Source organism: Schistocerca piceifrons, chromosome 5 (assembly GCF_021461385.2).
Source record: "Schistocerca piceifrons isolate TAMUIC-IGC-003096 chromosome 5, iqSchPice1.1, whole genome shotgun sequence".
NCBI classification, from domain to species: domain Eukaryota; kingdom Metazoa; phylum Arthropoda; class Insecta; order Orthoptera; family Acrididae; genus Schistocerca; species Schistocerca piceifrons.
Genome location: NC_060142.1, coordinates 702,979,181 through 703,123,359, shown reverse-complemented (window position 1 = coordinate 703,123,359; position 144,179 = coordinate 702,979,181).

The following is a 144,179-nucleotide window of genomic DNA, read 5'->3' as shown; positions in this document are numbered from 1 at the left end:
TCTTTTACTAGAGTATTAGAGGTTTTGTTTTCTGCTTCCTCTCTTGAATACACAGTTCTGATATCGTGAACGGACTTAAAAATAAAATGTTGATAGAGTGTAATAGTAGGTAAGGAAAGTAAATTTTGAAGGCTCTACAAGTCGGTGGATTTCAAATATTCTCTTTTGATGTAGAAATCAGTGTTCGCATGCGCCGAAATGAAGTTCATTAGTTTGGTGCTCTTTTCCTTGTTTATGTGACCGTTAATAGCGGAGGCAAGCGCCTTTCAGCCTGCAACCCGCCCATCCGCTATTCCTTGCGGGATCGTGCGGAAACACGACAGGCGCGCAAATATAAAGTTATCGACGACTGCCTTTCTCACATATCAACTATGCTGATTGTTTTCATGTTCTACTCGGGATCCTCGATCGCTCCCGATATTTTCTGACAGTTTATTCAGAATATATCTGTGCTGTTTCTACCCAATACAGAAGTCGTGCTTATATTAACAGTTTCTGGAGATACAACGAATTACATATGTAAATACAGTGATAAGGGGCACTGTGCAAAAGAGCTTTACCTCTCACCAAAGGTGGTTCAATCCAGGTAAAATTTAGATTAAAGTTAATCTTGATAGACAGTGTCAGAGTAACGGCGAATCAGTGGTCGGAGGAACTTACTGTTCTCTTCCAATCGTTCTAGCGGTTCAGTGAAAAGTCGTCCTGTTGATGGCACTTTCACCCAGGATAAATTAGTTACTTACGTGGCACTATGCCGACATTAATAGATTATGCATGAAATACACGCAATAGTGCACCGAAAAACAAGAACACAAACGTGGAATTGCTAATAAGTAAATTCCATGCATGCATGGGGGAATTGTATGTTTCCGTTACTGTTGCTACATCATTCTGCCGAGAACTCACGTAATCAATATTCCAGCTCGTGGTCGTGTATTTAGCGTTGCTGTCTCTCTGTCATGGGACCCCGGGTTAGATTCCCGGTCGGGTCTAGGATTTTCACCGCTCGGGACTGGGTGTGTATGTGTTGTCTTCTTTATCCGTTTATCCTCATCGACAAGCAAGTCGCCGTAGTGTCGTCAAATAAACACACTTGCACCATGGGGCCAGGAGTCTCCAGTCCTAATATGCCGTACGCACATTTCATTTATAACTTATTTCCGGGTTCCTGGATTGTTTCATCTAGCTAACTGTACGATGAGTTGAGAGCAACGAAGTTTTTGGACATTATGTAACTTTCGGTACTTATAATTCAGCAATTACAAGTAATATCACATTTTTACAACACTGCGCACTGTCTCTCGATCTTCCTGTTTCTATTTTTCGCCTCCGTCTATTTTCCTCTCTATCCATCCGTCCCTCCCACAGTCTATTTCTGCCTGTGCATTGTTGTGCTCCAGCACCTTACTGAGCACCAGTAAATTCATTTTAGAGAAGTTACGAATGAATTACTTTCGTCTCCATTCGGAAGGTTGAAATCTTTGCCAGTGGCTTGAAAGGACGATTCAAATACCGTAATGCTTACTGATAACGCAAATGTACTTGTCAAGGATCTAATTTCAACCTTAGCAGACGATAGTTGAAGAGGCGTAGAAGTGTTTCACGGCTAATACTTGAACTCTTAATCTTACAAAGACTCATGTTATGCCCATTTCAGATAAGCAATAATGACGCCTTGTCAACAAAAATGAACATTAAGAACCGTACACTAAGTGAAGCACACAGTATAAAATTCCTTGGAATTCAGTTGCATAGCAGGTTAAAGTGGAATTCATCATCAGCGTTCTGTCCTGGGGCATGTCTTCACATGATACTCTCCATTCAGCCCTGTCATTCGCTATCCTCTTTGTTTCGTCGTAATTGTTTTCTATCCTTACTCTATGAAGGATGCACTATCAACCATCTGGCATTTTCTGTGTCATCTTATTCTTCTTCTATCCACCGTTCCTTTCATAGCATCCATCAAAAAACGACCTCTTTTCATGGAATGTATAAGCCAATTATTTTTCCTCTTCCGAATTATCTAAAAAATTTCCCTCTCCCCCCTCCCCCCCCCAATGGCATTAAAACATAAATAAGCTAATCAGCAGCTCAGTTCAGCGTGTTTGCCCTAAGAAGTATTCCTCATTGTGTTGATCTGAAGGTAAGAGTGTCGGATTATTTTGCGTATTCTCACTCCCTGTCGTCTTGCGAAATTATCTTATCGAACATTGCACCTAAAGTAAGCAGAGCGTTCGTTCAACAGTGGCGAGAAGTAAGAATATTGTGTGAAGTGGACAGTACATCTTGCTCAAAAATGGTTCAAATTGCTTGAGCACTATGGGACTTAACATCTTAGGTCATGGGTCCCCTAGAACTTAGAACTACTTAAACCTAGCTAACCTAAGGACATCACACACATCCAAGCCCGAAGCAGGATTCAAACCTGCGACCGTAGCGGTCGCGCGGTTCCAGACCCATCTTGCTGAAGACTTTACAAAGATTCAAGGTTTCTTTCACTCAGTTCCTAAGACATTTACTATTTAATGGGTTCTGTCGCAGATAATCAAAACCAATTCACATGAACTGTGGTGTAAACAGTCACAATACGAGGTACAGAATTAAATCTGATACAGATTTTGCTATTTATCTGGGATACAGAGCGGAGTTACGTACTCTGATGGGAAGGTATTTAACAAGCCTCATTGTAACATAAAGCAGGATATTGACAATCTCAACCAGTTCAAAAGAAACTGAAAAACATTCCTGATGAACCACTCTCCCTACAGGTATCTTTAATATCTAAATACAGGGATAGACTCATGAGCCAAAAATAAGTCATGTAGCTCATCGATAGAGTGCTGATTGGTTGAGTTATTTCGTTGTGGCTTCTCTATGCGCGCGCTGCTCTACTTCTGCACGTACACCCACACTTTGCAAACCACTGGAGTGCATGGCAGAGATACTTCCAACTGCAAAAACTGTAGGGCTGTTTCTCGTTCCATTCATGAGAGAAGCATGGGAAGGTGATTATTTGAATTCCTCTGTACGTGACGTAATTAAGCTAATCTTATCCACACGATCCATCCGGGAGCGATACGTAGGGGCATTCATCAGGTAAAGCTAGTTTGTGAAACTTTGCAAGTACGTTTCCTCGCGATAGTTTGCATCCATCTTAATGTGTCTGCCTGTTCAGTTCCATCAGCATCTCTATAACACTCAACGACGGCTCAAACAAACACAAATATAAACATATCAAACTTGAATAGACGTTAGTTAGCTGCATATAATTCGTTAGGTTGGCAACAAGTACGTGTACGTAAACAAACCAAACAAGATGAGAAACACAGTGAACCCAAGTTTTGAAAATTTGTGGTAAGTTCTGTGGGACCAAATTGCTGAGGTCATCGGTCCTAGGCTTACACACTTCTTAAGCTAACTTACGCTAAGGACAACACACACACGCATGCCCCAGGGAGGACTCTAACCTCCGACGGCGGGTAAACTCAAAGTAGTTACGGTTATATTAGTATTATGTTTATATTAGTGGCGGAAGACTGGTATTGCACCACAACAACAAGGGCAAATAAAATGAAAAGTATGAAGAAAAATGCTCGAAACACAAAAAAACATGCTTATATTTCGGAAATAGAGCGAAAGTGCGACTTCCATGTGTCCAGATGAGAGGCAACGTCGATGCCAACAAAATTCGCGAAGAGCAGCAAGTAATCACTTATTTACATAAAAAGCGAGAAGTGAACTGTTTTATAATCTACGAATAATACATATCAAAACAAAAATGTATCATAACTGTATTGTTGTAGATCCCGCTGATAAGGCCTTAATGTGAAAAACAGGCGAAACGCGTCTGGGAGAATAAAGTACAGTGCATCAACAGAAAGCGTTTTTTATTTACAAAACAAATAAACCTGTCACCATTTGTGCTGCTCTTCTTTGCACTCCCACATCCAATATTCGCTGTCAGTCCTATTTCTTACGGGTCCCGCATACTTCACCAATATTCTGCGACGTGGTCGGCCTCTGCTTACAGTTCGTCGCGTCTGCCACGAGATTTCAACGGAACTGTGTAGCATTTAGTCACACACTAGTTGAGTACAAGGAACACTGACGGAAAAAAAAATCTCAGTACCAAGATCGAGTTGTGCGACAGAAACGGAAGTTGGTAGGCGTGTTTCTATAACTGAAAGATGATCTCTACTCAGATTTCGCGCCAGTCGCATAAGATTGACGCTTTCCGCGCCAATATGAGGCTGTTAATCAGGTTTTCTTTAAACCTGAATGTTAGTTACCTGTGAGATTGGACGTGATGATTTGATGTTAGTTAAGAATGTCTTTAAGGCGCCAAAGATGCCAGTATCAACACCTCACTGAGTTTGAATGAGGGCGTATTAAAGGGCTAGGAGAAGCTAGTTGTTCCTTCTATGATATTGCCGAAAGACATAGCGGGAATGTGGCCGCTGTTCATGACTGCTGGCAGGGGTGGTCATGTTAAAGTACGGCCGCAAGAAGACCGGGCTCTGCACATCCACGTGCCACGACCAAGGGTGAAGACCATTGTCTTCGGCGTATGGCTCTGGCGCATCGTAATGCATCTGCTACAGTAATCATCGAAACAGTTGGTACCACGGCGAGACAACGAACTGTTACAAATCAATTAGTTCAAGGACAGCTCCGAACCAGACGCCTTGTAGCGTACATACCACTGACATCAAACCACCACGACTGATGACCCTGTGGTTTGGTCCCTTTACTCCCCACAGCAACAAACCAACGCCATTTGCGACTTCAGTGATGTCAAGAGAGAGCTTATTAGGGACAGCAACAAACCAACGCCATTTGCGACTTCAGTGATGTCAAGCGAGAGCTTATTAGGGTAGGGTTGAGGTCATTTGTGTTTTCTGATGAAATCTGGATCTGCCTCTGTACCACTGATGGCCTTTTGCTGGTTGGAAGGAGGCCAATAGAGAACCTGCGCCAAACCCATTTGCCTGCTAAACACGCTGGACCTACACCTGGAGTTACGGTCTGGAGTTCGATTTGTATGACAGTAGGAGTACCCTCGTGGCTATCCCACGCATCCTAACTGCAAATTTGTACGTCAGTCTGTTGTACAGCCATTCATGAACAGCATTCCAGGGTTGTTTCCCAACAGGATAACCCTCGTCGACATACTGCTGCTGTAACGTAGCACGCTCTACAAAGTGTCGACATGTTCCCCTTGGCTTGCTCGAGCGCCAGACCTGTCTTCAGTCGAATACATATGACTCATTAGCAGACGCCGTCTCCAGCGTCATCCACAAACCACCTCTATGTTGACCGACCAGGCGCAGCAGGCATGGAAGTCCATCCCACAAACTGACATCTGGTATCCGTATGACACAATACTTGCACTTTTGCTTGCTTTCATTCAACATTTTAGGCGATTACAACAGTTATTAATATGTTAGCGTTTCACATTTCCCATGGCTTATCTCCCGCTTACATTAACAGTGATCTTGCAATGTTAATCACTTAAATATTACACCTAGGCAAATGTATTCCCAAAATTTTATAGCTCCATAGTAATTACATTTTGGTGTTGCTACTTTTTTCCGTCAATGTATTAGGACTACAACTTTGCTTCCGCCGTTTTGCAATAGACGGCAGTAGCGGCAAGTGTGGTTCAGGTGGTTGGTCATAGGTGTAATACAATAACCTTAGGCATCTGTAAACATAACGCCATAAAAATATTAGTCGATCAGTGATTACATCATAAGGTTATTCTCGATTAAGTATGTCAACTTAGGTACCCATTTCTCGCCATTTGCGGGAAATTTTAAATATGGTTCAAATGGCTCTGAGCACTATGGGACTTAACATCTGTGGTCATCAGTCCCCTAGAACTTAGAACTACTTAAACCTAACTAACCTAAGGACATCACACACATCCATGCCCGAGGCAGGATTCGAACCTGCGACCGTAGCGGTAGCACGGTTCCGGACTGAGCGCCTAGAACCGCTATACCACCGCGGCCGGCGGAAATTTTAAATTTTCTGCTTTAACATGAAGAAATCTGCGGCTGTGGCTCTTAAAATGCTGGGTAAGACGAATGGTGAGGGAACTGTTACTGGAAGATCGTGCAGAACGGTGATTTTGACGTCGGAGACCGGCATGGCGGTGGAAGACAGAACGTTTTCGTAGCTACTGAAACAGACGAAGACAGTCACAGGACGTCATTATCGAAAGCAATTGATGCGTTCGAGCCCAGCACTGAAACACAAACAGCCACAATACAGCGACAGACACGTAAAGGAAATTTTGCAGCAGGTCAGCGCTCGACCCCATGTCACAAACCTGTCAAAATATACATGGAAACGTTGAAACGAGAAGTCCTATCCCTCCAGCCGTATTCTCCATACGTTGCTCTCTCTGACTACCACCTTTTTCCATCAGTGACATACAGTCTGACTGACCAGCACTTCCGATCACATGAACAAGTGCAAAATTGAATCGATTCGTAAATCCCCACGAAAGACGCCCAGTTCTTCCACCACGGGATTCGTATGCTATCTGTAAAATGGGAGAATGTAGTGGCCAGCGATGGGCAATACTATGAATCATAATTTTTTGTAAGGTTCTCACTATAAAGCCCCGAACTTCGAGAAAAAACGGCGGAAGCCAAGTCGTAGACCTAGTATTTATTTTAATTACACTTTGTTTGCCTATCCAGATTTCTAAGGTGACATTCTTTATGCTACTTTCCAATTATTAATCATTAGCTAGGAGGATATAACACTTGACTCCTCGGAACGTAACGGGTACTGACTCACTTCATAGCACTTTGTATACAACAAATACACTACTGGCCATTAAAATTGCTACCCCACGAAGATGATGTGCTGCGGACGCGAAATTTAACCGACAGGAAGAAGATGGATACTGTGATATGCAAATGATTAGCTTTTCAGAGCATTCACACAAGGTTGGCGCCGGTGGCGACACCTACAACGTGCTGACATGAGGAAAGTTTCCAACCGATCTCTCATACACAGACAGTAGTTGACCGGCGTTTCCTGGTGAAACGTTGTTGTGATGCCTCGTGTAAGAACGAGAATGCGTACCATCACGTTTCCGACTTCGATAAAGGTCGGATTGTAGCCTATCGCGATTGAGGTTTATCGTATCGTGACATTGCTGCTCGCGTTGGTCGAGATCCAATGACTGTTGGCAGAATATGGAATCGGTGGGTCCAGGATGGTAATACGGAACAACGTGCTGGATCCCAACGGCCTTGTATCACTAGCAGTCAAGATGACAGGCATCTTATCCGCATGGCAGTAACGGATCATACAGCCACGTCTCGATCCCTGAGTCAACAGATGGGGGCGTTTGCAAGACAACAACCATCTGCACGAACAGTTCGACGACGATAGCAGCAGCACGGACTGTCAGCTCGGAGACCATGGCTGCGGTTACCCTTGACGCTGCATCACAGACAGGAGCGCTTGCGATGGTGTACTCGACGTCGAACCTGAGTGCGCGAATGGCAAAACGTCATTTTTTTTCGGATGAATCCAGGTTCTGTTGACAGCATCATGATGGTCGCATCCGTGTTTGGCGACATCGCGGTGAACGCACATTGGAAGCGTGTACTCGTCATCGCCATACTGGCGCATCACCCGGTGTGATGGTATGGGGTGCCATTGGTTACACGTCTCGGTCACCTCTTGTTCGCATTGACGGCACTTTGAACAGTGGACGTTACATTTCAGATGTGTTACGACCCGTGGCTTTACCCTTCATTCGATCCCTGCGAAACCCTACATTTCAGCAGGATAATGCACGACCGCATGTTGCAGGTCCTGTACGGGCCTTTCTGGATACGGAAAATGTTCGACGGATGCCCTGGCCAGCACGTTCTCAAGATCTCTCACCAATTGAAAACGTCTGGTCAGTGGTGGCCGAGCAACTGGCTCGTCACACTACGCCAGTCACTACTCTTGATGAACTGTGGTATCGTATTTAAGCTGCATGTTCACGCCATCCAAGCTCTGTTTGACTCAATGCCGAGGCGTATCAAGGCCGTTATTACGGCCAGAGGTGGTTGTTCTGGGTACTGATTTCTCAGGATCTATGCATCCAAATTGCGTGAAAATGTAATCACACGTCAGTTCTAGTATAATGTATTTGTCCAATGAATACCCGTTTATCATCTGCATCTCTTCTTGGTGTAGCTATTTTAATGGCCAGTAGTGTACCTGAGCATAGTTCCGTGTCTGAGCTAAGAGTTGCGGTTGACGGGAAACGTTGACGGACCACATCAGTTGAGTGACACTGAGGCAGGCGCAGGTTCCCACCGCCATCTCCGCTCCCCCCCTCATATACAAGAAAAGGGAAAGTAGTTCAGCGTCGGACGGCACTTTTTCAAAGCAGCACTCGACTGAAAATGTCGACACTTCCATTCAGAATTTGTGGTCGTGTGCCGGTGCGTCTTTTGATAGCCCGCGGGATCGGCCGCCCCTCACCCAGACGAGGCCCGGGCAGTAAATCTAAGCTCGACCGCCCCGTGTGACGATGGCCCGCGGCGCCGCTTTATTGCCGGCGAGTGTTTAAGGGCGGCTGCCTGAGGCCAGTATAAATAACTCATAAAACCCAATCCCGACACAGGCCGGGCGCGAGACGCTCCGCCGGCACACCGTAATCAACCCGGCTAACACCTCCCCAAACAATGCCGCGCGCGAACCGTGTGCCCCGACAAAAACTACCTCGCCAGACAATCCGTCTAAATACACTGACGAAACAAAAATCGTACCGTAAAATGGCGTTACATAGTGACAGTTTTTAAGGTTTTGCTCTCATGGGCCGGACAGTGTAATAAGTAATACCAAGAAGTAGCTGAAACCTTCCACCATGTGGCGATATGTTACACAAATAAATATGTTCAAGAGAATACACAACTGTTACAAGTTGTCACAAAGTTATCGCACTGGGTGGGGCTACTATGTGACAAGCTTTGTTTTTGCTTCGAAATGCATGGAAAATAAACATTGACACAAAGTTACCTCATCAAACGTTTATTTAAAGCAATATACTAAACATTGGTTTATTGTTTGACAACATAAAGAAGGTACCGAATTAATCTAAAAATAAATCTTTAACATCAAAAAGACCTTGCTTTCCTACTGGTGTTGGAGGTAATATTTCATACAAAACTTCCTCCATTGAATAATAAATGCAATCATCTCGCTCTGCCCACTTCCAGTATATTTTTGACCTTTCCATGTCGCTTACCATGTAGCCTCCTGCTTTGATATCAGTCACTCTTGCGGGGAACATTTCCTCTTCGAAGTTCACTACCACAAAGTCATCAAGTTTGAATGTGCATCCAGGGGTCTTGTTAGTGGCTCTTTTCATGTGGTGGACGTTTCTTGTGTCTCGATGCAACTTACCAGTAGTCGAAGGTGCGTCTGTGTCTGATGGCTCATCTGATGAACTTTTACAGAAAGCTTCCGAGTCACTCGGATCTTCATTGGTCCACTTGATGCTTTCGCTCTCATCTGAGGACTTGACCTTATCAGTGACTCTTCTACAGACTTCAGAACACTTTTTCTTCGGCTGCAGAGTACTTTGTGACACCGCGAAACTGTCACTAAGTAACCCCTTAACATGCCGATTTTATGTTTGTATAATTATACTGCTTACATAAACATTACAATTAATGTCAAATCACGCCATAATGTAGCCAACGTGTTAACGATAAGGGGTACATAGCTGTTTTCTGCAGTTCTTTCACATGATCGGCTCCAGCACACAAAGTTTACAACAGTTCAAACAATGGCTCCAAAGCTGATTTCAATACGAACGCACTGCCGACGAACAAAAGAAGCGCGGGAGATTCAGCCGGCTGCCGCAAGATGGTGCAGCACTACAGCCAATCCGCTGACGCTAATCTTTCTTTTCTAGGCGTCTTGAGCTCGCATCTCGTGGTCGTGCGGCAGCGTTCTCGCTTCCCACGCCCGGGTTCCCGGGTTCGATTCCCGGCGGGTTCAGGGATTTTCTCTGCCTCGTGATGGCTGGGTGTTGTGTGCTGTCATTAGGTTAGTTAGGTTTAAGTAGTTCTAAGTTCTAGGGGACTGATGACCATAGATGTTAAGTCCCATAGTGCTCAGAGCCATTTGAACCATTAGGCGTCTTGGACGCAGTGGGGGACTCGAAATAAGCGAAAGTGAACGTTTGTCACAAAGTAGCCCCTACAGTCACAAAGTAACCCCATTTTACGGTAACGTTAAGAAGGGGTTGCCGACATAAATGGAAGTTGGAAGGTGTGTTTCTACATCTGAAGGAGGACGTCTGTTCAAATTTCGCACCAGTCGCAAAGGGAGGCAAATCAGGTTTGCTTTAAATACACGCTGCAACGGTAGTGAGCCTTACTTAACTTTCATACTGGACATGGTGAGTTGATGTTAGTCAACAATGCCTTCAAGGCGACAATGACGCCATTATCGCCACCTCACTGAGTTTGATATAGGTCGTGTAATAGGGCTACGAGAAGCTGGACGTTCATTATGGGATACTGTAGAAAGATGTGGCAGGACTGCAGCTACTGTACACGGTTGCTGGCAGCGGTGGTCACGAGAATGTACAGTCGCAAGAAGACCGGTGTCTAGACGCGCACGTGGCACCAACGAGAGGGAAGACCATCGTGTTCAGTGTGTGGCTGTGTCGCATCGTACTGGATCTGCAGCAGGAATCTGAGCAGCAGTTGGCACCGCACATTGGAGGGCAGGGTGGAGGTCCGTTGTGTTTTCTGATGAGAGCTGATTCTGCCTCGGTGTTGGTGATGAGAAGTCGGCCAGTTGAGGTTCTGCAGCCAACCAGTCTGCGTGCTAGACCAACACCGACTCGAAGGAAGGCCTCGGCGCTTGTTCGTGACGTCGCGTCAGCTAGGCACGGCGAACGCCAGGTCTGTTGCAGGCATACTCATAATGGTGGTGTCTCCCTCTCTGACACAGGAAAATGTGAAATTATTGGCGGTAGTTGACCAACACAAATTGTTGTGAGAGATTTCTGCAATCAGTTAATTGCGCAATTCATTACACTTCTCAGCACATAGTGTACTCCTGAACTTAAATTTCCACCTGTTTTAAGGATTGACATACAAAAACAACTTCACGGTCCAGCGGCAACAGAATTCGTGCTTCTTTACCTTATTTGTATATCTGAGGACGTTACGTTTGTACTGGGTTGCTTTTACAAGAATCTGTGAACATATTGGTGCTCTTCTTTAGGTATCTTGGTTGACTATGGGATGAGGAGCACTGAATGTTAATGAAATATCTTTCGATTGTACACGTTGGGTGAGGGGGTGGGGGACAGAAGAAGAGGCAAAAGAGAGATACTTGTTTTATCAAATAAATTTTTTTTATCTTATAAAGTTTCTCCTTTCAGGTGAAAGAGGGGAATATTTGTCTTTTCTAATGTGCATGTTTAAAAAAGTTTAAGCTCAGGAGTATTTTCGATATATGAAGCTATTTTGTTTCCTGTTTAGAATTCCTTTAGTTGAAAACGACTATTATCTAACGACTGGCAACAGTTGGACATTTACACATGTAAATTAGTTCACATTTCCAGTGACGATGTCAGACAAAAATAAATAAATAAATAAAAGAAACGAGTTCATTGTAAGGGGGTTGGGGTAAGTTTCGATAGCAAAATGGATCAAGTAAATATAGTTACTTGAATGTAACATTTACGAAGCTTGCAATGGGGCAAAGCGTCTTCTCATATTGATCTACGTTTGTTTCGACAGGATTCAGTAATACAGAACTATGATCTTCATTTGTAGCTTTACGATAGTAACAAAATCTTTCATCTAAATAAAACTGCAGAATACAAAACAATACCAAACATTTTGCCCGAAAATAAGAGATTTATAGTGATAAGCACGCCCAGGCGTTTCTGCCTGCAGCAGACCTGGCGTTCGCCGTGCCTAGCTGACGTGACGTCACGAACAGGCGCCAAGGCCTTCCTTTGAGTCGGTGTTGGCTAGACACGCTGGACCTACACCTAGAGTTAGGGTCTGGGCTGTGGTTGCGTTTGACAGTAGAAGCACTCTCGCGATTATTCAACCCATTCTGACTGCGAACTTGTACTTCAGTTTGGCGAATCGACCTGCTGTGCTGCCATTCATGAATAGTATTAGAGGGGGTACTTTCCAACAGGATAGCGCTCGCCCACATACCGCTGCTGTAGCCCAACATGCTCTGCAGAGTGTCGACATGTTGCTCTGGCCTGCTCCATCGCCAGACCTGTCTCCAATCTAGCACATAGGGGACATATCGGACGACAACTCCAGTATCACCCACAAGCAGAATTTACCGCCCCTGTATTGACCAAGTCCAACAAGCATTGAACTCCGGCCCACAAACCGACATCCGGCACCTGTACTACACAATGCACGAACGTTTACATGCTTACAATCAAAGTTCTGGTGGTTACACCGGTTATTAATGTACCAGCATCTGACATTTGCAGTGGCTTATCTCGCCCTTACATTAAACTGTGATGTTGGAATGTTAATCACTTAAATATGTTACCCAGACAAATGTATTCGAAATTTGGTTACTATACATTAATAATTTCCTGCTACTGCCATTTTTTTCGTTTGTGTACGTTTCCAGACTGACTATCCGAAACTACCTTACCCACTTCTACCCGCACGAAAATAACGTTTTCTATTATTTGCGTCTTTTACAGGAGCGCACATGCGTAGTGAATTAGTTAAAGCGTTCACACCTCTAGCTCTATGAACAGTTCAAGATATCGAAACGAGCTTTCTTTGCAAACGATAATACGCAGAAGAGCCTGTAGTTTTCCTGTATCGTCAGTGCTCTTAACTCGAGATTCTGAAACATGTATGGTTTTTGCAACGCAACGACATACCTTTCTTGACGGTATTGGTAAGCTCTTGGAAAGACGCGTGAAGTGATATGAAGATCTCGACTGCAAACAAAGTTTCAATAAATGTCATAAATAAGAAATTTCAAGTTCATCCATTCTGACTTTTATAAACTAGATAATTGACTGTATTCAAATATTTCTAAAGTAACTACATAGTTTTAAAATCGTAAATTCTATCCAAAATCCGGCCGCTGTGGCCGAGCGGTTCTAGGAAATATATTTGCTTAACAAGAGTGATAGGGCACAAATCGCAGAATATCTGAGTGACCACCATCAAACGTTCATTTCTGAGGAAGAGGATGTGGAACAAAAATGGAAAAAATTCAGAAACATCGTCCAGTACGCCTTAGATAAGTTCGTACCGACTAAGGTCCAAAGCGAGGGGAAAGATCCACCGTGGTATAACAATCATGTACGAAAGGTACTACGGAAACAAAGAAAGCTTCATCATAGGTTTAAGAGTAGTCGAATCATAGCTGATAAGGAAAAGCTGAACGAAGCGAAAAAGAGCGTAAAGAGAGCAATGAGAGAAGCATTCAACGAATTCGAACATAAAACATTGGCAAACAATCTAAACAAGAACCCTAAAAAGTTTTGGTCATATGTAAAATCGGTAAGCGGATCTAAATCCCCTATTCAGTCACTCGTTGACCAAGATGGCACCGAAACAGAGGACGACCGAAGAAAGGCAGAAATACTGAATTCAGTGTTCCGAAACTGTTTCACTGCGGAAAATCGTAACACGGTCCCTGACTTCAGCCGTCGCACGGACGCCAAAATGGAAAATATTGAAATAAACGATATCGGAATTGAAAAACAACTGCTATCACTTAGTAGCGGAAAAGCATCCGGACCAGACGAGATACCCTTAAGATTCTACAGTGATTATGCTAAAGAACTTGCCCCCTTTCTATCAGCAATTTATCGTAGATCGCTGGAAGAACGTAAAGTACCTAGCGACTGGAAGAAAGCGCAGGTCGTTCCCATTTTCAAGAAGGGTCATAAATCAGATGCGAATAATTATAGGCCTATTTCGCTTACGTCAATCTGTTGTAGAATAATGGAACATGTTTTGTGTTCTCGTATTATGACGTTCTTAGATAATACAAATCTCCTTCATCATAACCAACATGGATTCCGCAAACAGAGATCATGTGAAACTCAGCTCGCCCTATTTGCCCAAGAAATTCACAGTGCCGTAGACACTGGCGAGCAGATTGATGCCGTATTCCTGGACTTCAGGAAGGCATTTGATACGGTTCCGCACTTACGTTTAGTGAAAAAAATACGAGCTTACGGAATATCGGACCAGGTTTGTGATTGGATTCAGGATTTCCTAGAAGAAAGAACACAACATGTCATTCTTAACGGTTCAAAATCTGCAGATGTAGAGGTAATTTCGGGAGTACCGCAGGGAAGCGTGATAGGACCTTTATTGTTTACAATATACATAAATGACTTAGTTGACAACATCGGTAGCTCCGTGAGGCTATTTGCAGATGACACGGTTGTCTACAAGAAAGTAGCAACATCAGAAGACTCGTACGTACTCCAGGAGGACCTGCAGAGGATTAATGCATGGTGCGACAGCTGGCAGCTTTCCCTAAACGTAGATAAATGTAATATAATGCGCATACATAGGGGCAGAAATCCATTCCAGTACGATTATGCCATAGGTGGTAAATCATTGGAAGCGGTAACGACCGTAAAATACTTAGGAGTTACTATCCGGAGCGATCTGAAGTGGAATGATCACATAAAACAAATAGTGGGAAAAGCAGGCGCCAGGTTGAGATTCATAGGAAGAATTCTAAGAAAATGTGACTCATCGACGAAAGAAGTAGCTTACAAAACGCTTGTTCGTCCGATTCTTGAGTATTGCTCATCAGTATGGGACCCTTACCAGGTTGGATTAATAGAAGAGATAGACATGATCCAGCGAAAAGCAGCGCGATTCGTCATGGGGACATTTAGTCAGCGCGAGAGCGTTACGGAGATGCTGAACAAGCTCCAGTGGCGGACACTTCAAGAAAGGCGTTACGCAATACGGAGAGGTTTATTATCGAAATTACGAGAGAGCACATTCCGGGAAGAGATGGGTAACATATTACTACCGCCCACATATATCTCGCGTAATGATCACAACGAAAAGATCCGAGAAATTAGAGCAAATACGGAGACTTACAAGCAGTCGTTCTTCCCACGCACAATTCGTGAATGGAACAGGGAAGGGGGGATCAGATAGTGGTACAATAAGTACCCTCCGCCACACACCGTAAGGTGGCTCGCGGAGTATAGATGTAGATGTAGATGTAGGCACTTCAGTCCGGAACAGCGCTGCTGCTACGGTCGCAGGTTCGAATCCTGCCTCGGGCATGGATGTGTGTGATGTCCTTAGGTTAGTTACGTTTAAGCAGTTCTAAGTCTAGAGGATTGATGACCTCAGATGTTAAATCCCATAGTGCTTAGAGCCTTTTTAACCATTTTTCTATCCAAATTTATATTCCTAAATTTTGTTATTAAATCACGTCAGTAGGTACTTAACACTATTTACTTGAAAACTGAGTGCACTTAACAGGGGTTAGCAATGCCATACCATTTTTTTACTTGGTGTGCTAAAAATGTTAGTTAAACAATTGGTTAGTTTCATGTTCCATGGATCATTTGCGCGATAAATCGCAGCGATGTGGTACGAGTCATTTTTACATTCACATCATAAATTAATTAGTAAATGTAGCAACATGCTGACAAGTTATAAGGTTTTTTTTTATTATGTCCATTTTTGAATATACAGATGGTAGCATGTCCTACACGCCATCTTTTACACACTAAAATAATACATATTCTTCTACGAAATAGGAGTGGGAAAGGACAAACTCTTTCAGTTTGCTTTCAAATTTCACTTTGGTGCGTATCAGACATTTTGTACCACTGGGGATTGATCAGAACTTTTGGTTTCAGCACTGTGCAACAGTTCTTGTATTAAATACAACCTTAACGTCGAATAATGAATACCATTTTCTTCTTATGGTACTGTAATTATGTGCATCATTGTTCCTTCCGAACTGCAGTTGATTATTTGCAACAAACTTCATGACGGAATAAATACACTGTGAAGCACAAGCCAAAATTCCGAACTCTTTAAACACGTCTGCAACATGAGCACTACATACTATTAATACTACTGTGACGCTTCTGAAAAGCACAAATTTAAAAAATCTGACTTGTTTGTGTTTATGATACTAATACTTGAATTACCAATATTTGTAATAATAATGTAGAACAATCTCAAAAATTGATCTATGTGTCAGCACAAAACGTAGTTTCTAAAATTAATTTTATTGTATGCTTACTGTAGCAAGCAAAAAACGTAATTGATGCCCCTTAATATTTCTGCCATCACACTGTCACGTAAACTATGTTAACTAACACAATTAAACATTGTTTACTTGCTTAATTGAATCTTCAGTTATATGTGATTGACAATATTCAGGATCTTTGTCAGTCGTAGTTATCCACATCATCCCCTGACTGGTACAAACTGTCCCTGGAATGCATTTACCTGACACGAACACGGTACGCATTACTGCTACTGGCAGCCCATATTTTTGGCACTTATTACTAGAGCTGCGATCTACCAAAATTACGGTTCGGTTGTTCTGGTACAGTACATACTTGTAAATATGGTAGTACTAAATGGTCCTTTAAAACTCCTGTGGGCGTACTCTCGAGATTACCTTCACGTCCGTTGGTTTTATTCCGTTAAGAACGACATGTTGAGTCTTGTCGGCAGTTTAATCCCGAATCCACTCACAAATTTTATTCGCTCTACGATCCATGGTGAGGAGATCATCAGGGACACAGAACGTGTCATAAGAAATACGTGACAAATATAAAAAAAAGATGTTCCTTCCACACATCCTACTTGAAATATACTGAAATTCATTAAATAATTTTCTAGCTCATTCTTATTCATACTGCGCAGATGATGTATTGGCGTCAGATTTATATAACATTAACGTTTTTTGGTATGGTGAATAGCATACACAGGAGTTGATTCCACTACGAAATTTTTCATTAGTGTATATGATGTTGGGCACCAATAGATCGCCGCACGGAGTGGCCGCGCGGTTTGAGGCGTCTTGTCACGGATTTCGCGCCCCCCCCCCCCCCCCCCCGCCGGCGATTCGAGTCCTCCCTCGGGCATATGTGTGTTGTTCTTAGCATAAGTTAGTTTAAGCAGTGTGTAAGTCTAGGGACCGATGACCTCAGCAGTTTGGGCCCCTGAGAAATTCACACACACACACACACACACACACACACACACACACACACACATACCAATAGATCCCACAGGCCTCTTTCAAACTGCACTTTTTTGCTAGTTGAATTTTCATACCTGTCGACAAGTTATTGAAAATGTGAGCTCGTGGATAATGGACACATTTCTGCACCAAACTGACTTTAAATCCTTAGGCAGACTTGTTTCACGGGTCAGTCCAAGAAACTATGGGGCTAGAACAAATCTTTCTCCCTCAATACTTCGTATTAATCGGAAGACAATGGCTTCGTGGTTACGATGTAATCCGGATATACTGGGATTGAAAACCCGTAGTCGATTCAACTTCAATTAACCTCTGTGGTGCCGTTCAGAGATGAGAAGCGAATGCTCGGAAGGTCCTTTCAACCAGTCAGTAGCCTTTTCCTTCCCAGTCTTTATACTAACAATGAGCTAATTTTCCGCTGTCAATGACTTCAACATCGATGAGACCCCAGTCTGTTGCTCCTTTCTTATGAGATAATCACGTGTTCAACTGTGACAACCTATTTTATTTATTTTTTTCATTTTTAATTTTTATTTTTTTCCGGAGTTACATCGATTTCCATTTCCAAAATATCTGTGTCAGGATGATGAAACATGAATATCGCCTCCATTAAGGACGGCTAAAACTGTTGATAAACATAAAGAAAACAAGATTTTAAACATGGCTGAAACAGTTTACGTTCTCAGTCACTCGTTTATTTACCGCTACGCGTTTCGATGGTTCACACCATAACATTCAGGTAGAGAACTGTGTTGTTACATTCCTCGTGTCAGGCCACTGCCGAGACATTATTCAGAGAAGACATAGGCGATTTCTTCCCTATCCTTCCCAAAATACGAGCTTATATTCCGTCTCTAATCACCTCGGCGGCGACGGAAAATTAGATCCTTATCTTACTTCCTTCATTCTTTTGTTCTGATTGAATAGGTGGCATTGTAGTAAACTCATGGTCTCATTAAGTATTTATAACGTAAAATAAGCCGCAAATTATTTAGAGTCCCGTTGACTTGCATGTTGGTTGGCTTGCTCCGTGATACAGACCAAAATCGAAATATCCTTTACGAATAATGCAATATTCTAGCAATTAAGCATTGCATCAGTTTGTAAACAATTCTGCATCATTGTCTGTACTCCGTAGAACACAGTACAAAATACTTCATAGCAGTGCATCTAACTCATGAAATGTCGGATCGTTTTACATATCCATTTGTAATCGTTTGATGTCTGGAGATTGTTTTATCTTTTCTTTTTTGGAGAGAGAAGGGTTAGCTAGGTCTTTTTTCAGATCATATCCACAATTGTACAAGGAAGAAGTAAATATCTGAAAGGACCTTTACCAGGAACTGACCAAAACTCAACTTGAAATGTTTTGTGGATGCCACAGTAAACCTAAACCACAGTATTTGAAGAACGTCATGTATTACCGCCAAGTTATGCTGATAACATTTCCTTATTGAACAACAAATTCCGATCCACAGACTATCAACATATTAAGTGCTGTAAAATCACTGGTATCAAATAATAAAATCTATGAATTCGTGACTGCTGTCACATACCATATTTTACGGACTATAAGACACTATGGACTATAATACCTGCCTTAATTTTAAGCATTTTTAAAAAAATAACATTTTCACCATTTTTATTGTTAGATTGCAAAGCCAGACTAAAAAATTTCTCAGGTTATAAAACCGAATTGACCTTTAACATCCTTGAAAATTGGCACCTGAACTTTCTTCTTCTTATTCTTCTTCCTCTTCGTCGTCATCGTTGTCCTCTTCATATATAAAATGGTCTTCACTGCCATCAGAGAGTTAAGAGAGTTACTTACGCCACACTTCTTGAAAGATTTAACAATAATGTCTTCTCTCACTCTAGACCATGACTGTTTCACCCGATTTAAATCTACCTTCGGCCTGAATTCACGTTGGGTTTCATCGACCATTCATTTGATCCATTCGTCTCTCAAATACACTTTAAACTGTTTATTTATCAAGACATCAAGAGGTATCAATTTTGAAGTAAGTCCTCCCGGAATAACAGCAAGCTCACTGCTTTCGTGTCTCAATTTCTCTTTCACAGAATTTTTAAAGTGACTACTCAACCGACCTCACACAAGAAGAGAACTCTTCTTCAATAAAGCACCTTTCCTTCTCTTCCGCACTCTGTTAATCAGTAATTCCATGCCAGTCTCTTCCACAGCCCTTTTCACGTACCTGCTGATATTTCAGAAGGTTTTGGCTTTGTTTTGCGCTTCAAAATGATCATTCGATTAAGATTATTACAGTCAGGTCGGCATGAAAGGACAACAGTGTAGTGCATTTTTTTCACATTCACTTGTTTTTATAGTTACAGTTTTAGCATCTTTCACGGCAACAGTTCTGTTACTCGGTACAGCGGATGTGAGAGGAGTTTCGTCCATATTTGCTATTTGGCTTAGTTCCACATTGGTTTTCTTTCGACGCTGAACAATAAAGCAATGTAAAGATAATATTTTCTCTTCATACTCTTGTGACAGTTTTCTGAGATATTTTGCTTTGGTTCGCATGCTAAGTCCATGACGCCAACCAACTCCATCCTTAAAGTATAGCTTACGAGCGTGTATTTGAATCATTTTGTATGAAATCCAATGCCGTATTGACGGTGTCCTTTAACGCATTTCTATACGTCTTCTTCTAGTTTTGTTCAGTTTGCATTCAGCCCTCTATCCGCACATTTAGTCTTCCCTATTTTTTTTTCAGTTCTTCTTTATTCGCCCGCCAATCGTGAATGTTTTTTTTTCTGTTGGTGGAACGCCGAAGTCCCGCTCAGCTGCTCTCTTCCCGTATTCTTCTGCATATGCTATTACTTTCAGTTTATATCTTGTATTTTTTTCCATTACGAAACTAGCTACTGTGCTATCAAAAATATTGTACTGTTACCGATAACGCATGCATCCAATTCAAGTTCATTTCAAGGACGCATCCTACGCTAGGCATTGTTCTGGGTTTGTGATGGCGGGGCGCAAGGGAAACATTGTTAGTAATTTTGTGAATCCCCGCTACCCATGTTCGTCGCATCGGTGCACTGCTGCTGCAAGTTGAATCCGATGTTGCCAGCTAGAGATAGGTTTCCCGCGGTATGGATAATAAGGCCATTTTTAAGACTGGCGGGAATTTTAAATCAAACACTGAACATTCTTATATAGATTTCGAGTATACGATGCACCTGAATTTTGGATGCAATTATTCGAAGAAAAAGTGCTTCTTGTTGTCCGTAAAATACGATAGTAATATAACCGTCAATCGTAAACCGATCCAAACAATGCAATTATTCCAGAATGAAATTTTCGCTCTGCAGCGAAGTGTGAACTGATATGAAACTTCCTGGCAGTTTAAAACTGTGTGTCAGACCGAGACTCGAACTTGGGACCTTTGCCTTTCGCGGGCAAGTGATCTACCACTGAGCTACCCAAGCACGACTCACACCCCGTCTGGAAGGTAGGAGACGAGATACCAGTGGAAATAAAGCTGTGAGGACGGGGCGTGAGTCGTGCTTGGGTAGCTCAGATGATAGAACACTTGCCCGGGAAAGGCAAAAGTCCCGAGTTCGAGTCTCGATCCGGCTCACAGTTTTAATCTGCGAGAAAGTTTCATATCAGCGCACACTCCGCTGCAGAGTGAAAATCTCATTCTGGAAACATTCCCCAGGCTGTGGCAAGCCATGTCTCCGAAATATCCTTTCTTCCAGGAGTGCTAGTTCTGCAAGGTTCACAGGAGAACTTCTGTGAAGTTTGGAAGGCAGGAGACGAGGTAATGGCGGAAGTAAGACTTTGAGGACGGGGCGTGAGTCGTGTTTGGATAGCTCAGATGACTGAACACTTGCTCGGGAAAGGCAAAGGTCCCGAGTTCGAATCTCGGTCCGGCACACAGTTCTAATCTGCCAGGAAGTTTCAATGCAGTTATTCGATCTACATCAACATTCAGCTTTAGGAATAGGAACGACGGCATCGCACATAGTAAACACATTAGGTTCTCCAAATATTTACAAGCCGGGGGATAACTCCTTCTAAAAATACATTAAACCACAATAGTACACCGCAGTCATCTCTTACATAATTGCATCGTCGTCCCACTAATTTTATGCAGCTGGTTCCTCTTGCCTAGAGAAACATTATACAGATACACTTTCGTATTTCAAAGATACAGTATAAGGGTTAGTTTAGAACACACTTTTTTAATACACGGTAAGAAGAAATTCTTTCGTTCCTTTTGCAGAAAGAATTAACTATACAAAGCGAACGAACCGATGTAGTTCATTGTACTTCATGAGAGAAAGTAATCCGTCTCAAAGAAAATTATTCAATGCATTTTAATTTTATCTACTATCTATCTGTAAAATAATCACAATGCAATTCTTGCGTTTTCCGATCTTCTTCCCTATGTACAAGCAACTAGAATTTTTGTAAAAACTAAATGATGAAATTAAATTAGTGTAATAGCTTCGCAGATGTAATGTCCTCGCAATAACATATTCAGCATGGCTATGTTAACTGACTCATTATTCTGCCTTTAATTAGAATTATCTTGCGGTTGACCACATTTTTGTCTGTACTTTGTAGTTTTTGGCTAGATGATTATTCACGACTAAATATAAAAATACTTTGATTCGCTGGCTTTCAAATAGGGTGGTGTATATATGTTTCGTAAACCTGTCATGCGACAGAATGGTAAAATATAATGAAATCTCAAGAAAATGATCGAAATATCTGTAGTTTATAGTGTAGCTAGAAGACTACTCAATTTTATCGCTGCGGACTGACTCTTTTATATAGTTCGAATACCATTTCCCTTTTTCGCATAATATATTCAAAGCCCTTACTTATCCACAAGTGTCAAGTTAATATCTCCACCCGACTGATCGAAAGGGACGCTGACAAGTGCATTCGCACGTAGCTGAGAAGATTAGGCACTCACTTTCGACGCGTGTCCGGTCTCCGGCCTCGGATTACACGTTGAACAAGGTCAGGCCTCCAAAATTGGACTTGCGCGAAGCCCGTAACAGGACCCCGAGCAACGACGGCGTAGCGTTGCCAAGCAACGTAGAGCTCCTTTCGCTGCCCCGCGACAGGCGGGCGATAGCATTTGACACTCCGCATAGGTGAGAGTGCAGATTGTATAGACTGCATTGTTCTGAAAAGTAAAGATGATGCTTACACTTAGTGAACAAAACGATAGTTCTCTCAGCCCATCCATCAGTCTGTCTAAAGTCAACAGAGATTTATAATTAATTTCGGCCATAGTGGCTACGTTTGTGAACTCTGACTGTGTGGGATAATTATTTATTTTTATTTCTGCTACAAATCACTTTTATTTGTTTTACGTTTAATCTAACATAATACAACGCGTTTCGAACATGTTACGTATATATATATATATATATATATATATATATATATATATATATATATATATATATACAGAGAAATGTTACTTAAAAATAAATTGTCTTAAACTAAATTAACCTAGAACTTTTTGTCCATCGTACATTACTGTAGTGGCTAACATCACTAACATCGATTTCTGGCCATCCACTGCCCCCCCTCTTCCCCAACACACACACAAATGCCACATCATCCTCTACAGTAAGGAACGACAGAGAAAGAGTTCTAGGTTAATTTAGCTTAAGACAATCTATTTTTAGTAACATTTATCTGTAAGTATGTCTAAACGCCTGATGATGAACGAAACATGTTCGAAACTCACTGTATTATATTATATTAAACATAAAACAAATAAAAGTTTCTGGTAGCAGAAATTACAAATAAATAATTAGCGGAGATTTAGTTATTGGTGGCACAAACAGTAAAAAACAGACAGATCTCAGTTTTACTCAAAAATAGACACAAAAATCTTATTTTAATAAAGAAAAGCAAACTGTTGCCAAATTAGTTGCATTTTCAACTGATTTGTACCACTTTGTTTGAGTATGTGGTTCTTACAGGCACTTAACACAGTTCGTGGTCGAGTGCAATTACTCTCCCATTGGCTGGAGATAATCGAGAGATGTAGAAGTAACTTAAAGCATGTCCCAGGGAATGTACTGGGGCCCTTGCTGTCCATGTCGTGTATTAATGACTCGGTAGACTATATTAACAGTAACCTCAGACTTAATACAGTTATCTATAGTGGATCACTGTCAGAATAAAAGCTGCATAAATGTTCAATCAGATCTTGATCACATTTAAAAGTAGTGCAAGGGCAGGCGACTTGCTTTGAATGATCAGAAATATAAATCAATGCACTTCGTAAAACGAAAGAAAACACTTAGTACCCTGTGATCACAATATCAGTAAGTCCCAGTTGTAATCAGGTAGCTGGATGTGACAACTGGTGAGTGTATAAAATTTAAAGATCGCAATCGTGGGCAAGACATCTGACGGACTTCTAGTCATCGATAGGATACTGTGAAAGTGCAAACAATCTACAAATAAATTGCTTAACAAACTTTTGTGTGACCTATCCTGCAGTATTGTTCTAGTGTGTGCGACTCGTGTCATATACTATTGTCAAGAGATATTGAACGTTTACAAATAAGGGCAGCATAGTTCTTCACAGGTCTGTGTGGCTCAGAGAAGAGCCCCACAGTGCTTGGTGAAGTCATTTAAACACTCATTCATCCATAAGCGGTACTTTTGGGAATATCCTTCTCCACACTCTCCACAGTGGTTACAGCGTGCAGATGTTTTGTTGTTGTTGTTGTTGTTGTTGTTGTCTTGGGTCCCGAGACTGGTTTGATGCAGATCTCCATGCTACTCTATCCTGTGCAAGCTTCATCATCTCCCAGTACCTATTGCAACCTACATCCTTCTGAATCTGCTTAGTGTATTCATCTCTTGGTCTCCCTCTACGATTTTTACCCTCCACGCTGCCCTCCAATACTAAATTGGTGATCCCTTGATGCCTCAGAACCTGTCCTACCACCGATCCCTTCTTCTAGTCAAGTTGTGCCACAAACTCCTCTTCTCCCCAATTCTATTCAATACCTCCTCCATCTAATCTTCAGCATTCTTCTGAAGCACCACATTTCGAAAACTTCTGCTCTCTTGTCCAAACTATTTACCGTCCATGTTTCATTTCCATACATGGCTACACTCCATACAAATACTTTCAGAAACGATTTCCTGACACTTAAATCTATACTCGATGTTAACAAATTTCTCTTCTTCAGAAACGCTTTCCTTGTCATTGGCAGTCTACATTTTATATACTCTCTACTTCGACCATCATCAGTTATTTTGCTCCCCAGATAGCAAAACTCCTTTACTACTTTAAGTGTCTTATTTCCTGATTTAATTCCCTCAGCATCATCCGACTTAATTCGACTACAATCCATTATCTTCATTTTGCTTTTGTTGATGTTCATCTTATATCCTCCTTTCAAGACACTGTCCATTCCGATCATCTGCTCTTCCAAGTCCTTTGCTGTGTCTGACAGAATTACAATGTCATCGGCGAACCTCAAAGTTTTTATTTCTTCTCCATGGATTTTAATACCTACTCCGAATTTTTCTTTTGTTTCCTTTACTGCTTGTTCAATATACAGATTGAATAGCATCGGGGAGAGACTACAACCCTGTCTCACTCCCTTCCCAACCACTGCTTCTCTTTCGTGTCCCTCGACTCTTATAGTTGCCATCTGGTTTCTTTACAGATTGTAAATAGTCTTTCGCTCCCTGTATTTTACCCCTGCCACCTTCAGAATTTGCAAAAGAGTATTCCACTCAACATCGTCAAAATCTTTCTCTAAGTCCACCAGTGCAGATGTATATTATGCAGATGTATATGAAGTAAAATAGGCGTCTTGTCTGTTTTACAAGACGTTGACAGTCAGTCCACGTTATACTCTACGTCTGGCAGCTTCTTTTCTCTATTAGAATTTTCTTATCCCTCTCTAAGTCACTTAAAATACATTCTAAAACAAAAAAAAGACGCATTACGAAGAAATTATCGGTATAAGATGCGATTCCCATGTACAGAGAAACAAATGACTATGATTTTAGAGAAACTGGATAATTTATTCGAGAGAATGAGCTCTACAGACTGAGCAAGTCAATAATGCGTTGGTCCACCTCTGGTTCTTATGCAAGCAGTTATTGGGCTTGACATTGATTGATAGAGTTGTTGGAGGTCCTCCTGAGCGAAATTGTGCCAAATTCTGTCCAACTGGCGCGTTAGATAGTCGAAATCCCGACCTTGTTGGAGGACCCTGCCCATAACGCTCCAGACGTTCTCAGTAGCAGAGAGATCCGGAGACCTTGCCGACCAACGTAGTGCTCGGCAAGCATGAAGACCGGCAGTAGAAAATTTAGTCGTGTTTGAGCAGGCATTATCTTGCTGAAATGCAAGTGTAGGATCGTTATCTAGAAGGACAACAGAATGGGGCGTAGAATATCGTCAACATACCGTTTTGCTGTAAGAGTGCTGTGGATGACAACCAAAGGGGTTCTGCAATGAAAAGAAATGCCACCCCAGACCATCAATCCTGGTTGTCGGATCATACGGCGGGCGACAGTTAGGTTGGTATTCCAACACTGTCCGGGGCGTCTGCAGTTATATCTTCGGCTTGGAATCTCAATGACTGCAGTTCATTTGTCTTCAGTGATGACTCCCGCTTCGAAATCATCAGCGCTTACGTGTCTCAAGACGCACCGGACGGCGGTGTAAAAGATTTATTTTATTTTGTTTTTTTGTTGGAAAAGTTGATGAAAATAATGCTATGATCAATGATTGCGTCATTGTTCTTAACTCGATATGTAATCTGCCAGTTGTCTTTTTTATTAAGGAATCGTGATTTCAGATTTACGTCCAGTAAAACCATCAGCACTCTCCACTCTCCTCATTGGCCAAGTCAACGTTTCCGTTTAAGCAGACAGCTCGTATTTAGAAAGGCTGACCATGCCGTTATGCTATTTGTATGCCAGTTCTGTAACTTAAATTCTTTTCCTGCTTTCAGATAATAAGTCAGACTATTTTCGAACTGCAGAGTACCAGATTGAAGAGTGTTTACTCGTGTTTTGGCCACACTGCGTGAGACTGGAGCGGTACCCAGCACTCACGTTTAGTATGAACGCATAATTAATTTGGATCAGGTACAAGATATTATTCAGCTGGTACAACGTAATCCTTCAACAACCACACGCAGAATTTCTACTTTCATCATTGTTCCAAATACAAGAATACACCGTACATTTCGTATGCACGCCCTCTGTTATTGCTTTATAGGGGTTCAACGCCTTCAATAAGTAGATGACTTTAGACGAATTGAATTTTGTCGTTGACTAGATTTAGATCTTCGAGTAATCTCATTAATGCTGTATAATGATGAACCCGTTTTCACCTCTGACTGAATCAGAGAAACTCGTAACTAATATTGTTCATCCGACGGAAACCCACATGCCGCTGTGGAGACACATATTCGATAACACACCTCCATACATGCGTGCTACTGTATGATACGCAACCGACTGATTGGGCCCGTCGTGTTGCTGCATTGTCTTGTAGGTCACCACTATCCAGACATTCTTGAAAAATGAGCTCCCACCATAATTGGAAGAGGATCCTTCGGCTACAAGGGTGTGTAACTTCTTCCAGCACGGCGTGCGCCTGCCCACTCTAGTCGCCACGTCACACATCATCTAAACCCAACATTCGCTGGAAGCTAGATAGACAAAAATTACTACGCTATTTGGCCACCATTGAATTTTTGCTTTTGTGGATGGCTCAATGGCGAAGTCTTCAAAGAAAAAGCAAAGAGGTGAATTGTTTCTTCAAATTATGAATAGTCTTAATAATAGTAATAGTAATAATAGTAGGTCTACTAATAATAATAGTAATAATAATTAAAAACACTAAGACGATCTGTGAAGAGCTCCTCGTTGTGTTGTGAAGTGAAATGGAAATCGCATTGAAGTCGGAAGTGTGAAATGCTACTATATCTTTCCGTGCAAGCTCTGATTTTCCTTATTTTATTATGATGATCGTTACGCCCTTGTAGATCGGCGTCAACGAAATATTCTCGCATTCGGAGGAGAAACTTAGTGATTGATATTTCGTGAGAAGATCGCGCCGCAACGAGAAACGCCTTTGTTTTAGTGATGTCCAACCAAAGCCCTATATCATGTCCGTGTCACTCTCTCCCTTATTTCTCGATAATACAAAACGTGCTGCTCTTCTCTGAACTTTCTCAATGTGCTCCGTTAATCCTACTTGAAAGGATTCCACACGCGCAGCAGTACTCCAAAATAGGACTGAGAAGTGAAATGCGGGCAGTAATTTTAAATTTAAAAACGGTACCTGATTATAGGGAACTTTACCCTATACTCCGCACACTACTTCAAGGTACGTGACAGAGGGTACATCAAACCAGAGCTATCTATTTCCATTCGAACACTCAGTCAGGGAAAAATGAGTATATATACGAGACATGTTCAGAAAGTAAGGTGACTTTTCAAATTGCGCGGGCAACGTACATTCGACTATCGATCTTTTTTTTTTGTTATGTTGCAACGCATATCCCGAATATACGTTCAAAATTTCAAGTATACAGCATACTTAGTTTGTTGTTGACAGGTAGAAGGGTTAGACGTGTTTTAGAGTTCACAGTGATTTTCGATTGTTATAAAAATGGAGCATAGGATTTCCATCAAATTTTGTGTGAAAAATGGAATCAAGTGCTCTAAAACACTTGAAATGTTGACAGTGGCATGCAGTGAGTATGCTCTAAGTAAAAAAAAAGTTTACAAGTGGTATAAGCTCTCGCAAGATGGCCGAGAATATGCCCATGACGAATTTCGCTCTGGACGCCGCAGCACATCAACAACAGATGGTAACGTCGAAGCTGAGAAGAAAATTGTTTTTGAAAATCGTCGAATTACCGTAAGATAAGTTGCTGAGGTTGTTGGCATATCGGTCGGCTCGTGTCATGCAATTTTTCCGGATGTTTTGGGCACGAGACATGTGTCAGAGAAGTTTGATCCAAAACTTCTCAATTTGGTCAGAAGAACCGTCGCATGAGCATCGCTCAGGATCTCCTGAATGACGTCAATGATGATCCTGATTTTCTGAAAAGGGTCATAACTGGTGACGAAACGTGGGTTTACGGTTACGATGCCGAAACCGAAGCCCAATCGTCCCAATGGAAGGATCCCGGAGAGTCAACACCGAAAAAGCACGCCAAGCTCGATCAAATGCCGAAGTTTTGCTCACTGTCTTTATCAATTACCGTTTCGTATTGCACCATGAATTTTTGCCTCAAGGTAGCATGGTCAGTCAGGAGCATTACCTTGACGTTATAAGCCGTTTGCAAGAAGCAATATTCAAAAAAGTCCGGAATTGAGGAAAAACAATTCGTGGCTTGTGCATCACGACAATGCACTTGCTCATACATGGTGGTTGTGAGAGATTTTTTTGTCCAAAATCAACACGACAATCACGCCTCAGCCAACATATTCACCGGATTTGGCCCCCTGCGACTTTTTCCTGTTCCCAAAACTGAAGAGACCTATGGAAGGACGTAGATTTTCAACGATTGAGGAAATAAAAACTGCATCGCTGTAAGTACTGAAGGCTATACCAGAAAGTGCTTATGAGAAGTGATTGGAGGGATGGAAGAAGCGTTGGCACAAGTGTATTGTATCTGAGGGGGATTACTTCGAAGGGGACAACATGAATATTGATGAATAATGGTTCAAATGGCTTTGAGCACTATGGGACTTACCTGCTAAGGTCACCAGTCCCCTAGAACTTAGAACTAGTTAAACCTAACTAACCTAGGGACATCACACACATCCATGCCCGAGGCAGGATTCGAACCTGCGACCGTAGCGGTCGCGCGGTTCCAGGCTGTAGGGCCTAGAACCGCTCGGCCACTCCGGCCGGCATTGATGAATAAATAAGTATTTTTTCATAAAAATATAAAGATACCTTACTTTTCGAACACACCTCGTATGTCTTCGTACGCACCTTTTAACATTTTAATGTTCGGATAATAAATTGCAGCTATCTCTGTGTAATGTCTTGTCTGTATGGACGTGTATCTGTTGTCTTTAAGATCCCTTCACCTTCATACATAAGTCTATACAGTAAAGTAAGGCCCTCCCAGTTCTTGGCTGATCCTTGATAAGACAGGCGAAAAATTAGACTAATGGAGGATTCTTAGTATTATCTCTATTTTCATTCGCTCTCTCTCTCTCTTTCTCTCCTTTATCTATGTATAATTTTTAATATAAGATTTCATTACGTGATATAGCGATAAAAAGAATCAGCCAAATAGAATCTTTGGTGGAGTCCTTCCTCTTGGTAATCAGCGGCTGGCTTGCTGTAAGAGATCTTTACATTTATTATTACTCTTAAACACTGCAGTCAGTCGGGAGAATCAATCGTTTGGACAGTTTGTTCCTTTTACGAAAGATTGCGAATTCCAGATGTGTACGAAGCCTTTTTGGACGATTTAACACAGACTCAGTGATTGCTGGCTCTCTTCGACACAGCTGAAACTTCCCCTTTAATTACAGGGCCAACGTGATCAACAAATGATTCAGAAAAAACTCATTCGTTCATTCACTCTAGAATAAAAAAAGTCACAAACCTTATTTATGGAGGAAATCGTGTATTAAATCCATCTCCATTGCATGTCCAGATCTCCGGTGATTCCACGCCTTAATTATTTTCCTTTTACAATCTCTTTCTCTTCAAAACAAACCGCTAGTGGCACAAATGTTAATTGGCTCCCTTTAGCGAGAGGAAAAGCAGAATATGTATCTCTCAGAAACACGTCAATCCCTCAACCGATACTCCAGAAGCTGTCCTAGTTACCACTCTAACAACCATGGAGAATGCATATATGCATCTCTGTTATTTCAAAGAATAAATGCACTAGAAAATACTTTGGCGTCGACCAGCTGTCGCCGCATATATTACGAGAAAATCAGATCAGATAACTTTTCCAAAGTGAATGAATGTGGATGGTTTGATTGAAAATGATTAATTGGTGCGTGGTAGAGGGTATTTGCTGTGGGGACATTACAACCTGTAAATGTGAGAGTAGGGAGGCATGCTGGTAGACTGTTTACTCTCATCAGCGCACTGGCCGGGGAAATACAGATGTGGATGCCGGTGTTGACGCGGCGGCGACAGCGAGAGAGCGTCGCGTCGCGCCCGCCGCCACTGACAAGTTTGTGTCGAGAGCACAGGCAGCAACAAACTGGCGCGATGTGTCGGCGAGGTGGCGACAGGAACGTGCGCCGACTGCGACAGCGGCCGAGTCCTGTTGCGGGTGACGCGGCTTTCCAGCGGCGGGGCGCCGTATAAAGAGGGACGCGATTTAGCAGCCCGGCAGGGGGCGCAGGATCGCGCGCCCCGTGAATAATTCATACGGGGCCGCGACGTCTGAGGACCTTCCAGAAGGTGGTCCGAGCCCACTGCTGGGTTCACTCCCCAAAAAGGAGCGGCCCCTCATACCAGAACACTGGCTGCACGAGAAAATCCGGTGCGGTTTCGCCTGCACGCTGGTCGTGAAGTAGCCGACGGTGAAATTAACAGGTACTCCGATTTACGCAGTCGCTGACATAAGTCACACTAGAAGTGAACAAGTTCGTAACCTGTTCGTCCATCGTGCAAAGTGGCGCAATGGCTAGCACATTGGCCTCGCATTCGCGAGGATGACAGTTCAAACCAGCGTCCGGCCATCCTCATTCAGGTTTCCTGTGATTTCCGTAAATCTCTTCAGGCAAATACCGTGATGATTCCTTTGAACCTTTTGCTCCGTCTGTAATGACCGCGTTGTCAAAAAAATGTTCAAATATGTGTGAAATATTATGGGACTTAACTGCTAAGGTCATCAGTCCCTAAGCTTACACACTACTTAACCTAAATTACCCTAAGGACAAACACAGACACCCATGCCCGAGGGAGGACTCGAACCTCCGCCGGGACCAGCCGCACAGTCCATGACCGAGGCGCCACAGACCGCTCGGCTAATCCCGCGCGGGTGACCTCGTTGTGGACGAGACGTCGAAACAGTAATATCCTCCTCATTCCTCCACCTGTCTGTGCCGAATCAGAGTCCACTTGTCCAAAGCAGGACAAGACAGTTAAGCACTATGTGCAGTGATCCAAAGCTTAGTCGTCGTACACAACTGGTCCTATAATGTACGAGGCGTATTCGGAAAGTAAGGTCCGATTAGGCGCGAAATGAAAATCATTGTGAAAATCCAGTGGTACTTTGCACAGATGTGTTGGGAAGTGTCTTTAGTGTGCCGCCGACCGCCTCAAGACACACTTTTCGTTTCACAGAGAAAAGTGATCACGCAGAAATGCCTAAAACAACAATGTCTCCCACCAAATATGTGTATCTGGTGAGAGATTTCGCCTGAAGCCTTGCATCCCTCATAACATACATGCCATGCGTTTCTTTCTTCAAGACAGTTTTCAGTTGCATTCTGCAGGGGCAAGAAGAGGCTCCTGCAGCGTTTTCCATGGGAAGTGTTTGACCACCCACAATACAGCCATTAATTGATGAATTCTTCTCGGGTTACCAGCCGAGTGGTGGCGTTGTCTTGTTGCAACCTTTCAATGAGCCAGAAGATGATGGGTACGAAACTCTTTGAAACGTTGCGACAAGACGACGCCACCACTCGGCTGATAACCCGAGAAGAATTCCTCAGTGCAATACGACGAGAAAGACTGAAATCGTATACAGATATTAATTGGCTCCCTCCATTGTTCATCTCTGCTCAGATGAACCGCTGTGTACGAAACCAACATTTTGGCACAAACAACAAAAGGCAGACCAGTGTAGAGAATTGGCGGAAAGCATAGGCGGCTGCTTTCTGTGACGAAGGTACTGGAAAGTGTGTACAACGCCACTACAAATGTCTATCTTGGTACGGTGACTATTTAGGTACGGTGACTATTTAGCTGGAAGGTGTGGCTAACTGTTGCGAATAAAAAATTTTTGTTTTTGACTGTCGTTTTCGATTCGCGACCGATCGGACATTACTTTCCGAACAGACCTCGCAGTAATCCAGCACGAATCCGAATCCACAGGCCAAACCATGGTACGACGACCCATTCAGAAGATAACATAATTACAGCTGCTGGCAAGTCCGAAGTGAAGCTGCAGCTCCGATCTACTGGCGATGCGCTGCAGCTGAGGGTAAAACTTCTCGTGCTGCGAGCGCCTAATAGCGTGAGCCGCGGGGTGTGCCAGCTATTGTGCTGTGTTAACATCGATGTCTTTCAGGAAAGTCATTGATTCCCAGGTCACAAGTCCAGTCTTTAATAAGGCTCATTTGAAAACGTTTGTATGACAATTATGACAGTAAACATATTAGCTGCTAATGATTCAACATGTGCGTTGGGAGTGCGAAAGAAAATGAATGTCCTGGAGTTGCAGAGATCAGCCTTCTACGATACGTACGTTGCACTTCACAAAATGGACATCGTCGACATTCAGGAAATATTCGAAACAAACCATAAATTTCTGCCATCAACACCGAATGAAAAATGGTGCCCCACAGTACTCACCAACGTTCGCACCATCAAGATCGAAGGTGAACTTCTTAGGAGTTACAAACGGTGCAGGACTTTCAGTTAACTGTCCATTCTTACAGAATCCACGTAGAACCATATTGCTGTAACGGGGTGATGAGAACTGATGGAATTTGATGGCAAGCAACAGAATGCAAAATATTCTATTTTGGAGCTTATCGTACAACTAGCTGTCCATGAGAATGAAGCTACAGATAGTGCGATAATATGTTTTATAGGCACCGGAAAAACAAACATCCTGAAGGTGAATTTGTCCAGTGGTTCCAGGTGGTATGAACTGCAATATCATACACTTTCAGGTGGGATAGTTATCCCTAAGGAGTATGATTTTATACGCAGACAAGGAGTCAAGCTAAAGCAAGTTAATTTGACTAGCTATTGGCCAAAACCCATGCGCGTACCATAGTGCTAGTTCTCTTACGCCCCTATTCCCACTCATGCTGCCTGTGACATAAACACTCCGTACTGCCCTTGCAAGTTCGCGCATACGAGAAAGAATCGTAGGGGGGCACAGCATCTCCAACCTGTCGCATCACAATATATAACTTCTAGGCCATTTATGGATCACAGTACACAACATGCTTCATGTTGCACCTTTAGAAACACGATCATAAATCCTGTTCCAAGTCAGCTTGCCATAACGAACTCCTGGAACGGTCAGTAGTACATCTTTGAAGACAGTATCATAGCTCTTTTAACCTAAAGTGTCACTCAAACTCTGTTTGAAGTGAATAAACATATGAATTAATTTTTGTGGTGTAGAAGACAAATTTCAACTCGGGGTTCACTAGGACACTCCATGGAAAATGTATTTTGTATGTGAAAGAAGTTTCTTAAGAGACAGTTATGTGGTCCAACTACGGTTTTGTCCATCAATGTGGAAGCCTTACGTCACAGTCAACTGAGATTCAGAAAAGAGCTCTTCGTCGGTACTAGATGTTACAGACACTCATCAAAAAATTGCAGAGACACGATAAGAAGACATCACGCATCGTCTGAACCAAATGTCTCAATATTAGAGAGGCTTTACTTCGCAGAGGCATGTGTCCTTTTACGTCAAATAGTCACAGTGGCCCCATACTCAGGGACTGTGTGTAGGGAAGTCGGTGGAGGAATCTTGTATCCTTGCTTGTGGCAAGGTTCTAGTGGAGATGGTTTACCTTTGCCTTTCTCCGACACGTTATGAGATGAGAAATGACTATCTGTGTCCTGTGGATGACTGTTGGGAATGCTTGTACAGTGTACTGTTGGATTTGTGTTCATATGGATGAAGGGAAAGATGAGGGTTAAACTAGGTGCTGCCACATTCCCTACTATTGTCGTATAGAACCAAAGTCGCCGCCGAGCTTAACTTCCCAATCCGACGGACGATCACCGTCAACAGTGCCACATTCCCCCACTCTGTGAGACTTTGCGGAGAAATTCGTAATTTAATCCAGGACTTCGGAAAAAACGCTGGTGGATAGGGACTTGGTACCTCACCTCTCTTCTCTTTGCCGGCCAAATGCTGACAGTAATAATTTCAGCAGCTATCAGGACTCGAACAGGGTTTATCTCCGAGTCGAGCATTACGGCTCAGGCATGCGTTAAACGGCCATTCTACTATGTACCACTGTGCAAATGTAGTGCTACAGTTTCAGAGGTGAAAGTGCAAAAATAGCGGATAATAGAGGCGGACATGTCCTTTCCACTCAGCATCAAAGAATAATATAGACTGAAGCAAGTGGTGATGGTCAGTTGTCAGCAGCATTACGTAACCTCGACTGTGCACTCATAAGGGATGCAGCAACAGAATAAAAAAGCTTGCAGGTGTACAGAGAAACAAACGAAAACAATTTCAGATAAATTGAATGAATAATTCAAGACAAAGAGCTTCACAAATTGAGTAAAACAATAACACATTGATCCAGAGTGGATTTGGCAGGCTGTCGCTCAAGAGGACATCCAACAACTCTGTCAATCAATGTCAAGTGGAATAACTGCTTACATAAGGTGCAGAGATGGACCAACGCTTTATTGACTTGCTTTGCTTTGATGATCTTTCTTTTGAATAAATTATCCAGTTTTTCTGAAACGCTAATCATTTGTTTGTCTGTGCAAGTACACCACATATACCGATTTCCGTCCCATTCGGATAACTGATAATTCGTGAGTGGTGTACCGACAGTCCTTCTTTCCACGAACAATACGAGACTGGAATAGAAGGGAGAACCGATAGAGGTACTGAAGGTACCCTCCGCCACACACCGTCAGGTGGCTTGCGGAGTATGGACGTAGATGTAGATGTAGATGTAGATCCCAATTCTGCGTACAGAATCAACTTGGATGTATCCAAATTCGTATTCTCCTAGAGGAACAAACTACGCCAGATTGTATTCGCCATCCTCGTACGGACCCAGCATGTGGAATGATGTAAAGTGTCACTGAGTACACAGCACGGGCACCTCTGATTCCCACAGCCGGTAATTTTGTCAGCGTGCGTTACCGTTCTCAAGTGTTAACGCCGATGACTATGCCCTGTGGTCGAGGTCTCTGTGACGGTATCTCTCAGCAAGATAACGCAAGACCGCCTGTTTCCTATGTTCTGATGACCTCCCTCAATGCTGAGGGTGATAAATCGCACAGCTGGCCATCAAGCTTTCCATGTTTATCAACCAATGAAAATATCTGATTGCCGAGAATACGGCATGCCACTGCCATTGAAGAAGTCTAGAACAGAGCTAAAGCAGTTTGGAATAACATACCTGTCATCTAATTTTAGTTAGACCCAATGCCCAGTCTGTTTAGAGTCATTGTTGTCACCAGACATAGCAACTCTGCGTAGTGAATATTACACCCTGCGCACCCCATAATCACCTATAATTTGAATCATTTCTTTTCCCACTGTGTCCTGCACCGAGGTGACAAAAGCAACGGAGTACCTTCTAATATCGTGTGGGAACCCCTTTTTCGCGGTGTAGTGCAGCTATCCACGTGGCATGGCCTCAACAAATCGTTGAAAGCCTCTGTAGATGTACTGAACCATGCTGCCTCTGTGGCTGTCCATAATTGGGAAAGTGTTGCCGGTGCCAGATTTTGTGTAAGAACTGACCTATCGATTATGTCCCATATATGTTCGATGACACTTATGGCGGGCGACCTGTGTGGACAAATCATTCTCTCGGACTGTACAGAATGATCTTCAAACCAGTTGCGAACAACTGTGACCCGGTGATATGGCTTGTAGTCATCCATAAAAATACCAGCATTGTTTGCGAACATGAAATCCATGAGTAGGTGCAAATGGGCTCCAAGTAGCCGAACATATTTACAGTCAATGATCGGTTCAGTTGGACCAGAGGCCCCAGTCCATTCCATGTAAACACAACCCACGCTGTTATGAAGACCCCATCAGCTTCCACAGTGCTTTGTTGGTAACCTGGATCCGTAGCTTCATGGGACCTGGACCACACTAAATCAGGACTCATCTGACCAGGCCACAGGTTTTCAATCGTGTAGGGTCCAACTGATATCGTCACGAGCCTAGGGAGAAGCGCTGCGTGTGAGGTCGTTCTGTTAGCAAGGGCACTCAAATCGGTCAACTGCTGCCACAGCCCATTAACGCCAAATTTCACGTCGCCGCACTGTCCCAACGGATGCTCAAATGGTTCAAATGGCTCTGAGCACTATGGGACTTAACATCTGAGGTCATCGGTCCCCTAGAACTTAGAACTACTTAAACCTAACCAACCTAAGGACATCACACACGTCCATGCCCGAGGCAGGATTCGAACCTGCGACCGTAGCAGTTGCGCGGTTCCAGACTGAAGCGCCTAGAACCGCTCGGCCACCGCGGCCGGCCGAACGGATGCGTTCGTCGCTCGTCTCACATTGAATTCTGCGGTTATTTCGTGCAGTGTTGCTTGTCTGTAAGCACTGATAACTGTAGCAAACTGCGGTAGCGTTCTCGCTTCCCACGCCCGGGTTCCCGGGTTCGATTCACGGCGGGGTCGGGGATTTTCTCTGCCTCGTGATGACTGGGTCTTGTGTGATGTCCTTAGGTTAGTTAGGTTTAAGTAGTTCTAAGTTCTAGGGGACTGATGACCATAGCTGTTAAGTCCCATAGTGCTCAGAGCCATTTGAACCATTTGAACTGTAGCAAACACTGCTGCTCTCGGTCGTGAAATGAAGGACGTCGGGCACTGCATTGTCCGTGGTGACAGGTAATGCCTAAAATATGGTGTGCGTTTACCCTACTGACACTGTGGTTTGCGGAATATTGAATTCCGCAACGGTTTCCGAAATGGAATGTCCCATGTGTCTAGATCCAACTACTATTCCGGTTCAAATTATCTGAATTCTGTCTTCTGGCTTAATAATGTCAGAAACCTTTTCACATGAATCACCTGAATACAAACGACAGATCCGCCAATGCACCGCCGTTTTTCAGCTCGTGTACGCAATAGTGTCGCCATTTGTTTTGCATGTCGGTGCTCCTTAACTTTTGTCACCTCAGTTTATGGACACAGTAAGTAAAAATTCTGAATTTACTGTCGTTCCTGGCGTTGTAGTTTTTTTTAATTTTGGTGGGCAGCAGTGTGGGTACAGAAGGGGTCAGTGTTTCGATGAACAATAGGAAGTAAAATTATTAGACAAATATGAATGGTTCAAGAATGCATGTAACGAATCACAACTCACTTCTGTAGTAACAGTGTCCTCGTGACTTGAAAATACCAGGAGGTCAAGTTTTCATAATGTGTATTTGGTTGAGAAGTGCAAGAAAAATGTTGGTGCATTAAGGTCATCATACTGTACGACTTTGTGCCAGGTTGATTCTCAAACCCGGTTGCAGCGTCTTATGGAGGGTGGCAGCGTGAGGCAGTTTGTTGTGATTCGCCCATTCGACAGCTGCTTCAAGCTATTTCATTCCGTTGATAATCATCCGAATCTGTAGGCTGTCTATCAGCTCCTTGTTTTGTCCTTCTATATCTCTCTCACCCCCTTCATCAACACAAACACTACACTCAGCACACACTCGCACAACCAAACAGTTAAGGAAAACGAATTTATTTATTATTTGTATTTTATTTTATTTTTCTACACTTTCATGCGTATACGCCGCGCTGTATGTTGTTGAAACTTAAAACTGTGTGCCGCAAAGGGATTCGAACTCAGATCCTTGTCTTTTGCGGACGATTTACTGCAAACTGCGCCATCCGAGCACTCTTCCCGAACCGTCTCAAGCTTCTACTTGCCTCATACTCCCCCTCTTTTCCAAACTTAACAGAAGCTCTGACACGGCGCTTAGAAATTACAGCCTACAAAAAGTAGGGATACACAGTCAAATTTTGCTGCTGGCTACAGTTATAATTAATACTCAACAGTCACGAGCTGGAATGGTATCAAAGCGCACTGAGAAAGAAAATCTTTCAATATATCTGGCCGAACATTCGGGTGTCGTAGAGAAATTTGTAATACGCCATTGATTTTCCGTTAGAGTACCAAACACAGAAATACATTACTAGACTGGCAAAGCTGCATCGTTTAATGAAGACTAACGTTTGGTGAGATAAGATGGCTGCGTCAACAAGTATGTATATTGAACTACCAAGATTTTCTGAAACCAAATGACGTTGTAGCCTTTACGAGGTAGTCGAATAAAGAAGTTCTGCAGTTGAGCAAATATATGAGTAGTAGTTAAATCATACATTGTAGAATCATGTTATGAGAAGAACATCAAGTTGCATATGCATACGTTTAAAGCAGACGGTAGTTTTCATAAGAACACTCAAAAGAATATAGACACTTGAACTCAACGACAAATAGCACGCTCTACTTTTAGGAGCACTTTCGTAAGGAGCGTAGTGTTCATGAGAGAAGTCAAAGCTGATCAAAACTAGTTAAAAGCATGTCATTAAGCTACGCCTCTTAACACTAGGTTTACATAACAATCTAAAATGTACAGAAACTATTTAATCATTGCCAGTATTTCAGGTAAGACAAACTGTAATGTAATTATTTAGGATTACATACGGCACAAAAGCAAAAATACGTACGAAGTTCCTAGTTATTCTTGCATTCTGACAAGTTTCTTTCCTTGTATCTTCCGTCTGATGTACAACCAAATACGACGTATGTAATAACCATTTTGTCAAAACTCTAAAAGTAACGTAGTTATATCAGTTTATCCCCATTTCTTACGACTGTTTTATCAGTAAAGAAACAGATTTTTACACGTCCTTTGAGCTCGCAGCGATATTGCTTTACTAAACTGATGGCGTCACTAACGGCGATGATACTGTATGTGGTATAGCCAGTCTACTAATGTATGTCTGTGGCACCAAATGAGAAATGAGCCACAATAAAATCTTTGGTGTGGCGTCACGTGTGCTGGACTGCTGTTCAAATGGCTCGCCAATATTTTATAAGGTTGTTAGGTATCAGATACTTATTTTAAAGGTCATTGGCGTTAATATTTGCTCTAAAAGGAATTTATTAGTGGATTTTCATTAATCTCAATCTTTATTTTTGTGTTACTGATTGGAGTGGTATGTTATTCGAGAGTGTGCTTACGTCGTTCATCGAAGTTTCAGCAGTGTGTTTACATTTTCGTGGCGAGCAGTTGGGGTCGACAGAAGCGTCCGATCCAACGCGTCGGCTTTGACCCGTGAGGGTGGTGTCGTGTGTGACGTCATGACGGCGCGGAGTTTGGTTTGAGTGTGGCTGTCTCCAGTTCCGTTTTAACTTATTTTATTTACTTTTCTGATCTGTTCATTCTATCTCGTGAGATTTTTTTTAAATTTAAAAACTCTTATTACTTATTTTAATTATCTGTTTCCTCGAATTTCTGTTTTAGTTTATTATATTTATCTTTCTGATCTGTTCGTTCTATCCCGTGAGATTTTTTTTTTAAAAAGACAAAAAACACTAATCAGCTACTGAAGCATCTTTATCTTCTATGGGTTGCAGGGGTTACGACCCCTGGGGAGGTGGGTGGGTATTCATGCATGGCTGTCTTCACTTACACGTTGTAGCTACGCAAGGCGTCTAAATTTGTTTATATTTAGTTTGCCCCCCACCCAAAACACCCCATTTCCCGCGCTTGTCCCGTTAGTGTCATTAGGCTTCTTGTGGAGAGTGTGTGCGTTTGTTTTTGTTTCCGCCATATTTGTGACGTCATGGGTCAAACCAGACGGGTGGGATCGGACGCTTCCGTATTTCCAGCAGTTGCAGCTGCAGCGGTTCTGAAGGTAACTACTGACAACGTTGTTTGTGTACTGTATTCGGATATTAAATTTAGTAGTTTTCAATCGTTAATCCAAATATTAACAGTGTGTTTACATTTGGCGGCGAGCAGTTGGAGCTGTAGCGGTTCGTAAGTACTGACAGTGTTGTTTGTGGACTGTTGTTCGGTTATTTAAATTTAGCAGTTGTCAACCGTGTATCGTGCTGTTTGTAGTGAAATAACGGTTTAATCCACTTTCGAAAACTTTGCCTACTACGTTTTATAGAGTTGGTTGTGCGTTGTAGTCATTTATAAATTTAGTTCAGTACTTTTCAGCTGACGTTTATTATTGTTTGTAGTGAAATATTCCAGTAAAACTTGAGTTTATAGTGTTTAAATTTCGTAGAATGCTCCAGTGGTCGCTCGAAGTTTTATTTTAGATAAGATATTTTGTGAAGTTTTTGTGGCATTGCTATTAGTTGTGGTTTAGTAGTAATAACAAAAGTAGTTGCTTTCTTGTAGAGAGCGAAATTAGAGATTACTATTTGTTAGTTCCTTAAATAGTCCTACTGTAGTAATTGAACATAGACAACATAGACGTTTAGATTTTTCAGTAACTGTTCACATTGTAACATGATTGAGAAGTGTCGTGGGTTTGTGAGTAGTGGCTTACAGGGTAAGATTTGTTCAAAGTATTTTCATTGGGAGGAATGCAGTGGGGAAGACAGCGGGCATTCTAGCGAGATCCTCTCCTGGAAATGCAGAATTTATAGCAGGAATAAGTTAATACAGGAGCAGGAGCGTAAGATCTGTACCCTTCAGGTGCAGTTGCAACAAGCAAAGGAGGAATTAGATAGGATAAGGAGGGTGAAAGGCGGTAGGAAATGGGAACTGGCTGTTGGTAAGAAGGCAGCTAGGAAGAGGAGGAGATATTCAGACAGCTGTACTTTGGGTACAATCAATAGATTTGACCAACTGTCAGAGTTTAGTGGAGAGGAGCCTCTTGTACCCGTTTGTATGCGCAACATGCAGCAGTCCTCATCAGCTAGGGAGTGTCAGTTGCAAAGTCGAACAGAATGAAGGAGGTTCTGCTGCAAGGTAGTTCGCACAGTAGAGATGTGGGCCAGCAGTTGTAGGAATCGTTGGGGAGTGAGTACCAGGTCACCAGCAATGTGAAGCCTAGTGCAGGGTTGGCTCAGGTAACTGACAGCAGGCCGTGCGGTTAAAGGCGCTGCAGTCTGGAACCGCAAGACCGCTACGGTCGCAGGTTCGAATCCTGCCTCGGGCATGGATGTTTGTGATGTCCTTAGGTTAGTTAGGTTTAACTAGTTCTAAGTTCTAGGGGACTAATGACCTCAGCAGTTGAGTCCCATAGTGCTCAGAGCCATTTGAACCATTTGAACTGACAGCATAGGGGAGTTACGCAGGAATTTTCAGAAAGAGGATCAGGTAGTGATTGTGGGTGGAGCTGGGAGTAGTCTTCATGGGGGGTAGGGAGTATGATGATGTAGGTGGTGACCTGGAAAGGACAGCTTCTCAAACTGGCGGCACTAATGTGCATTTCGTACAACTAATTCAGCATCATAATAGGCCTCGTCTCAATGCTGCTGTTAACATGGGGCTGATGAAGGTACTGATGGCAAAGGGCACAGCTCACATTGCAGCGGTGTCAGTTGAGTCTATCAGTAGAACGGGTTTCACTAGCCATGGCCTGCACCTAAATTGGTTTGGGAAGGGGAGGCTGGTAAAGCTTATAGGTGACAGTGTAATGGGCAGTAGTGGGAGAGCTCATAGGAAAATTCCTGTAGTAGTTGGTGTTACAGCTGCACCTTTCTTAGATTGAAATCACCTGAAAGATGCCTCTGCTTAAAGGAAGTTCTCTAGCAAAGGAATCTCCTTCAAAGTAGGTCAGGTATCCAACTCGTGAAGGAATTAGCATATTTCATCAAAATATAAGTAGTATTAGAGATAAAATAAATTGGTGAACTGCTTAAAGATCTTGACTCTGACATTATTGTTATTTCGGAGCACCACTTAAATAATGTGACAGGTTCAAGGCATCCTTCACCAGGATGCAGATTAGCTGGATGTTTTTCAAGGAGCTCCTTGCGAAGTGGGGGAGCGGTCATGTACGTTAAAAAAAATATTCCTGTTGAGTCCATAGCCGTATCACAGCACTACACTGAACAGGTATTCGAATGTTGTGCTGGGGCAGTTGAATTTAGTAAAACTAAGGTAATAGTTGTTTATAGATCCCATAACTCTGAATTCAGAGCATTTTTACTCAGGCTATAGAGGGCTCTTGGTTCACTTTAAAGAGAGTACCAAGAATTAGTTGTGTGTGGTGACTTCAACAATAATTTTGTATGTCATCGTGCAAGGAAATGGATGTTGGAAGATTGTGGGTCAAGGGAAGAGTTCGATTCCAGTTTTGTTGGTTTGTTGTGCTTTTTGAAGTAGTGATGATTTGTGAACGTGGTTGTAGCTTTGGGTTTCATGATTTGGTATCGGTACTTGTTGTTGACCTATATAGCTCAAGGGAAGTGTTCGATTCCAATGGATATTGGTTACTTGATTTTGGGAAGGTTGTTGTCGTTTTATTTTATCGCTGTCGTTTGGTTCAGTGGAGTGTGTTTATTTTTAGTTTGACCCCACCCAAAAAAACCCAATTTCCCCCGCTTGTCCCGTTAGTTTCATTATATTTTTGGAGGAACTTGTTTTCGACGGTTTTTCGATCTATTTTTGTGCTTATTGTCATGTTTACGTAATGACGTCATAGTCGCGATATGGGAGTTGTTGTGAATGGTCGTTTCCGCCATATTGGTGACATCATTGGTCAAAGCAGACGGGTGGAATCAGACGTCTCCGTTAACCCATATTTGTATTCATTCTTTATTACTAGATGGGCATTTTGTTATTAATAGGGTGAATGTCCTTTCAGAGCCTGATGCACAAACTTTGACACTAAAATGTTTTTGTACTCAACGAATGTTATGTATAATTGCGAACTATCTAGAAAACCTAATTCAACGGCAATAGAGAGTTTGGTGTTTTTTTAAACCTCGTTAAGGAACAAGAGTGGCAGAATGCCTATAGCGCTGGTAACACAGGTGAAAAATATAATGCTTTCCTTAACACATTTCTCACGTTCTTTCAAAGTTGCTTTCCATTAGAACGTTCCAAACAGGGTATTAGCAGTAAAAGCGTGGCGACTAGGGGGGTAAGGATATCATGTAGAACAAATTGGGAATTACATTAAAATGTTAATACGTATTTGTCACAATCGAGCTACAGTAGCCCATTAACAGTATTGTAAGCTGCTTAAAAATGTTATTAGGAAGGCAAAGACGATGTCGCACTTAAACAGAAAAGCTAATTCGCAGGATAATATTAAAACAATATGGTCAGTCGCGAAGGAAAAGTCTAGTCAGAAGTACAAGGTCGATGAAGTAAAAACGTTTCTGTTACTTAAAAGTCAGATACATGTATAGTATTTAACAATCAATTTATGACCATAGCTGGCGAATTAAATGAAATTTAGTATCTACAGGGTATCATTTAACTCTCTCGGAAAATGCATTTCCGAGACTGATGTCTGAAATACACCTCTGTGATACTGAGAAGAGGGAGATGGAGTCATAATTAATCACTGAAGACTAAGAACTCTCATGGATATGGTGGAGTAACTAGCAGAATATTTAAGTACTGTGCTGTACATGTTAGCCCTGTAATTAGCCATATTTGTAATTTTTCCTTGTGAAGGATCGGTTTTCTGAACGATTTGAGGCACTCGGTAGTAAATGCGCTTTATAAAAAGCGAGAAAGGGATAATGTAGACAGTTTTATACCTATTTCTGAGTCATCAGTGTTTGCTAAAGTTTCTGAAAAGGCTGTGTATGTATGGATAATTGATCAATTTATTTCACATAATTTGCTACGAAATGTGCAAATCGGTTTTAGAAGCGGTTTAATAACTGAAAATGCTATATTCTCTTTTCTCTGCGAGGTACTGGATGGATTAAAGAAAGGTTTCGAACGGCGGGCATCTTTTTTATTTAACTAAGGCGTTTGATTGTGTTGATCATAAAATATTGCTCCAGAAGTTGGATCGTTATGGAATAAGGGGAGTAGCTCACAACTGGTTCACCTCTTACTTTACGAATAGACAACAAAAGGTCATTTTTCACAGTACTGAGGATGGGTGAGATGTGGGGCACGATTATATGAGTGCTGTCCTAGGGATTAGTGCCGGGGGCAGCTCCTGTTCCTTATTTGTATAAATGATATGACCCCTAGTGTTTCTGGTGATTCTAAAATACTTCTGTTTGCTGATGACACTAGATTGTTAGTAAAGGATGTTGCGTGCAACATCGGCTCGGTTTCAAATAGTGCGTGCATGACGTAAGCTCATGGCTTGTAGAAAAGAAACTAACGCTAAATCCCAGTAAGACTCAGTTTATACAGTTTCTAACAGACAGTTCCACAAAATCTGACATTTTTATGTTGCAAAATGAGCACACGATTTGTTAAACTGAACAGTTCAGGTTTCAGGTGTTCCGTTAAATAGTACACGGTCCTGGAGAGCCCACGTTCAGGATCTTATTCAAATATTTAATGCTGCCATTTTTACTATTCGAACTTTATATGAAATAAGGGATAGTTCGAAATGAAAAGTACTCTACTCTTCTTATTTTCACTCGCTTAAGACGTATGGTATCACATTTTGGGGTTACTCTCCCCATTCTCAAAGGATATTCTTGGCTCAGAAACGGACAGTTCGGGCATTAAGTGGTGTAAGTATTTTTACATTGACCTCTCAATATATATATTCTTTCCTGTCATTTCGTCTTAATTATTCACAAGAATTAACAGCTAATGTAGGAATAAATCCAATTTGCATTTGGATCACAGTTCCTTGACTCTTGTGCAGGAAGGCGTGCGGTATACTGCTGCATTCATTTTCAATAAGCTACCACAATAATTCAAAAATCTTAGCAGTAATCCATGCGCTTCCGAAACTAAACTGAAGTGTTTCCTCATGGGTCACACCTATTCTGTCGAGGAGTTCCTTGAAAAATTCCTGTGTCATATGTTGATTGCATTTACATAAACGAATGGCTTGTCTCTTTTTCGTTTCATAAACATTTTATTTTATCTGTTGCTACTTTTATGTTGTAATTTCATACGCTGACGCGTTCCATGACCTTGGAGATTTGCTCCTCAGTTTGATGTGTAAAACAAAAATTTAGTTCTAGGCTTAGACTGTGACTATTCCCGAGTGTCACAGGTTTTCGCCTTCTTAAGTTTGTTACTAATTTTTCTATGGTGCTCGTCGCACAACAACCTACTGTTGACAATCTCCCTACCACGAGTGGGCAATTGTTTTAATAACACTGCCGGGTGCCTTCCCAATTTCAGCGTGTTCTTTATGCCATGGGTTTGTAAATTGTGTGCCCTCTGTGCCAACGAAATCGTCTGCGTAAAAATAAAAAATGTTACAGGTGCTAAAGTGAAAGTTGAAACTAGACTCATTCTTGTCTAGAGGAGTGCGTAAAACCGCTAAAGTCGACGACGTACTTGCTGGATTGCAAGGCCAGCACTCTTGAGTACGGCGTGAGATTACAAGAAGCACCTGACATTGTTTAGCGAGCTGATGGGCTACAAGTTAAAATCGTTACGAGCACGTCTCATTAGTATATTTTCTCCTAAGAGTGTCTGTGAGCGTAAGAATACTAGCGTTTGGCGGATCAGAAAGTGAAAGTTGAACTTTTACGATCTGTATCACGTCTTCATAAATTACCCCGCTGGAACACCATTAGAGTGCGTCGAAGAAAGCCGCATTCCTCGGACCCTCTGACCTCGCAGCACAGGTGTTTCCATTATTAATGGCCTGTCTTCACAGGGCATTAAATACGAAACCCACAGCAACAAGCGCGATTAGAGGCTGCTGCTGTCTTTGTGTGGCGCCTGTTCTGTGCACAGCTCTTGACAAGTATGGGACGACAGGCGTTAAGTGTTGAAAATACTCTATAAATTTCTCCCGTCCCCCACTCCGCCTAGCCGGACGAGTGTGTGAGTGGCAATCTATTCAGGTAATTAACGACGTAATGGCCCATGTCAACGTCAGCGCAGCGCGCAGTCGCGACAACAGTCGGGCATTCATGGGTCGGACAACTCCTAGCGCGTCCAGATCCCAGGACGGCACACCCCGCTCATTAAGTCGTGAAAGCCCTCGGTTCCAGCTGACTACCAAGCGACGTCAAAACCCGCAACAAAAACGGCAGCGAGTGTGTGTTCGTGCCCTGGCGCGCCTTCCGGACCCGTAAATGCAGCAGGTGTGAAGAAAAGCTCCCGGAAGGCGAGAATCCTGTGCGGGGGAGGGGAGGCGCCCATTACGAATGCACGGAACGTCCGCGGGCCGCGTCTACCGGTGAAATATCCCCCGGCTGCTCGCCGCTGATAGCGGAGTCCGCGCCGTAAATTACTCACGCGACTGCTGAGCGTTAATATCGCCCGCTCGCTGCTCGGCCTAATGAAACATCGCGCCCCTAATTACGGAGATTGCTAGTCCCGCCTACGGGGAAGAGCATCGCTTGATGGCTGGCGTGACAACGCTTTGTCCCGTTTTCCAGTGGTTTCCAGTCACTTTCATCTTTCATAATGGAGACAATTTGCAAGCCGGTGGCCCATGTAGCCTCATTTACTACTCCCGCGATAAACATTTTTTTCACAGTGAGCGAATAACTCTTCTGTATGAATAAAGACGGATTTCCCAAACAATGACGGTGTGAATTTTTTTTTATTGAACATTTATTTGTATTCTTCCTGTTGGGGTCGGGCTTGCAACGACAAAGTAGAAGCTCTTCAGCCATTGCAGTATCATCAACAGCAAGTTCTAGCCCCAGGATGGGTCTGTTTGGAACATAAGCCTCCACACGTAGTCTTAATTTTCCAGCATCTTCCTGTGTCCACTCTGGTCCAGTCCTAGTCTCTTTTTTTAACGCACTCCCCAGCACCTTGCAGCCATCTATCCCTTTGTCTTCCTCTTGGATCCTCTGTTTCCTATATCTACTTGGGAATCCTCTTGTTTCCCATGCTTTTTAAGTGCCTGTACAGTATCAGACCTGATATTTCTATACTCCTCTGCAAGAGTTCCACTTTCACTATTTTCCTTACCCTTTCATTTTTCATCCTGACTCTCCTTATTATTCCTATCCTACTTCTTAGGAACTTCTTTTCACATGCCTATAGTCTGCTTATACCTTTTTCTTCATTACCCACGTTTCAGATACGTACGTCGATATTGGGATGAAGTAACTTCTCTGCATTACTTCTTAGTTTTTTTTTTTACATCTTTGTTACAAACCAGGCTTCTTACTCTTCGGAGGAATGCTTCTGTCAATCTTCCACGTTCATTGATCTCTTTCTCACTTTTTCCATTTCCCTCTCTCAAACTTCCCCAGTACTTGACAATTTCCACCTTCTTCAAGTGCTCACCTCCAATGCTTATTCCGCTAGTTGTTCTGTCTGTCTCTTTCTTTCTAGTCCTAATCGCCGCGCCGTGTAGCCACGCGGTCTTGGGCGTCCTGCCATGGTTCGCGCGGCTGCCCCCGTCGGAGGTTCGAGTCCTCAAAAATGGTTCAAATGGCTCTGAGCACTATGGAACTTAACTTCTAAGGTCATCAGTCCCCTAGAACTTAGAACTACTTAAACCTAACTAACCTAAGGACAGCACATACATCCATGCCCGAGGCAGGATTCGAACCTGCGACCGTAGCGCTCGCGCGGTTCCAGACTGTAGCGCCTAGAACCGCTCATCCACCCCGGCCGGCGGTTCGAGTCCTCCCTCGGTCATGTGTGTGTGTGTGTGTGTGTGTTATCCTTAGTTTAAGTCAGATTAAGTAGTGTGTAAGCTTAGGGACCGAAGACCTCAGTAGTCTGATGTTCTTAGGTTAGTTAGGTTTGAGTAGTTCTAAGTTCTAGGGGTCTGATGATCTCAGATGTTAAGTCCCATAGTGCTCAGAGCCATTTGAACCATTTTGAACCCTGATGAGAAAGTCATCTGCGAATACTATTGCATTCATCTTGTCTTTTCCAGTTTTTCCTTAGGCACCACCTCATCTAAGACCACAGTGAAGAGAACAGCTAACAATGCACTGCCCTGTTTCACGACAATTGTTTCTGGAAGCAATTCATCCTTTCATCTTTCCACTTCTACACAAACTTCCTCAGTACATTTCCTCTACTCTGCTCGTTGTCACATTTTAACTCTTTTCTTTTCTAGTGCTTCCCAGACGCTTCTGCTGAAGAAATATCTGTATAGAGAAAGGCGATCACAAGGTCTTCCCCAGATTCATAGTTGTCAACTCCTGGAGTTGTCTGGCTGCAAATGTGAGGTCAACGGTTGATCTACAGTTTGTTCTCGGCCATTGTTCGCATTATGTTCTCCAGGATTTGTCATACACATTGGCACAGTAGTGTATTAACGTGATTCCCCTCTAGTTGCTACGATCCTTCCTACTCCCCTTCTTGACTATATGGGTAATTAGTACCCTCTTCCAGTCTGGTGGAGTCTTCTTCTCATTGGCATTGCAATATAAAATGTACACTTTTAATATACAGATATTTGAAGGTAAAGTATACTCACAGAAATTCTGAAAGAAAGAGAGAGCAGAAAGTTATTTACGTACCAAACTGCAGTTATATGAGACGAAAACGTAAAGGGGCAGCAGTGATTGAGAAGGGAGTAAGACATGGTTGTGGCCTACATCTGTATGGTGCGAAAAGTGACAGTTGATCCTAAATAATAATAATAAAATGTATGAGATCATCCACTTGAATACTAAAATGAATCCGCTCAGTTTAGGTTACACGAAAAAGGACACACACGAAAAGTGACAGTTGATCCTAAATAATAAAATGTATGAGATGATCCACTTGAATACTAAAATGAATCCGCTCAGTTTAGGTTACACGATAAAGGACACAAATCTAAAGCCTTTCAGCTCCACTAAATATCTAGGGATAACAGTTACGACCAACTTAAATCGCAACGATCACATAGGTAACGTTACAGGGATGGCGAACCAAAGAACCCGCTTAGGCAGAGTACTTAGTGGATGTAACGAATCAACTAATGAGACTACGTACACCACGCGTGGCCGTCCTCTATTAGAGTATTGTTGTGCGGTACCTGTTCCTTACCAGATAGGGCTCACGGATCTCACCGAAAAAGATCAAAGAACGGCAGCACGTTTTGTATTGTCGCAAAATAGAGGAGAGTGTCACGAGTAAGATACACGAGTAGAGGTGTTAGTCATTAAAAGGGCGCTTTTCGTTGGTGCAAGGTGATTTTGCGAAATGTCAATCACCAATTTTCTCCTTCGAACAGGAAAATATTTTGATGACGCCCGTGCACATAGGCAGAAATGATCATCATAATAAAATACGAGAAATTGGAGTTTGCATGGAAATATTTAAGTGTTCATTTTTCTCGCGGGTAGTTCGAGAGTGGAACGGTAGAGAAATAGTATGGAAGAGGTTCGGTGAACACTCTGCCAGGGATTTAAACATGAACTGCAGTTTAGTCATGTAGATGTAACCTAACCCTATGTTATTCAGTCTGCTCTGAAGGGAACGCAGGAGAAATTTGGAAAAGGAAAAAAAGTTCAGGGAAAAATAATAGGTAAAAACTTTGAGGTTTGCCGATGATACTGAAATTTTGTCAGTGACTGTTGTAGCCGCCCCCCGTCGATCTGTCCGCAGCTCGTGGTCTCGCGGTCGTTCTCGGGTCCCGGTTTCGATTCCCGGCGGAGTCAGGGATTTTCACCTGCCTCGAGATGACTGGGTGTTTGTGTTGTCCTCATCATTTCATCATGATTCATGATAGTGGCGAGACTGGACTGAGCAAAGGTTGGAGATCTGTACGGGCGCTGATAACCGTGTAGTTGAGCACCGACAAAACAGTCATCATCATCATAATCATCATCGTCATCCGTCGACCTGCTGTCGTCGACTTCTCTGACGCAAGATGTTGATGTTGATAGCCTTTCATTTTTTGTTCTGTTACCGAAGACAACATCGTTAATAATGTCTTCGATGTTAGTTATTATTTCAACTTCCTATTTCCGACGTTACTACTTATCCACATTGTTTCTGATTTTGTATTATTTCCGTCCGTCTGGAAATGAAATGATAAATAGCTTTTAAGTCACAAATTACGCTTCTTAATACTCCATAATCGAACCTTGCGTCATCCAGTGATACAGTTTGAAGCTTGGCTATAATTATCGTTGACTAAATAACGTTATTGTGGAAACCACTCAAGTTTTTCATTAACAACATTTAACAATAATTAAATGATCACGAATAATTGCGTTTTCTATTTAGGGAAAAGGAAGGTTGATACCTACAGTTACTCTCAGCAATTACGGCAACTAAAATGTCCGTCATTTTTATAGTTCGTCACTCAAAGATATTATAGTAAGGATTATGGTCTACTACTATACTTCGATACAGTCATTCAAACTTCGTACACTTTTACTTTCGCAAAGCTAACTGTCCAATTCCTTCCTTATATTCAATTTAACGTCCCTTTGTATAGTCCACAGATCCTATTACCGGTTATTCGGCATGTAATAGTTCAACACTGACTGCTACTTTCTCCCGTGCACACAGTTCCTCAGATATTCTTAGTCCGTGACCTTGCGGCAAAGATCTACCTAGACCTCAGTATAAGTTTCAACGTAAGTCTGTCCCGTATAAATTAACTAAAGTCACTTTCTTGCAGTTTATCCCTTTCGTGAGCCGTGGGAAACGTGCTTCCAACTGCAATGAACTCGCTCCTAGTCCCGTGGGATTCACAGTTCCCACCTCTGTACGGTGCTACCACCTAGTGAACAGTATGGGGTACTACTTCCAATCGGAAGTTCCCGCCGTTTTTTCTGTACCTTCGCGCAGATGCACTGTATAGCTGAGTGTTGCTCTGTAGAGGAGCCTTTCAGTGCTGTTTGCGTGACATTTTGTGATTTTCTCCTCAAAGCTATAGTATAAGGTAAATACTTTTGATTTACACAAATTTATGAAGGAAAACGTAAATTTGGAACGAGGAGAATTCCAGTTTGAAACAAAAGGAGCCATTTCTGCAGTAAAATGGATGGATAACCGTCCAGTCACTTTCCTGTCCTCAGTTCATGACCCATGAGAAACAGCCACAGTGAAAAGGAAAACCAAGGATGGTACTAGTGCAGAGATTTCTTGTCCTGAAGTTGTGGCAGAATTCAACAAAATAATGGGTGGTGTCGATAAGTTCGATCAATTACGAGAAAGGTGTGCTATTGGCAGACGTTCTGTAAAATGGTGGCACAGAATATTTTATTTCCTGGCGGAAGTTGCTGCAGTGAACAGTTTTATCCTGTGGAAAATAAGTAAAAGAGAAAATTAGACAGCATGATCAGCTCACATGCAGGACCCGTCTAGCCAGACAATTGATCGCTGGCTTCTCATCCCAATAAAGGCGTGGACAAAAACCTGTCTTTCTGGCAAAAAGGGGTAAAGTACCTGAAGATTTTGGTCATATGGCTGTAGGGGAGCATCAACCCATTTTAGGAGAAACCTACTGGACGTGCCGTCATTGTAGTACCAAAGCTGCGGAAAAGAGCACTCGCTGTGTTTGTACATATTGTCAAATACCACTTTGCATAGACCGGTGTTTCAGAAAATTTCATGGCAAGTAATTGTGAACAATCATTGTAACAAGAGAAGTAAATTTATCAAAGAAATATGACATATATTGAAAAAGTTGTTTTTGTCATTTAACTCCAAGGAAGGGCAGTGGGAAGAATACTTCCCACCTTGTTGCGTGACCTCACTTTCACAATTGGAGCAAATTTGGTATTCTGTATGATAAATATACCTGTCTGTTAACTACTATCTGCTCTCCATTCATTTAAAAAAAACTGCTCAATAATTTTGCCCACGAAATGGTTAAAAGAAGTGCCCTGGTCCCTTCAGTAGCATATCGCACGCCGCAGGTAGGTATATTTGTTCAGAGCACAGAAAACAAGAGAACTAACAGTAGCCACGCATGGTTTATACGGTAGAATATAGAAACAAAAGTAGCTGCGTTGAACCCTATTTGATTTCCCTGACGCACTAATTTGCTAGAGGCGTTATTCTGATGAGAGATTATGTATCGATAATTTTAATTAAAACTTTTTCAATGCTATTAATCGCTTCCCATATGATCGATCACCTCTCCCCTATATGAGAGTAAGCCTGATAATATTGTTCTCAATTAAAGGAGCGGTTATACAGCAAAGGACTACGAAGAACAGTTGGACGGAATGGATAGTACCTTTGTAAGAGGTTGTAAGATGAAAATCAGCAGAAGTAAAATAAGGGTAACGGAATGTAACCGAATCAGATGGTGATGGTTTGGGAATTAGACTGGGTAATGGGACACTAAAAGCAGTGGACAAGAGTTACTATTTGTGCAGCAAAATACCTGACGATGGCTGTAGTAGACGGGTTATATGAGGGCTGTCCGGAATGTAAAGTCCGATAGGTCGCGAAATGGAAACGACAGTGAAAATCCGATGAATCTTTGCTTGTATGTGTTGGGCACTGTCTCTAGTATGTCTGTAGATCGTGTTACATCGATCTTTCCAGTTCTGAGCTCACAGTGGGCACGTAATGGTGAGTTGAACAATAGCGTCTCACGCCTAGTGTTGATGCCCACTGCTAGGTTTTGAATGATTTGATGCAACCCACGTAACGTTCCTGTCAAGCATTTCCTTCTTCAGGACAATTCTCGGTCACACACTGCAGGGGAAATGAGGACGTCGCTGCAACAACAATACTGTCAATTTGGCTACGAAGTCTTTCGCGACGTATTTCTTGAATAAAAATTTCTCTGTGTACATGCCGCGTCAATTCAGGATAAAACTCCAAACTTTCGACCACTACCTCCATGGTCGTCGTCAGGGCTAAAACTGACTGTCGTGAACTAGCGAGGTTCCCACTTTCATATACCAAGGACGGCTTCTGATTGGCTGGAATACGTCATAGCGACAGCGATATGGCGCGTAGCGAAGTGGTGCCCTCTACTTCCATAGATGTAGTTTCTGTCCTGCGTTGCTTGCAGCGCCATCCCTTGAATCAGGAGGTAAAGTGCGTGAAGTTTTTCTCTGCGATTTTTCTTTATCCAGTGCACTCTTCCAAGTGTTGCTAAGTGCATAGCCGTTGTCTCTGTTAAAGTTATTATCGCTAAGTCTAATTTCGACTGCTTCCCGGATCACAGAGTCCCAGTAATTCGATGCGTGGGCTATTACTCTGGTTTCTTCAAATAAAATCTTATGCTTGTTAAGCAGGCTATGTTCAGCCACCGCTGATTTTTCCAAATACCTGTATTTCAGGTGGCGTTGGTGCTCGATGCAGCGGTCGGCAACGGTTCTTACAGACTGGCCCACGTAATTCTTGCCGCATTCGCAGGGAATAGTATGGATTCCCGGCACTCTTAAGCCGAGACTATCTTTGACTGATCTCAACATTTCCTTAATTTTCCTAGGTGGGCGGAAAAACTGGTTTTATTCCTTGCCTCTTCAGGACTCTGGCTATCTTGCTCGTTGTAGCACCGCAAAATTGCCGGCCGCGGTGGTCTCGCGGTTCTAGGCGCGCAGTCGGGAACCGTGCGACTGTTACGGTCGCAGGTTCGAATCGTGCCTCGGGCTTGGATGTGTGTGACGTCCTTAGGTTAGTTAGGTTTGAGTAGTTCTAAGTTCTAGGGGACTGATGACCACAGCAGTTGAGTCCCATAGTGCTCAGAGCCATTTGAGTACCGCAAAAAGGAAGCCGCGCTATGTGTTGGTCCTCTTCCTGTATATGGCTGGCATCGTGTCTCACTTTCTTGGACAATACTGATTTAATTTCACCAGCAGAATAACCATTCCTCTTGAAACCAGTCGTCAAATGATTAATCCCGGGACCGAGGTGGTCCTTGTCGGAAATAGTCCTGGCTCTGTGTACTAAAGTATTCAGCATAGCTCTCTTGTGAGACGGATGATGGAAGCTATGGCTATGCAGATATAAGTCTGTATGGGTTGGCTTCCTGTACACAGAATGGCCCAGTCGTCCATCCGGCTTTCGCTCTACCAACACATCTAAAAAAGCTAACTTCCCTTCCTTCTCTACCTCCAATGTAAATTTTATATTTGGATGCACACCATTTAAATGTTCGACAAACTGCTGCAGCGTGTCGCTGCCGTGTGGCCAGATTAAAAAAAGTATCGTCGACGTATCTGTAGAAGCATGATGGGCGGAGGTGAGCACTGCTCAACGCTCGTTCTTCAAAGTCCTCCATGAAAAAATTCGCTATTGCTGGTGACAGTGGCGAACCCATGGCTGTTCCATCCGTCATTTCATAATAATTTCCACTGTATAAAAAGTAAGTGGTCGTCAAGGTATGCCGGAACAACTTCAAAATTTCTGAGAAGAAATGAGCAGACAACAATTGTAATGTGTCATCCACAGGTTCTTTGGTGAACAGAGAAACCACGTCGAGGCTGACCATGATATCACTTGGGCCTATCTTCATCTGTTTTATGATATCAACATACATTTTTGAATTTTTAATATGATGTGGGCAGTGACCAACTATAGGCGCCAACAATTTAGTTAAGTGTTTTGCAAGCTTGTACGTAGGAGAGCCAATAGCGCTAACAATCGGTCTCAACGGGACGTTCTCCTTATGAACCTTTGGCCAACCGTACAGTCTTGGTGGCCTAGGTGTTCTCGGCCGTAAGTTTTTCACCAGTTCGTCGGAGAGGCCAGAGTTTTTTAGTAGCTCCCTTGTCTTCCTGCTGAGCGCCGATGTGGGATCCCGTCTGAGAATCCGGTATGTGCTATCCTCCAGTAAGAATCCAACTTTCTTGTGGTAATCTGTAGCATTGAGGATTACCGTGGCGTTCCCCTTGTCAGCAGGTAAAACAACTAGATCTTCATCCTTCTGCAACAATTTCAGTCCTTGTCTCTCCTCTCTGCTGATGTTTGACTTAGGCGGCTTGGATGTCGCTAAAATCCGGCTAGTAGCAAGCCTTACGTTATCCGCTGCTTCTTCAATACTATCAATTGATTAATCGTAAGTAACAGCATAATAATAACAGCGACATCAACAGTAATTACAACAATACTGTTACTTTTAACATTGTTAAAAGGCGATTACAGTTACGAATATATCACGCCTCGCTACTGAGCTGAAGGGCGATGTCCAGTGGGGGAGCAGGTGGCGACAAGTGCAGGGCGAGAAGAGAGCTGTCGGCGGCATTGTGCGCCGCCGGAAGGCCGGGACAATGGGGAGGCCCTAGTCTGGAGGCAGACGGCCGCTGCTGACGTGTCTAAGGCGCGCGTCCACTAGCAAGTCAACTTCCGCGAGTCGCTTGCAGAAGCCGCTACTGTGGGTTATTTGACATGAGAACACATTCCACAAGTCGACTTCCGTGAGCTCCGTCTGCTGGCAGAAGGAGCTTCCGAAAGTCAGTGGAAACAGTTTGTTGCATCTTCTGCAAGTATTGGCCGAACTTGGCAGTTGGTGAAAGTTGTTCTCAAACTTGTAGAAGTTTTGTGTTTTCAATAACGGTACTACAGTGTTAGTGTCGAAAATGAGAATGGCACAAGTACACATGAACCAAAACAAATATGCAATGGAAACCCATAAACATATTCACTTGCCCACCGTCAGCCAATGAAGTGCGAAAAAATTAACCGCTTACTTTGTTTCACCAGAAGGGAAAGTAGAATGGTAGCAGAGACGTCTTTAAATTTTGACTGACTTTTAATCTGAGTGTAAACATGAATGTATTACATGTGTAATAAATATTGTTTGCAAAAACCGAAAAGTAATTAAAGGCGATATCTTCGTGATACAGCTTGCAGTGTTTTTGTATCCTGGTTTACAATATGTTATTGTAGAATAGATTTTCGGAAAATGCATACTACATTCTTATAAAATTTTTAATCTGAGCGAAGTCATCTGATTTTAATTCATTCACTAGTGTTTTTTGATAAATATGTATACCTCTGTATCCATTTCTTCACCCAAACATTTATTTTTTCCATAACTTTTTGATTTAGTAACATTTTTGATTTTGTAACAATTTCTTTGATTTTATAACAATTTTTCTTCAGTCATAATAATGGAACAACGATGGCTGCTGCTTTGGTTTTTAATACGACATTGTAAACATCTGTTTATTTATCTCACGACACTTGCGTAAATTTTCGTTCTAGTGCAAATACCTCAGCAAGTGCTTGCAGAAGTTCCTTGCGAAAGTTACTTGCTTGTGGACACGTGCCCTTACATGCTTCGTCAGTCCCCAACACACACTAACCTACCTCGCTGCAGATGGCTTCATACCCGACCATGACTGGGTGTTGTGTGATGTCCTTAGGTTAGTTAGGTTTTAGTAGTGCTAAGTTCTAGGGGATTGATGACCATAGATGTTAAGTCCCATAGTGCTCAGAGCCATTTGAACCATACCCGACCTCTGGAGTATTCTCTCAGCTGTGCGACTGGATTCGTCGTATCCCGACAGAAAGTCAGTTTCCATTAACTGATGGCAAGGGGGAGTCACAGTTCGCATTAACCGACGGCAAATTGTGTACTGCAAACCAAAATGATATCTGGGATTCCCCAAGCAAGTGTTATAAGCCCTCTGCTGTTCTCAATCTACGTAATCGATTTAGGAAACAGTCTGAGCAGCCCTCTTCGATTGTTCGCAGATCTTGCTGTCTAGTAAAGCCATCAAAGGTCAAAACGAATTTCAAAGTAATTTATACAAGTTATCTCTATGATTCGGAAAGTGATACGTGATGTTACTTAACAAAAGGTGTGAGCTCCAGCATACGAATACAACAAATTTGCGTTAAAATTCAGTTACACTATAAATCACACAAATTTCAAGGACGTTCGAGCAACTAAATAATGAAATTGTAACCAACACGTAGTAAATATTCTGAAGTAGGCAAAACAAGGACGGCATTTTATTGGCAGGACACATGGAGTATGCACCAGCTCTGCTGAGGAGACCGTCTGCAATAGGCTTTTCCGTCCACTTCTGGAGTACTGCTGCACTATGAGGGATCTTTGCTAGATGGAATTTACGGAGCACCCCGAAAAAATTCAAAGAAGGGCAGTTCGAGTGACGAGGATATGACAACAGAGTTCGGATAGCAACGTTACAGCAAGGGCGTTTTTCACTGCGGCGAGATCTTCACACAAAATTTATCACCAACTTCCTCCTTCGAACGCCAAATTATTCACTCCTACCTACACACATAAAAAAAAAGTTTTGCATCATCTTGTTTCCGATAGTTCCGGAACCTGTACAGAAAATTGGAATAGAGATCAACATAAACATCATTTCCGCCCTTTTTATTACTCACGAAAACCACATATTGCATGTTCCACTACCGTACAGCGAGACCTTGAGAGGTGGTGGTCCAGATTGGAGTGCACAACGGTAGCTCTAAGACGCAGTAGCACGTCCTCTTGCATTGATGCATGCCTGTATTCGTCCTGGCATACTATCCACAAGTTTATCAAGGCAAGATGAGGGCGCGAATTGTCGTCCATGAAGACGAATGCCACGCCAATACGCTGCCGATATGGTTGCACTGTCGGTCGGAGGATAGCATTCACGTATCGTACAGTCGTTACGGCGCCTTCCATGACCACCAGCGGCGTACGTTGGCCCCCCATAATGCCACCCCGAAACATCAGGGAATCTACACCTTGCTGTACTCGCTGGACAGTATGTCTAAGGCGTTCAGTGTGACCGGAGTGCCTCCAAACACCTCTCCGACGATTGTCTGGTTGAAGGCATATGCGACACTCATCGGCGAAGATAACCTGATGCCAATCCAGAGCGGTCCATTCGGCATGTTTTTTAGCCCATCTGTACCGCGCTGCATGGTGTCGTGGTTGCAAAGATGGACCTCGTCATAGACTTCGCGAGAGAAGTTGCGCATCATGCAGCCAATTGCGCGCAGTTTTAGTCGTAACACGACGTCCTGTGGTTGCACGGAAAGCATTATTCAACATTATGGCGTCGCTGTCACGGTTCCTCCGAGCCACAATCCGTAGGTAGCGATCATCCACTGCAGTAGTAGCCCTCGGGCGGACTGAGCGAGGCATGTCATCTGTATTTCCTCCATGTCCGAAGAACATCGCTTTGGTTCACTCCGCGACGCCTGGACATTTCTCTTGTTGAGAGCCCTTTCTGGCACAAAGTAACAATGCGGACGCGATCGAACCGCGGTATTGACCATGTAGGCACGGTTGAACTACAGACAACACGAGCCGTGTACCTCCTTCCTGGTGGAATGACTGGAACTGATCGGCTGTCGGACCGCCTCCGCCTTGTAGGCGCTGCTCATGCATGGTTGTTTACATGTTTGGGTGGGTTTAGTGACACCTCTGAACAGTCAAAAGGACTGAGTCTGTGGTGCAATATCCACAGCCAACGTCAGGAGTTCAGGGAACCGTTGTAGTGAAAAATTTTTTTATATGTGTACTTACATATGTAGGAAGAAATGACTGTAGTAATAAGACAAAGTAAATCGGAACCCTATGCCAAACACTTTAGTGTGAACTGCAACACAAAGATATTCACAACATCGAATAATTGGGCCGCACGATTGCTCACCAGTAGGTGATGCCACGAACGACATTGATATTAGTTACTTCGCACACGATCAGATTTGTGAAGGCAATCTCCGTGGATGTGTAGTTGAACTGCTAAAGCAACGCGAAAACAAGCCACAACTTCTCACTGAAATTTATGTTTTTCATACCTATCTCCTTTCGAAACTAAAACGTATTTCCATCACCAGGCGACAATATTGTCGCGTAACTCGCCAGTATTGATCTAAGGAGCCCATCACTAATGATTTGCAGTTCTGTATCCTTAGCCCTACAAGTTACCACACTGAGCTCTGCTCCTGAACTTCACGGGTTTCATCTGATCACGAATAGACTCGGTCGCAGTAAAGTCCTACTCATTGTGATGAATATCTCTCTCTCTCTCTCTCTCTCTCTCTCTCTCTCTCTCTCTCTCTCTTTGTGTGTGTGTGTGTGTGTGTGTGTGTGTGTGTGTGTGTGTGTGTGTGTGTGTGAGAGAGAGAGAGAGAGAGAGAGAGAGAGAGAGAGAGAGAGTGAGTGAGTGAGTGTGTAACTAGGAATTCACTAAGTCATAGGAATTGGACATGTTTACAAACTCATTGGCTGGAAAGTGGCGATGTAAAGAGAGACAGCTGGAGGCGCGAAGTAATTCCGCGTACGAGTTAAGTCGGTTAGAGCGTATCTACGCAGTACAGCTGGTCTCGTATGGCGCTAGGCGGAAGGGTGGGCGAGATACACGACGTGTATGCGGGGAAACAAATCCTCTATCGTTCACAAAACTATGCAGTTTTCCAAGGCATATTTCCAACAGGGTTCATCGAGAACGACCTCACATCCAGAAAGGTTTACCAGCAACTGTATCTGAACTGCCCGGACATCGTTTTGAACCCCCTGTGATAGTGAATTTGTGTGCTCCGTTTCTCAACTATGGCGGTGCGTCGCTCAATCTGAAAGGCTCATGTATCCTCTGCAGTCCCACAGGTGCAAGATGAACTTGCCTTCTGTTTTAACACTTGTACCTAGCGCCTCGATAATCACTCATTGCGTAACGAATTACATCTTATAGGAGACTATAATCTTAGCTACTGCTTGAAAGAAAAATGATTCCTATACTTACCGGTTCCTCGCATTTAACCAGTTTTTTAATCCTCAGCCCAAGTAATTCCATCCACTTCCCCGAAACCAAACTTCGCAACTCTTTTTCCAGTAGACGTACACTGATCAACCAGAACATTATGACTACCAAAGTAAAAGCCGGTATGTCCACCTTTGGCACTGATACCAGCGGCGATGCGTCGTGGCACGAAAGCAATGAGACCTTGGTAGGTCACTGGAGGAATTTGGCACCACATCTGTACGCAGAAGTCACCTAATTCCAGGAAATTCCGGGGAGGGGGGCGATCAGCTCTGACCCCACGTCCAATCGCATCCCAGATGTGTTCGATCGGGTTCAGATCTGGCGAGCTGGGGCCCCAGCACATTAAATGAAACTCTCCACTGTGTTTCTCGCACCACTCCAACACGCTCTTGGCCTTGGGACATGGCGCATTATCTTGCTGAAAAATGCCACTGCCGTCGGGAAACATGATCGTCGTGAAGGGGTGTAACCATCGATGCCCAAATGAATGTTCCTCGGAGCACAATGTACAGGCTGCCAGCTTGTCTCTGTCCCGCAGCACAGGTGTCTAGGAGCTGTTGCCTTGGAAGACTAGGGATTCACGCCCTTTCAGCGGCATATACCGATTGTCACGTGACCATTTCAGTCGTAGCCGCCTTTTTTTTTTTTTTTGTCATCGGTCTACTGACTGGTTTGATGCGGCCCGCCACGAATTCCTTTCCTGTGCTAACCTCTTCATCTCAGAGTAGCACTTGCAACCTACGTCCTCAATTATTTGCTTGACGTATTCCAATCTCTGTCTTCCTCTACAGTTTTTGCCCTCTACAGCTCCCTCTAGTACCATGGAAGTCATTCCCTCATGTCTTAGCAGATGTCCTATCATCCTGTCCCTTCTCCTTATCAGTGTTTTCCACATATTCCTTTCCTCTCCCATTCTGCGTAGAACCTCCTCATTCCTTACCTTATCAGTCCACCTAATATTCAACATTGGTCTATAGCACCACATCTCAAATGCTTCAATTCTCTTCTGTGCCGGTTTTCCCACAGTCCATGTTTCGCTACCATACAATGCTGTACTGCAGACGTACATCCTCAGAAATTTCTTCCTCAAATTAAGGCCGGTATTTGATATTAGTAGACTTCTCTTGGCCAGAAATGCCTTTTTTGCCATAGCGAGTCTGCTTTTGATGTCCTCCTTGCTCCGTCCGTCATTGGTTATTTTACTGCCTAGGTAGCAGAATTCCTTAACTTCATTGACTTCGTGACCATCAATCCTGATGTTATGTTTCTCGCTGTTCTCATTTCTACTACTTCTCATTACCTTCGCCTTTCTCCGGTTTACTCTCAAACCATACTGTGTACTCATTAGACTGTTCATTTCGTTCAGCAGATCATTTAATTCTTCTTCACTGTGGTGTTAACATTGGAACATGCATGGGTCGTCGGTTGCGGAAGCCCATAGTTAGGAGTGTTCGGTGTACTGTGTGTTCAGACACATATTTACTGTGCCCAGCATTGAAGTCTGATGTTAGTTCCACCACGGTTCGCCGCGTGACCTGTTTCATGGATCTTCCCAGCCTACGACGTCCGACATGTTCAATGAGGGGTGGCCGCCCCCAACCTCACGAGGTCTGGAGGTGGTTTCACCTTGGTTTTGCCACGTATTGAAGACACTCACCACAGCACTCCTCGAACACCCGACAAGTCTTGCAGTTTCCGAATTACTCGTGTTGAGCCTCCGGACCATCATAATCTGCCCTTGGCCAAACTCAGACACATTGCGCGCCTTCGCCGTTCTTCCCACGGACAGCTCGCTCATTGATACTACATGCACCGTGCGTGTGTCTGACCAGCAGTCATTCCTCGCCAGGTGACGCTGATATCGCCTGGACGGGTTCATATCGATAGTCGTAATGTCGTGGCTGATCAGTGTATTTTGAGAAGAACCAGTAATACGATCGATGGTGCTGAGTAAACACCAGTTAGCTTCAGAGACTGAGCTCGATGTATTCCTCTTAAGACTTAATACTGCCGTTGCTGTTCGCAATCCATGAACGCTAAGTTTTCATATTATCTTACAAGGGAGATTATCGATATTAATGTTACGTTCCGATTACTTTTGAAGATATATAAAATTGCTTGCTTATAATGTCGATATCTGAATGTAAAGCGAACTTTTGTTTTACTCCTATCACCTCGGTTAATCGCCTTTGTGTTCATGATTCATACTGATGTGCTCAATTAAATTACAGTGCAAAGTTAGTAGCGCATAGAAACAACGTGGCGTATGCGAAAGACTATCTGTAAAACAAAGCTGACTGACAGCAGTGAATGAAAACATTATACTTCGTACCACATTAAATCTGTGTGCAAATAACCGTTTCTGCTGTCAACTAGGTCATAGTGAGCACCAGATAAAAAAACTATTTAAATAAAAATAAATTTTTAACGTGACACTTTTTAAATCTAAGAAGTATAAAATATTTTTTATACATTTTTTTTGTTTAAAAACTTTTATTCTAATTTTTTATTTCTGTTTCTCATGAACAATGCGCCAAAACAATGCAGTATCTAATTTCTTCTAGGCCCATACAGATTCCTAACTCCATACAGATGGACTTGCAAATTTTTGCTTGTGAATTTTTAGTGTCTATGGTAATATCTGTAAGATTTATGACGAAAAACGTGGGGCGCATGCGATATATAATTGGTGAATGACTAATTCACTTCCTAATTGTTACCTATTGCAAGTGCCACGTTTTCCGTGATAACTCTTACAAGTATTCTCGTACAGGTAGCTATTAACAATTCCCAATCACGAATTTCCAAGCCTATCTATGTGTCGTTAACAATGTGTGTGACGTTAGGAGAAATTGTTGTACATTTGGTCTAATTTAAAGACGTGTTGGACTGAAAAACTATTTTCATTTAAATAATTTTTTCTTTTTAGTCTTGTGTTGTAAAATTGCTTAATGGATTTTAGACATTTTGATCAGACCATGTAATGTCTCTTTCTTCTGTAAGTTATATGTGGATTCTATTAAGTTCGTGAAGTTAAATTTCGTAAAGCTATCTTTCATAAAATCTCGTAAGAAACAATTACAAATAAGCAATATTATATTTGCAGGTTGACAAATTAAACTTTAAATTCTGATTGAAAACGAGCGCCAGGCTCCCTACAAATAATATCAGATGCGTTAGCGTAATAAAATTTGTGCAAAGAGGTCACCTGACCTATAATAAATTGTATCACTGAAAATAGTCGCTTTATGATAAAATAAATCTTGTGATTTGATGCTAATTAATTTTGATAGTATTTTTCAGTAAGATCTTCTGCTCCGGCTTCGTCGTATTTCCTGTCGAAATAAAAAGTTTAAATGCGCCGCGTAATGGCGGCCAACTTTCTCAGTCAAAGATAATTGCAGCTAGCTCCGCAGCAGCTGCAAAATATGCTACACAAACTCTTGCGTTATAACAAATGTGGCGTGACTTCCTTAAATGATTACTCTGCACTCCAGATTAGGTTATTATATTTTCGTAACTCTTTCACACATCAATTATGTTCCAGTAATTAAACGAGAGCAAGACAAAAGCTATTACAATACAATCGTACCTTCTGCACTCAAACAATAGCTAAGACACAAGAAAACATCAGAAGACGACTAAGTTCATTGTCTTCCAGTCCTTTTTCAAAGATTATAGTGTGCAGTTCTTTATTTGACACACATGATCTTATATCACGGGGAATAATGTCTTTTTTTCTATTATCAGAATCGATAAATTGTCTTTAAAGTTATTTCGTCACTTTGTCCTTATCGCAATTAGCCATTAAAGTTCATACAAAATTACGCATATATAGTTCTTTTGTCGTTATTTGTATTGTTCATTTCAAATATATGGAAAGGGACACTATAGCCATTTTCCCCACAGCTTCAGCCTTGTGAGTAAATGTCACACACATACTGCACACACATCCTTTTGTCTCCCTCTCTGTGTCCAGCGCTGACCATTTGCTCGCGTACCAACTGGAACACATTCGAGGAGACTATTTGCACAATATACCCGCCGTGCAGGACAGCTGAAATGTCAGACATTACCAAACTTTTCCATCTCTACCGAACAGCCTGACAAGAAAACAAGTCAATATTTCGAAGTCATTAATTTCCGAACTCTGTTTAAAATTTCAGGTCTCTGGCTCATTGACAAGTTTGCTTGAAATCAATTGCAAAATTTGTACCAAAGAGACAAGGACGAGAAAGCCACCTAATAAAAACTTGTTAAAATGTGAGCTATCTGGTCAGCATGATGGCTTTGTTACTGATAGACATTTTCAAAGAAGCTCTCCCTGTCGACAGAATAATTAAACAGTTTCATGTTTTTTCCCTAGTATAATTTTTTTGTAACTATATAAGGTAATTTTTAAACCCAGAAGGCCATTCACAATCTTCTCGCCAAGAAACCATGGTGAACACATGTGCCTTGACTGTTTTGTTACGAAAAGGAAGGAAACTGCTATCCATTCGGTTCGGAGACAGAAAAAACTGTATCCTTATAACAGTAACTACAACTGTCGTGCATTCAGCGTCGATAGTGGAATTTATGTTATCTTGTGCGGAGTGCCAGACATTTGTCTCGAAATATTATATTCTGAAATGAAACAGAAGTCTCGTTTCATTGTCACGAATACAAGCGACAACGAAGTACTACACAGTCATCGGTCTACCGTACAGTTAGACCGCGGCCGCGTCGATCGATGTAACGCGTGTTAGGGACCGGTCCACACGCAGCCGTCCCCAGCAACACGTTTCCACCATTTCTGTAAATGCTTTATCTGGTATGACACAGCGTGTGGTAGACACTTGTGGTTCTGAGGATGAAATATCGCGTTCACGTGGGGCACTGCAGATGGCTTCTTTTGCCGTAAATCTCTCTCCTTTCTCTTGCTACCCACTCCCGACAACCACTTACTGTAACCCCACAAAAAACCTAACCTATGTCATTCATTCAGAAAGCCTGATGTTTTAAACTGGCGCTAGTAGCATTACAAATATCATTAGCAATTTTCATTCCCATTCTTCCAAGTTTCATTTCCCTGTCATGCAGTCAAGAGAAAATAAATTTCTCGAAACGCGCTGAATAGCTTTAAGAAACCGACAACGGTACAGGAGAACCGATCATTTCACAATGGTGGTTTGTCACAAACGTCTGGACATACATTTACTTGTTACTGAAAATCTGCTGTTACATTTTTGAAGCAGGTTATATATTAGAACTGTTGTATTGACAATAAGATCGTAGTACTATGTTTATTAATATTATTGCAGAGTTGCGGCCTTATGCTTACTATTGCTGTTAGTGCAAATATTAATCAGTTGTCTCCCGCGCGTGAAATGTGACAGTAAATGTTTTGGATCAGTTGTTGTTCTTAGTTAAAAACCGCCTTTTTGATAACAGTTTCTGTTTTCAAATAAATAGCGCATTTGATTAAGAGGAGCAGTATTACACATAACATACTTGTATTTAAACACTTTACAACTAATCTTGCTCAGCACGACTTGTGATATCACGCATTATTCAGCACTAAGATAGACTCTAAAACTGTACTGCGGCAGTTACAGATATTTGGAATATGCTTCGTACAGATATTACACACTTACCACTATTTCACACTTCGACGTTGGATGCCGTCTGGTAGCTCTGAGGGCGCGTGATTCGGTAACAAAATTATGTAAGCGGAGCGTCCACGGACGGTGGATCGCCCTAGGGAAAATATGGGCTGGGAATGGGGGAAATTCATTGACATAAGCAAGTTTGACCAAAGACAGATTATTACTACGCAAAGCTTGTGAAAGACTCTCTCGAAAAAGGGGAAGCTGGTCGAATGTTCATGTTCTGCTGTTGTGGGCATCTACGGAAGGAGCTAGGAGGACAGTGAAAGTACCACTAGGCGCTAAATGGCTGGACGTCCATGACTCTTCACAGAATGTGGGGTTTGAAGGCTTGTATGCTCTGTAAAGTAGGATAGATGGTGATATCTCTGCCGAAAGAGCATAATTCTGACGCACGCACAAGTGTTCCGGAGCAGACCATTCATAGCACATTGTTGAAAATGTTTCGCAGTAGACTACCCCTACGTGTTCACATGTTGATCCAATGACATCGTCAGTTAAGATTGCAGTGGGAATGGGATCACCGGGATTCGAACGTCGATCAATGGAAACATGCCGACTCCTCGGGTGAATCACATTTTTGGTAAACTAGGTCAACGGTCGTCTCCATAAACGCCGCCATCTGGGTTAACGGCGGCTCGAAACGCACAGCCCGCCACGGACGCAGGCTGGTGGGGCAGTATTATGCTATAGAATAGATTCTCCTACGCATTCATGGGACCTCTGGTAGTAATCTAAGACACACTGACAGGTGACAACCACCTGCTTCCCTTCATGCGTAATGTCCTCCCCGACTGCAACGTCATCTGTCATCAGTATAATTGTCCGTGTCTCGGAGCCAGAATCATGCCACAGTGCTTTGAGGAGCATTATGGTTAACTCACGTTGATGTCTCGGCGACCAAATTAACCTGATATAAATCCTATGAAATCGTAATCGGGTGCCATCACCGCATACGCAAATCAGTATCCCATTATTTACGCGAATTACGTGACCTGTGCATAGACATCTAATGCCACCTACCTCGCCGGCCGGAGTGGCCGAGCGGTTCTAGGCGCTACAGTCTGGAACCGCGCGACCGCTACAGTCGCAGGTTCGAATCCTACCTCGGGCATGGATGTGTGTGATGTCCTTAGGTTAGTTAGGTTTAAGTAGTTCTAAGTTCTAGGGAACTGATGACCTCAGAAGTTGAGTCCCACAGTGCTCAGAGCCATTTTTGAACCACCTACCTCCAATAACCTGCCAACAAACTGTAGGATCCCTGATAGGCAAAATCAGTGATTTATTTCGTTCTTAAGACTGACAATCAAGCTATTAAGCAGATGGTCATAATGCTTTAGTTCATTGGTGTACATCGCAAGAAATAAGCCGCTCTATACATGTAACATATTACGTTGATTTATTACAGCTTATACAATACGATTAAATTCGATCATTGTATTTTGTTGAAGGGGTAGAGATAATATAGAGAGAAAAGCAAACGTAAATTACTGTAAACTCAAATGTTGGACGGGGCGCTGCACACCAAATTGGCCAGCTTCGTTATTTCGCTGTCTAATATTCTATTAAAGACAGGTAACTCCTAACTTTATAAACAAATAACAAGAAAATCTCAAGGCAGAACACACGATCACGATGATTTTGAGCAGACAGCAGCACAGAAATTGAGTTAGGAAATGAATAAATCATTACTGTGAAAACTACTCTTAGACAGCAGTAAAGCCCTTCTCTTCTGTATCCTTTTCCCCAAGAGTAGTCCGCCTGCTTAGCTGGGTGATGACGTGCTCACCTCCCATGCAAGCGGGCCTGGGTTCGATTTCCGGCTGCGGCGGAGAGTTCCTCCGCTCAGGGACCGTGTGTTGTGTTGTCCTTATCATTTCACCCTCATCACCAGTGCGCAAGTTACCCAGTGTGGCGTCGAATGAAAGAAGACTTGCACTCGGGAGCCGAACTTCCCCGAATGGGGACCTCCCGGCCAACGATGCCATTCGCTCATTTCATTTCCCTCAAGAGTGTAAATCCAACTCAGTAGGTGGATGACCCCTTCTGAAGTTTGGTAACAGAAGGAAGTAGAAAACGAGCTGATGACAAACAGAATCTTATAGTCGGTCCTTGAGGCGCACATGGATGAGCACAGCTTACGATACAGAAGGTTCGCAGTTTGTATCTATCAGGTAGTTGGAAAGCAACTTGCCAGACCTAAAGGTGTTGCTACTTGTACAATGCTTAGGTTTCTTTTGGGATATGAGTCAGTACTGAATTTCCCTATAAGTCACTGCCAAAACTTCCTGCGAATCACATAATCTTTATAAGCAATTTTATTTCGTAAGATGATTTGGTACGGTGGAAGTCGGCCTGTAACCTCAGTAATTTATGAAAGAACGGTATTCACATTTTTTTCTTAAAAAAGACACATAAGATTTGATTAACAAAATCGTTACACGCAACTGTTTGGTTGAGCTAAATACTTGTTATTGGTGATCTCCCACAGATTATTAAAGTCATAATACCTTAAAAAAGCAAATTCGCTTTCATAATGTGATTTGTGCCGTTGTTGGCTTCTAAATTTTTGTGGTCAGCTCTCAGAGTGTCACGCGATCAACACAAGCCGCTCTTGATAGTAGAATAAGAGCAAACGTCAGATATGAACACGGTCAGCTAGTGTCGGCTTTAACCGCAGTGTGTATCGAATTACACTCCTGCCCCGCTAGTGCTCCGGACAGCTCATCACACATTCCTCGGGGTCCGAGGAGACGATATGGACGTCAGCTATCAGATTTCATGCGCGACCGCTAACCAAAAGTATTTAAAGGCAAATGTCTTCACAGTTCAGTGCAAACCAGTTCAATGACCAGAAGACACGAATTCAATATAAGACACGTAGTTTACAATCTGACTCGGACTGAGCGCTCTCTTAATTTATAGAGCAAGGAAACAGAACAGCATTAATAGATGAAAAACTTACAACTATCGGGTGAAGACGCTCCCATTTGTCACCAGATAACACGAAGTTACACTATAATAATTCTCTTGCCTTAGTATTCTGCAACGACTGTACCGTGTAGGGACGCAGATGAAATATTTAAATGCTGACATATCTCAGGGAATGTATTAGAATCTACTAAACAAAGCAGGATATGTCAGAATATCCCCTATAATACCTACTCTTAATAAAATGACTACGGCCTTTGCGCCCTAACATTTAAACCTGAATCTGAGAATTACCAGTTATAAAAGTGGGATCTTCAAAAATCAGGATCGCTTCTAGATCAGGAGGTATTGAATAAACTTAAAACTGTGAATACAGTGGGAATTGTGTGCTGCAAGAAAGACTTTTCAAGACCTTCCCAATATGCGAGCGACATTACTAAGCAGACATTTCAATTAATAATCGAATTAAGACATTTTTTAACTGATCGCGTACACTGTCTGGTGTACCTATGTAGGTCTGGGAAGTGGTTAATATACGGTTGTGATTGTGGCTACCAAAACGAACTTATGGCTACTTTATTTTAATTCTTCTTACATCCACACAATTTGTTTCTGTGGACAGATACACACACATTACACACCCGACATTTGTTTAACACAGGTAAAGACACTTAGCAGGAGCAGAAGAATTTAATAGATTTCAAAACAAGTTCAAACAGACTAAAATAGGCATTTCAGTCATACTTAAGAGAACTGTAGAACACTATTAGAAGACTAATGTGGGATATATGTAGATATGGAGATTCATATGTAAATGTTGCCTTCTTCTATCGCGAATTGGATAATGATTTATTACTTTACGGTACCCATTTCAATGGCTCAGGTTTTCTCGATTCGTTGCAATATTTTCTCGATTAATTATAATGACGCTGAGTGGATTAGAAGGAATATAGTACGTTCGGATACAAGGGGTCCACTTCTCCGTACCAGGGTTGTAAACTCGCCTTACGTGGATCTACGTGATCGTTGAGATACGTAAAAGTAATGAAACTAAATGTATTAAAATTAGATCTTTGTATAACGCTATTAACAATCAATAATATGAGCAGGATAGCAGAAGTATAGACAGCTTTAGAACCTATATGTAAGATCTAAATTTGCCATTCAAAATATCAAATTCCTTTCTGTTTCACGCTCATATTTATTGTACTAAAATTGCCACAAATAGTTTTAAGTATTGTTTTAATTTTGGTAATAACAGTATCTTGGATAACACTTTCCTCACTTGGTCTTTACTACTAACATCAGTGCAAAGTTGTGGAAAGGATGGAACAAAATTTTCTATACGACAGCCAAGTGTGCGACCCGATATGTTATAATACTACTACTACTGCCCTCTAATGCTGGATTTGTTGCATGCTTGGATGCTTTTCAGTACCAGAAGTATTTCATAAATATTGATGCCATTATTTTTTCGTATGATGAGTTCCCAAAATGAAATGGAAATCTCGTTTTCACAGCGCCCGAAGTTGGCAGTTGAAGGTATACCTCTCCTCAAAATCATAACGAACAAGAGGAAAATACCTTTTTCTCTGGGTATCAAGTTGGCCATTTATATCTATCTACCTATCTATCTATCTTTATCTATTTACAGCCAACCGTCTTCATTTAGGTTTGCCAAAGCCAAAGTAGAATATTGCAGCTTCACTTTCTCCACTTTCCAACTGAATTGGTGCTCGTCAACAAAAGCTAGTCTTTCTTCCTTATGTCTACCACGTTGTTGTTGTTCTTGTTGTTGCTGTTGTCTTCAGTCCACTATGTAGTAATTCAGGTCAGTCAATAATTTGAGAAATACGAGTGTGACCGTTCAATGCTGCACGGGTGTCGTGATCCGCGAACTGTGGACCGTCATAGACACGTGACGTAATCACACTGTAATAAATGCAGTGTAGAGAGACGCCCTATTCCTAACCCTGCAGTAAAAATAGATCTAGCAGTCATATCCTGCAACCGAATGACTCTCGTCCTGCACAAGCTTGGATACTGTACTTTCCACAACGTGAAATAATGCAGTGCTGGTTCAGTGCGACATATATTTAGAATGTTAACTGAGATGACTCCTCGTAATTCTGAAGGTGTCCGGGATAAAATATATTGAGAGTGAAGTTATCTACAACTTGTACACAAACGACGCGGCAGTTACGAGTCGGGCGGCATGGAAAGGAAGCAACAGCTAAGATGGAAGTGAGGAAGCGTGTAGCTTCTCCCCGCTGTCGTTCAGTCTGTACGTTGAGAAAGCAGTAAACGAGACCAAGGAGAGCTTTCGAAAGAGAATTAAAATTCAGGGACAATAAATTAAAACTTTTATGTTCGATGATCTCATTGTAGTTGTGTAAGAGACTGCAGAGTACTCATAAGATCAGCTGAAGGGTTGGATAGTTACTTGAAAAGAAATTGTAAAATAAACATCAAAGTAAAACAAGGGTAATGGACTGCAGTCGAATTAAATCAGGCTATGTTGAAAACATTAGATTAGGAAATGAGAAACTGTTTTTAGTCAATGTGTGTTGGTACCAAAATGAATCACAGTAGTCGACAACGAGAGCGTATGAAGTAAAGACTGACCACGGTAAGAAAAAATGCTACAGGAAAAAGTGAAATTTTGTTAAGATGGAATGTAAATTCATATGTCTGGAAATCTCTTTAGGAGGTTTTTGTCCCGAGTATAGCCTTGAACAGAAATGAACCGTGGACGCGAGACACTTCAAACAACAAGTGAGTAGTAGCTTTTGAAATGTGGTGATGCAGAAGAATATTGAAAACTAGATGGGTAAATCGAATAATAAGTGAGTTGGTACTGAATCGAGTCAAGGAAAAAAGAAATTTGCGGTACAACTTAATTAAAAGAAGAGTTTGGTTAGTAGAACACGTCCTGAGACATCAAAGAATCGTCCCCTTTATAATAGAAGGAAGTGTCGCTGGTAAACAATTAGCTGTGGGTGATCAAATCTGAATGCAGCAAGCTGGTAGAAAGATAGAAAGTAATTAAAAAATATAGACACCGCGTTTCAGGGTAACGTACACGCCCAAGATTTTAGCGATTTTCGTGAAACAATATCGCTAGAATTCCCAGTGAAAAGCAAAGGCGAACGTTAATACGATCACAGTAACTGTCTGTGTATGTCGATAAACTGTGACTCAACAAATTTCTCTAAGAACCAACAAGTTAACGACGAAGAAAATTTTAGGGGCATCAGATGCTGTAATTGCCCTCCCGAGAAAAAAATCTTTTGTTGCCGGAACTCGTAACGTATCGAAATAAAACGTGGTCCGTTTAATTCGAGACATCGAAATATCTCAAGCAGTACGAATTGTAAAAAAGAAAAGAGAATTTGTAACATTCCTTGTTGTTGTTGTTGTCTTCAGTCCTGAGACTGGTATGATGCAGCTCTCCATGCTACTCTATCCTGTGCAAGCTTCATCATCTCCCACTACCTACAGCAGCTTACATTCTTCTGAATCTGCTTAGTGTATTCATCTCTTGGTCTCCCTCTACGATTTTTGCCCTCCAACACTAAATTGGTGATCCCTCGATGTCTCAGAACATGTCCTACCAACCGATCCCTTCTTCTAGCCAAGTTGTGCCACAAGCCCCTCTTCTCCCCAATTCTATTCAATACCTCCTCATTAGTTATGTGATCTACCATCTAATTTTCAGCATTATTCTGTAGCACCACATCTCAAAAGCTTCTATTCTCTTCTTGTCTAAACTATTTATCGTCCACATTTCACTTCCATACATGGCTACACTCCACACAAATACTATAAGAAACGACTACCTGACATTTAGATCTTTACTCAATGTTAACAATTTTTTCTTGTTTAGAAACGCTTTCCTTGCCATTGCCAGTCTACATTTTATATCCTCTCTACTTCGACCATCATCAGTTATTTTGCTCCACAAATAGCAAAACTCCGTGGATTTTAATACCTACTCCGAACTTTTCTTTTGTTTCCTTTATTGCTTGCTCAATATACAGATTGAATAACATCGGGGATAGGCTACAACCCTGTCTCACTCCCTTCCCAACCACTGCTTCACTTTCATGCCCCTCGACTCTTATAACTGCCATCTGGTTCCTGTACAAATTGTAAATATCCTTTCGCTCCCTGTATCTTACCCCTGCCACCTTTAGAATTTGAAAGAGAGTGTTCCAGTCAACATTGTTAAAAGCTTTCTCTAAGTCTACAAATGCTAGAAACGTAGGTTTGCTTTTCCTTAATCTTTCTTCTAAGATATGTTGTAGGGTCAGTAATGCCTCACGTGTTTTCCAACATTTCTACGAAATCCAAATTGATCTTCCCAGAGGTCGGCTTCTACCAGTTTTTCCATTCGTCTGTAAAGAATTCTCGTTAGTATTTTGCAGCTGTGACGTAATAAACTGATAGTTCGGTAATTTTCACACCTGTCAACACCTGTTTTCTTTGGGATTGGAATTATTATATTCTTCATGAAGTCTGAGGGTATTTCGCCTGTCTCATACATCTTGCTCACCAGATGGTAGAGTTTTGTCAGGACTGGCTGTCCCAAGGCCGTCAGTATTTCTAATGGAAACATTCCTTGCGATTCATTAATTAATGTAAACTGATCCAACAACATATCGATGAGCGTTCCGTACGTGCATATTCTATCAGTAGAATTGTTCGTGTGACACGTTTGTACAGGGCCGAACTCTGTCAACAAAATGTCGGTGGTTATCAGGTCTGTAGAAGGGACCTGTGGTCCCAGGTGGCTCGTTACCGAGTAGTACCGTACCCAATGTGCCATCACCAATGGACTTTTTCTTCTTGTGGACGTACGGAAATCTAGTTTACGAGGCTGCTGTCGATACTCACTTGGACCTGAGTACTTCGAACTTAAGGGATTTTTTGAGCCTATAAGTTCACGGAAAAGAATTAAAAGTTTTGCCATTTGCTGGTTACTTCACAAACCTGTCTGAGGCAGCAAAGAACTTAGAAGAGCGGTTGCATGGAATGGACAGAGCCTTGAAAGGAAGTTGTTAAATGAACAGCAACAAAAGTAAAAAAAAAAGTGTCACGGAATGTCGTTGAATTAAATGAGGTGATGCAGAAAGAATCAGATGCAGAAAAAAGTAGGTGATTAGTTTTGCTGTTTGGACAGTGTGATGATATTGGTAATTATGAGAGTGAATTATTTTTCTTCCTCCTTTCATTCTGATTCATTTGCCCTGCACGTACATCTGTGATGGTCTAAAACTCTCTTTCTGTTTTGTTTTATCATACGGAACGTTACTGTGTTTTGCTTCGTCAACACTGCTACATGAACCTCTTTTCATTGAGTATGCAAAAGTGTTAATGTTTGTCTTATCTTCTTCGTAACGCTTTTGTTGTGGCGCCGTGTGGCACCAAATGTAATATGCTGCATTGTTGTATGAACTGTGATGCTCGAGCGATATCGATAGCTGCAGTCTGACAGCCATGACAGTCAGAAGGTGTGCCGTTTGAGATGTGTAATCGTGCTAGACAGAATCAACCGATAATTCTTGGCCACATTCTCATTTTTTTTCTTGTGTTACAGCTTACAGAAAACTTCAACGTGGACGTTAGGGATGTTAGATTGTGTGAGTGCTGTGAGTTCCGTGGAGTACTCAAGTTGGGCGAATGGACTTTGATTGTCATTGTGAGGACTGAACTGTTTGCAGCTAACCGAACTGCACAAACTAATATACGTACTTTCGAGACAGTATCTCGTTTGCAACTTAATGAACTTCCACGTGCTTTGGTATTACCTGTCGCCGTGAAGACTAGCAAAATAATTGTGACATGTGGCACAGTTTTCGACAGAACTCTAAATTCGCCATGGTGATTACTAAATGTGAACGGACCATAATCTCGCGATCGGCGGTTGGAATTGAATTTTGTACCTTTTTAAAACTATATACGGGACATTAGAAACAGAAACGAGTGTGTAACGAACTTCGTAATTCCACACATACGAACATGATGTTATACACAAACAAGTACACCCTACATGCAATAACGTTAAGAAATGCAACAAAGAATGGAACAGCTGCCTGAAGGAACATAGTCCAATCAAGAGGATGTCTCCATGGCAATTCCATGATTGAAGAAGCTACGTTAATTACTATCATATTGAAGCTTCGAGCTGTATTCCCTTGCTTGCAGAAAATTAATAATTATTTAAGGATGGATCCGCCTGTTTGCAAGTACCCAAATTATTTTTTTTTTATATAATCCAAACATGTTCCGCAACTGTTGTGGCATCCTCAGCGGTTTTTTTTTAAATTTTTTTTCCTGTTATTTTACATTCTGTGTGTCCTATGGCTGCCAACTAAAGTCAGCCACAGGTCTAAATTAGTACACCATGTCATCGTTGTAGCATTTGGTTAGTCGTGACCTGTGACAAGTTTGTTTTCACATACCAAACGTGTTTTTGTATACAACAGTACACTAGTTGAACTGAAAGTTTTCTCCTGCTTGTTTGTAAATATTGTTCCTTGCTATGATAACTGTGGCTTGGACACACTTTTCTGTGAAACATGGACGCGTCACACGTGAGACAAGAAGAGAATGGTAGCTTTTCAAATGTGGTGCTGCAGAAGAATGCTGAAAATTAGATGAGCAGATCGAATAATTAATGAAGTGAAGTGGTACCGAATCGAATTGAGGAAAAAAGAAATTTGTGGTATAACTTGACAAAATGAAGAGGTCAGTTGATAGGACACAGTATGTATTTTCTGTTGTATCTTACGTTGATTGCATGTTACAGGATTTTTCACTGTTGTAAAGGTCCTGTCACAGAAACATGGGTAACTGGGTTAAAAATTCGAATAAATCATGATTTCATTACAACGCCGTAACCAACCCAGGGCGCAAAGTTCCCCTAATCAAAATATATTTAAAAAATATCCCTAAACAGCTTTAGAAATTTTGTGGGTAAGTTTGTGGTTCATCGTGTGTATCTAGCCAGTAAACCATACATACGCGGATGATCAAAAGATCACACCTTTAGTGTTCGGATGCAATATTACTAGAGTGCTGCTTGCCACAGTCAAGTCGTTTAAATATTTAGGGGGTAACGTTGCAAAGCGATATGAGGTGGAATGAGTATGTCACAATTGTGGTACGGAAGACGAATGTTCGACTTCGGTTTATTGGGAGAATTTTAGGAAATGGTGGTTCACCTGTAGGGGATATCGCATATAGAACGCTGGTGCGACCTGTTCTTGAGTGTTTAGGATCCGTACCAAGTCGAATTGACGGGACATTTCGAAGCAGTTTAGAAACGGGCTGCTGGATTCGTTACCGGTAGGTTCGAATAACACTTAAGTGTTACGAAGATGCTTCGGGAACTCAGATGGAAATCCGTGGGGAGAAGGCGACTTTTTTTCCGAAACACTACTGAGAAAATTGAGAGAAACGGCGTTTGAAGTTGACTGCCAAACGATTCTATTGCCGCCAACATACCAGGTGATCAAAAAGTCAGTATAAAATTGAAAACTGAATAAATCATGGAGTAATGTAGATAGAGAGGTACAAATTGACACACATGCTTGGAATGACATGGGGTTTTATTAGAACAAAAAAATACAAAAGTTCAAAAAATGTCGAACAGATGGCGCTTCATCTGATCAGAATAGATATAATTAGCATAACAAAGTAAGACAATGCAAAGATTAGGTTCTTTATAGGAAATGCTCAATATGTCCACCATCATTCCTCAACAATAACTGTAGTCGAGGAATAATGTTGTGAACAGCACTGTAAAGCATGTCCGAAGTTACGGTGAGGCATTAGCGTCGGATGTTGTCTTACAGCATCGCTAGAGATGTCGGTCGATCACGATACACTTGCGACTTCAGGTAACCCCAAAGCCAATAATCTCACGGACTGAGGTCTGGGGAGGCCAAGCATGACGAAAGTGGCGGCTGAGCTCGCGATCATCACCAAACGACGCGCATCTGTCAGACATTTTGTGAACTTGTTTTTTGTGTGTGTTCTAATAAAACCCCACGTCATTCCAAGCATGTGTGTCAATTTGTACCTCTCTATCTACATTATTCCGTGGTTTATTAAGTTTTCAAATTAATACTGACTTTTTGATCACCCTGTACACTGCGCGCAAGCACCACGATGATAAGATACGAGAAATTAGGGCTCATACCGAGACCTACAGATAGTTTTTTCCTCGCTCTATTTGCAAGTGGAACAGGAATGGAAATGGCAAGTAGTGGTACAGGGTACCCTCCGCCACCCATCGTACGGTGGCTTGTGGAGTTTCTACGTAGATGTAGATATCCGTACAATTTTTATATAATATGTATGTGTTTGATCGTTGGTGACTTTTTTCGCAACACTCGAATTTCTCTGAATGTTTCCGAGCCTCTGGACAAGTGGGCCGCCCACGTAATTATAGCCTGCCGGGTGGGCTGTATTGATGGCTGACGTGGAAATTCGCGTCCGGACCGGGTGCTGCGGGAACTACCGCCTGCCAAGTTCCGCGGGCAGGGTGGGTGGGAGAGGAGGCGGACAGGGTAATATCCATTACGTCACGCCACGTCACGCCGCGGCTAGGCTCGGCTCGGCTCTCGTCCGATAATTGCCTCTCTCCTCTGGTGCCAAATTTCGCTTCCCCGGCCGCAACCGACCACCGCTGGCCGGTCAGTGACACCTGGCTGGGTTGAAAAGGAGCAGCTGGTAGGGGGTGGCGGAAGGGGCGGAACTGCCACGCCCTCGCCGATCCGCGCAGCATCCAGCGGAGTACCACGTAAATGCTGGCCGTGTCCTTGTGTGGGGTAGTGGGTCACTGGTACGGACTGTCCAGCTGCCGCTACCTGCTAGCGAATCGTTCCTACGGAAACCACAGCAGTTAAAATATTTTCTTGCTACTGTAATTCCGTCCCTAGATTACCCATCATTTTACTACAGGATTGGGGTCACGACGTCTAGACACTCCAAGCACCGGAGTTTCATTCTCTTGTGAGCAATTGAGCCGTGTATCGACTCGTGTGCATTGGTTTTCTTTTTCTTCCCCTGACATGGTTGTTGATACAGGGTGTCCAGAAAAGGACTCCCTGATTTCAAAATTAAATATCTCGGAAACAAAGATCGATAGAGGAATGCAGTAAACGGTATGTTTATTGGGAAAGCTGTAAGAAGTTTATACAGCAGTTTGAAATAATAGTTACAAAAGCTGCTAACAGATGGCGCTGTAATCGCCATACGTAATGCCTAGTATAAATAGTGATCCGAAGCCCAGAGCGATCAGTTCCACTATTGAAACGTGAAAGGAGGTTAGCGTACCGAAGGAAGAGATTAAAACCATGTACTCCATTGAACAACGCGTTTTTCTGGTGCTAGAGTACCACAGCTTAGAAGAGAGTCCTACGGCAACAAGGCGAAGTTTTCAAGCAAGCAAACCGCAGTTGCGCCTGAAAATATCGCCACAGTTTCTGGAATTATTCAGTGAAATCCAATGTCATCCGTCCGTAGAATTGCATCTGAGACTGGTTTGAAGCGTCCCAGCACGCAGAAAATACTGAGAAAGAGACTACACGTTTCCATTCAAAATTCAAACGCACCGGGCCATACCCGTACGAGCTGTGCAACAAAGGGTTGCCTTTGCTAATCAGATGCTCACAATGATTGACAGTGAAGGATTTGATGTTGGCTGCATCTGGTTTATGGATGAAGCACACTTACACCTGAATGGATACGTGAATAAGCAGAACTGGCGATTTTGGGGTTCCGAAAAGCCATATTGGTGTGAAGCGAAACCCCTGTATTCTCCTAAAGTTACTGTTTCGCTGCAGTATCCAGCAGAGGCATTATTGGCCCTTTTTTCATTCGAGAAACGGTCACTGGTGCACGTTACGTTGCAATTTTGGAACAATTTGTCGCCACACAGCAAGCGTTAGAGGATCGACCAGGTACTGAATGGTTTATGCAAGATGGAGCCCGACCACATCGGATCGAACAAGTGTTTCGCTTTCTTGAGGAATACTTCGGGAATCGAGTCATTGCTTTGGAATATCCCAAATTTACTGGTGCAGGCATGGATTGGCCTCCATATTCGCCGGATTTGACTCCCTGTGACTTTTTTTTGTGGGGCACAGTGAAAGACATGGTCTACCCGAAGCATCCCGCCACGCTGGACGAGCTTGAATCGGCGATCTCTGTGGCATGTGAATCCATTTCGGTTGAGACACTACGAAATGTGATGGCGAACTTCATTCTTCGTTTGCGCCACCTCTGTAGTGCCAATGGTGAACATTTTGAAAACATTGTGATGTGATTTTCTGCAAAGATTGTTTTGATACGATTATTTCAATTATGTATGCTGATACGAGATGCACAGCGTACAGCACCATCTGTTAGCAGCTTTTGTAACTATTATTTCAAACTGCTGTATAAACTTCTTACAGCTTTCACAGTAAACATACCGTTTACTGCATTCCTCTATCGATCTTTGTTTTCGAGATATTTAATTTTGAAATCAGGGAGCCCTTTTCTGGACACCCTGTATGTTGTCTGTCATTAAGTGGCTGCTTGGTTGTCTTTTCCCTCTGCTATCGATATGAGTTTTTGCTTCCGGGAAACTGCTTTGGAGGAAGTGAGACCTTTGGCCGGTTGTAACCTCGTGTGGTTGCGTGGAAGTAGGGGCTTTGCGCGCAGAGAGTGTGGTGGACACAGGAGGGCAGTGTGGCTTTCCAGCGTACTAGGCGTGGTCGGTTGTACCGAGTCGCCGCGTGATGTACGTCGGTTGTGTGTAACGAGCGGGTCGAGTTGACGGAAGAGCTCCCCGCGTGTTGGTTGTATACAGAATCGCCCTACGAGTAGTTGCTGTTCATTTCGCCTTGGTGGGACGTTAACAAGCTTCTTAAAATCCTCCGTTTCAACACTGGAGTTTAAAAAGGAGACACCCAACATGAAGGAGCGGTCACTACCCGTCAGCGTTGCAGAGAAGACGTGGACTCCGGTGACAGAGTGTGTTGTCGCGTGACCGTGGCGTGTCGGGTATGCTGGCGACGCGTGCGCGGTCGGATGTGTGGATCCTTGCCATCGGAGGTCGTGTACTGCCTGTTCGAGCATAATTGCGAGTTACGTTCGTGGAAGGTTTAATCATTAAGTAATAATTTTGTGTAACCAGCGTCTCTTCTGCCTTGTGGCCTCCGGCGACCGGGTTTCCTGTCCCTGGCACCGGTGTAATTCAAGACAGTGATCTTTCCTCCTCCTCTCGTTACTGTCAGATGGGAGGTGTAGTTTTGGCGGTTTAATTGTTTCGCTATTCTGTCGTGGGTTACGAGTAAATTCATGCTTCTTGTTGATTGATCATGTGGTCGCTCTTTCAGGACTGTGTGGTGTAATGTTTCCTTGGACGAGGTTAGCTCTAATTCTGTCAGCAAGTTAAGCCATCTTATAACAAGTTTTCACTGGCTAAAAGTCGGTGCAGTGACCAGCCTGAGAGTGAAAATTGTGTTTACGGGCGTATTTAAATTGGTCAGTATTCTGTCTAGCCTGAGCATCCCTGAGTGGGTGATTTGTGGCCGCCTTACACGGGTCCGTCATATCTGTTGTGTTCTAATGATATTCCAGGACACTTTTGTTTAAATTTTTTTTAAATTCCTCCAAGTTTCTAAATTCCTTTTATTGCCATTAATCGTGTGTTTGCTGAGACCTGTTAAATTTTTTTGATGGCGGTGCTGGTAGCTTCACTACCTCTCCGTACTTTGTTAATAAAGTTCTGTATTTACCTTAGTAGCCTGTTTACTAATGTTCTTTAAATTTTTTTAATTGTTGTATTCCTATAAATTACTTTGATTGCCGTCAGCGGCTTGTTTAAAAGGCTGTTAATTGCTGTACTGCTAGTTTCTGTAAGATACGAACAAAACACCTGTGAAAATCTCAACTCGACAGTAAACTACTAGATATTTGGCCCCGTTTCCCAACTTGTGGTGTGGCTTGTTGTGTGTGTCAGCAATAGTTTTGAAATCGTTAGGAGTTTCGTAGAAATTTAATTGAAATTGCGATCGGCGCCATATCGAAGCAACGAATACTTAATTTGGTACAAGGATCTAGGCAGACATACGCATGTGGCTAGTACCATCTTGTGTTCTGAGTACTAGATTTTGAGCACACAGCGCATACAGATAACAACTGTAAGTGTTCATTGTAAACTTTTGACACGATTCTCACGTCTTCGGAAATACCATTTTTGACTATGTTACATTGATTTGAAAATGGGTCTCGCCCCAAAACTGGTCGTCGAGTGAATAAAAAAAATAAAAGAAGTAACACATGCAACTTTGGACTGGTATTTCAGTGTACAGATCAACAGAAGTTGCTGACCCACAGCTACTCCAGCACGCTGGAAGTTAGTAAAATTATTGATGACTATGAGTAAGGCAGATCAAATAAGGATCCTTTATCAAGTTACCAGTCCTTTGACAGATAACGCTGGGTGTCGGAATCTTTGAAAGATCCCGTAAAAACAAAATTTTGTCAACTAGAAAAATCCCTATGGACTCAGATTTACAGACAGGAATATACATTTTTCACTGAAGGGAAAGCAAGTGATCTCCTTTTCAGGAATAATAGTGGGAGTTGGTAGGTGCCAGAAGTGGGTGGTGGGAAGCTATTAACTGCTTTAATAGGCGAATTCTTTACGATCACGGAACACGTGCAAAAACAAAAATAAAGAACTGTTTTAAACGCGGTCCACTTTCAGTATACATATAAGGCACGGGATCCAGGTCACGAGAGTTAGTAGGCAGTGGAGCAGTGCTGAGTCCACGTCGATCGATTCTGTGAGACAAAACTAGAGACTTAGAATGTATTCACCCAGGCAGTAACATGTTGTTGCAGTATGCTGACTGACAAAAAAAGTGAAGCATACAGAAGAGGAGCAGGAAACAAATTGAAATTTCATACGTTGAAAGGGTATGTGACGTTATTTCGGTGATTGCAGGGTAGAGCCAAATTTACAAAGAACTTGGAAGCATGAAACCAATTATCAGTGTGGCTTTGCATCCCATTCGTCCTGGATGTACGCACTGATTTGTTTGGTAAGTGGGCCATAGACTGATCTTCTCCGATGCAAAATGGCCCATAACTATTGTAAATGGTCCCCTACACCATCAATACCGTCACTGCAATGGATTCAACGTTCGATCTGGCGTAGCACATGTTCTGTACGCAACAAATCTGAGGATCTGCCTGGCCATGAGAGTACCTCAACGTCAAGCAAACAGTTCAGAGACAACTGCCATGCATTTATGAGAGTGGAAAATCAGTGAGCAGTCTAGGCAAAACGCTGACCTCAGCACTTCTTGGCATCAGCGTTCCTGGAATTTTGACAGTCTTGATTTGAAAAAGAAATTTCTGAGAATGCACGTTTGAAGCACAGTATTGTATGGCAAGGAGTAATGGACTATGGAAAAACTAGAAAAGTAGAGAATAGAAGCATTTCAGATACGGTGCTACAAAAGAATGTTGAAAATTGGGAGGACTCATTAGGTAAGGAGTGAAGCGATTCTTCGCAGAATCGGCGAAGAAAGGACTTTATGGAATACAATGACAAGGCGGAAGGGACAGATTTCGGGCTTGCAGCCGGTCTTCGTTAGCTTCCATCCACGATATTTCGACTGGACAACTGCCAGCCATATTCAGGTGAGCCATCGAAGACTGACGAAGGCACCCTCCGTTCCGTGATATGTAGCGTGCAACGAGTATTGCGCGCATGCGTGAAAATCATATGGACAGACGAACCACACCGCCCTCCAGCAGCGCCCTCGCTGGTGGAACTGCAGAACTCAGCTGTCTTCGGCGTTGTCAGTTGCCGCGGCCATCGGAGTTCTCTGACGTCTTCGTCCGGAGCAGATCTTAGAGATGACGGGGTTCCACGCGTTATCTAGCTGGTAGCCATTGTCACGGTTCATAAGATTGTCTGTCATGCGAATTTCCACTGATTCTTTTATGACGGAGTCGCAAAAGGATGTTACTGTGGCCAAAATTGTTGTCTTGTCATACTCCATTGAGTGTTCAGTGGAAATGCAGTGCTCAGCAATTGCAGACCTGCTAGGTTGCAAAAGGCGAGTACAACGATGATGTCCAGTGCAACGTTCTTCTACTGTTCGCAATGTTTGTCCTATGTATGACATGCCACACTGACAAGGTATTTTATAAATTCCCGCCTTCCGCAATACCAGATCGTATTTCACTGATCCCAGCAGGTCGGAAATATTCGATGGTGGACGGAAAATTACTTTCACTTCGAAACCGTGGAGGATTCTTGTAATTTAGAAGGAAATATTGCCAACAAAGGGAAGAAAAGCTAAAGATTTAGTATGTGTGCTCTCTTCTTTCTCCACTCCCTGTTTCTTTGGCTTAATCCCAAGTGCCTTGCTAATTTGCCGGGTAGAATATCCATTCTCTTTGAAAAACTTCTTCAGATGGGCAAGCTCTTGAGGCAAACTATCTGCATCTGACACTACGTGAGCTCTGTGTACAAGTGTTTTAAGTACACTCATTGTTTGCGATGGGTGATGGCAGCTGGACGAATTTAAATACAAATCAGTGTATGTGTGGGATTTCGATAAACCGAATGCCCCAGAAAGCCATTACTCTTCCGTCTAACTAGGACATCCAAGGAAGGGAGGCCACCATTTTTCTCTAATTCCATAATAAACCGAATGTTCTCATGAATGGAGTTGAGGTGATCTAAAAGCTCCATTCATTTTTTCTTCTCCATGAGGCCACACTATGAAAGTGTCATCCAGGTACCTGAAAGAAACAGTTGGTTTGAAGGCTGCTGATTCAGGTGCTCTCATCAAAATCCTCCATAAAAAGGTTGGCCACCAAGGGAGACAAGGGGGCTACCCATGGCGACGCCGTCAATATGTTCAGAATATTCTTGGTTGAACATAAAATATGTTGAGGAGAGAGCGTGGCGAAACAAAGCAGTGATTCTCACCTGAAACTTATTGCCAATCAGTGCCAAGGAGTCTGCGAGAGGTACCTTTGGAAGAAGACACCACGTCAAGACTAACTAAAAGATCAGCGGAGAGCCCCCAGTTTGTTGATAAAATCGGCCGAGTTTGGTTGTGATGTAGACATTAGCCCACAAATGGTCTCAGCAAGGGTGCAAGATGTTTGGCTAAATCGTAAGTGGGGGCCGCAATACTGCTCACTATTGGCCGTAAGGGTTGTCCGTCTTTATGTACCTTCGGAAGGTCACACAGTCTTGGAGGTACGCTGCCATGAGGTCTTAAGCACTTGATCGTCTCTGGAGGCAACGAGGAAGAATTCAGGAGTGTAGATGTCTTCCGTTGCTCACGTCCTGTAGGAGCGTTATCAATCTTCCTGTAGGCAGAATCATTTAGTAGACCATACATCTTATCCACATACAAACTGCGAGGCAACAGTACAGTTAAATTACCTTTATCGGCCTTCAGTACCACAACGTCCAGATCTTCTCGGAGATTTCGCACATGTTAAATTTCACATATGTTAAGATATCAAGACTTGTGCCGTGTAACAAAATAGGGAACTGTGGAGGGTGAAAACTGTAGAGGATAACAGAGATTTCAACACATCCAGCAAATAATTGAGGACATGGGTTGCAACTGCTACTCTGAGATGAAACGTTCGGTGTAAGAGAGAATTAGAAATGACTCAAAAATGCGCCATTCTAAATGTTGTATTATTTAAATATTCTCAACGACATTTTTATGTGTATATAGTGGAAATATGTCCTTATCCTGCACACAAAGCAAAGGAAGAGTTAAAACAGCATCACTTAGCACTCTCTCATACAGTTGTTCAGAATAGAGTAGCTAGAGGATAGCAAAGTTTCTTCAGCTTCTAAGACGATATACAGAGCAGGGACTAGACATACATGTTTTTTAATAAGCGTATTTTTACCATGGCACATGTCGTGCAGCATAGTTTTCAGTATTCATTTGTCTAACATGTTTCTTTTAATTGCACAACCGTTCAGAAAGTACTTGACACACTATGAATTCTGGAAGCATGGTTGCATACATAAGTTTGTGACAATTGAAGCATCAAAGTAAAGGCCAAACGTTTTTGAACTTTGTAATTTCGTGATGTATCTAAAAATATTGGTGCGTGTTAGTATCATATATTATTAACTCTTACTTGTTTTATTTCTCTTCGCAGGTTGGTTGGTGCCCTATTTTGATACAAAATGCTGTGACGCCTTCAACGGGGGACACGGGTCTTACACTGACGGTCGCGAGACTGCAGTAAGTTAATCACGTGTATATTTGCCTAGGCTTTATAGTATCTCGTAAGCAGACTGTTCTCGAAACGCTGGTGTATTTGTCATCCCGCGCATTAGCGACGGCCTCCGGGGCGCTAATCGGCTTAACGCTGCCTCGCAGAGTGCGCGGACCAACTTTCTGTCGCGGCCGGCGCCCAGGCAGCGCTGCGGCCGCATTGCTCCGGCCAGACAGCCCGAGTACAATAAACTCAGGAATTAGGGCTGCGAGGGGAATGCCGAGCCGGCGAGGGCAAATATAGACAGAGGGCCGCCTGAGCAAACGGTCGCCGCCTTCCGCAGGTGGTGCGCCCACTCCGTTCCTTCCAGTTCCTTCTGCCCGCTGCCTCGAGCAGCAGGCTGTAACTACACAGCCGGTTCATCTGTCAAGTATTCACATAGGCGAAAGTAATTCAATACACGGTGCTTTCCTTGTATGTCCCTCCGATACAGATACTCACACACAGAGATGAGAAACGAACGTGGTTACGAGGTTCCGAGTACTTGTTTGTTCGTACTCTAATGATTTTATCTGTAGGAGAATGAATCTATACTGTGCAAACGCGTGGACTGGTTGCTAAGTACGTAAACGTCAGACTAAAAATAATATAAATAATTGAATAGTTTTCAGACGTATGGATTTATGTAGGTAGATGTGTTTGCAAGATTCTTAAAACTTACTGCTTGGTCTCATTGCTGACATAGCTGCGATTCAGCAAGGAGTTTCTAGTAAGACTTATAATAATGGCTCTGGCTCTCGGCTGTGGTACTGAAAATAAGAATCTTAAATCTACGTATTTTCTGCAACGTCGGGCGGCTGTGGAGAAAAATGTATATTATGTTCATAACGGGCGAGTTTTTCGCTTCCGCTAATTTTTTAAAAGTTAATATCGCCACGTAATGACGTCGTTCGCTGCATCGGCCGCTGCGATTGTTGAACTGTAAATTACTTGAATGCAGGTTAATTCAAAGGAAGGCAGACATGAAATCGGGATCACCTCTTACAAATTAAAAGTGAATAATGATATTAAATCAATATATTATCTGCTTAATTAGTACAAATATGCTTACATTTGCCAGCACTCGCAAGATGTCCGTCTACACGCGATAAAGACAAGAGAAGAAGTGAAGACGACTAAAAAATTAACAAAAGAGCGTATCTTGTCGTCTCTCTAGATCATTCTGTTATATTTCTTTGCACTCGAAACTTTCACAGAGAAATGATTATAATACGGGTACATGATAGAAAAAATCTATATTATTCAAGTTTTAAATGTCTCTTCTTTATAAATACCGTTTTTTTTATTTTTTCGCTGGGGACGCTGTAAGGGCTTCATCAGCTTGAACAGTCTCTTGCTGACATGGAGGGTCCATGGATTCATGACGCTGTGTCCACACCCGTACACGTCCATACAATTTGAAACGAAACTCGTCCGACCAGACAATACGTTTCCAGTCATCAACAGTCCAGTGTTGATGTTGGCGGGCCCAGGCGTGGCGTGAAGCTTTGTGCCGTGCAGTCCTCAAGGGTACATGTGTGGCCCTTCGGTACACATATGGGGTGTCGCATTGTCCTGCTGGAATTCCGAAGTCCATCGAATGCACAACAGACACGAGTGGATGCAGGTGATCATACAGGATACTTACGTTCGTTTCACCTCTCAGAGAAGTATATAGAAATATCAGGGGTCCCATGTCACTTCAACTGCACACGTCCCACACCATTACAGAGCCTCCAACAGCTTGAACAGTCCTCTGCTGACTTTCAGGGTCCATGAGGTCTTCTCCTTACCCCTAAAATTCTATCCGTTCGATAAAATTTGAAACGAGACTCCTCCGAGCAGGCAACAGCGCAATGTCGGTCTTGACGGGCACAGGCGAGGTATAAAGCTTTGTGTCATGCAGTCAGGAAGGGTACACGTGTGGGCCTTTCGCTCCAAAAGCCCATATCGATGTTGTTTCGTTGAATGGTTCGCACGCTGACAATTTTTGATGGCCCAGCATTGAAATGTGTTGCAATTTGCGGGAGGGTTGAACGATTCTCTTCAGTCCTCTTGGTCCCGTTCTTGCAGGATCTTTTTTCCGTCCACAGCGATGTCGGAGATTTGATGTTTTACTGGATTCCTGATATTCACGGTACACTCGTGAAGTGTTCGTACGGGAAAATCCCCAATGCATCGTTACCTAGGAAGTGCTGTGTCCCATCGCTCGTGCACCACGTTCAGACTCACTTAAATCTTGATAACCTGTCATTGTAGCAGCAGTAACCGACCTAACAACTGCGCCAGACACTTGTTGCCTTATATAAGCGTTACCGACCGCAGCGCTGTGTTCTACCTATTTACATATCTCTGTATTTGAATACGCAAGCCTATACTAGTTTCTTTGGAGCTATCATTCAATAGTAGTAAGATACGTTCTAAGAAATAAAAAAAACGACGCGCAACGATGGAATTGACAGATTGGTATCCCACAGCTGTCGAGGACGTCTCGGGACCTGAGATCGCATTCACTGGATTAGAAATGTCTTAGGTGATGAGTCCCGCATCGAACTGAGCGCTGATGACCTGCGGAGACGTTAATGGAGCCGCGCCGGATAGCTTTGGGATACCAACGTGATAGTCGCCCGCCACACGGCCCGACAACCAGTACTGATCGTCTGAGGTGACATTTTATTTCATAACGGGACTCCTCTGGTTTTCATCTGCGGCAACCTTATAGCACAGCGGTACATCGACGATATTCTAAGCCCTGTTTTGTTGCCCATCATGGCGAGCCATCCTGGACTTGCATTTCAGCAAGATCTAGCCCTTCCGCACGCAACCAATGTTTCTGCTGCTTGTCTTCGAGGTTGTCAAACTCTCCCTTGGCCTGCAAGGTCACCGGATCTCTAACCAATTGAAAACGTTCGGACTATCATGGGCAGGGAACTCCAACCATCTCGAGATTTTGACGATCTCACGCACCAGTTCGACAGAATTTTGGAACACGTATTAAGTTCGAGTATAATGACTTTTCTGGAGATTAGAAATCTACTCTGTAGGAATAAGCATGGGTTTCGAAAAAGACGGTCGTGTGAAACCCAGCTGGCTCCATTCGTCCACGAGACTCGGAGGGCCATAGACACGGGTTCCCAGGTAGATGGCGTGTTTCTTGACTTCCGCAAGGCGTTCGATACCCACAGTCGTTTAATGAACAAAGTAAGAGCATATGGACTATCAGACCAATTGTGTGATTGGTTTGAAGAGTTCCTAGATAACAGAACGCAGCATGTCATTCTCAATGGAGAGAAGTCTTCCGAAGTAGGAGTGATGTCAGGTGTGTCGCAGGGGAGTGTCGTAGGACCGTTGCTATTCACAACATATATAAATGACCTTGTGGATAACATCGGAAGTTCACTGAGGCTTTTTGCGGATGATGCTGTGGTGTATCGAGAGGGTGTAACAATGGAAAATTGTACTGAAATGCAACGAACTGACGCATGGTGTAGGGAATGCCAATTTAATCTCAATGTAGACAAGTGTAATGTGCTGCAAATACATAGAAAGAAAAATCCCTTAATATTTAGCTACAATATAGCAGGTCAGCAACTGGAAGCAGTTAATGCCATAAATTATCTGGGAGTACGTATTAGGAGTGATTTAAAATGGAATGATCATATGAAGTTGATCGTCGGTAAAGCAGATGACAGACTGAGATTCATTGGAAGAATCCTAAGGAAATGCAATCCGAAAACAAAGGAAGTAGGTTACAGTACGCTTGTTCGCCCGCTGCTTGAATACTGCTCAGCAGTGTGGGATCCGTACCAGATAGGGTTGATGGAAGAGATAGAGAAGATCCAACGGAGAACAGCGAGCTTCGTTACAGGATCATTTAGTAATCGCGAAAGCGTTACGGAGGTGGTAGATAAACTCCAGTGGAAGACTCTGCAGGAGAGATGCTCAGTAGCTCGGTACGGGCTTTTGTTGAAGTTTCGAGAACATACCTGTACCGAAGAGTCGAACAGTATATTGCTCCCTCCTACGTATATCTCGCGAAGAGACCATGAGGATAAAATCGGATAGATTAGAGCCCACACAGAGGCATACCGACAATCCTTCTTTCCACGAACAATACGAGACTGGACTAGAAGGGAGAAACGATAGAGATAGTCAAGGTACCCTCCGCCACACGCCGTCAGGTGGCTCGCGGAGTATGGATGTAGATTTAGATGTAGAATTTGGTACGATAATCCTCAGGAGCTTACCCAACAACTCTAGAAACCAGTGCCAAGCTGAATATGTGCTTGCATGGGGACCAGGGCGTTATTGACCTGCTCAATTTGTGAACATTTTTCTCTTGAATAAATCAGCCAAATTTTCTGATTTTTCTGAAGTTGTGGTCATTTTCTTGTCTACATGCACATTACATCTACTTACTTCCATCCCATTCAGTTAACTCCTTCTTGATGCGCCCTGTTTTTAAAAGTGTATTTGTGCTCTCGTTGGTCGGATTTCAGTGGCTGTCAAATGAATGTAAAATCCATGGCTCAGGAGGGCCTCACTGCAAGCCATCTAGGATCGCAACTACACTGCTAGACCAGCGCCCGAGAGAGGCGTGCCAACACCGGTGAGCCTAATGACAAGAGGTCGTCAGTTGAGACGAGTCCAGCGTCTTCCGTGCAGCATCACGATGGACGTATGAGTGTGTGGATGCTCCGAGGAGGACAAACACTGCAAGATTTCGTGCGATCGTAACACTTGGCGTGGCGGTATATTTTGCAAGTGATCACAAAATGTGGTCATTTGTGGTTCGCATAGTCGATGATTTGAACGGCAGGCGTTACATTTCCGAGCTGCTAAGGCTGGTCGCTGGGTCATAATTCCCAGGTGTCCTTGGCGATGTTTTTCAAGAAGATAACGCATGATTGCAGTTTGCTGCGCTGTTCACCTATCTCGATATATACGGTGTTCGTCCGTTGTCCTGGTCGGCAGAATCTCGTCTCAACCAGTAAAGGCGGCTGGTCATGGATTGCTAAGAGACTGCAACGCCACAACTCGTCGTTTACGAGGGTTGTCCAGAAAGTAAGTTCCGGTCGGTCGCTAAATGGAAACCACAGTGAAAATTAGAAACATTTTGTTTGCAAGAGTTAGCTATACTTTCCAGACACTTCTCTACATAGACATTTGTCGGAGCTTTATTCCAAATTTCCAACACCATCGTCATAGAAGGCAGCCGCCGCCTGTGCTTTCCAATAATTCTCAACGCTTCTCTATAGCGCGTAGCCTGCACCCAAGTGTTGTCTTCGTATCCAGCGTTTCATGTGAACAGAGATGATACTCAGGACGAGCCAATTAGGGCTGTGGGTGATCGAGCACTCTCCATCGAAAAGGCTGCAGGAGCGTCGTCACTGCCCCTGCAGAGTGCGGCTGAGAATTGCCATGAAGAAGGACGTGCGTGGCAGTTGTGTAGGGTGGGCTGCATTCATTAAGGCGAGGCCCGTCAGTGGGCCCTCCTGCTTGGCAGGAGACATGGTTGTTCTAGGCACCTTTACTCGCTCACAGTGCGCTCACAACCGAAAAGAGCGTTATGATGTGATCGACGGTCATACTAGAGACACTGCCCAACACATCTGTGCAAAGCTTCATCGGGTTTTCACTGTGGTGTCCATTTCGCGACCGATTGGAACTTACTTTCTGGACAATCCTCGTATTACGATTGATCAACACTGGCACAGAGTTGAAGGAACATGGATTGGCGTTACCCGCACCTGTCGTCCAAGCTCAGTCGATGCCCAGCTGGGGCAGACCAGTTGTTGCGGCCAGAGGTGGCAGCTCTGTGTACTGAAGTTCGCACCTTGTATTCTTTTCAAATCGCTTACTGATTTAATGTATTCTTCTGTAAGCATACTGTAGTATCTCTGCTTATGCTGCAAGCCGATATTGGCATAGTCAGTCTGACCGGATTCACGAGCGTAGAAAGTTTTCTTCCGGATATACAGTAGTACCGCTACATCATCAAACAGCCGCGTCGCGATCTCTCACCCGAACGGTCGTGAAAGTAGACCTAACTAATAACGGTACAAGGACGGGGTCATACTAATTGCAAGAACTGAGTCACTCTTCTGTATGTATAACAGCCTATTGGAACTGTTGTGACTTGGCAAGACAGCCAAGCCACTAGGAGGTAGCCGAAAGGCACGCGTTTAAGCTCACGCAGGCTGGCGTGAGGTCTGGAACAGTTGCAGGAGTTGAGTATAGTAAAAAAAGTACGTAGATTATAGAATACTTAACTTTAATCCATAAATGGTGATACATGAATTACAAGATCAATAGCAACTGATAATGGCGCCTTGCTAGGTCGTAGCAAATGACGTAGCTGAAGGCTATGCTAACTATCGTCTCGGCAAATGAGAGCGTAATTTGTCAGTGAACCATCGCTAGCAAAGTCGGCTGTACAACTGGGGCGAGTGCTAGGAAGTCTCTCTAGACCTGCCGTGTGGCGGCGCTCGGTCTGCAATCACTGACAGTGGCGACACGCGGGTCCGACGTATACTAACGGACCTAGCAAGTGTGGTGTCTGGCGGTGACACCACAGGAACAGTGGATTTGTGTGGTAGTGGTCCAGGCATGTGAACTTAGTGATTTATGTTTCGAGAGTCGACTTCGTTAAGTTTCAGCGGACTACGTGGCTGAGTTGCCACAGACCGCCTACAGATTTAATGCGTTCTTCTGTAAGCATACTGAGGAATCTCCGTATATCCTGCAAGCCGATATCGATGGTGTCCTCTCTGGCGAAGGGGTAGCGCAGTTGAGTCGTGGATTAGCATCAGCGGCGTGTGTTGTTGATATGCTTTATCTGACAAAGCAGCCCAAAATTTAAAGTGTTTCACCGTCAGAATGTATTTGCATCTTACCAGTTAAACATCGATCTTATTGTTTGGCTCTTCCCAACCTGCCACAGCTGAGTATCAAGGCTGCAGTCCTCGTACCTCAGCCCGCGAGTACCTCTATTCCCTTCGACGATCTCTGCGTTGCCGTCTGTCAGGAGGTGGTGCCCCTTTGGCATCACCAATGGTCTTCCCTTCACAGGAATAAGTTTCCCTTATTAAGCCTCTCCCGGCGCCTTGGACGACCGCTTGTCGGCCGTCCCGCCGGGAGGAGATTATTTTAACTCGGCTGCGTATTGGGTTGGTTCAAATGGCTCTGAGCACTATGGAGCTTAACATTTATGGTCATCAGTCCCCTCGAACTTAGAACTACTTAAACCTAACTAACCTAAGGACATCACACAACACCCAGTCATCACGAGGCAGAGAAAATCCCTGACCCCGCCGGGAATCGAACCAGGAAACCCGGGCGCGGGAAGCGAGAACGCTACCGCACGACCACGAGCTGCGGACTAAATCTGCGTATTGGGCACCACCATTTTAGCCATCTTCGTCTGCTCAATGGTGCTGCCACACCACTGTACGCATTGCGCCCAAATTTTAACTGTCCGCCACTTCCTGCTGGAATGCCCTTTTATTACCAGTTCACGTTCCAGCTTGGGTTCACCATATGAGTTATCGGCCGTTTTAGCGAATGAAGCGGGGGCTGTCGACGGCGTTTTACTTTTTATCCGCCGAAGCAATATGACGAAGGCCATTTAATTTTTAATTTTAGACCTCCGTTTTTGTATGGTGTTTTCTTTAGCGCTTTTTCCACGTGCCTTGTTTAGCTGTCTCCTATTCTGTCCACTAGGACTGACATATAGTCGTTTTCCTCGTCTCTGTATTCGTGTTCCATAGTTTTGACTTGGGCGCGTATGACCCCAATTGTTTTTTGCGCCCTAAAACAATACAAAAACAGCTAATTATCATCGAAGGACGAAATCTCTAGCTGCGGTGGGAGAAGCAGGAAGACAGCCGCAGGGACTCCAGATAGCAGGGCTCAGGACCGCGGTGATTATAATCCAGGCGTCTTATCTGCGCTGATGTAACTTGGTGCAGCGCCTTTCAGGTGAGAAACACCGGTACCTAAGTTGTACACTCCTGGAAATTGAAATAAGAACACCGTGAATTCATTGTCCCAGGAAGGGGAAACTTTATTGACACATTCCTGGGGTCAGATACATCACATGATCACACTGATAGAACCACAGGCACATAGACACAGGCAACAGAGCATGCACAATGTCGGCACTAGTACAGTGTATATCCACCTTTCGCAGCAATGCAGGCTGCTATTCTCCCATGGAGACGATCGTAGAGATGCTGGATGTAGTCCTGTGGAACGGCTTGCCATGCCATTTCCACCTGGCGCCTCAGTTGGACCAGCGTTCGTGCTGGACGTGCAGACCGCGTGTGACGACGCTTCATCCAGTCCCAAACATGCTCAATGGCGGACAGATCCGGAGATCTTGCTGGCCAGGGTAGTTGACTTACACCTTCTAGAGCACGTTGGGTGGCACGGGATACATGCGGACGTGCATTGTCCTGTTGGAACAGCAAGTTCCCTTGCCGGTCTAGGAATGGTAGAACGATGGGTTCGATGACGGTTTGGATGTACCGTGCACTATTCAGTGTCCCCTCGACGATCACCAGTGGTGTACGGCCAGTGTAGGAGATCGCTCCCCACACCATGATGCCGGGTGTTGGCCCTGTGTGCCTCGGTCGTATGCAGTCCTGATTGTGGCGCCCACCTGCACGGCGCCAAACACGCATACGACCATCATTGGCACCAAGGCAGAAGCGACTCTCATCGCTGAAGACGACACGTCTCCATTCGTCCCTCCATTCACGCCTGTCGCGACACCACTGGAGGCGGGCTGCACGATGTTGGGGCGTGAGCGGAAGACGGCCTAACGGTGTGCGGGACCGTAGCCCAGCTTCATGGAGACGGTTGCGAATGGTCCTCGCCGATACCCCAGGAGCAACAGTGTCCCTAATTTGCTGGGAAGTGGCGGTGCGGTCCCCTACGGCACTGCGTAGGATCCTACGGTCTTGGCGTGCATCCGTGCGTCGCTGCGGTCCGGTCCCAGGTCGACGGGCACGTGCACCTTCCGCCGACCACTGGCGACAACATCGATGTACTGTGGAGACCTCACGCCCCACGTGTTGAGCAATTCGGCGGTACGTCCACCCGGCCTCCCGCATGCCCACTATACGCCCTCGCTCAAAGTCCGTCAACTGCACATACGGTTCACGTCCGCGCTGTCGCGGCATGCTACCAGTGTTAAAGACTGCGATGGAGCTCCGTATGCCACGGCAAACTGGCTGACACTGACGGCGGCGGTGCACAAATGCTGCGCAGGTAGCGCCATTCGACGGCCAACACCGCGGTTCCTGGTGTGTCCGCTGTGCCGTGCGTGTGATCATTGCTTGTACAGCCCTCTCGCAGTGTCCGGAGCAAGTATGGTGGGTCTGACACACCGGTGTCAATGTGTTCTTTTTTCCATTTCCAGGAGTGTATTATCCCCAGGCGTCTTACAGTTCGCCCTTCACTCATCAAGGAAAGATAAGCATATTTCCAAATTACCCACCAATAGTCACTACTGACGTTCCTTTTGTGTTCATGTAGGAAGGTGGTGGTGTACATAATGGGAACTCGTTCGTCGTTGCCACTCTGCCTCATCAGGGTCCGTGGAATCACGGCCTGTAAACAAACGCAGTACACCAGAGCTGAGGTCTTGTAAATCCACAGTTGTCCGTGTGTCTCGTAGTGCAGTACAATGCCTCGGAACATGTTCTCCATCGCAGGGCGCATCAAAATCATCAGATTATGTGACAAAACATGAGACAAGCTGACGTTGCGAATATTGTTCACGTTAATCAAAGTAAGAATGCTGAAGATTAGATGGGTAGATCACATAACTAATGTGGAGGTATTGAATAGGATTGGGGAGAAGAGAAGTTTGTGGCACAACTTGACTAGAAGAAGGGATCGGTTGGTAGGTCATGCTCTGAGGCATCAAGGGACCACCAATTTAGTATTGGAGGGCTGTGTGGAGGGTAAAAATTGTAGAGGGAGACCAAGAGATGAATACACTAAGCAGATTCAGAAGGATGTAGGTTGCAGTAGGTACTGGGAGATGAAGAAGCTTGCACAGGATAGAGTAGCATGGAGAGCTGCATCAAACCACTCTCAGGACTGAAGACCACAACAACAACAATCAAAGTGTTCCGGACTATGGAAAAAAAGTTCCAGGGAACACATTCAATGGCGTATCGTTACTGCGAAGGCCGTCTACGCAAAGATACAGCAGTTCAGGACCGGTATGTAACGATATCTACACGGGGACACCCTGCAAAGATAGACACTATTCAGCGCCATGAGTTTCGAGAAACCACAGGGGCTACCGTAAGTACCCAAACTGTGCGCTGTAATCCTCTTGATGGAGATCTATGCAGCCGAAGAGCACTCTAGGCTTCACCACTCCGTCCACATCACAGGGGTGCTCGTGTAAGATGGGCTAGAACACGTGAATATTGGACACAGACGAAGTGCGTATGGGCTTGCACCGTGATGACAACTCTGTTCGCATATGGAGGGGAACAGGGAAGCGCAATCATCCCTCAGTGACTGTCGGACGTCACCAACATTGCGATGGTCCAGTTGTCATGTAGCCCGCCGACACCATTCGGTCTAATTGAAGGCAACATAACTGCTGCAGTGTACGAAACCAACATCCTCCGACCCATAATCAGTGGTTTTGCAGGGACTGTAGGGAAAGGGTTCACTCTACAGTACGATAACGCCCGATCTCATCGTGCTTGCAGTGTGTGTCGGTTTCTGACAGGACGTGCGATCAGAGAATGGGTTGGCGAGTATGCTGGCCGAATATGAATTGCATAGACAGGGGTCTCCTAACTTTTTAGTCCGCGGGCCACATTGACTCCTCCACGAAGTCATAAGGGCCAAGATCTACCTAGTGGGATTAAAGCACCGTAGCATTCCATGATCACTGTAATGTAAGGCTAAAGGAAAGATGAAATCGCAAAAATCTAAGGTTGTGGCAATAGCTAGCACTGAAACTAACTACGATTTTTATTTAATTACATAATTTTGATTGGTGGACGTACCTGACCGAAATTGTGGCGTATTTTATTCTGGCGAATTTCACCCGCAAAAAAGTATGTCATTGCACATTCTTCACGAAAGCGTCCTGCAAAGTTAACGAAATCTCAAAATCATTGTTAGCAACACTACTACTGCAAGACGTAACAGAGGTAGAGTATGTCAACGCATTGTTATTTCAAGCGGCGCAACGATAGGTTTAGTTATGTAGTCTTGTAGCGAGTAGCAGAGCCAGAGCGTATATTTGATAGTTCTGTTGCGTGATTGTGTCTATGTTGCGAGTGTCTCACGAGTTTTTTAGTGTTTTATGCGCTGTACTAGTATGTGTGATGACGGAGTGTGGAACAATTCAAAGTTTGAATTCGAAGAGACAAGGAAAATATGAAAATCAAAATACGTATAGCACGACTTGAGTATTTTTTCACTATATTTTTTAGTGGAACTACAGTGTAATTGTGAGTATTTGATTTACTAATTAAAGTACCTTAAAAATAAATTCGTTGCATTTTGTTTAGGCCAGCTAACGTGGGCCGGTTTGCCGGCTCTCGCGGGCCGGTTTCGGCCCGCGGGCCGTTGTTTGGAGACCCCTGACATCGAGCATGCGAGGAGCTTGTTGAAAAGAACGATTTCTAGTCGTCAACATCCACCATTAATGATTGAAGGTGTTAGGATGGTTCAAATGGCTCTGAGCACTATGGGACTTAACAGCTATGGTTATCAGTCCCCTAGAACTTAGAACTACGTAAACCTAACTAACCTAACGACATCACACAACACCCAGTTATCACGAGGCACTGACCCCGCCGGGAATCGAACCCGGGAACCCGGGCGCGGGAAGCGAGAACGCTACCGCACGACCACGAGCTGCGGACGAAGGTGTTAGGAATGCTACAATTGAGGAATGGGACAACATGTCTCGAGAGGTCAGTAATTCGATGATAATTAGCATACCCCGTCGTGTTGAAGAGTACCTGAGGGTTCGTAGCAAACCTACACGTTATTGAACAGAGTACCGAACATGACATATGTTTCTTGATGTTGTGGGGCACTGCAAAATTTCGTTATGTGGTCTCGTTCCTGTTGTTGCAGTTGCAACGGCCAGCAGTGAATGTCCGCGCTGTGAGACGTGTGCGCGGATTTCAGGAAGGATTCCGCGGCATATTCTCTCAGAGATCAGGAATGGGAGGAGCTGCGATCCCCATTAGGCGGCCCATTAATCCGCGCCCGCCCGGCCGGCCTGTATTTGCGCGGCTGGTGGCTCGCGCGGAGTGATACACCACTGTGCAGAGCCCGGCGCCGCGCCGTAAATTCACGCCGCCACGACGGCTTCGCGACTGCAAAAAGCGCCGGCGCGCCCGACGACAGGCAGCGGCCATCCTTCCTCTGGTGGCGAGCCGACACAACTTGCCGCTCCACTGTAGCGGCGGCTTCTTGCAGTAGCGGTCCATTTGCTCGGTACAGCGCCGTCTTGCCTTTTGCCGACTCTCCGTCGGGAGCCTAGATTGTCAGTGCGGTGCCACGCAGCAACTCAGGCTGTAGTCCGATTTGCATTGGTTGTCGCCTGACATTTTACGTCCAAACATACGATGCTGTGATGACAACTACATTATGCTGGCTGCTACTGCAGCACTTCGATCCATGCGACGATATGAAGTCACTTTGAAGTGTGTACCTCCGACAAAAATCACATAATGAAATCTGTAATTCACGTGTAGCATAGATCTCTACTGTGTCTCTAAGCATTCAAACCAGTACTGAATTTCTAAAATTTTACGCGCTGGAACGTAACTCTTCTACCACTGAAGCACAGCCCAGTCGCTGACTGCCACCAGCACTGAAAAATGTGAAAGATCGTTGTTTCCGGCTTTACCCTGGAAGATATTTAAATTAAAAAAATGATATTGTTATTTATTAGTAGTTTTTCTTGCTGGTCGTGTAAGCTATCTGTAAGCTTACGTGAACTTTGAACATAGGAATTTGTATAATTTGAACATACACGGTGACAGTCATTGAACTATACGAAATAAAATCGTCGTAAATTCTGAACGGTTTGCGTTAAAACGTTCAGACTGCATGGTTGCCCGCGGGGAATGATGGGAAATAGTATGCGCACACACTTTGTTGTTTTCGCCCACTTTCGTTTGGATGGATTCGTCAATCAATATTGGCGCTTTTGAGGGACTGAGAATCCGTATTTCGCGATCGAGAAGTCACTTCACCCCCAACAGGTGACTGCGTGGTGTGCAATCTCCTCTCGCGGAATAATCGGTGCGAAATTCCTTGATGGCACAGTGACCACCCAACAGTACGTGAAGGTTTTGGAGGATGGTTTCATCCCCATTATCCAAATTGACCCTGATTTCGACAACATACGGTTCATGAAAGACGGAGATCGACCCCATAGAAGAAGGGCAGAGTTTTTTGCCCTGGAGGAGCACTTTGGAGACCGCATTCTGGCTCTGGAGTACCCAGAGACTGCTGGCATTGGCCTCGATTGACTGGCATACTCTCAGGATCTGAACATATGCTACTCCTTTTTGTGGGGCTATATTAAGAAAGAAGTGTACAGCAATATCCCGAAAACCATTGCTGAGCTGAAAGCAGCCATTCAGGAGGTCATCGACATCATCGATGTTAAGACACTTCAGCGGGTCATGCACAATTTCGCTATTCGTCTGTGCCACGTCATCGTCTATGATGGCAGGCGTATCGAACATGTCATAACCTAAATCAAAATATCTGTAGTGACGTTTACATGTTGAATAAAGTGTGTGCACGCCATAGTTTGTAACCAATTTACTTTTTTCAAATAGCTCAATAATCATCACACCGTGGGAATTGGATTGCGAGAATGTACTGCAAAATCTGATTAAATGAAAGTAACTCGAAGGTGCGTATCTCTGTCTGTTTAAACGTTAGTTATGGGAAGAACACAGTCTGAAATCAACACTGTGAATCATTAAAATTTTAAACTGATAAATTGGCTCCTGAAAAAGTCAATGTTCCGTTATTCATTATTTGATTTTGGCTTACCATTAGCACAATGGAAACACCGTGACACTGTTCTTGCCTTCAAAGCGCGTCGCACTTGCTGAGACGCGTTTGCTGCAGTGCACTCTCTCTCTCTCTCTCTCTCTCTCTCTCTCTCTCTCTCTCTCTCTCTCTCTTTATTATTTTTATAAGTCAAAGACTTACCCCATGAACCATGGACCTTGTCGTTGGTGGGGAGGCTTGCGTGCCTCAGCGATACAGATAGCCGTACCGTAGGTGCAACCACAACGGAGGGGTATCTGTTGAGAGGCCAGACAAACGTGTGGTTCCTGAAGAGGGGCAGCAGCCTTTTCAGTAGTTGCAGGGGCAACAGTTCATGACAAATTTCAAAACTTCGCTATCTCTCTCCCCACATGCACCACTGCTGGCGGCTCACCTGCAACTGTGCAACGCTACGCGTTGTTCACAGCCAGCTGCCTAACGCTACAATGGCGAGTATTACAACAATGCAAAGCAGCCACAGCAGCACAGCCAGTGATTTTCGTACGGAGGTGGCGTTACCAATAAAAAAACCTAAACAGCCTACTTACATAGCCCCCATGCTCCCCACAAAAAATTTTACAAATTGGAATGGGCAGTGGCCAATACAGATTTGAAAAAAATTTTTCGTAATTACAATAACAAAGAAATCAAATGCACACACTTATTGATACAATGTTGGTCAAAAGCTAAAAATTTCTCACAGTCCATAAAGACAGTCCAGATTGTTCATCACAGTAAAAATGCAGAGTTTTTCTCAAAGTCTGAGCAGTAAAAGAAAATGCACACAGAAGTAGTGGATTTCCATGCAGTCTTGAAGTAGTAGTGTTGTCCTTCCAACGGAAAGACAGTGCTGACTCTTGACATGCATACAGGTAATGGGCCACAACAGAGCAAACCCACAGCAGAGTCAGTCGAAATTTAGAAGAGTATTGGTAGGTAGGTAATCACAGAGCAGACCCACTGTAGTCCTGGTAGAGATTACGGTATTGGTGGGCCACCAGAGGTGCAGACCCACTGCAGTCCTTGTAGAAATAATGGTATTGATGGATCATCAAAGATGTAGACCCACTGTAGTCCTTGTAGAGATAATGGTACTGGTGGGCCACCAGAGGTGCAGACCCACTGTAGTCCTTGTAGAAATAATGGTATTGATGGATCATCAAAGATGTAGACCCACTGTAGTCCTTGTAGAGATAATGGTATTGGTGGGCCACGAGAGGTGCAGACCCATTGTGTCTAACTGTTGCTGTGTTTGTCTCTGGTGTTGTTCCATTGTGTCTAACTTTTCAAGCTTTTGTCCCATTTGTTAAATTAATTGTAATAACAATGCACTGGTGTCTGAAACATGTTCCTCAGTGCTTTTCGGCAGTGAAGTTGCACCGGCAACATTCACATTTTGACAAGTGGAAAATGTGTCTTGACTCATTTGAGAAAACGGTGGGAACCCAAAACCTGAGTCTGCAGTATTTGCAATATTGTGTTCTGTCATTCCCGATTCCTGAGGCGAGCTGTTGCCGACCAATCGATCGATAACGCTTCCCTGTTCACTACCTGTTTCACTGTCTACACCATTGTTTGCCGCCCGCTCCATTTCCCTATGCGCAATTACCAAATTACTACTTTGAACATTAGTTAATTCATTACTCGGTGGCGCTAACACACTGCTTTCATTTTCACTGTCATTTCTCAGTTTACTTTGGAGCCTAGTATTACGTTTTTCAGACGCCATTATTGTCACAGTATTTCACACGGCAACACAGAAAAACACAATTTGAAGATCAAAAATAAGAGAACACATTAACATAGCACTGAAAATAATATCTAGTTAATTGCAGCTGCGAAATACTTGGTGCAAATCTACATGCATGCCACAACTGCTTTACTGTACAACAATGAAAGACTGCAACTACAAAGGAGATTTTCTCTACAATTACGCGCTAGCAATAAACAATAGCTACACTAATTACACAAACTACAAGAAAAAAATCAGAAGATTGAAGTGAGGTATCCTAGGCTAAGGGTCGACACATGAAACGTCCCCTTAGAACAATTGTACACGACTGTCCTTAAACTGACACGCAATATTTTGTTAGCGCAACGCAATCTGACTTTCAATAATCCCTACAAAAGGATGGCCCTGACTAACATTAAACTATACCTTTCACAAATCACTTACCTCACAAAAATATTCGCTGCTCAAGCTACTGCAATACAGCGAGCGCCACTACTGCCAGCTAAATAAAAGATTCAAACTATGGAAGGCACTAACTACTGATAAGGATAGTTAGCAAATGAAAGATATTAATAGAGAACAAACAATGTATTTACCTTGATATCATCATATATAAATATAGCAGTTCATGACAAATTTCAAAACTCCGCCATCTCTCTCCCCACATCCACCACTGCTGGCGGCTCACCTCCAACTGTGCAACGCTACGCGTTGTTCACAGCCAGCTGCCTAACACTACGATGGCGAGTATTACAACAATGCAAAGCAGCCACAGACTGCACACATCACAGCCAGTGATTTTCATACGGAGGTGGCGTTACCAATAAAAAAACCTAAACAGCCTACTTACAACAGGAATGGGGGAAAGAAATACAGTAGAAGAAGAATGGGTAGCTCTGAGGGATGAAGTAGTGAAGGCAGCAGACGATCATGTAGGTAAAAAGACGAGGGCTAATAGAAATCCTTGGGTAACAGAAGAAATATTGAATTTAATTGATGAAAGGAGAAAATATAAAAATGCAGTAAATGAAGCAGGCAAAAAGGAATACAAACGTCTCAAAAATGAGATCAACAGGAAGTGCAAAATGGTTAAGCAGGGATGGCTAGAGGACAAATGTAAGGATGTAGAGGCTTGTCTCACTAGGGGTAAGATAGATACTGCCTACAGGAAAATTACAGAGACGTTTGGAGAGAAGAGAACCACTTGTATGAATATCAAGAGCTCAGATGGCAACCCAGTTCTAAGCAAAGAAGGTAAGGCAGAAAGGTGGAAGGAGTATATAAAGGGTCTATACAAGGGCGATGTACTTGAGGACAGTATTATGGAAATGGAAGAGGATGTAGATGAAGACGAAATGGGAGATAAGATACTGCGTGAAGAGTTTGACAGAGCACTGAAAGACCTGAGTCGAAACAAGGCCCCTGGAGTAGTCAACATTCCATTGGAACTATTGATGGCCTTGGGAGAGCCATTCATGACAAAACTCTACCATCTGGTGAGCAAGATGTATGAGACAGTCGAAATACCCTCAGACTTCAAGAAGAATATAATAATTCCAATCCCAAAGAAAGTAGGTGTTGACAGATGTGAAAATTACCGAACTATCAGTTTAATAAGCCACAGCTGCAAAATACTAACGCGAATTCTTTACAGACGAATGGAAAAACTGGTAGAAGCGGACCTCGGGGAAGATCAGTTTGGATTCCGTAGAAATGTTGGAACACGTGAGGCAATACTAACCTTACGACTTATCTTAGAAGAAATATTAAGAAAAGGCAAACCTACGTTTCTAGCATTTGTAGACTTAGAGAAAGCTTTTGACAATGTTAAGTGGAATACTATCTTTCAAATTCTGAAGGTGGCAGGGGTAAAATACAGGGAGCGAAAGGCTATTTACAATTTGTACAGAAACCAGATGGCAGTTATAAGAGTCGAGGGCCATGAAAGGGAAGCAGTGGTTGGGAAAGGAGTGAGACAGGGTTGTAGCCTCTCCCCGATGTTATTCAATCTGTATATTGAGCAAGCAGTAAAGGAAACAAAAGAAAAATTCGGAGTAGGTATTAAAATTCATGGAGAAGAAATAAAAACTTTGAAGTTCGCCGATGACATTGTAATTCTGTCAGAGACAGCAAAGGACTTCGAAGAGCAGTTGAACGGAATGAACAGTGTCTTGAAAGGAGGATATAAGATGAACATCAACAAAAGCAAAACAAGTATAATGGAATGTAGTCAAATTAAATCGGGTGATGCTGAGGGAATTAGATTAGGAAATGAGACACTTAAAGTAGTAAAGGAGTTTTGCTATTTAGGGAGCAAAATAACTGATGATGGTCGAAGTAGTGAGGATATAAAATGTAGACTGGCAATGGCAAGGAAATCGTTTCTGAAGAAGAGAAATTTGTTAACATCGAGTATAGATTTAAGTGTCAGGAAGTCGTTTCTGAAAGTATTTGTATGGAGTGTAGCCATGTATGGAAGTGAAACATGGACGATAACTAGTTTGGACAAGAAGAGAATAGAAGCTTTCGAAATGTGGTGCAACAGAAGAATGCTGAAGATAAGGTGGGTAGATCACGTAACTTTTGAGGAGGTATTGAATAGGATTGGGGAGAAGAAAAGTTTGTGGCACAACTTGACTAGAAGAAGGGATCGGTTGGTAGGACATGTTTTGAGGCATCAAGGGATCACAAATTTAGCATTGGAGGGCTGCGTGGAGGGTAAAAATCGTAGAGGGAGACCAAGAAATGAATACACTACGCAGATTCAGAAGGATGTAGGTTGCAGTAGGTACTGGGAGATGATGAAGCTTGCACAGGATAGAGTAGCATGGAGAGCTGCATCAAACCAGTCTCAGGACTGAGGACGACAACAACAACAACAACAACAAGTCAAAGAGTACTTGCTTCACGACAAACCGGAATATGTAAAAATGAGAACTCATATTTCGGTATCGACTTTGGATGCAAACAATGACTTGCACATCAAATGTAATTAGTTTTCTCATTAAAAAACTTCTGTATTGAAAAAGTACCTGTTTCTTTGTTTCACAAACATTAATACACAAAAAATTACTGTTCTTGTATGGACAGTAAGAAGTCTTTAAACATCAAATGAGTTTTTTTTTTTTTTTCAAAAATGCAACTCGTAAAATGTCATTAAATATTCTACAGCTATTCCTACCCCAGATTCAAATTGAAAATCAAGCATGGCTGTTTATGTTTCTCTATACTGAAGTATCTGGATGTGTAAACCAAGAACACGCAACTGAAAGCTGCCGCAATAAAGTACGAGATCTGAAATCAATTACCTTAAATTAGATCCTCTTCTATTACTCATCAGAATAATCATAATAAAATATTTTTCTCAAAATGCTTCTTTCCTCATCTCAAACAATTAGTCAGTAAATCAACATGGCCAACATCCTCAGAATATAACTGCCACCGTACTACTCGCCCCACGTCTTGCTGCTGCTGCTGCTGCTGCTGCTACTACTACTACTACTACTACTACTACTAATAATAATAATAATAATAATAATAATAACTACTACCGTGTCTACTCATCTCACGATTAACACTGCGTATCATCTCCCGCGCACCTCGCAAAGCAGAGATGGTGCTAGCAAGCCTCTAGGCGACACAGCATCTCTGATGACCTTGCGGACTTACAATTTCAAACAGTGCAAAGGAACTTATGCGTTCGTCACATCAAAATGCTAGAAATTGTCTACATCCGTCTATCAAGCGTACGTTAACTCCACGGTATTAGCCTCATTTCGAGTTTGAATGTGTGGACCTGGCAGTAGCGTTTCCTTGGTGTTAAATAAACATAATACACTAAACTAACTCACCAAGCATTCTTAAGGTGGCTACGCTTCCTTCCAGCATTATACAGTGACGCCTTTGGGAATACCCCAACAGCGATTTATCTTTCCTAATTGCGTTACCAGTAGCATTTTATGGCATACTACCTCTGTATATCCCGTGTTCCTTCTTCGCCTTGTTTGCTCGTTTCACTGTATTGTGGATATAAAATTTGTTTTATGTCGGAATTTGTCCTTAGTTAAGCCTTTCTAACTTCGTACTAGGGTACGACTTAAACTACTGTATACTCTGTACTGTCAAAGCAAACTGTAATATAACATTTACAGTACTGAGATGGCTGTATGGGGACGTGAAACGTAGCATTGGATCTCTTTCCGTGATGAACACGACAAAGCTGCTGTGTAAGCCATCACTAAGGAACAGCGCAGTGCACACGGTACAAGACGTAGCGTTCTGTGTAACTAAAAACGATGCTCCACGAAGCGGTGTGTCTACTTATTGTTGGAAAAAGTGACGAGGAACTTATTCCGCTACAGCTGGAGTACGTCTCGTAGGCAATTTGACAACAAGACTTCGAAGAAGCCCATAAAGGAAATCGGCACGGCACACAAGAGAGGTTTTTTTTGTCCACTTTCGTCTCATCCGCAGTACAGAAGCTTGCTCATTGTTATGGAAGGGAGAACGACCTGCCAACTAATGAAGCCCGTGCTCCATAACAGAGTGTGTAATGTTACACTTTCTGAAGAGAGGATGGTAACTGCTATAGTATTGTCACTCAGCGATCAGCCACATAGTGCTACGGTAGGTAAATGAGAGGTTTTGTGGAATCACTGGAAATCACTTCTGGAAGTGTATGAGAATAAAAAATCTGTACTCCACAGTCAAGGTGGGAGGGGGGGGGGGAGAAGAGGGCGCACCGCAAATGCCCCCTCTTGGCCCATCTTGCGGGTGCCTACCCCTCAGGGTAGGATGTTTACGTATCGGCTCGAAAGGCTGCCAACTTTAAGCCCTGCGTGCACCTTGCGCGCAGTTGATAAGCAGCTATGGCATAAATTACTACAGGGAAGAATCACGATTTTGTGAAAGAACATTACACAGAAGCTCGTGTTCAAACACTCTTTACGTTATTCATTTGACACACACAACACGAGACGTCACCTTGCTACTAGATCTCCGAGGTTACTGGCAGTCGTAAACTAAAGACAGCCTACACGAAGGGTACCAATATGTAACGATCACAAGTTCTGACAGCAAATTATAGTTACGCTGCAGTTTAACACACGTGTACTATTTCAAATCTCTGGTGCTGACTTGTTCCAGTGAGTTCAAATAAAATTCCTCCTGAGAGATGCCGGAACGGCGTTCAGGTCGAAAATAGGCCCTTCTTCAAACTGCAACTTTACTGTTTCCAGGTACGGCGGAACAGTCTACTGCCAGGGGGTAGCGACAGGTGATAGGCACTAATCGTTTCGGAAACTAATTAACCTTTGCAACCTGATGGAAACAAGAGTAAATGTTCTTCACAACCAGCGTCCTGAGTTTTCCCTGCTCTGCATTACGACGGACTACACGTGCCTGTCCAAATATGTACTTTGAATCCAGAGCGTGCGATGGGCCGTAATTGTTTCCTACTGTCAAGGTTGCACACGCAGAAGTTCTAAAGGGAACTGACATAGTGTTTTGACGATAATGGTAATGTCCAAATCTAGAAGTATCCCGTCTGGCTCTGATGATGTGGTGCTTCAATGAAAACTGAGCGTGGGTGCGCAGTGGTTAGCACATTGGACTCCCATTCGGGAGGACGACGGTTCAAACCTGCGTCCGGCCATTCTGATTTAGGTTTTCCGTGGTTTCCCTAAATCGCTTCTGGTCAGTGCTGGAATGGTTCCTCTGAAGGGGCACGGTCGACTTCCTTCCCTAATCCGATGGGACCTATTACCTCGCTGTTTGGTGCCCTTCCCCAAATCAACCAAGCTCTAATGAAAGTTACCAGCGAGTTGGCTAAGGCTCCGTAACTGCCGAACGAGAAGTCCGGTTGAAAGTTGAGGGCCGCACACAGCTCTAGTTACAGGGAATAAATTGCCGGCCAAAGCCGTAAAGCACTTACAGCCGACATAACAAATGTTAAACTACAGAGTCACTCGACATATTGCTCACAGTTAACAGTGTTGATACATTTCACAAAATATTGTATGCAACACGTAATAAAATCTCTCCTGTACACGCAATCTGCTCTGCATTGCGCGAAGAGTCACGGTACATTAATATTTACGTATTAATATTCACGCTCACCCGTTCCTGTCCCACGCTCTACTCCAACTGAAATAGCCGATATCACCGTTTCAAGATTGAGTTTCCGAAATTCGTCCACAACAGGCAAAAAATTCCCCAAAACGATACCATTTCGACCACTTTTCCCCAAGTGTCTTAAGCCTACGTGTTTCTTTGAACTATAAATTTCTATTACTGTTGACAGCTTGAAAAGGTGGCACTTCAGGGCCGTAAAATTGTCGTACACATCAAAAACTGTAGTACATGATGTAATATTTTAATTTGAAAATAAAACGGATAGCCTGACCAGGAAAACAAGAAACCTGCTCTCTGGCAGCACATTTTCTTTCATCATGCTTTCGACACCTCTCTCCACTACGCCACTGTGAACAGATTAAGTCCGTGTCTGTGTTTTTTCATACACTTCTTGATAACTGTTAACCGCCGATCTGTCATTACCTTACAATTCATTATAACAAATCGTATCAATATCGACGCTTTTTCAAAAGATCCTCAGCATCTAATGGACCATGTATTCATAGGAAATACGTTATAATTTAAACCCATCCAAGATAAGCTTCAACTAAACCGACGAAATGCAACATGGCATCTCCTCAGAACTCGATACGGCCACGAAAGTCGATAGACATCCTAAGTGTTCGATACTGGCCATTTACATGTCATAGTGACGTCAGACAGGTATCACCGTAGTGAGCTTAAAGTCTCCCAGAAAAGGAAAGGTGTAGCGACAGATTTGAAGAGAGAGTTCCATTTAGAAAATATCTAGAAAACTAAGTATGTGCTGTATGAACTAAAATATCAGAAATGGTATTACTGTTGAGTCTAGGAAGATAAAATACTTCCCTAATTTCCCCAGTACCAAAATTTTCTTCCCCAAAAAATTTCCCCAAGGTTACCGTTTCCCCAAAAGTTCCCCCCAAAAAATATTTTTCACCAAAATTTCGAAGAAAACCACCCGATCTGTAGTCGCTGCCCGAAACACTTAATTCGATGACACTGTTGTGCTGAAGGCTCACGATGTGCATCGTGTGCATTCCATCATGTTAACGCTGTAAAAATAATGTAACTGAAAAATTTCAGTATTGTCCGATTTCTTACTATGAAGGGTATCTGCTATAAATAGCAATTTAAACTGTATAACGGAATGTTAATAAATGAAAGTTGTCCCTGCCTCACTGAATAATTTACGTCTTATCAGCCAATTACTAAATGAGGTATTGGAGTGAACGCTATGGCCCACAGTACCGTCACAGTAACTATTTTTATTTGCCTTACGCATGTCAGAGGTTTGAAACTCCATCATCAGCTGAATTTATATCGATTAATAATACGAATACGCCGTCCCTCCAAAAAGTTCCGAGACTGACGTACAAGCGACGTTACGCAGCAACCACGGGGGCACCCAGAACTAACAACAGTGAACAACAGATGTACGTTCGACCGGTTAGTTGTGAGCAGGCAGTCTTAGGTAGCGGAGGTGCGGATATAGTGTTGTAACCTCCCCACAAAATAAAATAAGTAATATAAATATTATACTCATTTAGTGTAACCTCAAAACATAAAAATTCCTAAACTTCTCAACAGTAAAAATTATAATTATGTCGTTCACATTCAGTGTAACGTCCCAACAAAAAATAAATTCAGTAACCTGGTAATAAAACAATGTAACTAACCTCTCAATTAAATTGTTGCTCACTTATAACTTTTCAATAATTGACTGTGAATTTAACCTGGTAAATTTTGGACGTCAGCAGTGCTGCGTCATGCCCCAGAAAGATGATTCTGAATAAAAAAAGAAAAATTCTTACCTCAATGAAGTCGCCGGATAACGCATATATATCTGCTCTTACAATAAATTTTTCTGGCACAGCCCTGTGCAATGCTGGCCGATAGATTTGTCATTTATGAAAGGAAACAACTGATTTTTCTTTTGCAATGATCGGGATGATCATGGATTGAAGAAATTAGTAAATTCTTTAAATTGAAATGAATGGTTGTTAAAAGTTATTTTTTATGAGAAAGATTATTATTAGGACATTTTTAAAACATTTACATGGGACTTGAGATAACAATACTACATATGCGCGAGGCTGCTTTTTTACCTTATACAATAATGCTCAGGCTCCGGCATCGCTGCACCACGACCGGCCCAGCCAACACGATACACCAGACCAGACTACTCGCTAGCAACAACTTACTGCTACAGCTACACAGTTCCTACTGCAGTCAACACTGCTCTCTGGTCAGAGATTCTCTTATACCTTGCATATCGCAGGCAGCGCGTGAGCAATACATCGAAATAACATCTGCTCTGACCTCTTACAGTGTGTCAACGTTGCTGTGTCAGAAATCGCTATGGAGCATCGAGTAGTGATACGATTGCACTTCGAACTCGTAAAAACGGCTGCGGAGATATCTGAGTCCACGAAGAAGGCTTTCGGTGGCAATTGCTTAAGTCGTTCAAAAATGGTTCAAATGGCTCTGAGCACTATGGGACTTAACATCTGAGGTCATCAGTCCCTAGAACTTAGAACTACTTAAACCTAACCAACCTAATGACATCACACACATCCATGCCCGAGGCAGGATTCGAACCTGCGACCGTAGCGGTCGCGCGGTTCCGGACTGAAGCACCTAGAACCGCTCGGCCACCACGGCCGGCTTAAGTCGTTCACGAATGTCTGAAGTAGTTTAAACGTTGTACAGAAGAACAGACGTCGCTGTAGCACGACGACAAGTCAGGGCGTCCCATGTCAAGTTCATCAGACGGAAACATTGATAAAATTCGTGATTTTTTTGAACAGCGACCACCATGTGTCATTTTGCAGACTGTTTTGAAGAAAAGTGTATGCAAAGTTTGTCGCGCACACTTTGACTCCAGACAAAAATAACAACGCATGGACGCCTGCCCCGACTTTATTGAAATGTAAAATACAGACGTTTTTATCTGAAAAAAATAGTCATGCGTGACGAGATTTCGTGTTATCGACAGCACGACAACGTACAGAAGGTATCTCTGATGGTTCGCTAAGGCCGAACAACGTACGAATGTCGAAATCTAAAGTGTAATCAATGCTTATCGCTTGCTCACGCAGTTCCTCACATTCCCAGTGTTATTTTGGGTGTCATGGATCGGTTGTGCAAGAGGATTCAGTGTGTTCGCCAGCAGCAGTGGTGGAGGGGGGGGGGGGGAGGGGGATCCCTTGTTGCTGCTAAACAATGAGCTAGTTCACATGTTTTCACTTTGTAGCGGAAAAATAAGTACCAGTTTCAACCACCCTCCATTTTCACCCGATCTGCCGCCGGGTGACGTTTCAAAAATAAAAATTCACATGAACGGTCAACGCTTTGAATACATAACCGACACTCAAGTCAACGAGGTTGAGCGAGTTGGACAACGTCCCAGAGGGGGACTGCTCAGGCAGTTTCACATGGCCGCATGAGTGTGGCGTGTGTTGTACTCGAATAGGGGGTGGGGGGAGCACATAGAACACCTGAACCACTAAAACCACAATCGTAACTTTTCTCTATTTCTCACTAATCCGTTCCCGAAACTTATTTGACTGGCCGGGTATTTGTTGTGTACGGCGTTTGGTTAATCTGTGGCACAGTCTCCAGTGGTCAACTCGAAACGCGTGGTGGATACAGAAAAAAAAATTGTGTCTGGTGACCGTAAACTTCTAGTTTCACTCGATATCAATAAACAGTAACGGTAGAGTCTAAACGAAAATGTTCGCGTTTAGAGTCTCCAAGAACTTAAAAAATCTGTCCTTCATTTTCTGTTTTTAATTCCTGCTCTCCTTAGACCTAGGTCGTCTTTAGCGGAACCAAACACCGTTTTAACTCGTGCCGGAGGGTAGAAGACACGTTAGCCAGTGACGAATTCTTCTCGGGTTATCCGCCGAGTGGTGGCGTCGTCTTGTCGCAACGTTTGGATGAGTTTCGTACTCATCTTCTTCTGGCGAAGCCAGTGTAATACGCAAAGAAAGACTGCAGTAGCATATACGTTATCCGATGTTTCTTGAATTGCCTGCCGATTTTAAAGAACACGCCACGAACATAAAGTTGAAAAAACATCCTCATGGAGTACTCCTTTTCTTGGCTAAACGCCACCGAAAAGCTCCCTGGATTCGAAATAGCTTCAGCCCTATGAACGAGAGACTGCGTTGCGATGGGAGATGACACATAATGACTCGCTGATCGGTAAGTGTGGGTCAACGAAATACTCTGTGACCCAAGGAGTCAATCAGCGCTGTATCCGACAGCCCTCTGGAAACGTATTTTTATCGCGAGAAAAATTCCTTCCGTCAACATTTCGAATGGCGCTAGATTTCACATCTTCCATCGAGCTTGTGTTCTCCGTTAAGTACCTACGATGTGAACATCTCTAGTTACTGTCAGATTTTGCGGTATATAACGCAAAACGTAGGCTGGAAAGGAGCACTAATCGATCCACCAACAAGTAGCTGCTGGTCCTTCTATTCTTTGAAACTATCAGCTCAACCCTTCGAGATCCAACGATAGAAAAAATCATATAATTTTACAATTTTTCAGAAAATTAGCCGCCGGCCGCTGTGGCCGAGCGGTTCTAGGAACTTCAGTCCGGAACCCCGCGGCTGCTACGGTCGCAGGTTCGAATCCTGCCTCGGGCATGCATGCGTGTGATGTTCTTAGATCAGTTAGGTTTACGTAGTTCTAAGTCTAGGGGACTGATGACCTCAGATGTTAAGTCCCATATTGCTCAGAGCCATTTCAACCATTTGAAAAAAACTAGCCTTTGTCGTAGTAAGCAACGAATACAATAAGAGATTGGTAAAGATGTAAACAATCAATTTCTTTAAGAAGGTTTGTTTTCGGAACCACTACGAAAGACAGTGTAACGTATTTGAAAGGAAATCAGCGATTGCTCTAGTCACAGTCCTACCTCTCAAAATTGCCATGAACTCATAATGCCTAAAACAAATTATAGCCCTAAATAACAAGAAAAATTGGCCTGAAATCTAATAAATTTTCTATCAAACTACATATTCGTAAAAGCAATAGTTCAGACTGAAAATTATGTTACAGCTTCTATAGATACACTTACTTTCACTGTCAGAAATCTCCTCAATCTGGCTGTAAGTAGGCTGTTTAGGTTTTTATGTTGGTAACGCCACGTAGCGCTCTATATGAAAATCACTGACTGTGAAGGCTGTGGTTGTTTTGCATTGTTGGAATAATCGCCATTGTAGTGTCGGGCATTTGGCTGTTAACAGCGCGTAGCGTTGCGCGGGTGGAGGTGAGCCGCCAGCAGTGGTGGATGTAGGGAGATAGATGGCAGAATTTTGACAGCGGACGATCTGGACGTGTGTCCATCAGAGACAGTAAATTTGTAAGACTGGGTGTCATGAACTGATATATATATATTATGACTTTTGAACACTATTAAGGTAAATACACTCCCGGAAATTGAAATAAGAACACCGTGAATTCATTGTCCCAGGAAGGGGAAACTTTATTGACACATTCCTGGGGTCAGATACATCACATGATCACACTGACAGAACCACAGGCACATAGACACAGGCAACAGAGCATGCACAATGTCGGCACTAGTACAGTGTATATCCACCTTTCGCAGCAATGCAGGCTGCTATTCTCCCATGGAGACGATCGTAGAGATGCTGGATGTAGTCCTGTGGAACGGCTTGCCATGCCATTTCCACCTGTCGCCTCAGTTGAACCAGCGTTCGTGCTGGACGTGCAGACCGCGTGAGACGACGCTTCATCCAGTCCCAAACATGCTCAATGGGGGACAGATCCGGAGATCTTGCTGGCCAGGGTAGTTGACTTACACCTTCTAGAGCACGTTGGGTGGCACCGGATACATGCGGACGTGCATTGTCCTGTTGGAACAGCAAGTTCCCTTGCCGGTCTAGGAATGGTAGAACGATGGGTTCGATGACGGTTTGGATGTACCGTGCACTATTCAGTGTCCCCTCGACGATCACCAGTGGTGTACGGCCAGTATAGGAGATCGCTCCCCACACCATGATGCCGGGTGTTGGCCCTGTGTGCCTCGGTCGTATGCAGTCCTGATTGTGGCGCTCACCTGCACGGCGCCAAACACGCATACGACCATCATTGGCACCAAGGCAGAAGCGACTCTCATCGCTGAAGACGACACGTCTCCATTCGTCCCTCCATTCACGCCTGTCGCGACACCACTGGAGGCGGGCTGCACGATGTTGGGGCGTGAGCGAAAGACGGCCTAACGGTGTGCGGGACCGTAGCCCAGCTTCATGGAGACGGTTGCGAATGGTCCTCGCCGATACCCCAGGAGCAACAGTGTCCCTAATTTGCTGGGAAGTGGCGGTGCGGTCCCCTACGGCACTGCGTAGGATCCTACGGTCTTGGCGTGCATCCGTGCGTCGCTGCGGTCCGGTCCCAGGTCGACGGGCGCGTGCACCTTCCGCCGACCACTGGCGACAACATCGATGTACTGTGGAGACCTCACGCCCCACGTGTTGAGCAATTCGGCGGTACGTCCACCCGGCCTCCCGCATGCCCACTATACGCCCTCGCTCAAAGTCCGTCAACTGCACATACGGTTCACGTCCACGCTGTCGCGGCATGCTACCAGTGTTAAAGACTGCGATGGAGCTCCGTATGCCACGGCAAACTGGCTGACACTGACGGCGGCGGTGCACAAATGCTGCGCAGCTAGCGCCATTCGACGGCCAACACCGCGGTTCCTGGTGTGTCCGCTGTGCCGTGCGTGTGATCATTGCTTGTACAGCCCTCTCGCAGTGTCCGGAGCAAGTATGGTGGGTCTGACACACCGGTGTCAATGTGTTCTTTTTTCCATTTCCAGGAGTGTACATTGTTTGTTCTCTATCAGAATCCTTCATTTGCTAACTATGCCTATCAGTAGTTAGTGCCTTCAGTAGTTTGAATCTTTTATTCAGCTGGCAGTATTGGCGCACGCTGTATTGCAGTACTTTGAGTAACGTGGTAAATGATTCATGAAAGGTATAGGTTATTGTTAGTCAGGGCCATTCTTTTGTAGGGATTATTGCAAGTCAGATTGCGTTGCGCTAAAAATATTGTATGTCAGTTAAGTGTTGATCAGAATAGGTAAAGAGCGAAATGTCTGAGTACGTTCAGTTCTGCTCAGCTGTTTGAAAATCAAATAATGTAAGAAGTTTATCAGCACAGGAATTCATAATTTTTCTAAGGGGATGTTTCATGGCCGCGTTTCGCAATCTCCTACATTCAAGTAACACAACCTTAACGCCGACAGTTACGTTGAATGCTATAACGTTGAATGCTACAGTGCACTATATTCGTAGAAGTATCTCAGTGTACTACTAGCTGTATTTGTCTTGGAATAGCATCGTCGTTTCATGCTGAACGTACTGGCGCGCAGAAACAAAATTAATAAAATGGTGGTTCAAGCAGAAAGTAAGGTGGTACGGTGGGAAGGGTGAGGAGGTGTGTGTGGAGGAGGAGAGGACGTTACAGTATCCCAAAAGGAACTAGCGGCTCCAAGAGGGTACTTTTGCACATAACAGCCCAAAAAAATGCCCATTAAACGTTGATGGATTGCGTAGGCGCACAGCAGCCAGTCGTGATGCTGGGAACTCTAAATCAGACAGATCAGTGATGGCCCGTGTCAAGAGAAGTCTGTCAAGGAGTCGAAAGACTTGGAGCAACTGAAAAGTGGAAAAATTACCTTAGGCGTTTGGAACTTGGTGCATGCAGCAACTGCAAAAGAAAAGCACTCGTAGTGAGCAACCGCAGAAGTTGCTGAAATCTAGTAAACTGAATACTAATTCAGTATTGACGACGAAGAAAAAGCAGCTTGTGGAATATCCTGACAAGCAGAAAGGAATAGTTGGTAGTTAATGTCTTACGGTGGACGGTCGGTAAGTAATGCAACACATTTTTTTTTCTCAATGCAGGTTGGTTTTATTCAGGAATCCAAATCAGCAATTATTCCCCACACTTTCGCTACAAAATCCTATTTGTCAACACAATCTCCACCTTACTGGGAAGACTTGTATGCCCAGATGGTACCACTCTGCTGGTCGACGCCGGAGCCAACGTCTTGGATCACCAATAGCCTCAGCATTATCCACGAACTGCTTCTCGCGGAGAGAATTCTTCATCAGGTAAAGCATGTGAAAGTCAGAAAGTGTGAGATACGGGCTCTTGGGTGGTTGAGGAAGAACTGTCCAATGATGTTTCGTGTGCACCTCTCGGGTACGCCCACTTGTTTTTGAGGTCTTGTGTTGTCATGGAGAGTGCGAAGTCTGTTCGCATTTTTGTGGCGGCGAACACGCTAACGTCGTTTCTCTAATTTCGTAAGGGTAACACAGTAGGCTGCATTTCAGACTTGATGGTTTCACCATTATGGAGGACATCAAACGGAATTACCGCTTCAGAGTCCCAGAACACCATCTACATCTACATCCATACTCCGCAAGCCACCTGACGGTGTGTGGCGGAGGGTACCCTGAGTACCTCTATCGGTTCTCCCTTCTATTCCAGTCTCGTATTGTTCGTGGAAAGAAGGATTGTCGGTATGCTTCTGCGTGGGCTCTAATCTCTCTGATTTTATCCTCACGGTCTCTTCGCGAGATATACGTAGGAGGGAGCAATATACTGCTGGACTCTTCGGTGAAGGTATGTTCTCGAAACTTCAACAAAAGCCCGTACCGAGCTACTGAGCGTCTCTCCTAGAGAGTCTTCCACTGGAGTCTATCAATCATCTCCGTAACGCTTTCGTGATTACTAAATGATCCTGTAACGAAGCGTGCTGCTCTCCGTTGGACCTTCTCTATCTCTTCTATCAACCCTATCTGGTTCGGATCCCACACCGCTGAGCAGTATTCAAGCAGTGGGCGAACAAGCGTACTGTAATCTACTTCCTTTGTTTTCGGATTGCATTTCCTTAGGATTCTTCCAATGAATCTCAGTCTGGCATCTGCTTTACCGACGATCAACTTTATGTGATCATTCCATTTTAAATCACTCCTAATGCGTACTCCCAGATAATTTATGCAATTAACTGCTTCCAGTTGCTGACCTGCTATTTTGTAGCTAAATGATAAGGGATCTATCTTTCTATGTATTCGCAGCACATCACACTTGTCTACATTGAGATTCAATTGCCATTCTCTGCACCATGTGTCAATTCGCTGCAGATCCTCCTGCATTTCAGTACAATTTTCAATTGTTACAACCTCTCCATACACCACAGCATCATCTGCAAAAAGCCTCAGTGAACTTCCGATGTCATCGAACAGGTCATTTATGTATATTGTGAACAGCAACGGTCCCATGACACTCCCCTGTGTCACACCTGAAATCACTCTTACTTCGGAAGACTTCTCTCCATTGAGAATGACATGCTGCGTTCTGTTATCTAGGAACTCCTCAATCCAATCACACAATTGGTCTGATAGTCCATATGCTCTTACTTCGTTCATTAAACGACTGTGGGGAACTGTATCGAACGCCTTGCGGAAGTCAAGGAACACGGCATCTACCTGGGAACCCGTGTCTATGGCCCTGTGAGTCTCGTGGGCGAATAGCGCGAGTTAGGTTTCACACGACCGTCTTTTTCGAAACCCATGCTGATTCCTACCGAGTAGATTTCAAGTCTCCAGGAAAGTAATTATACTCGAACATAATACGTGTTCCAAAATTCTACAACTGATCGACGTTAGACATATAGGTCTACAGTTCTGCACATCTGTTCGACGTCCCTTCTTGAAAACGGGGATGACCTGTGCCCTTTTCCAATCCTTTGGAACGCTACGCTCTTCTAGAGACCTACGGTACACCGCTGCAAGAAGGGGGGCAAGTTCCATCGCTATGACGTTACCGCCTCAGGTTGCGGCTTTAAACTTTTTCTTCGGTCGAGAAGTGGTGTGGCACCACTCGGTGGATTGCAGTTTTGTTTCCGGTTCGAAATGGTGAAACAGTGTTTCATTGCCTGTGACGATGGTCGACAAGGAATTGTCACGATCAGCCCCGTAACGTACAAGCAATTCCGCACAGATGGTCCTTCCGTGCTCCTCATGGTCTTCTGTGAGGCAGCGTGGAACCTAGCGGCCACAACGCTTTGAGTACCCCAAATGGAGGACGAGTGGGTCAGCACTGCCAATAGAAGCGCCTAATTCTACAGCAAGGTTTGCGATTCGTCGATCACCTCCAGCGAGTGCGTCCACACGTTCCAGCATCGCAGGAGTCGCAGGTGTGTGTCGCTGGCCGGCACACGCCGGAAATCGGCCAGCATTGCGCTACCTTGCTGCGATGATGAAGACGCCTCGCCCAACGATTCACCGTGCTTTTCTTCACCGCTAGATCTCGGTAGACACTCTGCAAACGCCTATTCATAATTGCGATGCTCTGATTTTCCGCCAAAAGAAACTCAGTGACAGCTGTCCGCTTGGACCGCACCTTCGTTGCAGACGATATTTTGAAGGCTATATACAGCGCCGCCACCCATAAGAACTTCAAGAAGCCATGGGGCTGAAGCGGGAATATTTCACGATCTCCCACAAAAAATTCCGCGCTTTTCCAACTGAAATCGGCCGACAAAAAAGTATTGAATTAGTTATCGAACGCTCCTTGTACAACATCAAAGAGCCGATTAATCAGGCGACGGACTCAGCAGTAGGGGAGGAAGAACAAGAGTGCTTTAAAAATGCTTAATACGAGGGTGAGTCAAATGAAAACCTTAAATTTGTAATAACAAATCGAAATTTCGCGCCGTTATCCTGTAAGTTGGTAAGCGTGCTACAAACAGCGTACAGAATGGCCTGTAGGTGGCAGCATAGTGCAGATGCACACATACCGTCGCAGTGTCAGTATGAAGATGGCCGCCCCACTTGCGACTTGCACCAGCGAAGAACAGCGTTCTGTTTCTCGGTTCTTGCGTAGTGAAGGAGAGAAACGTATTGAAATTCAACGACGAATGAAGGTCCAGTACGGTGATGCATGTTTGTACAACAGCAAGTGTACGAATGGAGTAGGAAGTTTGAAAAATGATGTGACTTCAGTGGAAGATGCTCATCGTCCAGGTCAGGCACAACGAGCTGTGACTCCACAGAACATTGCAGCAGCTGAAGCCATAGTGAAGGAAAACCGCCGAGTGACACTGAATGACACTGCAGCATGTTTACAGATTAATCACGGGTCAGCACACCACATCGTGCATGATGTGCTCCAGTTTCACAAAGCGTCTGCAAGATGGGTGCCACGGCAGCTGACTCCTGAAATGAGAGAACGACGTGTTGATGCTTGTGAAGAACTTCTTCGGCAATTTGAACGAGGTGATGGCTTCCTTGCAAGAATGGTTACTGGGGACGAATCCTGGGTTTACTTGCACCAACCGGAAACGAAGAGAGCGAGCAAGGAATGGCGCCATTCCTCTTCACCACAACCAAAGAAGTTTCGAACAGAACCATCAGCAGGGAAGGTCATGCTGACACTCTTTTGGGACAAAAAAGGCGTCATTTTGGATCATTACATGCCTAGAGGGACCACTGTCACCAATGCATCGTACACAGATCTCCTAAAAAAATCATCTGCGGCCTGCAATCAAATCAAAGCGACGTGTATTGCTGTCAGCAGGTGTCCTTTTGCAACATGACATTGCAAGACCCCACACTGCCCGTACAACAGCTGCAACAATCACAGACCTGCATTTTGAGTGTCTTCCTCATCCACCATACTCACCAGACCTTGTCCCCAAGTGATTTCCATATGTTTGGACCACTCAAAGACGCAGTAGGAGGAAATAAGTTCCGTTCTGATGAAGAGCTACGCCACATGGTGTATGAGTGGTTGCACGGACTACCAAAAGAATTTTTTTGTAAAGGAATTTATGCACTTTGTAAGCGCTGGAGGACTTGCACTTAGCGTGGGGCAGATTATAGTGAAAAGTGATACAGCTTTGTACCACTTCTGCACAATAAATAATATTTAAAAAATATTTAATATTTTCGTTTGACTCAGCCTCGTATTTACAGTACAGTGCATTGATGTGCCAGGTGTTACAGAGGAGTTAGGATAAGCTAGTAGAGAACTACATCACACTGCTCAAAAGACTGGCATCTCTAAGATACAAGTCCTGACTTTTTTTTTTTTTTTTTTTTTTTTTGTAATCTTGCGATATTTTGAAGACAAAGCTTTTACTCGAGTCAAAGCGCTGGCTCAGTGGTACGAAACGCAATAAAGAATGGTTCACAGCCTTGTTAAAAGTATAATGCTGGCATTTGTCTCGAGGGGAACTTCTCAGAACCCACGTCGTTAAGGTGAGACGGAAAATTTAAGCTGCCTCGTCCCGGAAACAAGTCAAAGCCGCTCATCAGCTTCACGATCTACCTCGCCGGAGGAACAGCTGGGCTGCCTTCTCTAACGAAGCGGCCGGTGTGCGCGGTGGGTGTATGGAGAGGGCGTTGCCGCCGTCCCTGCCCACCTCACAATCAGTCCGCCTCTGCTTTCTTCCTGGCCGCCCCTCTTGAGAACCGGCTCGGATACCGATGTCCGACGCCACGACCTCCATCAAGCTTCGTTACTTATTTATGATACTGCCTTGCCCCGTGTTGGGAACACAAGTCCCTGTCACTCTTGAATCGTTTGCATTTAAATTATGTACGTAGAATGTCATCCCAGAGAAAAGGCTGAAACACATTCTATGTTTATATTTTCGGGCCTTGTGGACGTAGCTCAAATTTTGTGTTCACTCTCCTTTAATTACTCATTGTGCTTCCATGGTAAATGTATTGTATTCTTGCGAGAAATCTACAATCGAAACTAGCTTTGCTGGGATTAAGTTTTGATTATTAGTGTAATGATTTATCTTACTGTATTGGTGCATGAAATAAAGGACGATCATGAGACACTTCGTAGTAATTCATTGCCGCGACTAATTTCTGAAACTGCCGTCTTCATCTACAGCTGACGAATTTTTATTTTTAAGGCTCCGTACCTGGGATCACTTTGTTGTCTGTCTTCTTTCTCAGGAACCGGTAAACATATCAAGTTGAAATTTAAGTCGCATAGTGAAGTATGTCGTCTCTTCCTAATGCAATAAATACAAGCTTCTAAGTCAATGCAGCCAAAAGATACGGCGAGTCACGTCACATATTTTGATATCTACATCTACATATATACTCCGCTAGCCACCAAGCGGTGTGTGGCGGAGGGCACAGTTCGCGCCAAAGTCATATTCCCCCCCCCCCCCCCCCCCCCCCCCTCTGTTCCACTCGCGGATCGCACGTGGGAAAAACGACTGTTTGAACGCCTCAGAACGAGCTCTTATTTCCCTTATCTTTGAATGATAATCATTACGCGATCTGAAAGTTGGTGGTAATAATATATGCTCTACATCCTCGGTGAAGATTGGATTTCGGAATTTAGTGAGCAGCCCCTTCTGTTTAGCGCGTCGTCTATCTGCAAGTGTGTCCCACTTCAAACTTTCTACGAGATTTGTATCGCTCTCGCGATGGCTAAATATACCAGTCACGAATCTTGCCGCTCTTCTTTGGACCTTCTCAATTTCTTGAATCAGATCCAACTGGTAAGGGTCCCATACAGGCGAACAATACTCTAAGACTGGACGAACTAACGTATTGTAAGCTATTTCCTTCGTTGAAGGACTGCATCGCTTCAGGATTCTTTCAATAAACCGCAATCTAGAGTTCACCTTACCCGTTACTTGTGTAATCTGATCATTCCTTTTGAGATCATTTCGAATAGTCACACCAAGATACTTGACGGATGTTACCGCTTCCAACGAGTGATCATTTATTTTGTACTCATGCATTAATGGGGATTTTCGCCTTGTTATACGCAGTTGGTTACACTTACTAATATTGAGAGATAACTGCCAGTCATTACACCACGCATTTATTTTCTGCAAATACTCTTTGATTTGTTCACAACCTTCGTGTGATACTACTTTATTCTAGACTACAGTATGTCTATGGTCGCTGTCAATACCATCAACCAGATCGTTTATGTAAATCGTAAAAAAGCAGCGGACCTATTACGCTGCCCTGGGGCACACCTGAAGAGACTCTTGTTTCTGTTGAATTTACCCCATTCAGGACGACATACTGCTCCCTGTCTGTTAGAAAACTTTCTACCCAACCGCTTATGTCACTGGATAGACCGTAAGCGCGCACTTTTTGTAGCAAGCGACAGTGCGGAACTCGCAAACTCAATCATCAGAACTTGTAGGGTAATTTCCATTGACCTATAATCATGAAATTTGCCAAGAGTAAAGGTTTCACAGTAAAGGGAAGAATCCGAAATTGTTAATTAGTGATTTTATCACACGAGGAAAAACTATCTTTGTCATTCGTTATCAAATTGTCACCATGTTCGTCCGTCTGCTATGATGTCTTTCTCTCAGGAATGGGCATACATATTGAGATGGAATTTGTCATATACTAAGGCCTATGGTCCCTTGGTAAGATAAAAACCTTAAGCATTCAAGTTAATGCAGTCAAAATGTACAGTCATATACATCATATTGTAATACTCGCAAACTCACTCATTAAAAGCTAGGCTTATGGGGTACTTTCCGCTGACATACAATCATGAAGTTCGGTAGGATAGTACGAAGCAAGGTTTCACGCAAATACTAAAGTAAAAAATTCAGAAAATTGTTAATTTTTAACTGAATCACACGAAAAAAAATTGTCTTTTGTGATTTGTTCTTGGAATTTAAACATTCTCGGAAATTAAGTTTTAGAAAACAGCTGCAAGTCGCACTTAATACTTCTTATTTACGTAAAGTTAATGTGTATAATAAGCAAATTATTACGTTAACATTACCAGTCGCTTCCCTTGCAGACAGTGCCTGCTCTTGCTATATTTTCGGAGATGTTGGTATCCCAGGAGCGATATCTTCCCAATATCAATGACGATAACATGCAAAAATTGTTAAAATTCTCTATTCCCGAAATGAGTGATCTGTCTGCATAAACAATAGGCTTTGTACAGGGCCATCAGAGCGCAAGTCCTATGCGCACCTGACCAATATCTTTTCAAATTGATGTGGGTTTTTACGTGATGATTCCAATCACGAACATAATGCACTCTAGCTTCCATTTACTGTAGGCCAAGTAAAATGCTGTAGACTACATAACGAACGCAAGTCACCTGAAAGCGGTTGGAACTGACCGCATTCACTTCCGTTGTTGAAGAATGTAGTCTCGAAACATTGTACTGTGCATCACACACAGTTTTCACCGTTCAATTCGGGTGTTCAGTTTTGTCAACGTTGCCAAAATCTCAAACTGTACTCCGGAAGTGACATTGCGGTGTGTTCGGGAGCAAGAGCAAAACATTTTTTACACTTTACTGCATCGGTCTTATTTTATTTGCAATGATTATATTCATATAAAATCCTTTTTTTCTTTGTCCTAATGTTTCAGAATGTTTGCTGGGTCATAAAAATAAGCGTTAATTCTTTTTCGCTTTGTTGACTTAATGACTTACATTTGTGGAAATGCAGGTACATTACGCTATCTTTGTACTAAACCATTTGCCAACCTTGACGGGTAATATGAGTTCTGGTTCTGTGAAATCTGTATATATTATAAATTAAAGTTGTCCATCGCGTTTTTCTGTCTCTGTGTGAAGTCTAGAAGGCTAATCGAAGGAACTGCTGTAGAGATTTTGATATGGTTTTTGCTAACTGATTCATGGAGGAAGTCTGTTCACATACACACATCAAACTAAGTTTTTCATCACCTTGGTTCCGAGAGTTCCGGAACCTGTACAGAAATTCGGAACAGAGATCAACATAAACATCGTTTCTGCTCTTCTTATTGGGCGTGAAAACCACACATTGCATGCTGTACCACCATACAGCGAGACCTTCAGAGGTGGTGGTCCAGATTGCTGTACACACCAGTACCTCTAATACCCACTATCACGTCTCCTTGCATTGATCCATGTCTGTATTCGTCGTGGCAAACTATCAGCAAGTTCAACAAGGCACTGTTGGTCCAGATTGTCCCACTCTTCAGCGGCGATTCGGCGTAGATTCCTCAGAGTGGTTGGTGGAACACGTCGTCCATAAACAGCCCTTTTAAATCTATCTCTGGGATGTTCGATAGGGTTCATGTCTGGATAACATGCTGGCCACTCTAGTCGACCGATGTCGTTATCCTGAAGGAAGTTATTCACAAGATGTGCACAATGGGGGAGCGAATTGTCGTCCATGAAAACGACTGCTGATATGGTTGCACTATCGGTCGGAGGATGGCATTCATGTATAGTACAGCCGTTACGACGCTTTTCATGACCACCAGCGGCGTACGTCGGCCCCACATAATGCCACCCCAAAACAGCAGGGAACCTCCACCTTCCTGCAGTGGCTGGACAGTGCCTCCAAACACATCCCCGACGATTGTCTGGTTGAAGGCATGATGCCAATAGTGAGCGGTCCATTCGACATGTTGTGGGGTCCATCTGTACCGCGCTGCATCGCGTCGTGCTTGAAAATTGCAAAGATGGACCTCGTTATTGACGTTGGGAGTGAAGTTGCGCATCATGCAGGCGATTGCGCATAGTATGAGTCTTAACATGACGTCCTGTAGCTGCATGAAAACCATTATTCAACATGATGGCGTTGCTGGCAGGGTTTCTCCTACCATATTCCGTAGGTAGCGTTGACTCACTGCAGTAGTACCCATTCGGCAGTCTGAGCGAGGCATGTCATTGACAGTTCCTGTCTCTCTGTACCTCCTCCACGTCCGAACATCATCGCTTTGGTTCACTCCGAGACGCCTGGACACTTCTCTTGTTGAGAGCCCTTCCCAGCACAAAGTAACGACGCGGACACGATCGAACCGCGGTATTGACCGTCTAGGCATGCTTGAACTACAGGCAACACGAGCTGTGTACCTCCTTCCTGTTTTAATGACTGGAACTGATCGGCTGTCGGACCCCCTCCGTCTAATAGGCGCTGCTCATGCATGGTTGTTTACATCTTTTGGCGTGTTTAGTGACACCTCTGGACAGTCAAAGGGACTGTGCCTGTGATACAATATCCACAGTCAACGTCTGTCTTCAGGAGTTCTGGGAACAGTGGTGATGCACAACTGTTTCTGATGTGTGTTGTATATTACCGCTTAGCGAGACAAGACATGCGTCATTAGATACTTAGTGCTACAAATGCGAAGAGAGGGTAGTCACTTGAATTTTATCTGTACGGTGTGATTCCGTGATGATCTTACAAACTTTCAGGGATGATCATTAAGGATAAATGTAAAAAATTTCTGGTAAGGGACTCTGGTCCGAAAACGACCGAGTCCAAAGTTATAAGCGAAACTCGTACAGATACCACTGATAGTGGACCCCTTCTGCCGCAAGCTCTTTGCTTTCCGTTTATTGGGAGGAGGTACTACAGATGAAAACAACAAAACGATGTCCAGAAAAAATGGACTCTGAAGAGTGTTTACCTTAAGAACTATCGGCACTTGGTCAACTGCACTGCTGTTGATAAAGTGTCTTTAGCCCTTGAGGCATGCACTATGATGCCCACATTTACTAGACAAATTTTGCTTGTTTTGATCCATACTACTTTCTATGGAAAGCAAAGAGCTTGCAACAGAAGAAGCCCGCTGTCAGTGGTCTCACAACGATTCTGACATCCATCTTTTCGACCCATCCGTATCCAGACCACGTTCTCTATCGGTAGACTGATATATTTACCCTTCGCCATCATCGCTGAATCGCCGGCCTGTGTGGCCGAGCGGTTCTAGGAGCTTCAGTCTGGAACCGCACGCGCCCGCTACGGTCGCAGATTCGAATCCTGCCTCGGGCATGGATGTGTGTGTTTTCCTTAGGTTAGTTAGGTCCCATAGTGCTCAGAACCATTTGAAGAATTTTTTTTCATCGCTGAAAGCTTGTAACGTCATCACAGAATCGTTCTGTTTATGTAAAAGTGGTTGTGTGTGTGTGTGTGTGTGTGTGTGTGTGTGTGTGTGTGTATGCGTATGTGTGTTAGTGTGTACTTTCCATATCTTCTCCTAAACCAGAGAATCTAAGTAGACTTAATTCTCATATGGGTGGGTGAGGGATCAGATAGTGTTGGTAATGCCTGACATCTAGGGACCCTGCAGGTAGTAGTGGAAAGTTTTGCAGGAGGTATGTGTTCAGATGGGCATGGCTGCATAGATAGATAGAGAGAGAGAGAGAGAGAGAGAGAGAGAGAGAGAGAGGAGAAGAGGAGAGAGACGTAAGAGAGGAAAGAGGGGAAGATGGGTAGGGAAAGGGGGGTGCAGGAGGGGGACAGAGAGAGGGAGGGAGATGGGTGAGGGCTGGGGAGGATGAGGGGGAAGAGGGAGACAGAGAGAGAGAGAGAGAGAGAGAGAGAGAGAGAGAGAGAGATTGACATGGACGACGAGGAGGAGGAGGAAATGGGTGCATTGTATGTGACTTACGCATACTCCGAGGAAGCTGCGGATGGAAGGCTTATATATTAATAAATCATAGAATTCAGCCTTTGTCACATTTCGTTGATTTCCACAGAAAACCGGTTTCAGTTGCACAGCTATTATCACATTTACAAGAAGAATCAAAAGTAAGCTCTTTCAGTATTAGTGAAACATCAACAAATTTTTAATGACAGTAACACAATTTGAATACGAGCTCCAGCATTTAATTACTTTCAGTACATATTTCTTTTTTTAAGTTTTGTCACCGAGCGGACAATCAGTGCCAAAATTTACAACTGTTACCTGTTATGTAAGCATCATGTATATCGTTAGAGAATACATGTGTCCATTATGTGAACATCACGTATATTGTTAGGAAATGCATGTGTCGACACCTCGTTGTTTGAAGTTTCGCCGAAACCGAGGCTGACATCCCAGGGCGCCACGCTTTTGCACCATTAGAGAGGACGGTGGTAGGCACCTTCGACGCAAATTTAAAAGTTCTGGGCTGGAATGGCAGACAACGAAGTTTCGAAAAAGTGAACGTTTAATTTCATTGCTCAGTGTAGATCAAAGTAGTCGCATATGGGTAGTGAATAATCTGTAGGCACCGTGATTTTAACTTGGTGTTCTTCCTTTTTTCATTTGGACCGATGGAGCTGTTGGAAATTATTTCTCGTTTCTGTGAGTGGTAGATGAGCATCCTTATTTCTCTTTTACTGTGAAGTGTTTACTGTAGATGTTTCTCTGAGACAGAAATTTATTACACTGCAGGTATGAGGTGTGCTGCAGCATCCTCTTTTTCATTTACCTTTTTATTGCCCTGTAGTTTCCAGTTACTATGGCAGATCTGTACCTGAAAATCAAATTAAATTGCATTACCTAGAAACAGTGCAGCGACTGTTAGTTCGTCTTGGTGTTTCTCTTCCACACGTACAAAGAGATGTACACGTTCGTAGAGTATAATGCGTTTTCGCGATGTATGCAAACGTACATATTGAGCGGACCTCCTTTCTACCTCAGAGTAATCTACGACTGCGGTGATAAGAAGGGCATATGGCAGTAGATTTTAAAAAAAGTTATTGGCAGAGTATGGATGTGCGATTGACAAAAAGTAGAGGCTCTCTCGTTCGGCAGAACAAAGGAAATTTTGTACAAGGTGGATATATTCAATACTTGCAAGTCCATAAAAATAAAAGATAATTGCATTGAAGCTCTACCGCTGCAGGAGGGAGAGAACGGAAATGGTTTGTTTGTGTGGCAGCGGATGCGTGGGTGCGAGGCTAGCATTGATTAACAGCGTGAACTGGTATAACTCAAAGCGGCGCTCCTGGCAGTGCTTTGTAATTAATATAGGCCTGTTGCTGCGGCACTAGTTGCCGCCGGATTACCTCTGCGCCACACTGAGCCGGTCGTTTGAACGTCGTGCGCCTGGATCTGCCGCTGATCCTTAGCCTTGCTATTAACCCTACCGTCGAAGGATCCTTGTTGCAGACTGACATGGATAAATTCTGCGGTTGTATTGTGATACATTCTACTAGGCATCATTTTGAAATAGCGTTTGTTACTGAAATCATCTATGTTGACAGAATGGTTGCAAGTGTCTCCACAGTAATACGTTTGCCGAGTTACTGAACCACATGTTTAACAGGTTGAGATCAAGCATGATGTTTCCGACCACATAAAAAAATGTTGGCATTCATCAGTTCTGCCTCATGGTTTCCAGTTATATTCTGCAGGTTCTTTTGCAATAGGCTTACTACACTCCTGGAAATTGAAATAAGAACGCCGTGAATTCATTGTCCCAGGAAGGGGAAACTTTATTGACACATTCCTGGGGTCAGATACATCACATGGTCACACTGACAGAACCACAGGCACATAGACACAGGCAACAGAGCATGCACAATGTCGGCACTAGTACAGTGTATATCCACCTTTCGCAGCAATGCAGGCTGCTATTCTCCCATGGAGACGATCGTAGAGATGCTGGATGTAGTCCTGTGAAACGGCTTGCCATGCCATTTCCACCTGGCGCCTCAGTTGGACCAGCGTTCGTGCTGGACGTGCAGACCGCGTGAGACGACGCTTCATTCAGTCCCAAACATGCTCAATGGGGGACAGATCCGGAGATCTTGCTGGCCAGGGTAGTTGACTTACACCTTCTAGAGCACGTTGGGTGGCACGGGATACATGCGGACGTGCATTGTCGTGTTGGAACAGCAAGTTCCCTTGCCAGTCTAGGAATGGTAGAACGATGGGTTCGATGACGGTTTGGATGTACCGTGCACTATTCATTGTCCCCTCGACGATCACCAGTGGTGTACGGCCAGTGTAGGAGATCGCTCCCCACACCATGATGCCGGGTGTTGGCCCTGTGTGCCTCGGTCGTATGCAGTCCTGATTGTGGCGCTCACCTGCACGGCGCCAAACACGCTTACGACCATCTTTGGCACCAAGGCAGAAGCGACTCTCATCGCTGAAGACGACACGTCTCCATTCGTCCCTCCATTCACGCCTGTCGCGACACCACTGGAGGCGGGCTGCACGATGTTGGGGCGTGAGCGGAAGACGGCCTAACGGTGTGCGGGACCGTAGCCCAGCTTCATGGAGACGGTTGCGAATGGTCCTCGCCGATACCCCAGGAGCAACAGTGTCCCTAATTTGCTGGGAAGTGGCGGTGCGGTCCCCTACGGCACTGCGTAGGATCCTACGGTCTTGGCGTGCAACCGTGCGTCGCTGCGGTCCGGTTCCAGGTCGACGGGCACGTGCACCTTCCGCCGACCACTGGCGACAACATCGATGTACTGTGGAGACCTCACGCCCCACGTGTTGAGCAATTCGGCGGTACGTCCACCCGGCCTCCCGCATGCCCACTATACGCCCTCGCTCAAAGTCCGTCAACTGCACATACGGTTCACGTCCACGCTGTCGCGGCATGCTACCAGTGTTAAAGACTGCGATGGAGCTCCGTATGCCACGGCAAACTGGCTGACACTGACGGCGGCGGTGCACAAATGTTGCGCAGCTAGCGCCATTCGACGGCCAACACCATGGTTCCTGATGTGTCCGCTGTGCCGTGCGTGTGATCATTGCTTGTACAGCCCTCTCGCAGTGTCCGGAGCAAGTATGGTGGGTCTGACACACCGGTGTCAATGTGTTCTTTTTTCCATTTCCAGGAGTGCATAAATTCGAAAACGACGAGCAATAAATCCTAGATTTTAAGGTCGACATCATTGAAAGGATCCCTTACGGCACGTTCTTTAATGTTGGATAGGAGTTCCTTACATTAGTTGAGAAACTTTGCTCTATTCGTATGTACTGTCGCCTTTTTCTCTTCGTACTATTTAAATGTTTAATGTTTTGCAATGAAGCGCAAAAAAACTGTGTCGTTAGGCTGAAATTTATGTAGGTCTTATCATGTGCCTTTCGTGTCGAAAATTGTTTTCATGTTGTATACCATTTACTGCATAAAGTGTCATAGTCGCGTTTTCAATATAGAAAATCGCATTCGAAAGACGATGGTTCAAACCCGCGTCCGACCATCCTAGTCTGGGTTTCCCGTGATTTCCCTGAATCGCGTCAGGTAAATGCCGGGACGGTTCCTTTGAAAGGGCACGGCCAACTTCCTTCCCCATCCTCACCTAATCCGATGGGACCGATGACCTCGCAATATGGTCCCCTCTCACAAATCATCCATCCATCATCAATATAGAAAATCGATTGATTCTTCGTATGGCCGACATGCCTAACATTGAAGATATGTTTCAATGCCAGTACTGAGTTGTTTAAGATGAGTTACAGCTGAGAAAAACCGGTTCGCGTATTACTGAAGAAGTTAACATTCCACACGTTCACTCAGATTGTTTGTATTGCACGTATACTGTCCTGCCCTGCTCCGACTCACCATTAATTCCGGTCCTCCTTCAGTTACTACTACTTCCACTACTGCATGTTTAACAAATAAAATTCCGTTTCAGTTGCAAGTACTGTTATTAATTTATTCCACGACCGGTTTCGAAGCTTAAAGCTTCATCTTCAGATGCTAATTATGAGAACATAACTGTTTTGCTGTCGGGCCAGTTAGTCATGGGGGGAACACACGCACGTCAAAAAAAAAAAAAACGCCTGGCATTACGACAAAAACGCTAATTGGGGGTCATCTCTCCCCAAAGTTAGAGTTTTTGTTTCAAGTCCCATGCATTTGTTGGTGTTGACGGGCCCAGGCAAGGCGAAAGCTTTGTGTCGTGCAGTCAGCAAGGGTACACGAGTGGGCCTTTGGCTCCGAAAGCCCATATCGATGATGTTTCGTTGAATGGTTCGCACGCCGACATTTGTTGATGGCCCAAACATTGAAATCAGCAGCAGTTTGCAGAAGGGTTGCTCTTCAGTCATCTTGAACGATTCCCTTCAGTCATCGTTGGTCCCGTTCTTACAGGATCTTTTTCCTCTGGCAGCGATGTCGGAGAGTTGATGTTTTATCGGATTCCTGATTTTGACGTTACACTCGTGGAATCGCCGAACGGGAAAATCCCTACTTCGTTGCTACTTCGGAGATCCCATGTCACGTCTTGCATCGACTGTAACACCACGTTCAGACTCATTTAAATCTTGATAACCTGCCATTGTAGCAGCAGTGACCGATCTAACAACTGCGCCAGACACTTGTTGTCTTATACAGGCATTACCGACCGCAGCGCCGTATCATGCCTGTTTACATATCTCTGTATTTGAATACGCATGCCTATACCAGTTTCTTTGACGCTTCAGTGTGTATGAGTTCATCATATGTGATAAGTCTAAGGTTAGTATTAATTTTCTCTACAACAAAAAAATGACTCTGAGCACTATGGGACTTAACATCTGAGGTCATCAGTCCCCTAGAACTTAGAACTACTTAAACCTAGCTAACCTAAGGACATCAGACACGTCCATGCCCGAGGCAGGATTCGAACCTGCGACCGTAGCGGTCGCGCGGTTCCAGACTGAAGCGCCTAGAACCGCTCGGCCACGACGGCCGTCATTAATTTTCTCAGCCAGGTCATTCACATACGACGTGGACAGCAAGGGTGCAACATACTCCTTTGGGGAACGGTTTAAGTTACATCTGTATCTGTCGAAGACTGTGCATCTAAGACAACATGCCGCGTCCTCCCTACTAACGAATATTCAATCCGGTTACAAATTTCCCTTGATACCAGATGCAAAGATCTTTTCAGTGGTAATAAGTGTAGATGTGGTACTGGGTTAAATCCTTCTCGAAAGGCAAGATATACATCTACCGGACTATCTTGATCCACGGCTTTCAGAATGTTTTGTGAGAAAAGTAGGAGTGTCGTCTGTGAATCACCTCATGTTTCGATGCCGCGCAGAGCCCCAGAAAAGGGTTTCTTCCCCCTCTTCCACCTTTCCCCCCCTCCCCTCCTCCCCAATACCCGTAAACTGCCACACTTCGGGACCGTTGTTGCCGGCCCCTCTTAGGGAATCAGGCCTCGTCTCCTGGTCAGCCGAAATTTAATGCCGGTCGCCTCTTGTAGTTCACAGGGCCTTGTGGGCCCGAGAGCCCGATTCCGTTGTTTCCTCCGACATGACCGCTCGTTCCGAGTAACTTTATTAGGTTGTCCTGCGCCTCGAGTGTTTCCCTTACAGCATCGTCGGCAGCGTCCGTCATTCCAGGGGTGCTGCGATGTCTACGGGCACTGAAAGCCGACAAGCCGGTGCGTCTGTAGGAGCCCTATGGCCATTTATACTTTACGATAAGAAACGGAGATTAACACGTAGGGGGAGGACATTCTTGCTTAGTTCGGCCGTACATCACCCTTAATGGCCCGAGGCGCGAGTGAGATAGCATGCAGGAAGCAGCGGGTGTCCCCAAAGTAGCACGGTCCACGCTTGTCCTCGCGTTCGGCAGTGCTTTATGAGGTACGCCGCACCACATTCAGGATCATAATACTAGACGTTTTTAAAACTTGTAGAACCTCTGTCGCAGTTGGGAACATTACGAAAAAATACCACGGAAAGACTTAGTGGAACTGCTGTGGGCATCAGGTTTGTTCTCAACAGTTACAGTCGCCGCAATGCACATACGGCTTACAGATGTATGTTCTTACGTAACGAAGGCTGCAGCCATTTGACTGCAGTTCTTTAATAGAGGAGGAAATTTCTATTGCAGAAACCTATCATCCAAGCAAATAAATGATCGATGAAACCTCCCCATTCCGTGAATGATTATTAAGTACCCATGTGTACCGTGATGGGTCTTCTCAATGCCTTTGGTTTATGATTCATTCACGAAAAATAGTGTTCACTATCTTTTTGTGGTTCAGGCGACGATGGATTTATCGTAACACGAAGTAATTCTCGGGATTCTCAAATACTGACATGATCACACTAGAAAATTGCCCCACCCACGCCCAAGTTTAACGGCGATCCAACTCGCACGAAGTTTCTGTGCAGACAAAGACCTACATCTGGACTCTCAAAGACCTACACGTGAACTGACTACTGATGTCACGAAAATCATGTGGTAACCGTTAAAGACGAACACACACTTACCGCCACCTCGACTTCTGACAGTTAGTGCATAATCGGCAGCGGTCTTCGGTAAACTCGAGCAGCTACAACATGCTTCAGTCTTCTGTCATCTTGGCGCGTACCGTGCATTTAGAACTTTATTACACATCATATAAGGGTCTAAGACATCATGCACATCAAATTATACATTTTCATACGGTTTTAGCACACACGTGAGTTCGGATGCCGAGCAATAGCTATTGCGAATATACAACGTGCGTCTGACAGAGTACAAGCGTCGCACAATTTTACACGACATTGTGCTGGTAATACAGACACGTGCAGAGGAGTGCGAGCGGGAACTCTGCCACCGCGAGCAAATCGGTTTTCCGTTACCGTGGATTGTAGCGCGACCATCCACATGCTTCTGATCATTTTGAATTTTTCCGAGCCAGTCGCGCAACACAGTGGTGCATTCCTAGAAGCTAATTAGACTGGTGCAAGTACGAAGATGCTTGTGGGGCAAAGACGACTCAACATCACACTGAAGAATGTTATTTTCAAGAGGATATAAGCGTGGAGTTACAAGAGACAGCAATTTTCTTTGCTCTAGTGTTGCGGTGGGGCAGGTTGGACTCCCACTATTCTCTAAACAATCAGTCCAGCTGCCTGGACAGGTTTCAGGTTGTTTTCCCCTTCACTCTACAATATTAGATACTGGTTTAGCGCTGGCCGGTATGGCGGAGCGGTTATAGGCGCTTCAGTCTGGAACTGCGCGACCGCTACGGTCGCAGGTTCGAATCCTGCCTCTGGCATGGATGTGTGTGATGTCTTCAGGTTAGTTAGGTTTAAGTAGTTCTAAGTTCTAGGGGACTGATAACCTCAGATATGAAGTCCCATAGTGCTCAGAGCCATTTGAACCATTTAAACTGGTTTAGCTGACAAAAGCAACGTTGACGAAAATTCGACTAAATACTTACAACGCAAAGGCTGCATAATTCTATTCCATCAGCAGTAGCTGAAAGTTAGTTTAACTATCAGGCGATAGGCATTTTGCATCACTCGTTTCAAAAAAGGTTTAAAATTGCCTTGAAGTTGCTTTATTGTCTTTAAAACACCGAAAATGACTCAGTCCGTATTTAGTATCCCGACATCAGTTACGTATTGTTACTGACTGTCTCTGTTACTAGTTCACAGCAGAACGTAGCCAGAAGATATTTCTCCAGACCCGATATTCTGAACGCCCTAAACAGTGACTGACCCACGACTACTTCCAAGTTAACACATTCAGTCGTTCAGGAGACTGCTTTTAAAGAAGTGCCTGCCGTTATGTCCCGTAGTCTGCACGGAACACACCACGGGAGTTTATGTACGACATGAAATGTTTACACGCGAATATCTCCTAAAATAAACCACTCACAAAGCTCAGACTTTCACAGAATACCCAATACAGTAGACGCTTTTCCTCAACAACACCACAGTCAATCGAACGAGCGAATTTCTTCATTTTGGTACAAATCTGATCAGCGCGGTTTAACACAGGCGTTTACCAGAAGACTGCTCCCGAGCGACTATATCGACTCCTAGAACTGAGGCATGAAGCCCTATTCAAACGCGCGGGAAATTTTGAATTGTTCTTGGCTAGTATAAGAAACAGCCAGTCAGATCATCTCGAGCACTTCTATAACCTCGGTATTTCTAAAGTCAGACGATCAGATTACCTCAGGTAATTAAGACTAGAAATCTCGTACTTCCGAAACTAGAAAAATTTAATGAAAACAAAATGCGATACCTTTCCACAAAATAAATTACTAATACATTCAATGCTCAACACCCCTTCTCGCTGCCTTTTACGAAATCAAGCTCACTCGGAGATATCTCACAAGTTCCCCTATTGCACAACAACTTTGTCACGCATGCATTTACTTACTTTTATTAAATACCACATTTTCACTTTATGTGTGACCTTCATTAAGTCTCTGTCTCTCCAAAATCCTCACACAACCGAAACACGACGAAATAATAATTTTCCAAAGTACTTTTAATTACGGCAGAAATTTGCGGTAATAAAACTAAAGAAAGTTCCAGAAAATTAAGTTATACGAACCGATCCTCTTGTTTGCAGTTTCAATTGATACCATAGATAAATATATTACAGTTCCTAACCCAGTTTCACAGAGCCAGTGTGGTAATTGTGGGTTTTAGGTAAAAGTTTATATTTCCGAAACTATTCAAGTTACTGATTTGAAATCTTAAGAATATGGTTGGGTTATCAATAGAATTTTGTATATAAACTACGAAAAAGATCGATTAATATGAGGGTTGGAACTTAAATAGTGGCAACTATTTATTCAAAACAGATACAAAAAAGTTACATGTTGGCGCCTGTTACTGTCCTTCAAAGTAGTCACCAGCGTTGTGTAGAAGCCGTTGCCAACGATGTGGAAGGTGTAGTATATTGTTGGCAGTGCCTGTTCTGTTGATGGTGCGAATGGCGCGGTCTAAAGTTATGGTGATTCTCGTGTACGACTGTGATGGTGTTATCCTAACGCATTGCGTTCCTCCACGGCAGGCCGTCAATGCACAGTATTACTGTTCGTTTTTGCCGCTTGACCTGTGACAAGCTTTGCGAAAGAAGGGGCGACCCGTTCTGCGCAAACCATCCATCATTTTACACGACAATGCACGGGCGCATAGAGCGCAAGCTATGGCTGCTCTGTTCGGTCGATGGGACTGGGAAGTACTGTACCATCCACCATACTCCCCGGACTTAAGTCCTTGCGACTTTGGTTTAATTCCGAAGATGAAGGAACCACTTCGTGGCATTCGCTTCAGAACTGTTCCAGAGATTCGACAGGCATTACAGCGCTCCATTCGCACCACCAACAGAGCAGGCTCTGCTAACGGTATACTGCGCCTTCCACATCGCTGGCCACGGGTTCTACAAAACGCTGGTGACTACTTTGAAGGACAGTAACAGGTGCCGGCCGGTGTGGCCAAGCGGTTCTAGGCGCTTCAGTCTGGAACCGCGCGACCACTACGGTCGCAGGTTCGAATCCTGCCTCGAGCATGGATGTGTGTGATGTCCTTAGGCTAATTAGGCTTAAGTAGTTCTAAGTTCTAGGGGACTGATGACCTCAGATGTTAAGTCCCATATTGCTCAGAGCCATTTGAACAGTAACGGGTGCGAACATGTAACTGTTTTGTATCGGTTGTGAATAAATAGTTGCCATGATTTAAGTTCCAGCCCTCGTATTTAATAGTACTTATTTAGATTCACAGTGTGTCTTTGTAAGGTACTGCACGCTGCTTTAGGCAAGTACACGGCTCGCTCTGCGCAGTTTCCAGCGTCAGCTGAGCCAGCGTTAGAACCAAAATCTGCTCTCCTCCCGGGCTGACAACCTACGCTTTCGGTGCACGATGACAGCACGTAATGGTTCAAATGGCTCTGAGCACTATGGAACTTAACATCTGAGGTCTTCAGTCCCCTAGAACTGAGAACCACTTAAACCTAACTAAGGACATCACACACATCCATGCCCGTGGCGGGATTCGAACCTGCGACCGTAGCAGTCGCGCGGTTGCAGACTGAAGCGCCTAGAACCCCTCGGCCACACCGGCCGGCGCATCACCCCGATGTCCTCCTCAGCAGATACTGATGCCGTTTGTCTTCCATGCCCGCCCACCCATCCAGTGGCTGCTCCTTCGATGACTCCCTTGACCGCCAGTATCAGAAGCGTCCTTTTTCTCTGTTACCTCCAAGAGAGTTCGATTTCAACTATTTCTCCGGCAGCTTAAGTTAACGCTACCTGCAACGTTCCCTACACATGGAACCCTTCACTGCCTCGGCTTCGTGCGGCGGCCCATGTTAATCTTGGACTTCATTCGTATCCTAAGGAAGCTACTCCGGATTCCATCTATCGCTGTAACTTTGTCGACCTTCGGATGCAAGCTAGCGATACTACCCTCGTGTACACTGATGGCTCTAAGACCGACTATGGTGTCTTGTATGCCTTCGTCATTGGAATCGACTGCCAGAACACTGCTCAGTATTTACCCCGCCATCTATCAGGCTACCCACTACATCCGGCGACAGGCTTTTTGTCTTCATATGCTCCGATTCTCTCAGTGCCCTTCAGAGCTTATATGTGCTGAACACAGTCCATCCCTTAGTGCAACGGGTCAAATGAAGCTACTATTTACTCGCTGTTGAGGGAGCCGCTGTGATGTTTTTGTGGGTTCCTGGTCACGTTAGCCTGACAGGAAACAACGCTGCTGACGCCGCTACCAAGGCTGCAGTCCCCCTACCTCTGCCTGCTGTCTCTTTCATTCCTTCGGATGATATCCGTGTTGCCGTCTGTCGGCAGGTGGTGTCAGTTTGGCATCACCACTGGTCTTATCTTCACGGGAACAAGTTCCAAGGAATTAAACCTCTTTCAGCGACTTCACCGGCCCCCTCTCTGCCATCTGGCAGCAAGGAGATCAATTTAGCTAGGTTGCGTATAGGGCACATCAACGTCTACGTGATTACTCTGCTATTCACAATAAAGTGTCTGGGAGAAGGTCCAATGAACCACCTTCAAGCTGTCTGTCTACCGTTCCACTCTCGAACGGCACGCGGGAAAAACGAGCACTTATTTTGTCGTAATGATCATTTCTCCCTATGTAGGTGGGTGCCAACAGAATGTTTTCGCAATCAGAGGAGAAAATTGGTGATTGAAATGTCATGAGAAGATCCCGTCGCAACGAAAAACGCCTTTGTTTTAATAATTGCCACTCCAATTCACGTGTCTGTGTCTGTGACACTATCTCCCCTATTTCGCGATAATACAAAACGAGCTGCCCTTCTTTGTACTTTATCGATGTCATCCGTCAGTCCCACCTGTTGACACAGCACAGCAATACTCCAGGCACTGTCGTTTTAGCCATCGCCATTTGTTAAGCGGAGATCCCCCGCCCCTTTGTGCTCATTCTCGCCAACCTTTGACGGTTCGTCATTTCCTTACCGAATGCCCTTTTTTTTTTTTAACCACTTACGTTCTAGTGTATGTTTGCCATGTGAAGTTATCAGCAATTTTAGCGAAAGACGCGTGGGCTGTCGACCACGTTATACTTTTTATCTGTCGCAGCAATTTGGCGAAGGACCTCTGATATTTAGTTTGGAACCTCTGCTGCCTGTACAGCGTATTTCGTGGACCTTTCTCGAAGAGGAAGTCTTTGTTCTTAGCTCTCTTTCCTTCCATCTATTGGGCTTAACGAGTAGACGCTTTTAACTTTTTTTCGTATTAGTGCTGTAACGTTATGACACGGGCACTCACGACTTCAGTCGTTTTTGCGCCATAAAACAAAACAAACAAACCAACCTTCGTGTTGTTGTGCAGTCCAATAACGAGCCACTGACACGTCAGAATGCCCCATAAACCTGGACATTGCACGATTCGATCAGCCGGACAAACGGCGACCCGCAGTGAGGTCGCTTTCTAGCTTTGCCACGAGCCGACAACGCTGTCTCAAACAAGTACACGGCATCTCCCAGTGTTTCACAGTGACCACTCAACATCCGACGCCCTTCACAGCTCCTATAAACCCTACCAGGCCTGACAATAGCACTAAACACGAGCAACACCAATGCTTTCAGTTGGTCGTACTACCTGCCAGAACGTTGGCGCTCTAACCTTTTACACACACGCCGATTGTGTGTACGTGTACGAAGTTACGTCTATAACCTCCCATATCTTCTGCGTGCTTCACTATTTTTGTCGGGCAGCGTATTTGATGAATTATTTCGGTAACAGCTCTCGCTGATGTTACGGAGGGGGTGTAGTCAGAAGAGTTCTCCCCCCTGTTACAGTAAAGTATGCTAAGCAAAATTTAAGGCAGGGCGTGGGGTGTGCAAGAGTAATATGGAAAACATGAAGATGAATACGCGAGAAGAGCTCCTGTTCCAAGTAGTTTCTTACAAAACTTTTGAAGGAATTTCAGAACTTAATTTTAAATCTCATCTCTTTCTAGATCATAAACTACTAGAGGAATTTCCTAATGACCAAAATAGTTACAAGTAAACCAAGGTTTGAAATATAATTAGGCGGTACGCTTACATAAGCATGTAATTGTAACCAGTGGGAGAATTAACCATATTGTAAACCGTTGGTAACACCGTCTGTAGTGTCCCATCGCAGTATTTCATTTCATGTAAGTATTTCATAGCATATTATTCTCACCCCTTCTTGTTTCCATCTGTCACTCCGTCTTATATGGCCAGGTGTGTCCAGTTTTTATAGGACGTATCGCAACTAAGGGCGTGAACGCATACAGTTAAAAGTACACAATACTGGAAGCAAAGACGCGACAGCTTCACTAGCTAAAAGCCTGACTGCACTGATTCCTTTGGATGACATCGTGAGAAAAAGACGTGGCGTTGTCACGCGATAACTTGCCGCAAGGCACCGTGCGACGGTCTGTCGGATATTTACGCTTCCAGTGCACACCTAGCCTAAGCCATTTCGAGAACGCGGCAAATCAAGCATCGTTGCAGACGCGTCTAGCTATAAGTAATAAGAGATGAATTCACATAAATTAAAAGAAATTAGAGAGGTTTAGGATCGTTATAAACGTCTTACAAACTGATGCAGTTTCTCTGCATGCTTTGTTGCTTATAATTCCTCAGTGCTTCCTAACATTGATGGCTTCCTTTTCACAGGAATTTATTTACGTGTATTCATAATGCAGGACAGCTTATGTTGAGAAATTACCTCAGTAATACACTCAGTTAATATGCAGCAGTCGTGTACCAGATTGCCAGATCTTTCTAATAGGAGGAGGCTTTTAAAGTTTTAGCATACGTACTCCTTTCGGCTTCCTTGATGTCCCACCTTTGCTCTGAGTGCGGCGCGGCACGTTTCTTTTTACCGCCCTGCCAGTGTCCAGCAATGTTCATTTGTCTAGCTAAAAGCTGTAGTAGAAAATACTAGACCACTACTGTCTACTGCAGGTCGCAACATACATAGAATTGTCCGGTAAACGGGATGTGGCTAGTACTGAAATAAAAGTTTTAACTTGGCAATGTAAATTTTCAGGTGTATTTTTACGATAAAGATCACGGTTAATACTGCCACGTCCGTACTACGGGTCTACACAATGTAACGCTCCCACGCACACCACAATCACACACGTAGCCATTTTATGGTATTTACACCCGTTACCGAAGTTAATAGAGTTCACCGGATTGTTTAGCTATGAAAATGCTCGCTCAAATGTTGTGCACTCTGCTCTACACGTAATACCTGTTCCAGTCTCAGATCGCACAACACGCCACGCGGTTTTAACTAACAGTCAAAAGCAATAATTTTGATATTCCGTCCGAAAATCCACACGACTTCCACTATACCGTTCACTTAAATACGCTTTGTACTGCTTCGCGAACTCGTAATTAGCATTTTTCCGCGATTTTACAATACTTTCGTCGGAGCTGCTTTCAATGAGATGTTACTAGTTCGAACCCTCAGCCGCGACTTCTCTAGATCACACCAAAGGCATTGTTCCCACCGTAGATTGGCGCGAGCCTGCAATTTTCTGATTGGCTGATATCACAAACAGCAAATCAGGTTGCAGTATTATCCCGCGCTAACCCGCGCTGTACTTCTATGGCAATGGCTAAATAAATAAATTTAGAAAAGTATCAAATACAAAATTACTCCTTCTGAAATTACCGATTAATTTGTGTTCTACTCACGATTTATTAGTACCATAAACTGTATAGTTTAACGGGTACTTCGTGAATAAACAAGACAATTTTCATTTACTTCTGTTCTTCTTCACGCATACAACGCTCACACTGCTAATTACTACACATATAAAACAATTATAATTGTGCAAATACATTAAATACTAGTCAAACATAACTTTACGACATTGTTTTTACTACGACTGTCCGTCAACTGCTGACCTCTGCCGCCTACTAGTACAACTACGTGCAGCTATGTAACTCAGGTCCATGTCAGCTGGTGACATCTGTCGATGACTCATGCCTATAACGATATCGTCCTAACAAGTGACAGGAGCGATGCGAAGGCGGTACGCCTCATGAGTATATTGCGAAAGGCTCTTGAATGTTGAGTGAAACAATGTTCTGGAAACGGTTTCACCATTTCATTTACTTTAAAATAATTAAAGCCATTTTCTTTATAAATAAAACGTCCACGTAATATGTGATGATTATCGAAATCGATAGCTGCGGGCGCTCTTGCTATACAGATCTGCGAGCGCGGAGACATTTGTGAGCAGGCTAGTAATGAGAAAGCGAAGCGCTGGCTTAAATTGGGTGTAATATGCTCACGGCTAGCTCCCCGGGTCGTTCACTCCTTCTATCTATCGACTGCAGCGTATCATTATCCTCATGAGACAAATTTCAGGCGTGCCACTTTTATTTTCCTTCGGGAGAGATAAGTAACTAGCTGGCGGACTGCCACTCCTGCAACGCTTCCAGTCCACTCAGATGTACAGATAGTGGGCTGAGTGATAGCGAGGTACTAAAAGAGCCGCGCTTTGTTGGGTGCGGGAGACACGGCCATCGAGATTGCAGTCCGTTTTAATTACACGCGGGGCCCCTTCGGAAGGCGAGATTTATCTGCGTGATGAGGCGGCGCGCGCGTCTTCGTTAGCCGAGATGATTTGCAGTCCGGGCGGCCGCAGAATGGCAGCGCGCGCCGCCTAATGACGCGCCGGCTTAACCGCCGGTTACAGCCACGCCTGATGATGCCTTTTAATTAAGCGTTCGAAACGCTCCCGTCCTGTGCCTTTCGCGCGCCGCACGCCAAACAAGCCTGCCTGCCTTCCCTCGCACTCTGCTTGCCTGATCGGCCCATCAGAAGCTCAATCGCTGTGCTGTCCGCCTCCTGTGCGTTCTACACTGTTGGAGCTTCCATTTCTTTACGTACCATTCTGTTGTCACACTTCGAATTAACAAAAATTTCAGTAGATATACAGAGTTGACAAAAGTCAGAAAAGTGCTATCTCTGTATGTAAACTGTGGTGTCACCGCCAGACACCACGCTTGCTAGGTAGGATCTTAAATCGGCCGCGGTCCATTTAGTACATGTCGGACCCGCGTGTCGCCACCACAAGGCAGGTCTCGAGATGCGGAATAGGACTCGCCCCAGTTGTACGGACGACATTGCTAGCGACTATACTGACGAAGCCTTTCTCTCATTTGCCGAGAGACAGTTAGAATAGCCTTCAGCTAAGTCAATGGCTACGACCTAGCAAGGCGCCATTAGCCTTACATAGTTTGATAGTTATCGTATGAAATGTCTCATCAAGAACGTTGTAAACCAATGACGGATTAAAAGTTAAGTATTCCCAAAGCAACGTACTTTTCTTTATAGCAATTCATTGAGCGTCCTGTTTCAGACTTCAAGATATTCTGCGTGAGCTTATAGCGTGCCTATCGGCCCCCTCAAAATAACACTGTGTCGGCACTTCTGTCGACACATCATAAACTGTTCTGGCCGGGAACGTGATTGACTTGAAATTTTATTCTTTAATAGAATCATCTTGAAACGACCCCTTAGAAAAATTAATGAATTACTGTGCTGATAAACCTCTTACATTATTTGATTTTCAAACAGCTGAGCAGAACTGAACGTACTCAAACATTTCGCTCTTTACCTATGCTGATCAACACTAAACTGACACACAATATTTTTAGCGCAACGCAATCTGACTTTTAATAATCCCTACAAAAGAATGGCCCTGACTAACAATAACCTATACCTTTCACAAATCACTTACCTCACAAAAATCTTCGTTACTCGAACTACTGCAATACAGCGAGCGCCAGTACTGCCAGCTAAATAAAAGATTCAAACTACAGAAGGCACTAACTACTGGTAGGCATAGTTAGCTAATGAAAGATTTTGATAGAGAACAAACAATGTATTTACCTTAATAGTGTTCAAAAGTCATATCTATATCAGTCCATGATATCCAATATTACAAATTTACTGTCTCTGTCCAGATCATCCGCTCTCAAAACTCCATCTCACTCCCCACATCCACCACCACTGCTGGCGGCTCACCTCCAACTGCGCAACGCTACGCGCTGTTAACAGCCAACTGCCCAACACTACAATAGCAAATTCCAACAATGCCACCCAGCCACAGACTCCACACAGCACAGCCAGTGATTTTCATTCAGAGCGCTACGTGGCGGTGGCGTTACCAATACAAGAACCTAAACAGCCTACTTACGATCTTCCCACGAATATTACGACAGGAGTCTACAGCGACGTTAGCATGATGGGATGGGATGGAATTTGTTGGGATGGCATTCAACCTAACACCGTGTCGGGTTTCCTTTTGTCCGGGACAGTGCAGGAACTCGGCGTGGCACGGACTCATCAAGTCGTTGGAAGTCCTGTGTAGAAATACTGGGCCATGCTGCCTCTATAGCCGTCCATAATTGCGAAAGTGTTGCAGTACAGGATTTTGTGCCTGAAGTGACCTGTCGATTATGTCCTGTAAATCTTCTGTGACATTATGCAGATCTGGGTGGCCAACACATTAGCTCGAATTGTCCGTAATGAACTTCTAACCAGCCGAGAACAATTGTGGCCCGTTGACATGGCACCTTGTCATCTATAAAAATTCCGCTGTTGTTTGGGAAGTAGACATCCACGAATGCCTACAGATGGTTTCAAAGTAGCTGAACATAACCATTTCCAGTCAATGATCGGTTCAGTTGGACCAGGGTACCCAGTCCATTCCAAGTAAAAACAGACTACAACATTATAGAGCCACCACAAGTTTGCACAGTGGGTCCATGATTTCGTGGGTTCTGTGCCTCGCTCGAACCTCACCGTCTGCTGTTACCCACTGAAATCGGTACTCATGTGACCAGACCACCGTCTTCCAGTCGTCTAGGGTCCAAAAAACTTGGTTGCGAGCCCAGGGGAGGCGCTCCAGGAGATGTCGTGCTGTCAGGTCGGTCGCCTGCTGTAGTAGCAGCACATTAACGCCAAAATTCACCGCGCTGCCCTGACGGTCTGTCCTCCGTTGATTTGTGCTGTTACTTCACGCCATGTTGCTTGTCGTTTAGCACTGACAACCCTACTCACACGCCGCTGCCCTCGGTCATTAAGTGAAGGCGGTCGGTGAGAGGTTATGCCTGAAATTTGGCACACTATTACACTGCGGATATGGGAATATTGAATCCCCCAACGATTCCCGAAATGAAATGTCCCATGCGTTTGGCTCCGACTACCATTCTGCATTCACACTCTGCTAAATCCTGCCGTGCGGCCATGACCCTGTCGGAAATATTTTCGTATGAATCACCTGAGTATAAAAGACGGCTCCACCAGTGCACTGCCCTTTTATACCTTTTGTGCACGATACTACCGTCATCCGTATATGTGCATTTCGTAATCCCGTAACTTCTGTCACCTGAGTGTATGTATGCAGTGAAAGGAACTTCGTGATGATAATAAAAGTAGAGTCAAAGTAAGCAACCGTCTGTGGAAAGGGTAGATGGTTTACAAGGATGGAGACGAAGCGCTGCATCGCTCCTGCGGTGTTCCATATGTATAGTAACGAGGCCCTTAAAACTGGAAGAGGAAATTTCAATGAAATCGTTTATGAGTAAGAAATAAGAATATACAGGGCGTATTATAATTGATGGCATAAAAGCATACAGTTGAAAGTACATGTTACTAAAAGCAAAAGGTCTTAGTAAACATAGGGTCGAAAATGCCTACCTTAAGATCTACGAGCAATTTTTCATCTTCGATACTGTGAAACAAATCTCTTCTACTGCAAGTTCTTTGATTTCCACATTTTGGGTAGTAGTATGGATAAAACAAGAAAAAAATTCCTAGTAAACATTTGTTCTAAAATACATACGTTGAAAGTTATGCGCTATTGTTCATTAGAAGAGTTGTGTTTCCAAGTAGCGAAGATGATCACGTACTCATAGCTCTTAAGGTGTGCATTTTAGAGCACATGTTTACATGTGGAATATATAGGGTTCTCAAGGCTTGGATACAGCAAGCAGCTTCAAGTGGTGTTAAGTTCCCCACTCTGTGTTTCTGCATCAAATTTAGCCCCAGTTTACTTTCCACTCTATACAAAGTCTGCGAATTAACAAAATACGTGTACACTTAAACTCGCAAGCTAACCTTTGACTAAGCACAGCCTAGTTTGAACTGAACTGTAACTGGTCTAAACACAACTTGTCTTTTTTTCAAACGCGCAACCGGTAATCTGTTAAACAGAAACGATTGTGACCATAGACGTAAATTAAAGGAAACCCATCCTGATTTAGTTGTCCCGTGATTTCCCAAAAATCTTTCCAGGCAAATACCGGGATGGTTCCTTTGATAAAGCACGGCCGACTTCCTTCCCTTCCCCTGACATACGAGCTTGTGCTCCGTCTCTAATGACCTCGATGTCGACGGGACGTTAAACCAAACTGACCAAGGGAAGGTGGGCGATCTTTCTCTCAGCTCTGAGCAAGTGAACAAAGGTA